The sequence below is a fragment of the Triticum aestivum genome, chromosome 6A (genome assembly GCF_018294505.1).
Source record: "Triticum aestivum cultivar Chinese Spring chromosome 6A, IWGSC CS RefSeq v2.1, whole genome shotgun sequence".
NCBI classification, from domain to species: Eukaryota; Viridiplantae; Streptophyta; class Magnoliopsida; order Poales; family Poaceae; genus Triticum; species Triticum aestivum.
This window is the reverse complement of record NC_057809.1, coordinates 534,768,747-534,912,925: the sequence shown is the minus strand read 5'-3', so window position 1 is coordinate 534,912,925 and position 144,179 is coordinate 534,768,747. Positions and strand designations below refer to the sequence as shown.

The window sequence follows — 144,179 nt, the reverse complement described above, 5'->3', positions numbered from 1 at the left end:
ACCGGGGGCCATCATCATCACCGAGATCTACACCAACACCTCCGCCATCTTCACCAACATCTCCATCACCTTCCCCCCTCTATCTATAGCGGTCCACTCTCCTGCAACCCGCTGTACCCTCTACTTGAACATGGTGCTTTATGCATAATATAATTATCCAATGATGTGTTGCCATCCTATGATGTCTGAGTAGATTTTCGTTGTCCTATTGGTGGTTGATGAATTGCTATGATTGATTTAATTTGCTTGTGGTTATGTTGCTGTCCTTTGGTGCCCAACATATGATTGTGCGTGTGGATCACACCCTAGGGTTAGTTGTATGTTGATAGGACTATGTATTGGAGGGCAAGAGTGACAGAAGCTTCAACCTAGCATAGAAATTGATGCATACGGGATTGAAGGGGGACCAATATATCTTAATGCTATGGTTGGGTTTTACCTTAATGAACATTAGTAGTTGCGGATGCTTGCTAATAGTTCCAATCATAAGTGCATAGAATTCCAAGTCAGGGATGACATGCTAGCAGTGGCCTCTCCCACATAATACTTGCTATCGGTCTAGTAAAGTAGTCAATTGCTTAGGGACAATTTTGCAACTCCTACCACCACTTTTCCACACTCGCTATATTTACTTTATTGTTTCTTAATCTAAACAGCCCCTACCTTTTATTTACTTGCTCTTTATTATCTTGCAAACCTATCCAACAATACCTACAAAGTACTTCTAGCTTCATACTTGTTCTAGGTAAAGCGAACGTCAAGTGTGCGTAGAGTTGTATCGGTGGTCGATAGAACTTGAGGGAATATTTGTTCTACCTTTAGCTCCTCGTTGGGTTCAACACTCTTACTTATTGAAAACTGTTGCGATCCCCTATACTTGTGGGTTATCAAGACCTTTTTCTGGCGCCGTTGTCGGGGAGCAATAGCGTGCGTGTGTGCTTGTTTGCTTTATCACTAAGTAATTTTTATTTGCTGTTCTTAGTTGTTTTCTATCTTTAGTTATGAGTAGGAAACGCAAAATACCAAAAAAATTAGTTATACATACTAAACCAATGGTTGAAGAACCACTCAAAATCTATCACACCGCTGAAGCTTATTACTTGGATCATCTTCGATCCCTATGTGCTCGTGCTGAAACCCCAACTAGCTTAGTTGAGGGCAAATCTTTAGATGAGCATGCTTGTTTTGTGCGACACCAAATATCTGAAAAGGGGAAAACTTTACTGGATCAAATTCATCGTTTACAATGCTATGCTTGGAATTTATGTGAAATATATGATTATACCTATTGTTCTGAAGACCCTAAGAAACACCTTCCCTACCAATGTTTGTTTAGTGATAATGGAATCGTATCCTCTTATGATAAGGGTGTTTATAGTTACTATGATGTTCAAAAAATTAAAGAATTTGTTGCTTTTAAGGGTGCTTACGAAATTGCTTCTTTGATTGAAAAGTATGATGCTACTCTTTACAAATCTGAATTTTTTTTCCATATTTAAATATTGCTATGATAATTATGCTTCTAATGCCTATGTTGAACCATATATTGAGTACTACTCCGCTATCCAAGAAGAGAGTAATATTTTGCAGGAGTCTATGGAAGAAGAAATTGATGAAACTATGAGCTCATTGGATGAAAAAGATGATGAGGAGAGCGAAGAACAAAAGGGGGAAGAGCGGATTAGCTACCCGTGCCCACCTTATAATGAGAGTAACCCTCCAACTCATACATTGTTTAATTCCCCTTCGTGCTTACCGGAGGATGATTGCTATGATGATGATCCCGTTGATTCTTTTGAAATATCCCTTTTTGGTGATGCTTGCTATGCTTGTGGCCAAGATGCCAATATGAATTATGATTATGGAGATGAACTTGCTATAGTTCCTTATGTTAAACATGAAATTGTTGCTATTGCACCCACACATGATAGTCCTATTATCTTTTTGAATTCTCCCGACTACACAGAAGTTTGCCCTTATTAAGGATTATATTGATGGGTTGCCTTTTGCCGTTACACATGATGATTTTGATAGATATAATATGCATGTGCTTGCTGCTCCTACTTGCAATTATTATGAGAGAGGAACTACATCTCCGCCTCTTTATGTTTCCAATACAACAAAATTGCAAGAAACTGTTTATACTATGCATTGGCCTTTACTATGTGTGCATGAATTGTTCTTTTATGACATGCCTATGCATAGGAAGAGAGTTAGACTTCGCCATTGCATGATATACGTTACTTTGTGCTCACCAGTAAATTACAAATCATTGTTAATTAAAATTGGCTTTGATATACCTTGGGATCCGGGTGGATCCATTACTTGAGCACTATATGCCTAGCTTAATGGATTTAAAGAAAGCGCTGCCAGGGAGACCACCCGGAAGTTTTAGAGAGTCCTTTATTTCGGTTGTGTGCTTTTATAAAGTGTAGAAATAAAAATAATGTGCCAAGGTTTGCCTTTAGGATGTTTACATTTGCTTGATGGTTTGTACGGTGCAGGACAGAAACTTTGGCTGTAGTGCGTGATTTTACATTTTTACCTGGAACATTAAATGGTTCTGATTCTTTTTGCACTGTATTCCTATACAAATTGTTTATTTTTCCTAATTTTGGTAGAATTTTTCAAGTATCATAAGTATAGTGAATGTTCAGATTACTACAGTCTGTTCTGTTTTAGACAGATTCTGTTTTTGATGCATAGTTTGCATGTTTTGATGAAATTATCGATACATATCAGTGGGTTAAGCCATGAAAAAGTTATACTACAGTAGACACAATGCAAAAAAAAATATAAATTGTTTTGCAACAGTACTTAGAGTAGTGATTTGCTTTATTATACTAACGGATCTTACCGAGTTTTCTGTTGAAGTTTTGTGTGGATGAAGTGTTCGATGATCGAGAAGGTCTCGATGTGAGAAGAAGGAAGAGAGGCAAGAGCTCAAGATTGGGGATGCCCGAGGCACCCCAAGTAAATATTCAAGGAGACTCTAGCGTCTAAGCTTGGGGATGCCCTGGAAGTCATCCCCTCTTTCTTCAACAAGTATCGGTATGTTTTCGGATTCGTCTCGTTCATGCGATATGTGCAATCTTGAAGCGTCTTTTGCATTTAGTTTTCATTTTTCTTTTATGCACCATGCTGGTATGAGATAATCCTTGGTTGATTTATAGAATGCTCTTTGCACTTCACTTATATCTTTTGAGTATGACTTTATAGAATGCTTCATGTGCTTCACTTATATCATTTGAAGTTTGGATTGCCTGTTTCTCTTTACTTAAACAACCGCCATTTGTAGAATGCTCTTTTGCTTCACTTAGATTTGTTAGAGCATGGGCATATCGTTTGTAGAAAGAATTAAACTCTCTTGCTTCACTTATATCTATTTAGAGAGATGACAGGAACTGATCATTCACATGGTTAGTCATAAAATCCCACATAAAACTTGTAGATCATTGAATATGATATGTTTGATTCCTTGCAATAGTTTTGCGATATAAAGACAGTGATATTAGAGTCATGCTAGTGGGTGGTTGTGAATTGTAGAAATACTCGTGTTGAGGTTTGTGATTCCCGTAGCATGCACGTATGGTGAACCGTTATGTAACGAAGTTGGAGCATGAGGTATTTATTGATTGCCTTCCTTATAGTGGCGGCCGGGGACGAGCGATGGTCTTTTCCTACCAACCTATCCCCCTAGGAGCATGCGCGTAGTACTTTGTTTCGATGACTAATAGATTTTTGTAATAAGTATGTGAGTTCTTTATGACTAATGTTGAGTCCATGGATTATACGCACTCTCACCCTTCCACCATTGCTAGCCTCTCTAGTACTGTGCAACTTCCGCCGGTACCATAAACCCACCATATATACCTTCCTCAAAACAGCCACCATACCTACCTATCATGGCATTTCCATAGCCATTCCGAGATATATTGCCATGTAACTTCCATCATCATCATCATATACATGACTTGAGCATTTATTGTCATATTGCTTTGCATGATTGTAAGATAGCTAACATGATGTTTTCATGGCTTGTCCCTTTTTTTGATGTCATTGCTATGCTAGATCATTGCACATCCCTGTACACCGCCGGAGGCATTCATATAGAGTCATATCTTTCTTCTAGATATTGAGTTGTGATATTGAGTTGTAAGTAAATAAAAGTGTGATGATCATTGCTACGTCTTGAGCTTGCGTTGGTTTTCCCCAAAGAGGAAGGGATGATGCAGCAGAGTAGCGTAAGTATTTCCCTCAGTTTTTGAGAACCAAGGTATCAATCCAGTAGGAGGCCACGCTCAAGTCCCTCGTACCTGCACAAAACGATAGCTACTCGCAACCAACACGATTAGGGGTTGTCAATCCCTTCACGGTCACTTACGAGAGTGAGATCTGATAGATATAATATTTTTGGTATTTTTGGTATAAAGATGCAAAGTAAAAAGTAAAAGTAAAGTAAAAAGCAAAGCAAGATTAAAGTGATGGAGATTGATATGATGAGAATAGACCCGGGGGCCATAGGTTTCACTAGTGGCTTCTCTCAAGAGCATAAGTATTCTACGGTGGGTGAACAAATTACTGTTGAGAAATAGACAGAATTGAGCATAGTTATGAGAATATCTAGGCATGATCATGTATATAGGCATCACGTCCGTGACAAGTAGACCGAAACGATTCTGCATCTACTACTATTACTCCACTCATCGACCGCTATCCAGCATGCATCTAGAGTATTAACTTAAAAACAGAGTAATGCCTTAAGCAAGATGACATGATGTAGAGAGATAAATTCATGCAATATGAAATAAACCCCATCTTGTTATCCTCGATGGCAACGATGCAATACGTGCCTTGCTGCCCCTTCTATCACTGGAAAAGGACACCGCAAGATCGAACCCAAAGCTAAGCACTTCTCCCATGGCAAGAACTACCAATCTAGTTGGCCAAACCAAACGGATAATTTGAAGAGACTTGCAAAGATAACCAATCATACATAAAAGAATTCAGAGAAGATTCAAATATTATTCATAGATAGACTTGATCATAAACCCACAATTCATCGATCTCAACAAACACACCACAAAAAGAAGATTACATCGAATAGATCTCCACAAGAGACGGGGAGAACTTTGTATTGAGATTCAAAGAGAGAGAAGAAGTCATCTAGCTACTAACTATGGACCCGAAGGTCTGAGGTAAACTACTCACACTTCATCGGAGGGGCTAGGATGATGTAGAAGCCCTCCGTGATGATGACGGCCCTCTTCCAGCGGAGCTCCGAAACAGGCCCCAAGATGGGATCTCGTGGATACAGAAAGTTGCGGCGGTGGAATTAGGTTTCGGCTCCTGTTCTGATCGTTTGGGGGTACGTATGTATATATAGGAGGAAGGAGTACGTCGGTGGAGCACCGAGGGGCCCATGAGGCAGGGGTCGCGCCCTAGGGGGGGCGCCCCCCACCCTCGTGACCTCCTCTTTGACTCCTTGGAGTAGGGTCCAAGTCTCCTGGATCACGTTCGGTGAGAAAATCACGTTCCCGAAGATTTTATTCCATTTGGACTCCGTTTGATATTATGTTTCTCCGAAACACCGAAATAGGCAAAAAACAGCAATTCTGGGCTGGGCCTCCGGTTAATAGGTTAGTCCCAAAAATAATATAAAAGTGGAAAATAAAGCCCAATATAGTCCAAAAGAGTAGATAATATAGCATGGAGCAATCAAAAATTATAGATACGTTGGAGACGTATCAGGCATCCCCAAGCTTAATTCCTGCTCGTCCTCGAGTAGGTAAATGACAAAAAGAGAATTTTTGATGCGGAGTGCTACTTGGCATAATTTCAATGCAAATCTTCTTAATTGTGATGTGAATATTCAGATTCAAAAGATTCAAGACAAAAGTTTATATTGACATAAAAATAATAATACTTCAAGCATACTAACAAAGCAATTATGTCTTCTCAAAATAACATGGCCAAAGAAAGTTATCCCTACAAAATCATATTGTCTGGCTATGCTCTATCTTCACCACACAAAGTATTTAAATCATGCGCAACCCCGATGACAAGCCAAGAAATTGTTTCATACTCTAACTTTTTCAAAACTTTTTCAATCTTCACGCAATACATGAGCGTGAGCCATGGATATAGCACTATAGGTGGAATAGAATGGTGGTTGTGGAGAAGACAAAAAGGAGAAGATAGTCTCACATCAACTAGGCGTATCAACGGGCTATGGAGATGCCCATCAATAGATATCGATGTGAGTGAGTAGGGACTGCCATGCAACGGATGCACTAGAGCTATAAGTATATGAAAGCTCAAAAAGAAACTAAGTGGGTGTGCATCCAACTTGCTTGCTCATGAAAACCTAGGGAAATTTGAGGAAGCCCATCATTGGAATATACAAGCCAAGTTCTATAATGAAAAATTCCCACTAGTATATGAAAGTGATAACATGAGAGACTCTCTACTATGAAGATCATGGTGCTACTTTGAAGCACAAGTGTGGTAAAATGATAGTAACATTGTCCCTTCTCTCTTTTTCTCTCATCATTTTTTTATTTGGGCCTTTTCTTTTTTCTTTTTATGGCCTCTTTTTATTTGGGCTTCTTTGGCCTCTTTTTATTTTATTTTATTTTTCGTCCGGAGCCTCATCCCGACTTATGGGGGAATCATAGTGTCGGTGTCAAAACCGGCGGATCTCGGGTAGGGGGTCCCGAACTGTGCGTCTAGGCCGGATGGTAACAGGAGGCAGGGAACATGATGTTTTACCCAGGTTTGGGCCCTCTCGATGGAGGTAAAACCCTACGTCCTACTTGATTAATATTGATGATATGGGTAGTACAAGAGTAGATCTACCATGAGATCAAGGAGGCTAAACCCTAGAAGCTAGCCTATGGTATGATTGTTGTATATGGAGTTGATTGCCTATGGACTACAACCCTCCGGTTTATATAGACACCGGATAGGGTTAGGGTTACATGGAGTCGGTTACAATGGTAGGAGATCTTGAATATCCGCATCGCCAAGCTTGCCTTCCACGCCAAGGAAAGTCCCATCCGGACACGGGAAGAAGTCTTCAATCTTGTATCTTCATAGTCCAGGAGTCCGGCTGAAGGTATAGTCCGGCTACCCGAACACCCCCTAATCCAGGACTCCCTCAGTAGCCCCTGAACCAGGCTTCAATGACGACGAGTCCGGCGCGCAAATTGTCTTCGGCATTGCAAGGCGGGTTCCTCCTCCAAGTCCTTCATAGAAGATTGTAAACACCAAGAGTAGTGTCCGGCTCTGCAAAATAAGCTTCCACATATTGCCATAGAGAGAATAATATTAACACAAATCAAATCTGCTGATGTATTCCGCAGTGCGTCATCACACTATGGCCAAGTCCTTCGCTTGAATCGTTTTCACTTTTCCACCTCAGCATGTTTTGCGAGGCGGTTTTCTTAGCACGTCTTGTCAAAGCAGAGATCGTGTACCCCCCTTTTACGGGATTCTCATCAATACGGACGTGGGTAACCCAACCGCGCCACTTATCACGGTGCTTGGGAGGCAAGCGAGTTTTACTAGGCACGTGGGGACGCACAACCACATCCGCCCATATAAGGGGACAATGATCCACCTTTTTACCTACGCCTTCCTCCTCCTTTGCCTATCCATCTCCTGCGCACCCGAGCTCCAGCGCCCAAGCCCGCGCTTCCTACTTCAACCTCCTCCAGCAATGTCCGGAGCGGGAGGCAAGTGGATGGTCTCCTCCATCACGGAGGGCCATGTCAAAAAGCTAAGGAAGGCCGGATACTTGTCCAAGGACATTGCGCACTGGCTTCCCGAGGAAGGGCAGCTTCTCCCCACCCCAAGGCCCCATGAGAGGGTAGTATTCCTTCCCCACTTCCTCCGCGGACTGGGTTTCCCACTCCACCCATTTGTCCGGGGGCTCATGTTCTACTATGGCCTGGATTTCCACGATCTGGCTCCGAACTTCGTCCTCAACATCTCGGCGTTTATCGTCGTGTGCGAGGCTTTCCTCCGCATCAGCCCCCATTTCGGCCTCTGGCCCAAGACCTTCAACGTCAAGCCCAAGGTGGTGTGCGGCAGCCAGGCGGAGTGCGGAGGCGCCATGGCGAGCAAGATGGCCAACATCCTATGGCTCGAGGGCTCCTTCGTGGAGACTCTGAAGGGGTGGCAATCATGGTGGTTTTACATCACCGAGCCGCGCGATCCGAAATGGATTGCAGCCCCCGAGTTCCTATCCGGACCCCCACGCGGCTTATGTCCTGGAAAGAGACGGGCCTGTCGTGGGGCGATGAAAAAGAGGTGACCGGATTGCATACATGCATCCAGTCCCTGGTGAGCAAGCCGATCAAGCTTGTCAATGTAGTCCAGGTTATGCTCGTCCGCCGGATCCTCCCGTGTCAACAACGGGGCTTTAATCTGTGGGAGTTCGACCCGGCGTAGCACCAAACCCTTAACCGGCTCTTCGACACGACGTATGAAGACATCTGGAAGGTGCTAACCAAAGGCACCGAGGCTCCCACATCCGCTTTCGATGACTGTGGATACAGCTCGCAGCGTCACGCTAGCGAGGTAAGCTATTTTCACCTTTCACAGGATGTTATGTTTCTTCATAGTTTGACTCTATGTGGGATCTAAACTCCCTCACCTTTGACAGGCTTGGCAGGCGCAGTCCGGATCGATTAACTGTCCGGCTCCCTTGCCCGAAGACCCAGCCCCTGCTCTCCTAGTGAAGCTGCTGGTTCCGGCACCTTATGTGGTGCCGGAGAAGAAGGCCAAGAAGAAGAAGACCACGGGGACTCGAAAGAGTGCCCGCAATGTGGTGGTGTCAGACTCGTCATCCGACGAGTCCGAGATGCCCTCCTCCCGTGAGAACGAGGAGGAGGAAGAAGAACACTCTCCCCCTCCAACGGGGGGAGGAAAGAAAAGGAAGGCCGCCCCAACAGGGGAGGCCGAAGGGTCCAGGAAGAAGAAGACCCCTCCGCCGAACTACTCCCTCGACGCTGAAGAGGACGAAGAGGAGTGGCCAGATAGGGCCAAGCGTCCGGCGAAATCGTAAGTATTCGAATGTCAGAGTAACTCATGACGTTGCTTTGTTGCACAGCCTTTCCTAATGTCGAACATAATTATGCAGCCCACCCCGGGCCGAACTCAACGAGTCGTCGAGCGGCTCCCTGGATTCATCGGACGTGAACTCAGTTCTGCCCGCTGTCTCCCCCCGCACTGCGGATGATGCTGAAGTGGCGTCGCAACGAGCTCCGGGGCAGGAGGAGGTGGTCCTGGAGGAGCCGCAAGGCGACCTCCCGGACTCCAGGAGTAAAGGGGACAAGACCCCCCAGGGCTCCAAGTCCGGCTTTGTGCCGGACACTACGCCGGAATCTTCAACAGTTCCGAACCGTGGTAGGCCAACTCCTTCCAAGAGGAGCAAGCCTTCTGAGCCGGTGGCCTCCGTCCAACCGGAGGTGCCGGACAATCTGCTGGAGGTGCTTGATGGCGCCTCCATCGACGAGGAGCACTGTACTATTATGAGTACGGTGATCCAGAAGGTTCGGTCCGCCAAGAGCGGACTGAGTGAAGCTTGCGCTAGCCTTCTAACAGGCTTCGAGGTAAGTAAAGAATATGTAACAATATAACCGCATAGACAGTAGCCCCTGATGCTCTGTTTGGCATTCGGAAAGAAAAGCCGAATAGAGGATCTATTAAATTTCGCAGGAGTCTAACAACAAAGAGTCAATATGCGTATGCAGGCTTCGCTGCTAGCCACCGCCGCACTGACTGCGGAGGTGGGTGCCCTGGAACAGGGACTCGAGCGGACCGAGCAAGAGCTCGGCCTTGCCAAGCGGCAGCTCGAGGAGAAAGAAGGTAAGAAATACCTTACATAAAAAGGTGCCTATAAAGACGTGATTGCAAAAAATAACAGGATTGTACTACTTATTGTAGGGGCCACGACTGAGGTGGCGACCCTCAAGCAGGCGCTGTCCGAGGCCGAAAAGAAAGCGGCCACGGAGCGCACCGAGCGAGAGAGACTTGAGGCCCGTGTCGGCAAGGTGCAGCAAGAGCTTCAGGCTCTCATGAAAAAACATGAGAGTCTGGAGCTTGAGTCAAAGACGCAAGCGTCCGAGCTCGCGGCGGCCCTTGAGACTGCCAAGTCTGTCAAGGCCGAAGCCCAAAAGGCCCTCCAAGAGTTGGAGGAGGTGAAAAAGATAGCAGCGGGTAAGGCATTCTTTATGCAAAGCAGAAATATAAAAGTAAACTACTTGTTACTTACCCGAATCCGGAGCTCTCCAGGGGCATTCGCAGATCTTCCCCGCAGCGTATCCGCCGCCGCCGCATTCTACCGAGTTCAAGAGGGCAGCTCGACGAAGAAGGTGTTCTGGGCTCAGTATGCTGAGGCCGAACACCCTGTGCCCTTGAGCGACCAGCTGAAACACCTGGTTGAGCTCCATAAGGTGGCCAAACAGGCCATGAAGGGCTTCATAGTTCAGCTGTGGCCCAGAGAGGCCCTGCCTGGGAGCTATTTCGGGCTGGTGCAGCGGCTGGTGGAGGCCTGTCCAAGGCTCGAGGTCATCAAGCGCTCCGTCTGCATCGAAAGTGCCTGTAGGGCCCTTGCCTGTGCAAAGGTGCACTGGGGTAAGTTGGACGGTGAGAAGCTTGTTAGGGATGGGCCGCCGCCGGTGAAGGAGCATCGCAAGCCCGAGAACTACTACAAGGATGTTCTTGCAGGTGCCTGCCTTGTGGCGGATGAATGTACCAAGGATGTGATTTTTGAATGAACTCACTCGTGTTTATCCTGTGCGCTGAAAACTTGTTCATATGCGCTAAGCAACGCTTATTGAATTTAAAATATTACTTTCTGTGCGACCGTTTATCAAAACTTGAGAGATGGCCAGTCGTCGGCTTCTGCCCCCATGCCACTAGTGCTGGGGTGTTCGGGATAAACCTGAGCGCTCTTTTTCCCATAGTTGGGTCCTTCGAGGGAGGCGCTCAGCACAACGAACCAGGTAATCGGACTATAATGCTTGAACACTCTCACTTAGCCATAGAACTCTATAATTTTAAATTTCGGTGAAGCCCCTAGTTCGGAAGACCGAGTTCGGGGCGCTATCCACGCCTTGGCCGGACAAAGCCAGCTCCTTGCTCAAAGCGGCATAAGCCTTTAGGGACTCGAAAAACCTCTCGAACAGCGACCGGTCTCTCGCCACATCATGACAGTCAGTTTTAGCTTTCTCCACTGAGGTGCTTAACCCAGCTGAACCGGGGCACAATCGCAGTGGTTCTCCTAGTGCTACCTTAGCCGATAGAGCGGAACGTAAGGCACCAAAACATAGGAGCCGGGCAAACCCAACTATTGACCCAAATCATGATTCGGAGCCGATGCATATAGTGCTATAAGTTTGGGGTGCCGCACTTGTGAAAGTGTACGGACTTCTCACACCATTATGAGGGGTAATGAAGCCCCTGGCGTGTTTGCCGTACCATGGTGTACGGGTGCAATCATGTCATTTAATAAACATAAATGTGAAAAGAAGATAATGCAAAAAATAGACAAGAAGCTAAGCATTGTCTATAGAGAGGCTATTTATCAAAGCCGAACGATGCAAATAGTGCGGTAAGCAAAAGATATTGGACTATTTAGTATGTCCTGACCAGGGGCAGGCCGCGGAATTGTATTTAAAACAGGTATACTGCTCGTAACAGAGACCACCTGGGAGTTCCATAATGCGGCATGGCTTGTCTGCCTCCCTAGAGCTTGCATCGTTTGTGTGGCAGTCGAATTGCCGAACAGGTCGTCCGAAGTATGGAGACCTGAAAGTAAGAAAAAATTAAAAAAGGAATCCGGCAGCCCCTAGTACGTTTTAAGCCGTATTTTGGGCATGCCGTTATTGTGCCCCTTCCCCTGTGCCCATGGTATTTCAAGGGCGTAGTTATGTACGTGAGGTACTGGTTTCGTTATGTCGCGAGAGCTGGGGTTGGGGCCGCATTGCTACGCTTGCTCAGAGTGTGCCAGGCGGTCCTGCTGTGGGTTACTCCGGGCGCGCTTGGCCGTGTCTGGCTTTTTGATGGCCGGGCTGGAGAATTGCCCGAGAAGGCTACTTTGTACCTCCGCTGCGAGAGCCGCCGTGTGCTCCTCCGTACGGAGGGAGCGTTTGGTGTTTCCGTTGACCGTGATTACTCCTCGAGGGCCTGGCATCTTGAGCTTGAGATATGCGTAGTGCGGCACCGCATTGAACTTTGCAAATGCGGTTCGTCCGAGCAGCGCGTGATAGCCGCTGCAAAACGGGACTATATCGAAGATTAGTTCTTCGCTTCGGAAATTGTCCGGAGATCCGAAGACCACGTCAAGTGTTACTGAGCCTGTACAGTTGGCTTCTACACCTGGTATAACGCCTTTAAAGGTCATTTTTGTGGGCTTAATCCTTGAGGGATCTATGCCCATTTTTCACACTGTATCCTGATAAAGCAGGTTTAGGCTACTGCCGCCGTCCATGAGGACTCTTGTGAGATGAAATCCGTCGATGATGGGTCGAGAACCAATGCGGCGAAGCCGCCATGACGGATTCTAGTGGGATGGTCCCTTCGATCAAAAGTGATCGGGCAGGAGGACCATGGGTTGAACTTTGGGGCGACTGGCTCCATCGTGTATACGTCTCGTAGCGCACGCTTCCGCTCCCGCTTGGGAATGTGGGTTGCGTATATCATGTTCACCATCCGCACTTGTGGGGGGAAGCCCTTCTGTCCATTGTTGTTCGGCGGCTTGGGCTCCTCCTCGCCATCGTTGTGCAGCCCCTTGTCTCTGTTTTCGGCCCTTAACTTGCCTGCCTGCTTGAACACCCAACAATCCCTGTTAGTGTGATTGGCTGGCCTTTCGGGGGTGCCATGTATCTGGCACAAGCGATCGAGTATTCGGTCCAAACTGGACGGGCCTTGAGTATTCTTTTTGAATGGCTTTTTCCACTGACGGGATTTATAGCCTTTGAATCCGGCATTGACTGTCGTGTCTTCATTGTTGTCGCTGCTAACGCGGCGTTTTTGCTTATTCTGACGTGTCCTGCCACTTTTGTCCTTGGTATCCGAATTACCAGGGTTCTTTGATAAGTTGTTACTGTGAGCTAGCCAGCTGTCTTCTCCCGCGCGAAAGCGGGTCATGAGTGTCGTGAGGGCTGCCATGGATTTCGGCTTTTCCTGTCCCAGGTGCCGGGCAAGCCACTCGTCGCGGATGTTATGCTTGAAGGCTGCTAGGGCCTCTGCGTCCGGACAGTCGACTATCTGGTTTTTCTTTGTTAGGAACCGTGTCCAGAATTGTCTGGCCGATTCCTCTGGCTGCTGAATTATGTGGCTTAAGTCGTCGGCATCTAGTGGTCGCACGTAAGTGCCCTGGAAGTTGTCGAGGAATGCGGCTTCCAGGTCCTCCCAAGAACCTATTGAGTCTGCTGGCAAGCTGTTAAGCCAATGCCGGGCCGGTCCTTTAAGTTTGAGCGGGAGGTATTTGATGGCGTGTAGATCATCGCCGCGTGCCATGTGGATGTGAAGGAGATAATCCTCGATCCATACCGCCGGATCTGTTGTGCCATCGTATGATTCGATGTTTACGGGTTTGAAACCCTCTGGGATTTTAAGATCCATTACTTCATTCGTGAAGCATAGCGGGTGTGCGGCGCCTCTGTACTGGGCTATATCACGACGCAGCTCGGAAGAGCTATGTCTGTTGTGTTCGGCCTGACCGGATTTGTTGTATCCGGAGTGAAGATCATTGTCACATGCCGTAGGGCGCCTGCGCGATCCGTAGACCGATCTTGTTTGTCTTGCCTTATCCTCTAGTATGTCTCGCAGGTCTGGCGCATTTTCCCGTGCCTTAGTTGAGCGGCGTCGGGGCATGGCTTGGGTGGAGGGCCGAGAGGCCTCTCTATCGCGGCCGCGAGGTGGACGGTCTGCCATGTCATGCGCTGGTGATGTAGGTGCTTCCTCCTCTGATCGGGGTAGCGGCCTGCGCTTCGGGTAACTCTTGGAGGGGCGTTCGAGTTCATACTCTTCGGCCGCAAGGACTTCAGTCCATTTGTCAGCTAGCAAATCTTGGGCAGCTCTAAGCTGTTGCTGCTTTTTCTTGAGGCTGCTTGCCATGGCTAAAAGCCTGCGTTTAAAACGCTCTTGTTCGGCGGGGTCTGATGGTATGACGAATTCGTCATCGTCGAGGCTTGCCTCGTCTTCGGAGAGAGGCGTATAGTTATCATCCTCGACCTCTCGGTCTACCGCTCTCTCATGAGGGCTGGCTTCTCCATCTTCCTGTGCCGAATTTTGCTGAGGTGGGTGTTCTTCGGCGCTATCCGGGGTAGTATTATCTCCTATGCCGGAATCACCGCTTTTGCTTTGGCGGGATTTAGAGCGGCGCCGCTGACGCTGGCGCTTTGGCTGTTTCTTGGGGGCGTCATCCCCCACTATTCCATCGCCATCTCCATCTTTTGGAGTATCCACCATGTATATGTCATATGACGAGGTGGCCTTCCAGCGCCCTACAGGTGCTGGTTCCTGTTCGTCTCCTACATCGTCGTCCATGCCATCGATGTCTTCGGAGCCGAAGTCAAGCATGTCGGTTAAATCGTCGATAGTGGCTACAAAGTGGGTGGTGGGTGGGCTTTGAATTTCCTCATCATCCGTATCCCACCCTCGCTGACCGTAGTCCGGCCAGGGCTCTCCTGATAAAGAGAGAGACTTAAGAGAATTCAGGATGTCGCCAAAAGGTGAATGCTGAAAGATGTCTGTGGCGGTGAACTCCATTATCGGCGCCCAATCGGATTCGATTGGCAGGGGCACGGGAGGTTCGGAGTCCGGGGAGGAGTCCGGATCCTCGGAGTCACGGGTCGTGCAGAGTGCGGGGCTAGCGTTCGGCTCGATCGCTTTTGGGATCGCAGCCCCTGAGGTGACGTCCAACCGCTCATCCTCGATTGGCGCAATAGGCTCCGAGTTTGGGGTCGGAACCGATGCGTGTGCGGCCTCCAGGACACTGTCCGGGGGCAGAGCTAGATCATGCCCCTCGAGATAGTGCGGCGCGCTTGGCCGTGGCTCGAACCCATCGAAGATCAAGTCTCCGCGGATGTCAGCCGTATAGTTTAAGCTTCCAAAACTGACTTGATGGCCAGGGGCGTAGCTTTCGATCTGCTCCAGGTGGCTGAGTGAATTGGCCCGCAGAGCGAAGCCACCGAAGACGAAGATCTGTCCGGGGAGAAAAGTCTCACCCTGGACCGCATCGTTGTTGATGATCAAAGGAGCCATCGGGCCTAAAGGCGACGACACAGAGGAACTCTCAATGAAAGCACCAATGTCGGTGTCAAAACCGGCGGATCTCGGGTAGGGGGTCCCGAACTGTGCGTCTAGGCCGGATGGTAACATGAGGCAGGGAACACGATGTTTTACCCAGGTTCGGGCCCTCTCGATGGAGGTAAAACCCTACGTCCTGCTTGATTAATATTGATGATATGGGTAGTACAAGAGTAGATCTACCACGAGATCAAGGAGGCTAAACCCTAGAAGCTAGCCTATGGTATGATTGTTGTATATGGAGTTGATTGCCTATGGACTACAACCCTCCGGTTTATATAGACACCGGATAGGGTTAGGGTTACATGGAGTCGGTTACAATGGTAGGAGATCTTGAATATCCGCATCGCCAAGCTTGCCTTCCACGCCAAGGAAAGTCCCATCTGGACACGGGAAGAAGTCTTCAATCTTGTATCTTCATAGTCCAGGTGTCCGGCTGAAGGTATAGTCCGGCTACCCGAACACCCCCTAATCCAGGACTCCCTCACATAGTCTCCATCATTCTTTCCTCACTGGGACAATGCTCTAATAATGATGATCATCACACTTTTATTTTTCTTACAACTCAATACTTAGAACAAAATATGACTCTATATGAATGCCTCCGGTGGTGTACCGGGATATGCAATATGACAATGATGGAGTGTGTCATGATAAACGGAACGGTGGAAAGTTGCATGGCAATATATCTCGGAATGGCTATGGAAATGCCATAATAGGTAGGTATGGTGGCTGTTTCGAGGAAGGTATATGGTAGGTGTATGATACTGGCGAAAGGTGCGCGGTATTAGAGAGGCTAGCAAAGGTGGAAGGGTGAGAGTGCGTATGATCCATGGACTCAACATTAGTCATAAAGAACTCATATACTTATTTCAAAAATCTATAAGTTATCAAAGCAAAGTATTACGTGCATGCTCCTAGGGGGATAGATTGGTAGGAAAAGACCATCGCTCATCCCCGACCGCCACTCATAAGGAAGACAATCAATAAATAAATCATGCTCCGACTTCATCACATAACAGTTCACCATACGTGCATGCTACGGGAATCACAAACTTTAGCACAAGTATTCTTTAAATTCACAACTACTCAACTAGCATGACTTTTAATATTATCACCTCCATATCTCAAAACAATTATCATGCTTCAATCTTTTCTTAGTATTCAACACACTCAAAAGAAAGTTTCACAAATCTTGAATACCAAGCATATTATTATTAAGCAAATTACCATGCTATTAAGACTCTCAAAATAATTTAAGTGAAGCATGAGAGATCAATAGTTTCTTTAAAACAAATCCACCACCGTGCTCTAGAAGATCTAAGTGAAGCACATAGAGCAAAATTATAACGCTCAAAAGATATAAGTGAAGCACATAGAGCAAAACTACTTAGCTCAAAAGATATAAGTGAAGCACATAGAGTATTCTATCAAATTTTAATTCGTGTATGGCTCTCTCAAAAGGTGTGTACAGCAAGGATGATTGTGGCATACTAAGACACAAAGACACAAATAATACAAGACACTCCAAGCAAAACACATACCATGTTGGTGAATAAAAATATAACTCCAAGTAAATTACCGATGGAAGTGGACGAAAGAGGGGATGCCTTCCGGGGCATCCCCAAGCTTTGACTTTTTGGTGTCCTTGGATTATCTTGGGGGTGCCATGGGCATCCCCAAGCTTAGGCTCTTGCCACTCCTTGTTCCATGATCCATCAAAAGAATTCACCCAAAACTTGAAAACTTCACAACACAAAACTCAAAATAGAAAACTCGTGAGCTCCGTTAGCGAAAGAAAACAAAAGACCACTTCAAGGTACTGTAATGAACTCATTCTTTGTTTATATTGGTGTTAAACCTACTGTATTCCCACTTCTCTATGGATTATAAACTATTTTACTAACCATAGATTCATCAAAATAAGCAAACAACACACGAAAAACAGAGTCTGTCGAAAATAGAACAGTCTGTAGTAATCTGTAGCTAGCGCAAGATCTGGAACGCCAAAAATTATAAAATAAATTTCTGGACGTGAGGAATTTATCTATTAATCATCTACAAAAAGAATTAACTAAATATCACTCTTCAAATAAAAGTTACAGCAGTTCTCGTGAGCGCTAAAGTTTCTGTTTTTTACAGCAAGTTCAACAAGACTTTCCCCAAGTCTTCCCAATGGTTCTACTTCGCACAAACACTAATTAACACAAAAAGAACAACCAAAACAGAGGCTAAATAATTTATTTATTACTAAGCAGGAGCAAAAAGCAAGGAATAAAAATAAAATTGGGTTGCCTCCCATCAAGCGCTATCGTTTAACGCCCCTAGCTAGGCATAAAAGCGAGGATAGATCTAGATATTGCCATCTTTGGTAGGCAATCCATAAGTGGCTCTCATGATAGTTTCATATGGTAATTTTATTTTCTTTCTTGGAAAGTTTTCCATGCCCTTTTTTTAATGGAAATTGAAATCTAATATTCCCTTCCTTCATATCAATAATCGCACCAACCGTTCTAAGGAAAGGTCTACCAAGAATAATAGAGCAAGAAGCATTGCAATCTATATCAAGAACAATGAAATCTACGAGCACATAATTTCTATTTGCAACAATAATAACATCATTAATCCTTCCCATAGGTTTCTTAATAGTGGAATCCGCAAGATGCAAGTTTAGAGAGCAATCATCAAAATTACGGAAATCTAGCAAATCACACAAAGTCTTGGGAATAGTAGAGACACTAGCACCCAAATCACACAAAGCATAAAACTCATGATCTTTAATTTTAATTTTAATAGTTGGTTCCCACTCATCATAGAGTTTTCTAGGGATAGAAACTTCCAACTCAAGTTTTTCTTCATAAGATTGCATCAAGGCATCAACAATATGTTCGGTGAAGGCTTTATTTTGACTATAAGCATGTGGAGAATTTAGCACGGATTGCAACAAGGAAATACAATCAATTAAAGAGCAACTTTCATAATTAAATTCCTTTAAATCCAATATAGTGGGTTTAGTAACATCTAGATTTTTATTTCTTTCAATTCCACTTTCATCAATTTCGTCATTAAGATCTAAATACTCTAAATTTTTAGAACGTCTTCTAGGTAAAGGAAGATCATATTCAGTTTCATCAAGATTAATATTGCAAAACAAAGATTTAATAGGGGACACATCAATAATTTTTAGATCTTCATCTTTATTTTCATGGGAATTGGAGGAACACGCTTTAATAAAGGCATCTTCGGAAGCATGCATCCTAGCGGTTCTTTCCTTGCACTCATCAATGGAAATTCTCATGGCTTTGAGAGACTCATTGATATCATGCTTAGGAGGAATAGATATAAGATTTAAAGAATCAACCTCAAGAGAAATTCTATCAACGTTCCTAGCCAAATCATCAACTTTAAGCAATTTATCTTCAAGCAAAGCATTAAAATTCTTTTATGAATTCATAAATTCTTTAACACTAGTCTCAAATTCAGAGGGCATCTTATTATAATTGCCATAAGAGTTGTTGTAGGAATTCCCATAATTATTAGAAGGATCACTAGGATATGGCCTAGGATTAAAATTCCCTCTATAAGCATTGTTACCAAAATTATTCCTACCAACAAAATTCACATCCATAGATTCATTGTTATTCTAAATCAAAGTAGACAAAGGCATATCATTAGGATCAGAAGAAACACTCTTAGTAGCAAATAATTTCATAAGTTCATCCATCTTTCCACTCAAAACATTGATTTCTTATATCGCATGCACTTTTTTATTAGAAGATCTTTCAGTATGCCATTGAGAATAATTAACCATAATATTATCTAGGAGTTTAGTAGCATCTCCTAAAGTGATTTCCATAAAAGTGCCTCCCGCGGCCGAATATAAAAGATTTCTAGAAGCAAAATTCAATCCGGCATAAAATTTTTGTATGATCATCCACAAATTCAAACCATGAGTAGGGCAATTACGTATCATTAATTTCATTCTCTCCCAAGCTTGTGCAACATGTTCATGATCAAGTTGCTTAAAATTCATAATATCGTTTCTAAGAGAGATGATCTTAGCGAGAGGAAAATACTTAGAGATAAAAGCATCTTTGCACTTGTTCCATGAATCAGTACTATTCTTAGGCAAAGACGAAACCCAAGTTTTAGCCAGATCTCTAAGCAAAAAAGGAAATAGCTTCAATTTAACGACATCATTATCGACATCTTTTTTCTTTTGCATATCACATAAATCAACGAAGCTATTCAGATGAGTAGCGGCATCTTCACTAGGAAGGCCGGTGAATTGATCTTTCATAACAAGATTCAACAAAGCAGTATTAATTTCACAAGATTCAGCATCGGTAAGAGGAGCAATCGGAGTACTAAGGAAATCATTATTATTGGTATTGGTGAAGTCACACAATTTGGTATTATCTTGAGCCATCGCGACAAACAAGCAATCTAACACACGAGCAAACAAGAGCAAACGGGCAAAAGAGGCAAATAGAGAGGGAGGATAGAGAGAGAGGGCGAATAAAATGGCAAGGGTGGGGGAGAGGAAAACGAGAGGCAAATGGCAAATAATGTAATGCGAGAGATAGGGATTGTGATGGGTACTTGGTATGTTGACTTTTTGCGTAGACTCCCCGGCAACGGTGCCAGAAATCCTTCTTGCTACGTCTTGAGCTTGTGTTGGTTTTCCCCGAAGAGGAAGGGATGATGCAGCAGAGTAGCATAAGTATTTCCCTTAGTTTTTGAGAACCAAGGTATCAATCCAGTAGGAGGCCACGCTCAAGTCCCTTGTACCTGCACAAAACGATAGCTACTCGCAACCAACGTGATTAGGGGTTGTCAATCCCTTCAGGTCACTTACGAGAGTGAGATCTGATAGATATAATATTTTTGGTATTTTTGGTATAAAGATGCAAAGTAAAAAGTAAAAGCAAAGTAAAAAAGCAAAGCAAGATTAAAGTGATGGAGATTGATATGATGAGAATAGACCCGGGGGCCATAGGTTTCACTAGTGGCTTCTCTCAAGAGCATAAGTATTCTACGGTGGGTGAACAAATTACTGTTGAGCAATTGACAGAATTGAGCATAGTTATGAGAATATCTAGGCATGATCATGTATATAGGCATCACGCCCGTGACAAGTAGACCGAAACGATTCTGCATCTACTACTATTACTCCACTCATCGACCGCTATCCAGCATGCATCTAGAGTATTAAGTTAAAAAAGAGTAACGCCTTAAGCAAGATGACATGATGTAGAGAGATAAATTCATGCAATATGAAATAAACCCCATCTTGTTATCCTCGATGTCAATGATGCAATATGTGCCTTGCTGCCCCTTCTATCACTGGGAAAGGACACCACAAGATCAAACCCAAAGCTAAGCACTTCTCCCATGGCAAGAACTAACAATCTAGTTGGCCAAACCAAACGGATAATTCGAAGAGACTTGCAAAGATAACCAATCACACATAAAAGAATTCAGAGAAGATTCAAATATTATTCATAGATAGACTTGATCATAAACCCACAATTCATCGGTCTCAACAAACACACCGCAAAAAGAAGATTACATTGAATAGATCTCCACAAGAGAGGGGGAGAACTTTGTATTGAGATTCAAAGAGAGAGAAGAAGCCATCTAGCTACTAACTATGGACCCGAAGATCTGAGGTAAACTACTCACACTTCATCAGAGGGGCTAGGATAATGTAGAAGCCCTCCGTGATGACGGCCCTCTTCCGGCGGAGCTCCGAAACAGGCCCCAAGATGGGATCTCGTGGATACAGAAAGTTGCGGCGGTGGAATTAGGTTTTTGGCTCCTATTCTGATCGTTTGGGGGTACGTATGTATATATAGGAGGAAGGAGTACGTCGGTGGAGCACCGAGGGGCCCACGAGGCAGGGGCGCGCCCTCGGGGGGGGGGGGCGCCCCCCACCCCCGTGACCTCCTCTTTGACTCCTTGGAGTAGGGTCCAAGTCTCCTGGATCATGTTCGGTGAGAAAATCACGTTCCCGAAGATTTTATTCCGTTTGGACTCCGTTTGATATTCTGTTTCTCCGAAACACTGAAATAGGCAAAAAATAGCAATTATGGGTTGGGCCTCCGGTTAATAGGTTAGTCCCAAAAATAATATAAAAGTGGAAAATAAAGCCCAATATAGTCCAAAACAGTAGATAATATAGCATGGAGCAATCAAAAATTATAGATACGTTGGAGACGTATCAATCATCATTATTAGAACATTGTCCCATGTGAGGTTATCAAAATAAAAGTGGCCAAAGAAGCCCCACAAGAGAGAGAGAGAGAGAGAGAGGCCAAAGAAGCCTACAAAAAAATGAGAGAAAAAGAGCGAAGGGGCAATGTTACTATCCTTTTACCACACTTGGGCACCATGTTCTTCATATAGGGAGTCTCTTGAGTTATCACTTTCATATACTAGTGGGAATTTTCATTGTAGAACTTGGCTTGTATATTCCAACGATGGGCTTCCTCAAATGCCCTAGGTCTTCATGAGCAAGCAGGTTGGATGCACACCCACTTAGTTTCAGTTAGAGCTTTCATATACTTATAGCTCTAGTGCATCCGTTGCATGGCAATCCCTACTCACTCACATTGATATCTATTGATGGCATCTCCATAGCCCGTTGATACGCCTAGTTGATGTGAAACTATCTTCTCCTTTTTTGTCTTCTCCACAACCACCATTCTATTCCATCTATAGTTCTATGTCCATGGCTCATGCTCATGTATTGCGTGAAAGTTGAAAAGGTTTGAGAACGTCAAAAGTATGAAACAATTGATTGGCTTGTCATCGGGGTTGTGCATGATGTGAGTATTTTGTGTGAAGAAGATGGAGCATAGCCAGACTATATGATTTTGTAGGGATAACTTTCTTTGGCCTTGTTATTTTGAAAAGACATGATTGCTTTATTAGTGGGCTTGAAGTATTATTGTTTTGTATGTCAAATGATAGACTATTGTTTTGAATCACTCGTATCTTAATATTCATGCCATGATTAGATTACATGATCAAGATTATGCTAGGTAGCATTCCACATCAAAAATTATCTTTTTTATCATTTACCTACTCGAGGACGAGCAGGAATTAAGCTTGGGGGTGCTGATACGTCTCCGTCGTATCTATAATTTTTGATTGTTCCATGCCAATATTCTACAACTTTCATATACTTTTGGCAACTTTTTATACTATTTTTGGGACTAACATATTGATCCAGTGCCCAGTGCCAGTTCCTGTTTGTTGCATGTTTTTTATTTTGCAGAATATCCATATCAAATGGAGTCCAAACGGAATAAAAACTGACGGAGATTTTTTTGGAATATTTATGATTTTTGGGAAGAAAAATCCACGCGAGACGGTGCCCGAGGTGGCCACGAGGTAGTGGGGCGCGCCTGCCCCCTCTGGGCGCGCCCCTGACCCTCGTGGGCCACCCGTAAGGCGGTTGATGCCCTTCTTTCGCCGCAAGAAAGCTAATTTCCGGATAGAGATTGTGTCAAAATTTCAGCGCAATCGGAGTTACGGATCTTCGGGAATATGAGAAACGGTGAGAGGGAAGAATCTGAGAACGCAGAAACAGGAAGAGACAGAGAGACAGATCCAATCTCGGAGGGGCTCTCGCCCCTCCCATGCCAGGGAGGCCATGGACCAGAGGGGAAACCCTTCTCTCATCTAGGGAGGAGGTCAAGGAAGAAGAAGAAGGAGGGGGACTCTCTCCCCCACCAACATCTCCATCACCTTCCCCCCTCTATCTACAGCGGTCCACTCTCCCGCAACCCACTGTACCCTCTACTTGAAATGGTGCTTTATGCTTCATATTATTATCCAATGATGTGTTGCCATCCTATGATGTCTGAGTAGATTTTCGTTGTCCTATCAGTGGTTGATGAATTGCTATTATTGATTTAATTTGCTTGTGGTTATGTTGCTATCCTTTGGTGCCCATCATATGATTGCGCGCGTGGATCGCACCCTAGGGTTAGTTGTATGTTGATAGGACTATGTATTGGAGGGCAAGAGTGATAGAAGCTTCAACCTAGCATAGAAATTGATGCATACGGGATTGAAGGGGGACCAATATATCTTAATGCTATGGTTGGGTTTTACCTTAATGAACATTAGTAGTTGCGAATGCTTTCTAATAGTTCCAATCATAAGTGCATAGAATTCCAAGTTAGGGATGACATGCTAGCAGTGGCCTCTCCACATAATACTTGCTATCGGTCTAGTAAAGTAGTCAATTGCTTAGGGACAATTTTGCAACTCCTACCACCACTTTTCCACACTCGCTATATTTACTTTATTGTTTCTTAATCTAAACAGCCCCTACCTTTTTATTTACTTGCTCTTTATTATCTTGCAAACCTATCCAACAACACCTACAAAGTACTTCTAACTTCATAGTTGTATTGGTGGTCGATAGAACTTGAGGGAATATTTGTTCTACCGCTCCTCGTTGGGTTCGACACTCTTACTTATCGAAAACTATTGTGATCCCCTATACTTGTGGGTTATCAAGACCCCCCCCGGGATAAGTTATGGGCCTTATGGGCCATAAGAGGGAAGCACACCATCCCACAAGGGGCTGGTGCGCCCCCCTAGGGCAGGAGGCCGATTAGGACTAGGAGAAGGGGGCTGACCCCCCTTCCCTTCTCCTTCTCCCTTCCCCCTTTCCTACTCCGTGTGGGATGTGGAATCCTACTAGGACTAGGGAGTCCTGGTAGGACTCCACACCTTGGCGCACTGTTAAGGCATATCTCTCTTGATGTAGTTTTGGTGATTGATGACAATATAATTGCGGACTAACCATGTGCTTTGAGCATTTCAGAGATTCATCCTTTGGCTCGAGACGATTTCTTTCCCCTCGGAGTGTTTTTCAAGACGGTGTAGCTCTGTCATTTCTTGTTGGTGGACTAGTTTCAGAGGAGTCACCGTACTATCAAGAGGGGGTCCGCTTTGGTAAGGCTAGGGTGGAATCATCACGTACACTTCCGTTTCACACCCTCTGGGCCTTCGCGCGTCGTTGGAGGTTTGATTCCCTGCTATTTGGGCGGTCTTTGGCCCCAGCGGTAGTACCGCAGTGCCCAACGGTAGTACCGCTTGAGGGTCCTCAGCGGCAGTACCGCTGCGGTATCGGGCCACTACCGCCTCGACTCGAGGGGGCGCTTCTCGTGTCGGGTTGAGCGACACTTGCAGCGGTAGTAGGTGCGGTAGTACCGCTCAAGAGCGGTAGCACCGCCCTACCACCACGGCAGTACCGTGCTGGGCCGGTCCCTCCTCTATCTTCAGGCCCTCCCCAGCTGGGCGGTAGTACCCAAGGGGGAGCGGTAGTACCGCTGCCCCCTGCGGTAGTACCGCCCTCTGTGGGGCTGTTTTGGGGGTAACGGTTGGATGGGGTCCTGTTTCGGGAGTGGTTGAGAAGGCCCCGATCTACACTTCCACCAAGAGAAATTTGATTCCACCACCAATCCCTAGCGGATCTTGTTACTCTTGGGTGTTTGAGCACCCTAGACGGTTGAGGTCACCATGGAGCATAGTCCATTGTGGTGAAGCTTCATGGTGGTGTTGGGAGCCTCCGATTAAGTTGTGGAGATTGCCCCAACCTTGTTTGTAAAGGTCCGGTCGCCGCCTCCAAGGGCACCACTAGTGGAATCACGACATCTCGCATTGTGTGAGGGTGTGAGGAGAATACGGTGGCCCTAGTGGATTCTTGGGGAGCATTGTGCCTCCACACCGCTCTAACGGAGACGTACTTCCCCTCAAAAGGAAGGAACTTCGGTAACACATCCTCGTCTTCACCGGGTCCACTCTTGGTTATCTCTTACCTTTACTTGTGCAAGCTTATTAGTGTTACTTCTCTTGCTTGCTTGTATGTTCGTTATTGTTGCATCATATAGGTTGCTCACCTAGTTGCACATCTAGACAACCTACTTTGATGCAAAGTTTAATTTGGTAAAGAAAAGCTAAAAATTGTTAGTTGCCTATTCACCCCCCTCTAGTCAACCCTTTCGATCCTTTCAATTGGTATTAGAGCCTCGTCTCTTTACTAAGGACTTTGTCGTCCGAAGAGTATGGTTGACACCATAGACGGTGTGGAGGAGCACTCCGTGTGAATCCGATCTCGTCTACGGGTGATGGGGGAACCTCGGTCTCCCGTGAGGAATTCAATGTAGCCTTGGAGACATTGAAAACCTCAATGACGACCGAGGTAGAAAGCATGTTTACTAAATTCATTGAAGGGCTTAAACTATCCACCGCGCCGTTGAAAGTGGGTGATCCCACTGACAAGGTGACGGATGCTAACTCTGACAAGGGGGAAGCTAGTAGTGAAAGGGCTCCTTCTTCTAGTGGTAAAAATGGCACCGGCATCTTTGCCCATGTGGAACCACCACTTGTTTATGGCGGACCAATTCCTTCCACTCATTTGAATCATGTCGGTCCCCCCCCTAAGATTGTGAAAAATGAGGACTTTGATTCTTATCGCTTTAAGCGTCATTTAAATCATGTGAATACTAATCTTTGGAGAATCATTGAAGAAGGTTTCTATCCGCATGACCCAAGCAACTTCACTCCTCGAGAAGCCACAGATAATCAATTCAATGAGAATGCTCTCTTCATCATCCAAGATGCAATTCCCCCCGAAGATCTACCTCATCTTCGGCCATTCGCCTTGGCCAAAGATGCATGGCTTTGTGTTGTCTCTCTCTACCGGGGAAGCGCAAGCATTCAACGCTCCAACTATGAAGTAGTGCAAGAAGAAGCCGATGAGTTTGCTATGAAAGAAGATGAATAACCTCGTGAGCTTTATCGGAGAGTAGCCAAACTCGCAGTCTCACTCCGAGATCATGGGAGCAAGGAAACAAATGACAATTGGATCAAGCGCAAATTCCTCAAGGCAATGATGCCTTACCACAAGGCCATGTCCTCCGTCATTCGTCAAAGACCCGACTTCCACACCTTGACCTCAAGTGAAGTGTTGGATGAGTTTGTGGCTATGAACATCTTGGACAAGAGCGCCGACAATGAGGTACTTCGCTCTCAAAGGGCAAAGAAGCCCAACCTTGCATTGAAGGCCGAGGTGTGTGTTGAAGAAGTAGAAGACGAGGAAGAAGAGGAAAGCAACCCCGAAGATGCAAAGTATGCCTATCATGAACACATGGCACTTGCTTCAAGGCAATTTTGGAGCAAGAAGAACTCAAGGTCAAACTTCAACAAGAACAACTCAAGTGGCACGAAGAGCAAGCAACGTGTGAGGACTTGCTACAATTGTGGCAATGTGAGCCATTTCGTTGCGGAATGTCTGTATGAGAAGAGGGAAGACAATGGTGGCAAGCTCATCCGAAAGGACAAAGCCAAGTCTTTCCCTAACAAGAGCAACTTCACCAAGAAGACCCCTCACAAGGCATTGGTGGTTCAAGAAGAGTACCATGAGGATGATTGAGGGATTCCTGGATTAGGGGGTGTTTGGGTAGCCGGACTATACCTTTAGCCGGACTCCAGGACTATGCAGATACAAGATTGAAGACTTCGTCCCGTGTCCGGATGGGACTTTCCTTGGCGTGGAAGGCAAGCTTGGCGATGCGGATATTCAAGATCTCCAACCATTGTAACCGACTTTGTGTAACCCTAACCCTCTCCGGTGTCTATATAAACCGGAGGGTTTTAGTCCGTAGGACAACTTCGTCATACAACAATCATACCATAGGCTAGCTTCTAGGGTTTAGCCTCCTTGATCTCGTGATAGATCTACTCTTGTACTACCCATATCATCAATATTAATCAAGCAGGACGTAGGGTCTTACCTCCATCAAGAGGGCCCGAACCTGGGTAAAACATCGTGTTCCTTGCCTCCTATTACTATCCAACCTAGACGCACAGTTCGGGACCCCCTACCCGAGATCCGCCGGTTTTGACACCGACATTGGTGCTTTCATTGAGAGTTCCTCTGTGTCGTCGCTTTTAGGCCTGATGGCTCCTTCGATCATCAACAACGATGCAGTCCAGGGTGAGACTTTTCTCCCCGAACAGATCTTCGTCTTCGGCGGCTTCGCACCGCGGGCCAATTCACTTGGCACCTTGAGCAGATCGAAAGCTACGCCCCTCGCCATCATGTCAGGTTTGGAAGCCTGAACTACACGGCTGACATCCGCGGGAACTTGATCTTCGACAGATTCGAGCCACAGCCAAGCGCGCCGCACTGTCTCGATGGGCATGATATAGCTCTGCCGCCGAACAGCACCTTGGAGGCCGCACACGCATCGGTTCCGACCATTGATTCGGAGCCTACTGCACCGATCGAGGATCAGCGGTTGGACGCTGCCTCAGGGGCTGCGATCTTAGAGGCGATCGAGCCAAACTCCAGCCCCGCACCCCGCATGGCCCATGACTCCGAGGAGCCGGATTCCTCTCCGAACTCCAAGCCCCCCACGCCCCTGCTGATCGAATCCGATTGGGCGCCGATAATGGAGTTCACTGCCGCAGACATCTTTCAGCACTCGCCCTTCGGCGACATCCTGAATTCTCTAAAGTCTCTCTCTTTATCAGGAGAGCCCTGGCCGGACTACGGTCAGCAAGGTTGGGATACGGACGATGAAGAAATTCAAAACCCACCCACCACCCACTTCGTAGCCACTGTCGACGACTTAACCGACATTCTTGACTTCGACTCCGAAGACATCGACGGCATGGACGATGATGCACGAGACGAACAAGAACCAGCACCTGTAGGGCGCTGGAAGGCCACCTCGTCATATGACATATAAATGGTGGACACTCCAAAGGATGGAGATGGCGATGGAACAGCGGGGGATGATAACTCTAAGAAACAGCCCAAGCACCGGCGTCAGCGGCGCCGCTCTAAATCCCGCCAAAGCAAAAACAGTGATTCCGGCACGGGAGATAATACTACTCCGGATAGCGCCGAAGAACACCCCCTCCAGCAAGATTCAGCATAGGAGGACAGAGAAGCCAGCCCTCACGAGAGGGCGGCAAACCAAGAGGTTGAGGACGATAATTATAGGCCTCCCTCCGAAGACGAGGCAAGCCTCGACGACGACGAGTTCGTCATGCCAGAGGATCTCGCCGAACAAGAGCGTTTTAAACGCAGGCTTATGGCCACGGCAAGAAGCCTCAAGAAAAAGCAGCAATAGCTTAGAGCTGATCAGGATTTGCTAGCTGACAGATGGACTGAAGTCCTTGCGGCCGAAGAGTATGAACTCGAACGCCCCTCCAAGAGTTACACAAAGCGCAGGCTGCTACCCCGACTAGAGGAGGAAGCACCTACATCACCAGCGCATGACATGGCCGACCGGCCACCTCGTGGCTGCGATAGAGAGGCCTCTTGGCCCTCCACTCAAGCCATGCCCCGATGCCGCGTTAAGCATACTAAGGCACGGGAAAATGCACCCGACCTGCGCGACATACTGGAGGACAAGGCAAGGAAAACAAGATCGATCTACGGATCGCGCAGGCGCCCCACGGCACGTGACGGTGATCATCACTCCGGATGCAACAAATCCGGTCGGGCCGAACTCAACAGACAAAGCTCCTTCAAGCTGCGTCGTGATATAGCCCAATACAGAGGCGCCGCACACCCACTATGCTTCACAGATGAAGTAATGGATCATAAAATCCCAGAGGGCTTCAAACCCGTAAACATCGAATCATACGATGGCACAACAGATCCTGCGGTATGGATCGAGGATTATCTCCTTCATATCCACATGCCCGCGGTGATGATCTACACGCCATCAAATACCTCCCACTCAAACTTAAGGGACCGGCCCGGCATTGGCTTAACAGCTTGCCAGCAGACTCAATCGGTTCTTGGGAGGACCTGGAAGCCGCATTCCTTGGTAACTTCCAGGGCACTTATGTGCGACCACCGGATGCCGATGACCTAAGCCACATAATTCAGCAGCCAGAGGAATCGGCCAGGCAATTCTGGACACGGTTCCTAACAAAGAAAAACCAGATAGTCGACTGTCCGGACACAGAGGCCTTAGCGGCCTTCAAGCATAATATCCGTGACGAGTGGCTTGCCCGGCACCTGGGACAGGAAAAGCTGAAATCTATGGCAGCCCTCACGACACTCATGACCCGCTTTTGCGCGGGAGAAGACAGTTGGCTAGCTCGCAGCAACAACTTAACCAAGAACCCTGGTAATTCGAATACCAAGGACAAAAGTGATAGGTCGCGTCGGAACAAACAAAAGCGTCGCATTAACAGCGACAGCAACGAGGATACGGCAGTTAATGCCGGATTCCGAGGCTACAAATCCGGTCAACGGAAAAAGCCATTCAAAAGAAATACTCAGGGCCCGTCCAGTTTGGACCGAATACTCGACCGCTTGTGCCAGATACATGGCACCCCCGAAAAGCCAGCCAATCACACCAACAGGGATTGTTGGGTGTTCAAGCAGGCAGGCAAGTTAAGAGCCGAAAACAAAGACAAGGGGCTGCATAGCGACGACGAGGAGGAGCCCAGGCCGCCGAACAACAGTGGACAGAAGGGATTTCCCCCGCAAGTGTGGACGGTGGACATGATCTACGCAACCCACATCCCCAAGAGGGAGCGGAAGCGTGCGTTACGGGACGTATATGCGATGGAGCCAGTCGCCCCAAAGTTCAACCCATGGTCCTCCTGCCCGATCACCTTTGATTGAAGGGACCACCCCACTAGCATCCATCACGGCGGCTTCGCCGCACTGGTTCTAGACCCAATCATTGACGGATTTCATCTCACAAGAGTCCTCATGGACGGTGGCAGCAGCCTGAACCTGCTTTACCAGGATACAGTGCGAAAAATGGGCATAGATCCCTCAAGGATCAAGCCCACCAAAACGACCTTTAAAGGCGTCATACCAGGTGTAGAAGCCAACTGTACAGGCTCAGTCACACTGGAAGTGGTCTTCGGATCTCCGGATAACTTCCGAAGCGAGGAGTTAATCTTCAACATAGTCCCGTTCCGTAGTGGCTATCACGCACTGCTCGGGCGAACCGCATTCGCAAAATTCAACGCGGTACCGCACTATGCATACCTCAAGCTCAAGATGCCAGGCCCTAGAGGAGTAATCACGGTCAATGGGAACACTGAACGCTCCCTCCAAACGGAGGAGCACATGGCAGCGCTCGCAGCAGAATCAAGCGCGCCCGGAGTACCCTACAACAAGACCGCCTGGCACGTTCTGAGCTAGCGTAGCAATGCGGCCCCAACCGTAGCCCTCGCGATATAGCGAAACCAGCGCTTCGCGTACATAACTACGCTCTTGATATACCATGGGCACAGGGGAAGGGGCACTATCACGGCACGCCCGAAAAATGGCTTAAACCGCACCAAGGGCTGCCGGATTCCTTTTTTTTCTCTTACTCTCAGGACTCCATACTTCGGATGACCCGTTCAGCAGTTCAACTGCCGCACAAACGATGCAAGATCCAGGAAAGCAGACAAGCCACGCCGCATTACGGAACTCCCAGGTGGTCTCTATTGCGAGCAGTATACCTGTTTTTTACTACAATTCCGCGGCCTGCCCCTGGCCAGGACATGTTAAATAGTCCAATTTCTTTTGCTTATCGCACTATTTGTATCGTTCCGCTTTCATAGCAGCCTTTCTATAAACATTGCATAGCTTTTTGTCTATTTTTGCATTATCCTCTTTTTATATATATGCTTATTAATAACATGTCACATCCGTACACTGTGGTACAGCAAAATACGCCAGGGGCTTCACTACCCATCCATATGGCGTGAGAAGTCCGTACACTTTCACAAGTGCGGCACCCCGAACTTATAGCACTATATGCATCGGCTCCGAATCATGATTTGGGTCAATGGTTGGGTTTGCCCGGCTCCTATGTTTTGGTGCCTTACGTTCCGCTATATCGGCTAAGGTAGCACTAGGAGAACTACTGCGATTGTGCCCCAGTTGAGCTGGGCTGAGCACCTCAGTAGAGAAAGCTAAAACCGACTGTCATGATGAAGCGAGAGACCGGTCGCTGTTCGAGAGGTTTTTCGAGTCCTTAAATACTTCTGCCGCTTCGAGCGAGGAACCGGCTTTGTCCGGCCAAGGCGTGGATAGCACCCCGAACTCGGTCTTCTGAATACTAGGGGCTTCGCCGAAATTTAAAATTATAGAGTTCTATGGCTAAGTGAGAGTGTTCAAGCATTATAGTCCGATTGCCTTGTTCGTTGTGCTAATCGCCTCCCTCGACGGACCCAATAATGGGAAAAAGAGCGCTCAGGTTTATCCCGAACACCCCAGCACTAGCGGCATGGGGGCAGAAGCCGACGACTGGCCATCTCTCAATTTTTTGAGAAACGGCCGCACATAAAGTAATATTTTAAATTCAACAAGCATTGCTTAGCGCATATGAACAAGTTTTCAGTGCACAGGATAACACGAGCGAGTTCATTCAAAAATTACATCCTTGGTACATTCATCCACCATAAGGCGGGCACCAGCCAGAACATCCTTGTAATAGTTCTCGGGCTTGCGATGCTCCTTCCCCGGCGGCGGGCCGTCCCTCACAAGCTTCTCACCGTCCAGCTTACCCCAGTGCACCTTTGCACGGGCAAGGGCCCTACGGGCACCTTCGATGCAGACGGAGCGCTTGATGACCTCGAGCCTTGGACAAGCCTCCACCAGCCGCCGCACCAGTCCGAAGTAGCTCCTAGGCACCTTTCCAGGCCACAGCCGAACTATGAAGCCATTCAGGGCCTGTTCGGCCGCCTTGTGGAGCTCGACCAGCTGCTTCAGCTGGTCACTCAAGGGCACAGGGTGTCCGGCCTCAGCATACTGAGACCAGAACACCATCTCCGTCGAGCTGCCTTCCTCGGCTCGGTAGAATGCGGCGGCATCAGATACACCGCGAAGAAGATCTGCGAATGCCCCTGGAGAGCTCCGGATTTGGGTAAGTAACAAGTAGTTTACTTTTATATGTCTGCTTTGCATAGAGAATGCCTTACCCGCCGCTATCTTTTTCACCGCATCCAATTCCTGGAGGGCCTTCTGGGCTTCGGCCTTGGCAGATTTGGCAGTTTTAAGGGCCGCAGCAAGCTCGGACGCTCACGTCTTCGAGTCTAGCTCCAAACTCTCATGTTTTTCATGAGAGCCTGAAGCTCTTGCTCCACCTCGCCGACCTGCGCCTCAAATTTATCCCGCTCGGTGCGCTCCGTGTCCGCTTTCTTCTCGGCCTCGGACAGCGCCTGCTTGAGGGTCGCCACCTCAGTTGTGGCCCCTACAATAAGCAGTGTACTCCTGTCATTTTTTGCAATTGCGTCTTCTTATAGGCATTTTTTCTATAAGGTATCTCTTACCTTCTTTCTCCTCGAGCTGCCGTTTGGCAAGGCCGAGCTCTTGCTCGGTCCGCTCAAGGCCCTGCTTCAGGGCACCCACCTCCGTAGTCAGTGCGGCGGTGGCCAGCAGCGAAGCCTGCATATGTATATTGACTCCTTTTTAGTTAGAATCCTGCGATATTCAATAGATCCTCTATTTGGCTTTTCTTTCCGAACACCAAACAGAGCATCAGGGGCTACTGTCTATGCGGTAATATTTTTACATATTTTTTACTTACCTCGAAGCCTATTAGAAGGCTAGCACAAGCTTCAATCAGTCCGCTTTTGGCGGACCGAACCTTCTGGACCACCATACTCATGATGGTACGGTGCTCCTCGTTGATGGAGGCGCCCTCAAGCACCTCCAGCAGATTGTCCGGTGCCTCCGGTTGGACGGAGGACGCCGGCTCAATAGGCTTGCTCCTCTTGGCAGGAGTTCGCCTGCCGCGGTCCGGAACCGTTGATGATTCCGGCACGGTGTCCGGCTTAAAGCCAGACTTGGAGCCCTGGGGGGTCTTGTCTCCTCTACTCATGGAGTCTGGGAGGTCGCCTCGCGGCTCCTCTTGGACCACCTCCTCTTGCCCCGGAGCTTGTCGCGACGCCACTTCGGCGTCATCCGCAGCACAGGGGGAGGCAGCGGGCGGAACTGAATTCACGTCCGATGAATCCAGGGAGCCGCTCGACGACTCGTTGAGCCCGTCCTTGGGCGGGCTGCATGATTACATTCGACATTAGGGAAAGCTGTGCAACAAAAGGAATATCATGAGTTACTCTGGTATCCGAACACTTACGATTTCACCGGACGCTTGGTCCTGTCCGGCCACTCCTCTTCGTCCTCATCGGCGTCGGGGGCGTAGTCCAGCGGAGGGGTTTTCCTCTTCTTGGACCCTTCGGCCTCCCCTACTGGGGCGGCCTTCCTCTTCTTTCCTCTCCCCGCTGGAGGGGAAGAGGTCTCTTCTTCCTCCTCCTCGTCTTCACGGGAGGAGTGCGTCTTGGACTCGTCGGACGACGAGTCCGACACCACCATATGCCGGGAACTCTTTCGAGTCCCCGTGGCCTTCTTCTTCTTGGCCTTCTTCTCCGACACCACATAAGGTGCCGGAACCAGCAGCTTCACTAAGAGAGCAGGGGCTGGGTCTTCGGGCAAGGGAGCCGGACAGTTAGTCAGTCCGGACTTTGCCTGCCAATCCTGTCAAAGGTGAGGGAGTTTAGATCCCGCATAGAGTCAAACTATGAAGAAAACTTAACATCCTGTAAAATATGAAAATATTTTACCTCGCCAGCAGGACGCTGGGAGCTGAATCCGCGGTCTTCAGAGGCGGATGTGGGAGCCTCGGCACCTTTGGTTAGCCCCCTCCAGACATCTCCATACGTCGTGTCGAAGAGCCTGCTCAGAGTTCGGTGCTGCGCCGGGTTGAACTCCCACAGATTGAAGTTCCGTTCTTGACACGGAAGGATCCGGCGGACGAGCATGACCTGGACTACATTGACAAGCTTGAGCTGCTTGTTCACTAGGGACTAGATGCATTTTTGCAGTCCGGTCACCTCTTCTTCATCGCCCCGCGACAAGCCCGTCTCCTTCCAGGACGTGAGCCACGTAGGGGGTCCGGATCAGAATTCAGGGGCTGCGATCCACTTCGGATCGCGTGGCTCGGTGATGTAAAACCACCCCGACTGCCACCCCTTCAAGGTCTCCACAAAGGAGCCCTCGAGCCATAGGACGTTGGCTATTTTGCCCGCCATGGCACCTCCGCACTCCGCCTGGTTGCCACGCACCACCTTTGGCTTGACGTTGAAGGTCCTGAGCCAGAGGCCGAAATGGGGGCGGATGCAGAGGAAAGCCTCGCACACGACGATAAACGCTGAGATATTGAGGATGAAGTTCGGGGCCAGATCGTGGAAATCTAGGCCATAGTAGAACATGAGCCCGCGGACAAATGGGTGGAGAGGAAAACCCAGTCCGCGGAGGAAGTGGGGAAGAAATACTACCCTCTCATGGGGCCTTGGGGTGGGGAGAAGCTGCCCCTCCTCAGGAAGTCGGTGCGCGATGTCTTTGGACAGGTATCCGGCCTTCCTTAGCTTTTTGACATGGCCCTCCGTGACAGAGGAGACCATCCACTTGCCTCCCGCTCCGGACATTGTTGGAGAAGGTTGAGGTAGGAAGTGCGGGCTTGGGCGCTGGAGCTCGGGTGCGCAGAAGATGGATAGGCAAAGGAGGAAGAAGGCATAGGTAAAAAGGTGGATCCTTATCCCCTTATATGGGCGGATGCGACTATGCGTCCCCACCAGCCTAGTAAAACTCGCTTGCCTCCCAAGCGCCATGATAAATGGCGCGGTTGGGTTACCCATGTCCGTATTGATGAGAATCCCGTAAATGGGGGACACGATCTCTGCTTTGACAAGACGTGCCAAGGAAACCGCCTCGCAAAACACGCTGAGGTGGAAAAGTGAAAACGATTCGAATAAAGGCTTGGCCGTAGTGTGATGTCACACTGCGGAATACGTCAGCAGATTAGATTTGTGTTAATACTATTCTCTCTGTGGCAATACGTGGAAACTTATTTTGCAGAGCCGGACACTACTCTTGGTGTTTACAAAATTTTATGAAGAATTTGGAGGAAGAACCCGCCTTGCAATGCCGAAGACAATCTACGCGCCAGACTCATCGTCATTGAAGCCTGGTTCAGGGGCTACTGAGGGAGTCCTAGATTAGGGGGTGTTCGGGTAGTCGGACAATACCTTCAGCCGGACTCCAGGACTATGCAGATACAAGATTGAAGACTTCGTCCCGTGTCCGGATGGGACTTTCCTTGGCGTGGAAGGCAAGCTTGGCGATGCGGATATTCAAGATCTCCAACCATTGTAACCGACTTTGTGTAACCCTAACCCTCTCCGGTGTCTATATAAACTGGAGGGTTTTAGTCCGTAGGACAACTTCGTCATACAACAATCATACCATAGGCTAGCTTCTAGGGTTTAGCCTCCTTGATCTCATGGTAGATCTCCTCTTGTACTACCCATATCATCAATATTAGTCAAGCAGGACGTAGGGTCTTACCTCCATCAAGAGGGCCCGAACTTGGGTAAAACATCGTGTTCCTTGCCTCCTGTTACCATCCGACCTAGACGCACAGTTCGGGAACCCCTACCCGAGATCCGCCAGTTTTGACACCGACAATGATGATGATGATGATGATGATGATGAAGATGGTGAGTCGGTTGCCATGGCCTCCATTGCCATTGCAAAAGCTACATGAGTGTCTCTCTTTGACTCACCCAATGAGAACATCACCGCCAAGTGTCTCATGGCTAAGGCCACCAACAAGGTAACCCCCAACATCAAAACTACCATCATTAATAATCCTTCCTTGACGGATTGCATTGATGAATATGAGGGATTCAATGTGGAGGAAAATGAGTTTGAGTCATTTATGGGTAAACTCAAGGGTAAATCCAAGAAGCATTTTGTTGCTCTCTTGGAACAACTTGGTCAAGCCAATGACATGATCGAGGCTCACGAAGATACTATCTCCAAGATGGAGGGGCATAGTCATGACTATGCCGATGAGATTTCAGATCTTTCCAATGCTCTTGAGGAAGAGTGTGGTCTTCGTTGAGGAGTCACATAATGTTGATCACGCTAAGTTAAAGAAAGATTTTGATCATGCTCTTGTTGTCTCTCGTGTGCTAAACTCCGAGAAGGCCAAGCTTGGGGTTGATCTTGCTAGACTCAAAGAGGAGTTTGACCTACTTGACAAGGCTCACAAGGTCTTGAAGGGTGCTCATGCTAGCCTCAAAGAGTCTCATGATCAACTTCAAGTAAAGCTAACCAAGGAGAAAGCCACTTTTCCTCGTATGATGTTAATTGATAATGCAAATGCTACTAACCCATGTTGTGAGCACGTGCATCTTGTTGAGGAGAACGCTAAGCTAAAGGTGCAACTTGAGAAAGGTCTTGTGTCTTGCATACAAGGCGAGAAGAATCTCAGCGACCTTTTGACCAACCAAAAGGGAGTTATGGCCAAGGAAGGGATTGGGTACATGCCCAAATCAAGAACAAGAAGAAGAATGACAAGGCCAAATGACCTCCTCCTCTCAAGCAAACTCTTGTGAAGGAGGGAGAGCGTGCTACTAAGGAGAAGGAGGAGAACTCCATGAGGGGTAGTGATGCCAAGAAGGGCAACGCTTCCATTCGCAACAAAGCCGACGACTTTAAACCTTCTTATGTATTGTGCCGTGCTAGAGATGGACATGTTTATGCCAAATTTGTTGGTTCTCCTTATGAGTACATTGAATGGTCTATTTGGGTTCCTAAGACCCTTGTTACTAACATCAAATGACCCATTACAAAATGGGTACCTAAAACCAAGCATTGATCTCTTGTAGGTGTTTGCTTCCAGTGGGGGATCATGGTTGCTCGATAGTGGAGCTACTAATCACATGATCGGAAGCAAGGACTTGGTGGTGGACATGCAAAAGATTCCATCCATGCCTGATATAATTTTTGATTGCTCCATGCTATATTATCTACTGTTTTGGGCAATATTGGGCTTTATTTTCCACTTTTATATTATTTTTGGAACTAACCTATTAACCGGAGGCCAAGCCTAGATTTGTTGTTTTATGCCTATTTCGGTGTTTCGGAAAAGGAATATCAAACGGAGTCGAAACAGAACTAAATCAACTAGAGAAGTTATTTTTGGAACGAAAGCCACCGGATAGACTTGGACTCCACGTCGGGAGATACGGGAGGTGCTCACGAAGGTGGGGGGTGCCCCGCCCCCCTAGGGCACGCCCCCCTGCCTCGTGGGACCCCTATAGCTCCTCCGACGTACCCCCTGCACCCATATATACCTACGTATCGTAAAACTTCCAGAACAGAGATTAGATCGGGAGTTCCACCGCCAGAAGCCTCCATAGCCACCGAAAACCAATCTAGACCCATTCCGGCACCCTGCTGGAGGGGGCAATCTTTCTCCGGTGGCCATCTTCATCATCCCGGTGCTCTCCATGACGAGGAGGGAGTAGTTCTCCCTCGTGGCTGAGGGTATGTACCAGTAGCTATGTGTTTGATCTCTCTCTCTCTCTCTCTCTCTCTCTCACTCTCGTGTTCTTGATTTGGCACGATCTTGATGTATCGCGAGCTTTGCTATTATAGTTGGATCTTATGTTTCTCCTCCCCCTCTTCTCTCTTGTAATGAATTGAGTTTCCCCTTTGAAGTAATCTTTTCGGATTGACTCTTTAAATATTTGAGAACACTTGATGTATGTCTTGCCGTGGATATCTGTGGTGACAATGGGATATCACGTGATTCACTTGATGTATGTTTTGGTGATCAACTTGCGGGTTCCGCCCATGAACCTATGCATAGGGGTTGGCACACGTTTTCGTCGTGATTCTCCGGTAGAACTTTGGGGCACTCTTTGAGGTCCTATGTGTTGGTTGAATAGATGAATCTGATATTGTGTGATGCATATTGTATAATCATACCCATGGATACTTGAGGTGACATTGGAGTATCTAGGTGACATTAGTGTTTTGGTTGATTTGTGTCTTAAGGTGTTATTCTAGTACGAACTCTAGGGTTGTTTGTGACACTTATAGGAATAGCCCACCGGATTGATTGGAAAGAATAACTTTGAGGTGGTTTCGTACCCTACCATAATCTCTTCGTTTGTTCTCCTCTATTAGTGACTTTGGAGTGACTCTTTGTTGCATCTTGAGGGATAGTTATGTGATCCAATTATGTTAGTATTGTTGAGGGAACTTGCACTAGCGAAAGTATGAACCCTAGGAGTTATTTCCACGCATTGCAATACCGTTTACGCTCACTTTTATCATTCATTACCTTGCTGTTTTTATATTTTCAGAATACAAAAACTATTATCTACTATCCATATACCACTTGTATCACCATCTCTTCGCCGAACTAGTGCACCTATACAATTTACCATTGTATTGGGTGTGTTGGGGACACAAGAGACTCTTTGTTATTTGGTTGCAGGGTTGCTTGAGAGAGACCATTTTCATCCTACGCCTCCTACGGATTGATAAACCTTAGGTCATCCACTTGAGGGAAATTTTCTACTGTCCTACAAACCTCTGCACTTGGAGGCCCAACAACGTCTACAAGAAGAAGGTTGTGTAGTAGACATCAATGCCCACCAATGTCGAGTGGGGTGACGCCTCGTCCTCTAAGGTATTGGGACTCGGCAAAGTTGTCATTTCTCATGATCTTACGACCAAGAAGGTCATGCTTGTTGAGTCCCTTGCATACAATTTACTTTCCGTTCATAAACTAGCACTCATGGGCTTTGCCACTTTCTTTGATATTGATACCATGGCCCTCTTGTGGAGCAAGACTCTTAAAGTAGCATTTGTTAGGCATGTCGAGAATGGTCTCTATGTGATTAACTTTTCGGAGCGACCCACTAAGACCATGACATGCCTAATGGCTAAAGTTGACGTGGAATGGCTTTGGCATCGCCGTCTAGCCCACGTCAATATGAGATATTTGCAAAGTCTTCTCAAGGGGGACCATGTCCGTGGACTAACAAATGTTAGTTTTGCCAAAGATCGTGCTTGCATCGAAGGAAAGCTACATGAGAAGGCTCACCCTCCCATGACTATCATCTACTCGAAGAGCCTTTGGAGCTCCTTCATTTGGATCTCTTTGGACCTCCATCCTTTGATAGTCTTGGGGGTAGAAAGTATTGCTTGGTGATTGTAGATGACTATTCAAGATACACTTGGGTATATTTCTTCAAGAGGAAGAGCGAGACCCAACAAACCATCATCGACTTTGCGAATGAAGCTCAACGACAACATAATGCAAAGATCTTGAAAATAAGAAGTGACAACGGCTCCGAATTCAAGAACTACACCTTGGATGAGTTTTTGAGTGATGAGGGAATCAAGCATCAATATTCCGCACCTTATACCCCTCAACAAAATGGCGTAGCGGAGAGGAAGAACCGGACGTTGATGGATGTGGCAAGGACCATGATGACGGAGTTCAAGTCTTCCTACAACTTTTGGGCTGAAGACATCAACACCGTGTGCCATGCATCTAATTGGCTCTACCTCCGCAAAGGCTTGAACAAGACTCCATATGAGATACTCACCGGTAACAAGCCAAACCTCAAGTACTTCCAGGTGTTCGGGTGTAAGTGTTTCATTCTCAAGAAAGGTGTTCGCTTGTCTAAATTTGAGGCTAGAGCTTATGAGGGCATATTTATTGGTTATGCTACAAACTCTCATGCTTACCATGTTCTCAATAAGTCCACAGGACTTATTGAGGAAACGTGTAATGTGGAGTTTGATGAGAATAACGGATCCCAAGTGGAGCAAAGTGGTACTTGTGATGTAGGTGATGAAATTCCTCCCCACACCATAAGAAGAATGGGTGTTGGTCATATCCTACCCATTGAGGAACCCCTTGTGGCCGAAGGAGAAGGACAATGTTCTACTCATGTGGAACCTTCACCAACCCAAGACCCACACGCTTCCCTCAACCTCAAGAACAAGATCAAGGGCAAGATCAATCTCAAGATGGTGTTGTAACATCAAGTGATGCCCAAGGTCAAGCTCCCTCCTCCGAGAAAGTTCAAGATCAAGAGCTTCCACAAGATCAAGAACAAGCTCAAGATGACGCTCAAGATGATCAAGTGACCACTCCTCGTCTCACCCTCGAGGAGGAATTGGAGCGTCGTGCTGCCAAGGTTGCTTCCAAGCTCTCCACCAAGGATCATCTCATGACAAATGTGCTTGGAAGCTTAAGAAAGGGGGTAAGCACTCATAGACAATTAGCAAACTATTGTGAACATCACACGTTTGTCTCTTGTGTTGAACCCCAACAGGTCTATGAGGCACTCGAAGATCCGGATTGGCTCAATGCCATGCATGATGAACTCAACAACTTCGAGCGCAACAAAGTGTGGAGATTGGTGCCAAGGCCAACGGTGAACCACAATGTCATTGGAACCAAGTGGATATTCGAGAGCAAGCAAGATGCTCATGGGATTATCATTCGCAACAAGGCTCATTTGGTAGCACAAGGATACTCCCAAGTCGAGGGTATCGACTACGGTGAAACCTTTGCCCCCGTTGCTCGTCTTGAATCCATTCACATGTTGATTGCATATGCTTCTCATCATAACTTTAAGTTACAACAAATGGATGTGAAGAGTGCTTTCCTTAATGGTCCGATTAATGAATTGGTATATGTTGGGGAACGTAGCAGAAATTCAAAAATTTCCTACGTGTCACCAAGATCTATCTATGGAGAAACTAGCAACGAGGGGAAGGAGAGTGCATCTACATACCCTTGTAGATCGTTAAGCGGAAGCGTTCAAGTGAACGGGGTTGATGGAATCTTACTCGTCGTGATCCAAATCACCGATGACCAAGTGTCGAACACACGGCACCTCCGCGTTCAACACACGTACAGCCCGGTGACGTCTCCCATGCCTTGATCCAGCAAGGAGAGAGGGAGAGGTTGAGGAAGACTCCATCCAGCAGCAGCACAACAGCGTGGTGGTGGTGGAGGAGCGTGGCAATCCTGCAGGGCTTCGCCAAGCACCACGGGAGAGGAGAAGGACTTGGGAGAGGGGAGGGCTGCACCAAAGGCAGAAGGTGTGTTTTGAGAGGCCCTCCTTCCCCACTATATATAGGGAGCCCAAGGGGGGGGGCGCCGGCCCTAGGAGATCCAATCTCCTAGGGGGGCGGCGGCCAAGGGAGGTTTCCCCCCCCCCCAAGGCACCTAGGAGTGCCTTCCCCTTGTGGGACTCTTCCTTTCTTGAAACCCTAGGCGCATGGGCCTCTTGGGGCTGGTGCCCTTGGCCCATGTAGGCCAAGGCGCACCCCCTACAGCCCATGTAGCCCCCCGGGGCAGGTGGCCCCACCCGGTGGACCCCCGGGACCCTTCCGGTGGTCCCGGTACAATACCGATGACCCCAAAACTTGTCCCGATGGCCGAAACAGGATTTCCTATATATAAATCTTTACCTCCGGACCATTCCGGAACTCCTCGTGACGTCCGGGATCTCATCCGGGACTCCGAACAACATTCGGTAACCACATACAAACTTCCTTTATAACCCTAGCGTCATCGAACCTTAAGTGTGTAGACCCTATGGGTTCGGGAACCAGCAGACATGACCGAGACGTTCTCCAGTCAATAACCAATGGCGGGATCTGGATACCCATGTTGGCTCCCACATGTTCCACGATGATCTCATCGGATGAACCACGATGTCAAGGACTTAATCAATCCCGTATACAATTCCCTTTGTCTATCGGTACGATACTTGCCCGAGATTCGATCGTCGGTATCCCGATACCTTGTTCAATCTCGGTACCGGCAAGTCTCTTTACTCGTTCCGTAACACATCATCCCGTGATCAACTCCTTGGTCACATTGTGCACATTATGATGATGTCCTATCGGGTGGGCCCAGAGATACCTCTCCGTCACACGGAGTGACAAATCCCAGTCTCGATTCGTGCCAACCCAACAGACACTTTCGGAGATACCCGTAGTGTACCTTTATAGCCACCCAGTTACGTTGTGACGTTTGGCACACCCAAAGCACTCCTACGGTATCCGGGAGTTGCACAATCTCATGGTCTAAGGAAATGATACTTGACATTAGAAAAGCTTTAGCATATGAACTACACGATCTAGTGCTATGCTTAGGATTGGGTCTTGTCCATCATATCATTCTCCTAATGATGTGATCCCATTATCAACGACATCCAATGTCCATGGTCAGGAAACCATAACCATCTATTGATCAACGAGCTAGTCAACTAGAGGCTTACTAGGGACATGGTGTTGTCTATGTATCCACACATGTATCTGAGTTTCCTATCAATACAATTCTAGCATGGATAATAAACGATTATCATGAACAAGGAAATATTATAATAATAATCAATTTATTATTGCCTCTAGGGCATATTTCCAACAGTCTCCCACTTGCACTAGAGTCAATAGTCTAGTTCACATTGATATGTGATTAACACTCAAGGTCACATCCCCATGTGGCTAACACCCAAAGAATTTACTAGAGTCAATAATCTAGTTCACATTTACCATGTGATTAACACTCGATGAGTTCTGGGTTTGATCATGTTATGCTTGTGAGAGAGGTTATAGTCAACGGGTCTGAACCTTTCAGATCCGTGTGTGCTTTACAAATCTCTATGTCATCTCCTAGATGCAGCTACCACGTTCTATTTGGAGCTATTCCAAATAACTATTCTACTATACGAATCCAGTTTACTACTCAGAATAATCTGGATTAGTGTCAAAGTTTGCATCGGCATAACCCTTTACGACGAACTCTTTTACCACCTCCATAATCGAGAAAATTCCTTAGTCCACTAGTTACTAAGGATAACTTTGACCGCTGTCTTGTGATCCATTCTTGGATCACTCTTGTACCCCTTGACTGACTCATGGCAAGGCACACTTTAGGTGCGGTACACAGCATAGCATACTGTAGAGCCTACGTCTTAAGCATAGGGGACGACCTTCGTCCTTTCTCTCTATTCTGCCATGGTCGAGCTTTAAGTCTTAACTTCATACCTTACAACTCAGGCAAGAACTCCTTCTTTGACTGATCCATCTTGAACACCTTCAAGATCATGTCAAGGTATGTGCTCATTTGAAAGTTCCATTAAGCGTTTTGATCTATCCTTATAGATCTTGATGCTCAATGCTCAAGCAGCTTAATCCAGGCTTTCCATTGAAAAACACTTTCCAAATAACCCTATATGCTTTCCAGAAATTCTACGTCATTTCTGATCAAAAATATGTCAACAACATATATTCATCAGAAATTCTATAGTGCTCCCACTCACCTTTTTGGAAATACAAGTTTCTCATAAACTTTGTATACACCCAAAATCTTTGATCATCTCATCAAAGCATACATTCCAACTCCGAGATGCTTACTCCAGTCCTCAGAAGGATTGCTGGAGCTTTGCATACTTATTAGCATCTTTCGGGATTAACAAAACCTTCCGGTTGTATCACATACAACCTTTCCTCAAGAAAATCATTGAGAAAACGATGTTTTGACATCCTATCTGCAAGATTTCATAAATAATGCAGTAATCGCTAATATAATCCCAACAGACTCTTAGCATCGCTACGAGTGAGAAAGTCCCATCGTAGTCAACTCCTTGAACTTGTCGGAAAACATCTTAATGACAAGTCGAGCTTTCTTAATGGTGATACTTACCATCATTGTCCGTCTTCCTTTTAAAATCCATCTGTACTCAACAACCTTACGACCATCGAGATGTTCCGCCAAAGTCTACACTTTGTTTTCATACATGGATCCTCTCTTGGATTTTTATGGCCTCGAGCCATTTATCGGAATCCGGGCCCACCATCGCTTCTCCATGGCTCATAGGTTCATTGTTATCTAGCAACATGACTTCCAAGACAGGATTACGTACCACTCTGAAGTAGTACGCATCCTTGTCATCCTACGAGGTTTGGGAGTGACTTGATCCGAAATCTCATGATCAATATCATAAGCTTCCACTTCAATTGGTGTAGGTGCCACAGGAACAACTCTTTGTGCCCTGCTATACACTAGTTGAAGTGACGGTTCAATAACCTCATCAAGTCTCCACCATCCTCCCACTCAATTCCTTCGAGAGAAACTTTTCCTCGAGAAAGGACCCGATTCTAGAGACAATCCCTTATTGCTTTCGGATCTGAGACAAGAGGTATACCCAACTGTTATGGGTGTCCTATGAAGATGCATTTATCCGCTTTGGGTTCGAGCTTATCAGCCTGAAACTTTTTCACATAAGCGTCGCAGCCCCAAACTTCTAAGAAATGACAGCTTAGGTTTCTCTAAACCATAGTTCATACGGTGTCATCTCATCGGAATTACGTGGTGCCCTATTTAAAGTGAATGTGGTTGTCTTTAATGCCTAACCCATAAACTATCGTGGTAATTCGATAAGAGACATCATGGTATGCATCATATCCAATAGGGTGCAGTTATGATGTTCGGACATCACACTACGGTGTTCCAGGCTGTATTAGTTGTGAAACAATTTCCACAATGTCTTAATTCTGTGCCAAACTCGTAATTCAGATATTCATCTCTATGATCATATCATAGATATTTTATCCTCTTGTCACGACGATCTTTCAACTTCACCCTGAAATTACTTGAACCTTTCAATAATTCAGACTCGTGATTCATCAAGTAAATATACTCAACATCTACTCAAATCATCTGTGAAGTAAGAACATAACGATATCCACTACATGCCTCAGCACTCATTGGATTGCACACATCAAAATGTATTACTTCCAACAAGTTGCTTTCTAGTTCCATTTTACTGAAAAACGAGGCTTTCAGTCATCTTGCCCATGTAGTATGATTTGCATGTCTCAAGTGATTCGAAATCAAGTGAGTCCAAACGATCCATCTGCATGGAGTTTCTTCATGCATATACACCAATAGACATGGTTCGCATGTCTCAAACCTTTCAAAAAACGAGTGAGCCCAAAGATCCATCAACATGGAGCTTCTTCATGCGTTTTATACCGATATGACTTAAGTGGCAGTGCCACAAGTAGGTGGTACTATCATTACTATCTTTTGGCATGAACATGTGTATCACTACGATCGAGATTCAATAAACCATTCATTTCAGGTGTAAGACCATTTGAAGGTATTATTCAAATAAATAGAGTAACCATTATTCTCTTTAAATGAATAGCCGTATTGTGATAGACATAATCCAATCATGTCTATGCTCAACGCAAGCACCAATCTCGATGGTAGAGGGAGCATACGATATTTGATCAACCTTGGAAATACTTCCAACACATATCGTCATCTCACCTTTCAGCTAGTCTCCGTTTATTCCGTAGCTTTTATTTTGAGTTACTAACAATTAGCAACCGAACCGGTATCTAATACCCTGGTGCTACAAGGAGTACTAGTAAAGTACACATTAACATAATGTATATCCAATATACTTCTATCGACCTTGCCAGCCTTCTTATCTACCAAGTATCTAGGGTAATTCTGCTCCATTGGCTGTTCCCTTTATTACAGAAGCACTTAGTCTCGGGTTTGGGTTCAACCTTGGGTTTCTTTACTAGAGCAGCAGCTGAATTGCCGTTTCATGAAGTATCCCTTTGTTCCCTTGCCCTTCTTGAAACTAGTGGTTTCACCAACCATCAACAATTGATGCTCCTTCTTGATTTCTACTTTCGCGGTGTCAAACATCGCGAATATCTCAAGGATCATCATATATGTCCCTGATGTATTATAGTTCATCACGAAGCTCTAGCAGCTTGGTGGCAATGACTTTGGAGAAACATCACTAACTCATCTGGAAGATGAACTCCCACTTGATTCAAATGATTGTTGTACTCGGACAGTCTGAGCACAAGCTCAACAATTGAGCTTTTCTCCCTTAGTTTGTAGGCTAAGAAAATCGTCGCAGGTCTTATACCTCTTGACGTGGGCACGAGCCTGAAATCCCAATTTCAGCCCTCAAAACATCTCATATGTTTCGCGACGTTTCAAAACGTCTTCGGTGCCTCAACTCTAAACCGTTTAGCATTACGCACTGAACTATCATGTAGTCATCAAAACGTGTATGTCAGATGTTCGCAACATCCACAGACGACGTTCGAGGTTCAGCACACTGAGCGGTGCATTAAGGACACAAGCCTTCTATGAAGCAATGAGGACAATCCTCAGTTTACGGACCTAGTCCGCTTAATTGCTACTATCAACTTTCAACTAATTTTTCTCTAGGAACATAACTAAACAGTAGAACTAAAGCGCGAGCTACGACATAATTTGCGAAGACCTTTTGACTATGTTCAGGATAATTTAGTTCATCTTATGAACTCCCACTCAGATAGACATCCCTCTAGTCATCTAAGTGATTACATGATCCGAGTCAACTAGGCCGTGTCCGATCATCACGTGAGACGGACTAGTCAACATCGGTGAACATCTTCATGCTGATCGTATCTACCATACGACTCATGCTCGACCTTTCGGTCTTCTATGTTCCGAGGCCATGTCTGTACACATGCTAGGCTCGTCAAGTCAACCTAAGTGTTTGCATGTGTAAATCTGTCTTACACCCGTTGTATGTGAACGTTGGAATCAAACACCCGATCATCACGTGGTGCTTTGAAACAATGAGCTGTCGCAACGGTGCACAGTTAGGGGGAACACCTTCTTGAAATTTTAATGAGGGATCATCTTATTTACTACCGTTGTTCTAAGCAAACAAGATGCATAAACATGATAAACATCACATGCAATCAAATAGTGACATGATATGGCCAATATCATATTGCTCCTTTTGATCTCCATCTTCGGGGCTCCATGATCATCATCGTCACCGGCATGACACCATGATCTCCATCATCATGATCTCCATCATCGTGTCTTCTTGAAGTTGTCTCGTCAACTATTACTTCTACTACTAGAGCTAACGGTTAGCAATAAAGTAAAGTAATTACATGGCGTTTATGTTGACACGCAGGTCATAAATAAATTAAGACAACTCCTATGGCTCCTGCTGGTTGTCATACTCATCGACATGCAAGTCGTGATTCCTATTACAAGAACATGATCATCTCATACATCACATATATCATTCATCGCATCCTTTGGCCATATCACATCACATAGCATACCCTGCAAAAACAAGTTAGACGTCCTCTAATTGTTGTTTGCATGTTTTACGTGGCTGCTATGGGTTTCTAGCAAGAACGTTTCTTACCTACGCAAAGACCACAACGTGATTTGCCAATTGCTAATTACCCTTCATAAGGACCCTGTTCATCGAATCCGATCCGACTAAAGTGGGAGAGACATACACCCGCCAGCCACCTTATGCAACTAGTGCATGTTTGTCGGTGGAACCAGTCTCACGTAAGCGTACGTGTAAGGTTGGTCCGGGCCGCTTCATCACACGATGCCGCCGAATCAAGATAAGACTAGTAACGGCAAGCATATTGAACAAAATCAATGCCCACAACTACTTTGTGTTCTACTCGTGCATAGAATCTACGCAATAGACCTAGCTCATGATGCCACTGTTGGGGAACGTAGCAGAAATACAAAAATTTCCTACGTGTCACCAAGATCTATCTATGGAGAAACTAGCAACGAGGGGAAGGAGAGTGCATATACATACCCTTGTAGATCGCTAAGCGGAAGCGTTCAAGTGAACGGGGTTGATGGAGTCGTACTCGTCGTGATCCAAATCACCGATGACCAAGTGCCGAACGCACGGCACCTCCGCGTTCAACACACGTACAGCCCGGTGACGTCTCCCATGCCTTGATCCAGCAAGGAGAGAGAGAGAGGTTGAGGAAGACTCCATCCAGCAGCAGCACAACGGCGTGGTGGTGGTGGAGGAGCGTGGCAATCCTGCAGGGCTTCGCCAAGCACCACGGGAGAGGAGAAGGACTTGGGAGAGGGGAGGGCTACACCAAAGGCAAAAGGTGTGTTTTGAGAGGCCCTCCTTCCCCACTATATATAGGGAGCCCAAGGGGGGGCGGCCAAGGGAGGTTTCCCTCCCCCCCAAGGCACCTAGGAGTGCCTTCCCCTTGTGGGACTCTTCCTTTCTTGAAACCCTAGGCGCATGGGCCTCTTGGGGCTGGTGCCCTTGGCCCATGTAGGCCAAGGCGCACCCCCTACAGCCCATGTGCCCCCCCCCTGAGGCAGGTGGCCCCACCCGGTGGACCCCCGGGACCCTTCCGGTGGTCCCGGTACAATACCGATGACCCCGAAACTTGTCCCGATGGCCGAAACAGGATTTCCTATATATAAATCTTTACCTCCGGACCATTCCGGAACTCCTCGTGACGTCCGGGATCTCATCCGGGACTCCGAACAACATTCGGTAACCACATACAAACTTCCTTTATAACCCTAGCGTCATCGAACCTTAAGTGTGTAGACCCTACGGGTTCGGGAACCATGTAGACATGACCGAGATGTTCTCCAGTCAATAACCAACAGCGGGATCTGGATACCCATGTTGGCTCCCACATGTTCCACGATGATCTCATCGGATGAACCACGATGTCAAGGACTTAATCAATCCCGTATACAATTCCCTTTGTCTATCGGTACGATACTTGCCCGAGATTCGTTCGTCGGTATCCCGATACCTTGTTCAATCTCGTTACCGGCAAGTCTCTTTACTCGTTCCGTAACACATCATCCCGTGATCAACTCCTTGGTCACATTGTGCACATTATGATGATGTCCTACCGAGTGGGCCCAGAGATACCTCTCCGTCACACGGAGTGACAAATCCCAGTCTCAATTCGTGCCAACCCAACAGACACTTTCGGAGATACCTGTAGTGTACCTTTATAGCCACCCAGTTACGTTGTGACGTTTGGCACACCCAAAGCACTCCTACGGTATCCGGGAGTTGCACAATCTCATGGTCTAAGGAAATGATACTTGACATTAGAAAAGCTTTAGCATACGAACTACACGATCTAGTGCTATGCTTAGGATTGGGTCTTGTCCATCACATCATTCTCCTAATGATGTGATCCCGTTATCAACGACATCCAATGTCCATGGTCAGGAAACCGTAACCATCTATTGATCAACGAGCTAGTCAACTAGAGGCTTACTAGGGACATGGTGTTGTCTATGTATCCACACATGTATCTGAGTTTCCTATCAATACAATTCTAGCATGGATAATAAACGATTATCATGAACAAGGAAATATTATAATAATAATCAATTTATTATTGCCTCTAGGGCATATTTCTAACAGTATATGTCAAGCAACCCCCCGAGTTCTAGGATCCCTACTTTCCTGATCATGTGTATCAACTCGAGAAGGCACTCTATGGCCTTAAACAAGCCCCACGTGCGTGGTATGACCACCTTACCGAGTTGTTACAAGACTGTGGTTTTGAAGTTGGGCTAATCGACCCCACTCTTTTCACTAAGAAGGTCAAAGGGTAGTTGTTTGTGTGCCAATTATATGTTGATGATATTATCTTTGGTTCCCCTAACAAAGCTTTCAATGAGGAATTTGCTGCTCTCATGACCTCAAAGTTCGAGATGTCTTCCATGGGAGAGTTGAAGTTCTTTCTCGGGTTCGAAGTGAAGCAAAGGAGAGAAGGAACCTTCATCAATTAAGCCAAATACACGAAAGATATGCTAAAGAGATTCAAGCTAAGTGATGTCAAGCCGGCCTCCACTCCCATGCCCGCCAAGTGCCAACTTGACATTGATCCCAATGGTAAAGCGGTGGATCAAAAGGTATATCGCTCCATGATTGGCTCCTTGCTTTACCTTTGTGCATCTAGACCGGATATCATGTTGAGTGTGGGAATTTGTGCACGGTTTCAAGCCGCACCTAAGGAAAGTCACTTTGTGGCAGTCAAGCGAATCTTTTGATATTTGGCTCATACCCCAAACTTTGGCTTATGGTACCCAAGAGGAGCAAACTTCAACCTTGTAGGTTATTCGGACTCGGATTGGGCAGGAGACAAAGTGGATAGGAAGTCCACTTACGGTGGGTGCCAATTTCTTGGTTTCTCTTTGGTGAGTTGGTCTTCCAAGAAGCAAAGTTGTGTGTCTCTCTCATCCACGGAAGCGGAGTATGTGGCTGCCGGTAGTTGTTGTGCACAACTTTTATGGATGAGGCAAACTTTAAATGATTACGGAGTCACTTGTGACAAAGTGCCTCTTTGGTGTGACAATGAAAGTGCCATCAAGATTTCTCTCAACCTGGTGCAACACTTCAAGACAAAGCATATTGAGATTAGGTATCACTTCATCCGGGATCACATTAGGCGAGGGGAGATCGAGCTCAACTATGTCAACACTCATGATAACTTTGCAGATATTTTCACGAAGCCTTTGGATGAAGCAAGATTTCGCGAGTTAAGGCATGAGGTAAATATCATTGATTCGAGCAACGTGACTTGAACCCTTGCACACCCCACCACACCCAACCTGTCGTCTAGGTTAGGTGTAGGCATGGACATAGGTGTAGTGTTGTTCTCTCAATGAACTTTCCCTCCCCCCATAATGCATAAACTAACCAAACTCTTTCACATTAGACATTTTTTATGGTACTTGTGCTTCAAAGATGAGTGTTGGTCATGGGCCCAAGGTTAAAATCTTCGCGGCGCCATACCTCTAAACTCAAACATAGGTGGCCTCGGCCACCGCCCTCTCTTGGAGAGGTGTGTGTCTTCGTTCCTTTTGTCGGTTCTGTGTGTGTGTGTTCTCGTGGTCCTTTTTGTGGTCCTTTTCCTTTTCCTTGAGCATAGCCCTTTTTGATCAGTCCTTTTTGTGGCAAAGCGGTACTACCGCTGCATGCATGGTACTACCGCTGACAAGGGTCAAGCGGTACTACCGCCCACCCCAGCGGTACTACCACTGCGGGGCGGGCGATGGGGAGTTATGTCGGGGTAGGGGGAGTTGTTTCTCCCCCATACCCATTCGCCCCCACTCGTCTTCCTCGTCGCTCCAGTGACCTCTCGCCACAGGAGGGGCCCGGCCAGCCGCCGTTTTCGTGTTGTCCCTCTCCATTTCCTCCGGTGGAGTCGGTCCCCACCACGTCCTCTAGCCATGGATGCCGGTATTGCCCCCATTCCCGTTCTCTCTTTCCCTAGATCTTGCATCTAGTTTTTAGGGGCAATAGGCATTGTTCTTCTTGTCTTTTGGCTAAGGCAAGGCTTGAGTAGGATGGAGATGGCTTCTAGGCCCTGTGGATTGAAGTTTGGTAGGATTATTTTTGAATTTGGCATCTCCGGTAGTGCCGGATCCATCCACAGCAGTAGGAAACCGCCGTTCCCCATCTGGCGCGGTACTACCGCCCTCCTCGAGCGGTACTACCACGCAAGCGGTACTGCCGCTTATGGGTCGCGGTACTACCGTTCCCCATCTGGCGCGGTACTACCGCGCAAGCTAGATGCCTAATTCCATCTTTTCCAACCAAGCTTTGATCCGTGTTGTGTTCTTTGGTGGATTATGCTCTTTTCTTTTGTGTTGTTTCTTCTGCTCATGTGTTTGGTTCCGGGTGGTGATCATCCTGAGCAGCAGGCCCGCCGTGTCAACCCCGGTCGTGCCACGTCAAAGCGCTTCCGCACTTCTGAGTCAGCCGGTGGTTCATCTAGTGCTCAACCGCCGCCAGCAGGCGCAACCTCAAATTCTCCATCGCCACCTCAGCACACGAAGAGATCTGCAAGCAAGCCAAAGGGAAAGACTGTGACTGAGATGAATGCCAAGGAATTTTGGGCAAAGCATCGTCGCAACCCCTATGAGGAAGACCAAGATCCCACTTTGGTCAACCGCCCGTTCTGGAACCGCTTTCAGTTCGCCATCTTCTTTGATGTGATCAAGGCTAAGAAGAATCACTTTGTTGATGTCCTTTCCATCGACACTGACCCAATGGAAAAGTACCCTGAGTACTTTGGTGAAGCCCTTCAGATGTGCACTCAGTTGAATATTCTCAGAATCATGCAGTTCAACGAGGACTTTGATGCCGACATCATATGCCAATTCTATGCCACTGTCCATCTTGGAACTGATGCAGAAAGGACTTTGACTTGGATGACAAATGGCAAGTTTCTCTCTATCACGTGGAAGGCCTTCATGGAGTTACTTAGGGTGGAAGATCATGGGCTTGAGCATCCAGTCGGCTTCCGTCTTCACCACAATGTCACCTCCTGTGACGCCCCGAGACCGATGTGCCAGGTGTCCTCCAGTTATTCGATGTTGTTGCCTTGTCATTTCTTGTGTGTCATGCATTTCATATCATGTCATAATGTGCATTTCTTTTGCATACATGTTCGTCTCATGCATCCGAGCATTTTCCCCGTTGTTCGTTTTGCAATCTGGCGCTCATATGTCATCCGGTATCCCTTTCTACCTCTTTTTCGGGTGCGGGTGTTAAACGTTTTTGGATTGGACCGAGACTTGTCATGCGGCCTTGGTTTACCACCGGTAGACCGCCTGTCAAGATTCGTGCCATTTGGACTTCGTGTGATACTCCAACGGTTAACCGAGGGACCGAAAAGGCCTCGTGTGTGTTGCAGCCCAACACCCCTTCAAAGTGGCTCAAAACCCACTTAAAGCTCCTCCATCATCTAGAGCGTTCGATCACGATCGTGCGGCCGCAAACCGCACCTCATTTGGAGCTTCCTAGCTCCCTTTACCTATAAATATGTGTGCCTCCCGGATTTTTTCCGCGCAGATCAAACCCTAGACCCGCTCCTCGCGCCGCCGGACAAAAACTCCCCACCACGCCGGACATGTCCGGCGCCCCGTCGCCATGTCACTCCATCCAATCAGGACACGACACGTCATCTCCGCCGCCGCCCGCGTCCACTCCCCGCGCGCCACCTGTCCCGCCGGAACGCTCCCCCCCCCCCCGCCGACCCACGAGCCCGGATCGGGCCCGCGGGGCCCGTCTCGCTATCGCCGCCAGCCCCGCCAGGGCTCTCCCTCGCCGCTGCTCGCCGGCGCCGGCCGCCGCACTCGCTGCCGCACTTCGCGCCCGGACGCCGTCCATCACCTCGCCTCCTCGCCGGCCTTCACGTCTGCGCCGCCCGCGCCACCTCCGGCGGCCGGAACCCTGCCGGACTTCCGCCGCCCGGCCTCGGCTTCCGCGCAGCCGCCCCGCCACTGAGCTCCCTTGCCGAGCTCCGCCGCTGGCCGGACCTCCCAGCAGGCGCCGCGCCTCCCCTCTGCCTCCTCCTCGTCGCGTCGCCGCTTCCCTCGTTGGAGAGCGCCACATCTCGCCGGAGTTCCTCCCGGATCAGATCTGGTGGATCGGGATCAGATCCACCCATCCCTCCAACCAAACGTCTCCCTCCGATCCGGATCCCTCCGTCCCGCACCACTTCGCCCCGGGTTGACTTTTCCCGAGAGGTCCGAATTTCACCAAGTCCCTTAGATTTCAGTATTTTTTGGGCATTTTTATCGCATCATAACTCTGCATCCGTAGCTCCGATTCGTGCGTGTAGCATATCAAAATGTTCGTCTCGACGAGTACATTATTTTATCTCATTGCATCATTTTCATTTGAACTCATCTTGATGCCTGAAATGCTGTTAGAAGAGGGCTATGTGAGGTATATGTCAAATTTGTTTCAGCAAATGGCCTTTTGCCATTTTTGCCATGATTAATGTGTGCATGCTATGACCCTGAGCTCTACATGTGTTTTGTTATATGCCATGCCATCTTTACAGGGGTGTATGCCATGTATTTTTATGATCTTTGTGGTGACTAGCACAAGCATGCAAAGTAGCTTACTCAATTATGCTGATTTCAGGGACTTGGAATTTCATTAAGTCCTTGTCATGTTATTGTTTTTATGCCATATGTTCATGTTGTTTCCTAGTGATCCATGCCTCTTTTGAGGATGATCAGTAAGGATGTTTTGTTAATATTGTTGTGCTCTATCCATCCATGTCTTTGTTTGCATTTATGGAGCACCCTAGCTTGAGTCAATCGGGCTCTACTTTTGCTATAAAATGATCTTGGCAGATTGTTGACATGTTTAGCGATTTTGTCGAGGATGTTGCTATTGATCCGTGCATGCTATGATGTTGTTATTGCCATGTCTAACTTCTATGTTATGTATTCTTGATGGATGTATGCTTAGTTTGTCATTCCATGCTCTGTAGTGAGTGCATCGAGCTCGTAAACATGCCTACTTGTTAACTGTTTTGCATGTTCCAGTTTTTCACTAAGTCTGAATTTGTTTGTGTTTTTGCTATGTTCGCATGCTTGCAATTGTATTTTCTGATCCCTTTTGGCTCAAGGTCACTAAGGGACTTTTGTTAAGTGCTTTGAGTAGCTTCATGCCATGCCTTGCTTTGCCATGATATGTTCCTGTAGCATGTAGTTTTCATGCTCTAAAGTTTGCTTCTTGATGATAAATTTCAGACTTATGTTAATTTCACTAAGTCTGAAACCTGTTATCTTTTGCACTTTTGCCATGCTTGTTTGAACCTGTTAATGGATGAATTAGCCGTAGCTCAGTGTTCATCTTTTGTCAAGCTTCATGATTGGATCCCTGCCATGTATTTTTTTTCCATGTTTGAGTGTTGTAGCATATTTAACTTGATGCATTTAGTTGGTCACTTGCTGATTATCGCAGACCGGTGTCATATTTGTTTTGCTTGCCATTTCCAAACTGTGCATCCGTTTCCGGTTATCTTTATATCGGTTTCAACCCAAATCATCTCACCTTTCCAGTGGCACTCTTGGATTTCCAAGTTGAGGCCAGGTTCAATCATTCCTTTGCAAATCATGCATATGCATCCCATACCGCATCCCGCATGTCATACCATGTTTGCATCATGTTGCTTGAGCATTGCATGTGGTTGATTGTGTTCCTTTTGCCTGTTGTTCTTTCTTGGGTAGAGCCGGGAGATGAGTTCGTGAACGAGGAGCCCGTTGAGTTCGCTTACGAGGATCAAGGCAACTCTGACAACTTTGCAGGCAAGATGACCATACCCTCGAAATCACTTCTATCTTTGCTTGCTAGATGCTCGCTCTTTTGCTATGCCTATGCTGCGATACCTACCACTTGCTTATCATGCCTCCCATTTTGTTAAGCCAAGCCTCTAACCCACCTTGTCCTAGCAAACCGTTGTTTGGCTATGTTACCGCTTTGCTCAGCTCCTCTTATAGCGTTGTTAGTCACAGGTGAAGATTGGACTTGTTCCATGTTGGAACATGGATATTTTGTTGGGATATCACAATATCTCTTATTTTAATTAATGCATCTATATACTTGGTAAATGGTGGAAGGCTCGGCCTTATGCCTGGTGTTTTGTTCCACTCTTGCCGCCCTAGTTTCCGTCATATCGGTGTTATGTTCCCGGATTTTGCGTTCCTTACACAGTTGGGTTATAATGGGAACCCCTTGACAGTTCGCCTTGAATAAAACTCCTCCAGCAATGCCCAACATTGGTTTTACCATTTGCCACCTAGCCTTTTCTTTCCCTTGGGTTCTGTAGACTCAAGGGTCATCTTTATTTAACCCCCCCCCGGCCAGTGCTCCTCTGAGTGTTGTTCCAAACACAGCCACTTGCAGCGCCACCTCGGGGAAACTCGAGGGCTGGTTTTAGTTGTACGTAGTGTTCATCTGAGTGTGCCCTGAGAACGAGATATGTGCAGCTCCTATCGGAATTTGTCAGCACATTCGGGCGGTGTTGCTGGACTTGTTTTACCATTGTCGAGGATGTCTTGTAACCGGGATGCCGAGTCTGATCGGATTGTCTTGGGAGAAGGAATATCCTTCGTTGACCGTGAGAGCTTGTGATGGGCTAAGTTGGGACACCCCTGCAGGGATTTGAACTTTCGAAAGCCATGCCCGCGGTTATGGGCAGATGGGAATTTGTTAATGTCTGGTTGTAGAAAACCTGAAGTTGATCTTAATTAAAATACATCAACCGCGTGTGTTACCGTGATGGTCTCTTCTCGGCAGAGTCCGGGAAGGGAACACGGTATTGGAGTTATGTTTGACGTAGGTTGTTATAGGATCACTTCTTGATCATAGTTTCTCGACCGTGCTTTTGCCTTCTCTTCTCGCTCTCATTTGCGTATGTTAGCCACCAAATATGCTAGTCGCTTGCTGCAGATCCACCTCATACCTTTTACCCTACCTATAAGCTTAAATAGTCTTGATCGCGAGGGTGTGAGATTGCTGAGTCCCCGTGACTCACAGATACTTCCAAAACCAGCTTGCAGGTGTCGATGATACCATGCAGGTGACGCAACCGAGCTCAAGGAGGAGCTCGATGAAGATCGCGTTCGTTTTGTTGTTACATTTTCTAGTTGATCAGTAGTGGAGCCCAGTTGGGGCAATCGGGGATCTGTGTAGCATTTGGGGTAGTCTTCTTTTATTTTGGTTCCGTAGTCGGACCTTGACTGTATCTGGATGATGTAGTGCTTTATTCATGTAATTGTGTGAAGTGGCGATTGTAAGCCAACTATGTATCTCTTTCCCTTATGTATTACATGGGTTGTGTGAAGATTACCTCACTTGCGACATTGCTTTCAATGCGGTTATGCCTCTAAGCCGTGCTTCGACACGTAGGAGATATAGCCGCATCGAGGGCGTTACACCTCCACTCACAAGTAAGCACTCCGGCCCTACTACTCTCAGAAGGTTAACCCCAAGACAAAGAAGGTAACCTATGAGCTGTCTACCTATCTGGACATCCTTCACCGTGTCTTCCGCCAGACTCTTTTCCCGCGCATTGGGAATCTGGATATGGTCCACTCCTATCTTGTGGACATGCTTCTCTTCTGCCAGCATGAGAAGGAAGAAACCACTAGAGAGACCCTGGACATTTCTCATGTTATGTGGTCTGAACTTCTGTCTGCCATTTCTGAGCGCAAGTGCCCGATCTATGGTCCTTTCATCATGCTACTCATTGAGAAGGCATGGGCACATCACTATCCCAGGGTTGCGCTGGAAACTGGAGAGTTGATTTCTCATGATATCAAATGTCTGAGGAAGAAGGACAACTGGGGCACCCAGGCCCCTCGATCTGATGCTCCACCTTCTGAGGCTGACATGGAGTCTGAGGACGATGCTGAGGCCGACAAGGATGAGGACTATGAGCCCTCCGGTGTGGAGCCCTCATGGGCTAAGAGGATTAAGCGCAAGAGGAAGAAACTTTTCTGCATGGAGTCTCATGGCCAGTACATGTCTCATGTCTCTGAGAAGAAGGCCCGCAGACGTCACAAGGAGCTCATGCGCCAGTTGGGTGCCACTGTTAACAGCGGATCTGAGGAGAGGATCACTGACGAGGAGGAGTGGGTTCAGCAGCATTGCCCATGGACCGATTCAGACGCCGAGCAGTTTCTGACCGACGACGACGGTGCAGACGATCTCGCTGAGATGTGATGTTCGAGATCCTTAGCTTGCTATCACCTAGAGCCGTAGCAATGCTCTTTGCCCTTTTGGTGTCTCGCTGCCAAAGGGGGAGAGAGTTTAGGGATTTGTGTTGTTGGCGTGTTGCGTGTGTCTTTGTGGTTTGTGGTGTCTTGTGTTTTCTCGTTGTTTTGTTTGGTTTTGTTTGGTGCCAGTGAGACCTAAGTTCTAGACATATGGTGTGAGACATATGCTACCTTATCTTTACCTTTATTATCTATGTCTATACAGTACTATAGTTTCTTATGAGTTGCATGCTTATCATGTTTTATACCCTGCTCTCATGTATCCTATGCTTAGAATTGTTGGACTATAAAATATAGGGGGATGTTGATCCTAATGTGTGTGTCTTGCATTACAAAGTCAATACTAACTAGGTGCACACATTCAGCGGGAGCCCGTCTATATTTTGTAGTTCTAAGTATCTTTACTTTCATGTCTTTTCCCTGTGCAAATCCCTGGTTGTCATCAATCCACCAAAAAGGGGGAGATTGTTAAGGCATATCTCTCTCGATGTAGTTTTGGTGATTGATGACAACATATTTGCGGACTAACCATGTGCTTTGAGCATTTCAGAGATTCATCCTTTGGCTCGAGACGATTTCTTTCCCCTCGGAGTGTTTTTCAAGACGGTGTAGCTCTTTCGTTTCTTGTTGGTGGACTAGTTTCGTAGGAGTCACTGTACTATCAAGAGGGGGTCCGCTTTGGTAAGGCTAGGGTGGAATCATCACGTACACTTTCGTTTCACACCCTCTGGGCCTTCCCCCGCCATTGGAGGTTTGATTCCCTGCTGTTTGGGCAGTCTTTGGCCCCAGCGGTAGTATCGCAGTGCCCAGCGGTAGTACCGCTTGAGGGTCCTCAGCGGCAGTACCGCTGCCGTACCGGGCCACTACCGCCTCGACTCGAGGGGGGCGCTTCTCGTGTCGGGTTGAGCGGCACTTGCAGCGGTAGTAGGTGCGTTAGTACCGCTCGAGAGCGGTAGTACCGCCCTACCACCGGCGGCAGTACCGCGCTGGGCCGGTCCCTCCTCTATCTTCAAGCCCTCCCCGGCTGGGCGGTAGTACCGCAAGGGGGGCGGTAGTACCGCTGGGTCCAGCGGTAGTACCGCTGCCCCCTGCGGTAGTACTGCCCTCTGTGGGGCTGTTTTGGGGGTAACGGTTGGATGGGTTCCTTATGTATAAAAGGGGGTCCCCTTCTTCTTCGTTGACTCACCTCTTCCCACATAAGCTCCATTAATTCTCCAAGCTCCATTTTTGCCCGATCTCTCTCCCTAGCCAATCATACTTGTTGATTTGCTCGGAAGTGGTTGAGAAGGCCCCGATCTACACTTCCACCAAGAGAAATTTGATTCCACCACCAATCCCTAGCGGATCTTATTACTCTTGGGTGTTTGAGCACCCTAGACGGTTGAGGTCACCATGGAGCCATAGTCCATTGTGGTGAAGCTTCGTGGTGGTGTTGGGAGCCTCCGATTAAGTTGTGGAGATTGCCCCAACCTTGTTTGTAAAGGTCCGGTCGCCGCCTCCAAGGGCACCACTAGTGGAATCACGACATCTCGCATTGTGTGAGGGCGTGAGGAGAATACGATGGCCCTAGTGGCTTCTTGGGGAGCATTGTTCCTCCACACCGCTCTAACGGAGACGTACTTCCCCTCAAAAGGAAGGAACTTCGGTAACACATCCTCGTCTTCACCGGGTCCACTCTTGGTTATCTCTTACCTTTACTTGTGCAAGCTTATTAGTGTTACTTCTCTTGCTTGCTTGTATGTTCGTTGTTGTTGCATCATATAGGTTGCTCACCTAGTTGCACATCTAGACAACCTACTTTGATGCAAAGTTTAATTTGGTAAAGAAAAGCTAAAAATTGTTAGTTGCCTATTCACCCCCCCCCCCTCTAGTCAACCCTTTCGATCCTTTCACGCGCCCCCTTAGGGTCGGCTGCCTCTCCCTCTCCCTCCTGTATATACGTGGCCAGGGGGCACCCCATAGACACACAAGTTGATCTTTTAGCCATTTGCGGTGCCCCCTCCACAGTTTCACACCTCAGTCATATTGTCGTAGTGCTTAGGTGAAGCCCTGCGCCGGTAACTTCATCATCTCCGTCACCACGCCGTCGTGCTGATGAAACTCTCCCTCGGCCTCAACTGGGTAAAGAGTTCGAGGGACGTCATCGAGCTGAACGTGTGCAGATCGCGGAGGTGTCGTGCGTTTGGTACTTGATCGGTTGGATCATGAAGACGTTCGACTACATCAACCGCGTTACTAAACACTTCCGCTTTCGGTCTATGAGGGTACGTAGACATACTCTCCCTTCTCATTGCTATGCATCTCCTAGATAGATCTTGTGTGATCGTAGGAAATTTTTGAAATGTTGTGTTCCCGAACACCCAGGTTCATAGGTAAGAGAGTTTCAACCTTTTATTCTCCCATTCCTCGAATGGAGTTACCTCTTTGTTATTTGTGAGAACTCGGTTCAGGACATGACATGCAGTCAATATCGCCTCCCCCCACCATGCCTTGGAGAGACCCTATGTGTCTAACGTGGCGTTAACCAAACCAGTTAGAGTACGGTTCTTTCTTTCGGCTACCCCATTTGACTAAGGTGAATAGGGAGGCGTCCTCTCATGAATTATACCATGTTCCGCATAAAAAGAATCGAAATCATTATAAAAATACTCTCCACCACAATCGGACCTAAGCCTCTTGATTTTACGATCAAATTGGTTTTTCGCTTCGGCTTTATAGATATTGAAGAAGTTCAAAGCCTCATCTTTTGATTTAAAAAGATGCACATGGCAGTATCTAGTGGAGTCATTAATTAACATCATGGAATATTTCTTTTCACCTTTTGTCAAAACACCATTCATTTCACAAATATTCGAATGTATGAGTTCTAATGGTGCAAGATTTCTTGTTCCTGCGGTCATATAAGACTTGCGAGGTTGCTTATCCTGCACACAAACTTGACACTTAGATCCCTTAACAAGGATGAAATTAGGGATTAAGCTCAACTTGGCTAGTCGTGTCATGCAACCAAAGTTAATATGACAGAGGCGTGAGTGCCAGACATTTGATTCCCTATTGTTGCAAACATGATTAACAACTTTATTACAAACATCTGACAAGGATAAGCGGAAAAAGCCTCCTGGTTCATAACCTTTACCAACAAAAGTTCCATACTTGGACCTTATAAATTTATTAGACTCGAAGACAAGCTTGTAGCCATCTCTACATAGAACAGATCCGCTAACAAGATTTTTATTGACAGAGGGGACATAATGCACGTTCTTCAGCCGCACAATCTTCCCCGAAGTAAACTTCAGATTGACCGTGCCAACACCACGAACAGAATCAATTGAACCGTTGCCCATCAACACGGTGGAAATCCCCGCGGTCTGATGAGAAGAAAACATGAAAATGTCACCGCATACATGTACATTAGCACCCGTGTCAATCAACCAATCAGGAGAATGACATACTGAAAGAATAGTGGGAAGTATACCATACCCAACATCCTTCATGTCAATGTCACTAATGACAACATTGGCGGTCTTGCCACCTTTCCCATGTTGACGCTTGTCATAATGGTTAGGGCAACTAGGAGCCCAATGATCAGGATCGTCACAATGAGCCTAGCTACCGTGGCCGCTAGATGCACCACCTCGATGGTGTTCGCCAGCGCCAGTAAGGGAGAGGAGGGTCACTCTCACACAACCCCCCAACTAGACTGAGCCAATGCTTGGTGCATAGCGCAAGATACTCCAGATTCGGCAAACCTCGCCGTTGTTGAGCTGCAGCAACCCGTGCATGCCGCCACATCCGACCCATACATGAGAATGCCGGATCTACTCGCACCAGCCACCACATCAATGAGATGTCCACCGTCGGTGAGCATTTCACTCGGGGGCGCATGGGAGGGGCCGCACGTCGAGGTCGTTCTCGATGATTCGATTACAACATTTGCGATGTTGCAATTTATGTCGATGAATAATGATTCGTTGATTTTACGGTCTGAGGTTTCCAATGGAAGAAAGTAGAGAGGGTCGAGGGATCACGTTGGCGATGATGTTGACAATGTGGTTTTTACCTTAGGTTCAAGCCCCGGATGGGTAATGGACCACATCCTGACTACCTATCTTTATCGATAATCATAGAGATTCATGGAGGATTACAATGGTGGAATCTTTTCCGAGGTTGATGTCAGATCGTACCTCAAGGCCTCTATACTTGTTTCTGGCATTGGACCAGGCTATGGAAGAGCGTGAAAAACTTCTTCTGGAAGAGATTTTAGATCGGTTCAAGAAGCTCGCAATGTCGGACTACCCAATCTCGGCACACAATCGGATCTGGGGGTCCCCGGGAAGAGTCGATTTTTTTGACCACCCACCACCCATTTTTTTTGCTAACTTTGAAATTTTTGACCAATGTCCTGGAAGGTACCGTGGACGAGATCGACGACATGGACGAGGAGCTCGACGAGTTTACTAACAGCCCGCCGATGACCACCACGCCCTCGGGTAATTGGATGGTGACCTTGACCTATGATATCTAGTCGACACACCATGCGCCGGCGATAACGGCGGAGCCAACAATGGCGACGACATTGGCAATGGCGCCAACGGCAATGCTGACGCCAATAACGGTGGCAAAGATAACCCTGGCGATCCCCCACCCGACAATGCCGACGACCCTCAAAGCGATGGTCCCGAGGATGAGGACATACTAAACAAGTCGCTCGACAAACCGTGCCATGATGGATGTGAGAGAAGCGGTCGTTGATCATGCTTGAGAGAAGATGGTGGGCGGGGGGAGGGGGAGGGGAGGGCAAGGGGAGTCATCAAGGGTGGGACCATGAGAGAAGTGACATATGTTCTTGAAGGGACGCCACACCTCCACACATCTCCCTTGCGTTCCGCACGAGCTTGCCTTCTTGAAAGCGTCTGAATTTCGATCGGGCCTGGGCCCGATTGACGGGTGCTTTAAGCAGCATGTGGGCCTGGCCCATGAAGTTGTGTGGACAACCAAACCAAGTAGGGGTGGAATTCAAGTCGAGTCGAGCCAGCTCGGCTCGTTAAGATAACGAGTTAGTTTGGCTTGACTTGTTAACATAACGAGTTTAGATTCAAACTCGGCTCGACTCGTGTAACTCGCGAGCTAGCTCGTTTAACTCGTTAAGCTCATTAGACGTGAATAACAAAATATATGTATTATGTGTGTAGTTAATCTAAAAATATGTTTGTATATACATACTTTTTCTTCACAAATCAAAACAATCAACAATTTACACTAAATGAACACTTGGTACAATCGATAAATAACAACAATCAACAACAATATTGGTACTTATCTCATGTCACTTTTGATTAACGAGCTTAATGAATTAAACAAGTAACTTGCTAGCTCGGCTCGTTAAACTCATTTAGTTAACAATCATGGATTAAAGCTCGACTCGACTCGTTAGTTATTGAGTTCAAGTCGAGTCGAGTCGAGCCGAGTCACGGGCTACTCATTTAGCTCACAAGTTTCGAGTTAAAATTCCAGCCCTAAAACCAGGTCATCAATTACACTGAATTTGCTCCGAAAAAAATTCAATTACACTGAAGTTGTGGTTTTACGCAATGAACTCCCAAAAACACAATGAACTCCCAAAAACACACTACCACTCCCGGTCAACCTTCACCCCGACCTGAACCTTGAAATCCCAACAGAAAAACTTTGTTAGTTCCAACTAGCACTGCGATGGTACATGCAAGTCCACATTACATTTCCCTTTCCACATACACAGCAACAGCTTCCGACTCTTGATTCAAAACTCAGGAACCAGAGCTCGTTTCAAGTAAAATAAGAAGGAGAATCATTCTCACTTGATTTGATTGGAGAGAGAAAGTGACACATCCTAGTTCCATTCACACCAAGATACCAAACCCAACCGAACATTAACAATCCCTGCAGGCTGCAGCTCCCCTGCCCAAGCAGCTGCGCCCCTTCAGACTCCAGTTTCTGGACAACTTCCTGGCGCAAGCAATGCCCATATATATATAGTTCAACTTGCTACACCTAGCTACCCGGCCAGCAAGAAGTCATGGCGGGGAGCGTAGGAGAGCAGCGGCCGTAGGAGCCGGGAGGCGAGGACCTGTGGACCGACCGACCGATGGCCGTGGCGACGGCGGCGGAGAAGGCGGTGCGGTGCCTGGGGCTGGGGTTCGACATGACGTGCGACCTCAGGCTCAAGTTCTGCAAGCACTCCGGCGGCTGCGTGGTCGCCAGGAGCTCCCGCGAGACGGCGCCGGCCGCCGTGCCGGGCGTCGGCGTGGTCCGCGACATGCCGGCCGACGTCAAGTGCGGCAAGGGCGACCGCGTCCGCTTCAAGTCCGACGCGCTCGAGTTCAACAAGGTTAGCACGCCGCGTACATAACGTAACATGATCACAGCTCTCGATCACCCGATCGCTTCTTCCGTTCGAGCTTCCTTTAATTCCGTTTCGCAAGACTTGCACATACGTGTACGTTGCTACTAGGAAGTAGTAGAAGAAAGAAATCGGAGCCAAACGAGACGCAATGGAGCCAAAGTTAAGCTATTTTTCCTGAACATAATCAGTGGTTCTGCAGTTATAAGTTATCTGAAACTTTGGCCAGATTAATTAAGCGTTGCTGATAAGATTAAGCGCAAGAAACTAGAGCAAGACGAAACGCAATGAACTGAAGTAAGATCAGATTATTAATTTTTTGGCTGTCTGTCCTTCTGCCGTTAGGAAAGTTCTCTGGGACTTTTGCTACTCGTACTAGATTTTTGCATTTCAGGAACTGAGAAAGCATCGTGAGCAATCAACCGGTTCCGGAATTAGCCGCCGGATTAAATTAGTTCGTCGGAGCAGCGAAAGCAACGCAAGTATAGTACGGTTGGTGTGAATGGTGGCTGCTATTATAGTTTTATTTTGTTATTTTACGAATGTGAATGAATGGTGGCTGCTTGCAGAGCTTTCCCTCATTAAATATCGATTTTGGGGGTGCTGACCACGCCTGTGCGGTCCTACCTGATTCTCACGAACTGCACCAATCATCGACCTCTCTCCGATAATAACAAACAACAGTCGACCGTTCTCATTTTTTTGACAAAGGATGAATTTTATTGGCTCGACATATTCCGTGAGTATAAGCAACATTTTGTTCGTATTTCGGCACACTGTCGGCGTCAAATGCTCCGCGTTCCACGGGATCAAAATCAACCATCCAAAATCAAGATTAGATAGTACCAGTAAGTAGATTTGGTTGGCCATAGCGTGTGGTCCTGCTGTCCTATTACATTATCCACCAATACAACTTCTTTGTAAATTCAAGTCAAATTTAGCTCCACAATTATGGTCACCCCTTGCATAAACAAACATCGCGCTCGAATCGTGACGGTGCACTAGCAGCTGTTTGACTTTCACCACAAAGATTCGTAATTCGTACATCAACGAACCGGGGAAATAACACTTACAAATATACAGAACAACTATTCTCTGATGTTAGGGTTTCCGAAGAAGGGCCGCAATAGCTGGCTAACGTTCGTTGTTTGAATGGCATTTACGAACGTTTTTGCTAACAGTTTCTTCAGAACAGTATGATAGTTTCTTTTGAGGGGGACATTTTTCTTCTAGAACTGTCACTGTTAGATCTCGCGTACAGGAAAATGCGTTCGCTTGCCACCCCCCTTCCAGGGACGTTCGCTAGTTAGTGTATTTCCGAAGAAGAAATGACATATACTATAAATTTCTACTGAAAGAGAAACGCACCTAATTAAAAAAAACTGATTTGGCGGGCATGCATGGTGCTGGTGCAGATGTCGGAGCTGTTCAACCAGCGGAGCGCCGTGGAGGGGAAGATCCCGTCGGGGCAGTTCAACGCGTGCTTCGACCTGGACAGCGGGTCGTGGGCGCAGGACGCGTCCGCCACCAAGTGCCTCGCCATGGACGGCTACTTCATCTCCCTCTTCGATCTCCAACTCGATCGTCGCCCGCTCGCCCTCGCCGCCCATGTTCTCTGCGACGTCCCTGCCGCCTGGGACCCCTCCGCCATCGCAAGGTTCACACTCTCCCTTCCTTTCTTTTTCTCATTAAGTACTCCATCTGTCAGAAAAAGTTTGTCTCTCAAATGAATATATATCTAGGAGCTTGTTCCTCAAATAGATACATCAATTTAAGGGACACATTTTTTCGAACGGAGGGGGTACAAAGACGGTACTAATACAGGACTTTGACTGGTTCCACGTCCGTGTCGTGCTCGTGCCGACCGGCCCCGCGCACGCAAAGCGGTTCAGACGTCCATACTGAAACCTCTGACCACAAACAGCAAATAACGTGGTTCAGAGTATTAATAATCTAGTAAAATGTTCATTTTTCTTCTCTGCCCGTCTTTGTTGAACGTACAGCATGTGGCACCCCGCGCTCTGAACGTGTCGCCATTGACAAAACGGAGCGCGACACATGCCGCCGGCTTGGTTCTATCAGGCAGACAGACAGACCCGTAGTTTTCAGACAGTGAGCTGAGCTGACACTGACAGTCCGGTCGACAGACGCCTTGTATGAACCACCCTCGAACATGAAGGAACGTCGCTGACCCTGTACATGAACGTTGTGCGTGCGTGCGTGCGTGCAGCTTCATCGAGAAGTACGGGACGCACGTGGTGGTGGGGCTGAGCATGGGCGGGCAGGACGTGGTGTGCGTACGGCAGGCCGCGTCGTCGCCGCTGTCGCCGGCGGAGATCAGGGGCCACCTCGACCGGCTCGGCGACCAGCTCTTCACCGGCGCCTGCGCCGTGCCGCCGCCCCACGCCAGGTCCAGGGCCAGGCTCGCCAGGACGCCGGAGGCCTTCAACGTGTTCGACGCGCAGGTGGCGCAGCAGCGGCTGCAAGGGATCACCACCCTCGTCTCATCCAAGGAGGTAAATTACATTTACAGTTATCTGGCATGCAAGCAGCGATAAGTAATATGGATCGGAGGAAGTGACAGTTTTACTCAGCTCAGCTATGTGTTTTTCCTTGTGTGCGTGCAGGGAGTGACGGTGATATACTCGAAGCGGGGAGGGAACACGACGGTGAGCAGCCACGCGGAGTGGCTCCCCACCGTGCCGGCGGCGCCCGATGTGATCAACGCCAAGCTCGTGCCCATCACCTCCCTGCTCCGCGGCGTCGCCGGCACCGGCTTCCTCTCGCACGCCATCAACCTCTACCTCAGATGTGAGCGCACCTTACCTACATGCCATCCCATGTCGATGTCACACTCATTTGCCTAGCCTAGTTGAAGCCAGCGTTCAATAGTGCACCGTAGAAAATTTCTTCGTTCTTCGAGAATCAATGTTACAAGCAAGCACACTGTCCGTGCTCAATAATTGCACTCAAAAGTGACGCGTGATCTGCCAAATGACTGTTACAGATAAGCCGCCGTTGGCTGACCTGAGGTACTTCCTGGATTTCCAGCATCACAGAATGTGGGCCCCGGTGCTCGGCGAGCTGCCCCTCGGCCCCTGCTCCGACCGCCAGGGCTCCGGCCCGGCCCTGCACTTCAGCCTGCTCGGCTCCAAGCTCTACGTCAGCTCCAGCCAGGTATTTTCAATCACAGACCCCCTCATCGTCCTCCTCCTCCTCAGATTGTTCCACGATTATCACTGAAGAAATAAAAGATTGTTCGATGATTGATGCCTGACGAAAATATATGTAATGTTAATGCAGGTGATCGTGTCGAATTTGCCGGTCACCGGGATGAGGCTGCACCTCGAGGGCAAGAAGAACAACCGGTATAGTATAATTAATCTTCCTTGCTTGTGACATTCTTGCATGAATTTGGTGCAACGCGTGACTAACACAGTGACAAATTCGCGTGCATCAGGCTGGGCATCCACCTGCAGCACCTGTCGGCCACCCCGACGTTCATCGCCGCCGTGCAGGCGCGGGCCGGCATGGCGCCGGCGTGGCGGGGCTCCGAGGCGGTCACCGACGACCACCGCTACTACGAGCCGGTGCAGTGGCGGATGTTCGCGCACGTCTGCACCGCGCCGGTCAAGTACGACCCGCGGTGGCACCACTCCCACTCCGACGGCGACGACGGCCGCCGCGCCGCCTACATCGTGACCGGCGCGCAGCTGCACGTCATGGCGCGCGACTCCACCACCGTGCTGCACCTCCGGCTGCGCTACTCGGAGCTGCCCGGCTACGCCGTCGTGCAGTCCAGGTGGGGGCGCGGCCCGGCGAGGACGGCGTCGGGGAAGTGGCCGTCGTCGTCGAGCTTCCTGTCCATGCCCTTCTCGGGGTCCTCTTCGTCGTCGTCGTCCGGTGGCGCTGGCGGCCAGAAGCAGCGAGGCCCGCCGCTGGTGGTGGCGAACATCAACTCCGGCGTGTTCGCCGGCGGGCCGCCCGTGCCCGTGGGCGCGCAGAAGCTGCTCAAGTTCGTGGACACCTCGCAGGTGACCATGGGCCCGCACGACAGCCCCGGGTACTGGCTCGCCACCGGCGCGAGGCTCGACGTCGACAAGGGCAAGATCTCGCTGCACGTCAAGTTCTCCCTGCTCGCCCCGTCGCCTTCCTGACAGTAACAGAGTCTGTACAGTTCTCCTGATGCCAAATGCTAACTGAACCCTGTAATTAACATCAAGGGAGGCTCCCTGCTTCTCTCGTTTCTCATTTCTACCATCCTTTTGGATTTTTGGTTTTGGTTGGATCCTGTAAATGTTGCAGCCCCACGAGTGTAAATTCATACTGTAAAACCAGAGGTATTGTTTTGATAGAGCAAGGAAAAAGATTCATTGATACTACTCCCGGAATACTTCGTATGCTTGGAGTGAATTGCAAGAAACCACCACATTTGGGGCTTCTCTTGCAGAAAACAACGTGATCGCTAATCATTTGCAAAAGTCACCACATTTGGGGCTTCTCTTGCGGAAAACAACGTGGTCGCTAATCATTTGCAAAAGTCACCGCGGATTCAGTAACAGTTTTGCAGAGTGCACTGAACATGTCATTTGGCTCGGTTGAGGGCATTTCCGACAGGTGGGGCCCAAAATCGCTGACGTGTCCTAACGGACGCGCGGACGGCGCCGTTTGCTTAAGACAGACGCGGTCGGGTCGCCAGAGACAGACCGCCCGCGCCCGACCACATCTGGCTCGATTTCTCTGCTCTCACACTCGCTCTCTCTGCTTCCACGCTCGCTCGCTCCCCTCCCATTTGCTCCTCTCCTCTCCGGTCGCCGCCTGCTGCCGTCCGCCATGGTGTCCTGGACCGACAGTGAGAGCACTGACGGCTCCGCCGCGCAGTACATCTCCTCCGACGACTCCCCTCTCAAGGTCAGAACATTGTATTCCTCATTTGTGTTCTAGGGTTTGTAGGGTTGAACATTTGCTCGATTTGAACAAGTTTTTGTTGGATTTCTCAGATCCCAGCTACAATTGATGAGCCTTTTGATAGAGCAAGGAAAAAGATTCATTGATACTACTCCCGGAATACTTCGTATGCTTGGAGTGAATTGCAAGAAACCACCACATTAGGGGCTTCTCTTGCAGAAAACAACGTGGTCGCTAATCATTTACAAAAGTCACCGCGGATTCAGTAACAGTTTTGCAGAGTGCACTGAACATGTCATTTGGCTCGGTTGAGGGCATTTCCGACAGGTGGGGCCCAAAATCGCTGACGTGTCCTAACGGACGCGCGGACGGCGCCGTTTGCTTAAGACAGACGCGGTCGGGTTGCCAGAGACAGACCGCCCGCGCCCGACCACATCTGGCTCGATTTCTCCGCTCTCACGCTCGCTCTCTCTGCTCCCACGCTCGCTCGCTCCCCTCCCATTTGCTCCTCTCCTCTCCGGTCGCCGCCGGCTGCCGTCCGCCATGGTGTCCTGGACCGACAGTGAGAGCACTGACGGCTCCGCCATGCAGTACATCTCCTCCGACCACTCCCCTCTCAAGGTCAGAACATTGTATTCCTCATTTGTGTTCTAGGGTTTGTAGGGTTGAACATTTGCTCGATTTGAACAAGTTTTTGTTGGATTTCTCAGATCCCGGCTACAATTGATGAGCCGTCGTTCGAGGGTCTTGCTGACGACTTGAATGTGATTTGTGAGCATGGGAATCCAGGGAGGAAGTATGTTGCATTTGAGGGGATAAGCACTGGTAGGAGGTTCATTGCTTGTGCCACTGAAGTAAGTTTTAAATTGTATTGCAGCATTCCAATTCTTGTTCTAGGGTTTGTAGTAACAGTTCCTGTTCTAGGGTTCATAGTTACTGTTCATGTTCTAGGGTTCATAGTTACTGCTCATGTTCTAGGGTTTATAGTTACTGAATTTAGTTCTAGGGTTCATAGGTAGTGTTCTTAGCTGTAGTTTTCATAATTATTCATCATTAAATGAATGTGATTCTAGTACATTAACTGAATCAGGTATTTAACTGAATCTGTAAGTAATGTCTGTAATTTTGAACTGATTTTTTCTATTGTAGGGTGTTGCAAATTGTGGATTAGTGCAGTGGGTAGATGAGCATTGGCCAGAGCATCTGCAGAATGCTATTCATAAGCTCTGGCTTATGTATGAGCATAGCCAGCATGAAAACAGGATGGCATGCCTGGAGCATTCAAGCACTGTACACAATCTCACACAGCAGAAAAAAGAGTTGCAGGAGACATATGAGAAGCTTGTTGAAGATGTGAACAACCTCTTGGATTATAAGGATAGCCAGCCTGAGGTAAACCAGAAGAATGATGCTGACAACATTTCAGTTAGTGTGGAAAGCAGCATGACAAAGGATGCTGAGATCAAAAAAATTAAAGGCTGTTGTTGACCAGTTAAAGCAAATTCATGTAGCTCAAGCCACTGTCATTAGGAATTTGAAGTTCAACCATCTTAAGGAGAAGGAAAAGTTGAGCTCTGATAAGAGGACTTTGGAGATTTGTTATGCTGACCTGAAGAAAGAGAAGGATGACCTGAAGAAAGAGAAGGATAAGCTGGATTGTTGCATTGCTGAGCTGATGAAAGTGAAGGAGAAGTTGACCATGGAGAAGAGTACTCTTGCTTCCTGCATTGTTGAGCTCAAGACAGCGGGTGATAGCAACAAGAGGAAGCTTCACCAGATTAAGGCCATTTGTGATGAGGACTAATTTGTGTTGTTGTCTGACCATGTGTGTCAATGATGTCTTTTGTAGTAGCTATGGAGGAAAGCTTGTAATGTGTTAAGCTTTATTGTGGTGAACTCTATTATTTCTGTAGCAATGAACCTTGGATTGTATGTTGTTTGTGAGAGTACTATGTTTGTGATGAATTATCAGCTTGTATTAAGTTCAGTTTGTGATGAATTAACAGCTTGGATTATAGCAAGTAGATAGTGAACATAGATAGCAAGTTCATAGTGCATAGATAGTCTGACATAGATAGTGGCATACTAACATAGGTAATAGTTGCATAGATAGTCTGACATAGATAGTGGCATACTAACATAGATAGTAGCTGCATAGATAGTCTTACATAGATAGTGGCATACTAACATAGATAGTAGCTGCATAGATACAACTGACATAGATAGAACTGGCAAACTAACATACTGACGAAACTGAACTTTTTCTTCTTCTGACGAAACTGAAGACAGCATGTCACTCCTCCTTCTTCAGCATCTTCAGGCGTAGGGAGCGCCGCACGTCATTGTTGTTCACTGCCGCCCTCTTCTTCTTGGCTGGCGCTGGCTCCACCACATCTTCACCGCCACCCTCCTCTTCTTGCTTCATGACGACGAGCTCTGGGTTGTCGGCGACCTCCGGCAGCTTATCCACATCAATTGGGCTGTTCTTCTGCCCCTCGACGGCGTGGAGGACGGGCGCCAGGAGCTGCACATCAGGCTCGTCGGAGGAGGAGTCGGAGGAGAGTACGATGACCTCGTCCACCTCGTCGTCAGAGGAGTAGCCGTCAGATTCGTCAGAGTCGTAGTCGTCAGAGGACTCGGACTCGGCGTCGGAGTCGGAGTCTGGCCCGAGCACCCATGGATTGCGCCTCTCCCAGTAGGCGTTGTTGATGGGGGCTGGGAGAGCGAGGACGGCGTCGGTGATGTCATCCGCGACGATCGGCGGCGTGGTGGATGAGCGGTACATCCACCAACGGGCGTGCTGTCTGGGGTCGGGCGAGCGCTGCACCTCGCGCATCGCCCACAAGAGAATGGTCGTCGGCGGGACGATGCGGCCGACAGGGAATGCACGCTGCCTTTCGGCAGGTGTCATCACCTTCACCAGGCCGCGGGCATGGTTCCTCAACATCGCCAGACTGGGGAACCAGCGCACGATCTCCCTGTACTGCGCGCGCAGCTCGTGGTTGTTGCCGGCGAGCTCTTCGATGGCCAGCTGCCAGTCCATGGCGACGGCGGTGGGAGTGGCTGTCAGCGGTGGTTTCGACGGGAGAGAGGGGGAAGAGGAGTGGGCGGTGCGGACGGCGAGTGGGCGAGTGATCGAAGAGAGCGGTAGGTGGACACGTATTAAAGGCAGAAACCGAAACGACTCGTTATACTAAACAGACGTTCACCACGCTGGCGGCCTCAACACACTCAACACAGTGCGTGCCTAACTAAATATAAGTAAAATTGCGGATGCTACTAAAACAACATCACTAGCACTATCCTATTGGTATTGAACCCCTAGTTACTACCCACTGGTCCTGGGTTCGATCCCCAGGCCAAACTATTTTTGTGCAATTTTTTTGGATTTAAAAAATTAATATGTCAGTAACTTCTTAGGGTTTTTTCGACTCCGAGGCACCCTAAATGCCCAAGTGGAGACATTTTAGGTTTTGTCGACGCCGAGGCACCCTAAATGCCCAAGTGGAGACATTTTGGGTTTTGTCGACACCGAGGCACCCTAAATGCCCAAGTGGAGACATTTTGGGTTTGTCGATGCCGAGGCACCCTAAATACCCAAGTGGAGACATTTTAGGTTTTTTTGACTCCGAGGCACCCTAAATGCCCAAGTGGAGACATTTTAGGTTTTGTCGACGCTGAGGCACCCTAAATGCCCAAGTGGAGACATTTTGGGTTTTGTCGACGCCGAGGCACCCTAAATGCCCAAGTGGAGACATTTTGGGTTTTGTCGATGCCGAGGCACCCTAAATGCCCAAGTGGAGACATTTTGGGTTTTGTCGACGCCGAGGCACACTAAATGCCCAAGTGGAGACATTTTGGGTTTTGTCGATGCCGAGGCACCCTAAATGCCCAAGTGGAGACATTTTGGGTTTTGTCGACGCCGACGCCGAGGCACCCAACTTCTTGCAACACATCATAACACATCATATCAACAACATGAAAACTAAGATTATCATCATATCAACAATGAAACTATGCTCATCATCACAACAACAGAATCAAAACTTCTTGCAAAACATCATAACTAATAAGTTCATCATCACATCATCATACCCAGAGTATCATAGTGCATCACAACCATTAGGTACATTACATAGTCCACCACTTGGACTTGAACTAACTGGTTTCAACATGAGATTAGAACATAGTATTAAATATACATAAGATTTAACCTGCAGTGACAACATATATAAACAAGATTTAACCTGGTGTTGGTTCCTTCTCATTGCTAGGGATGGCTTCAGATTTTTGTGGCAGCTAGTGTACCTATGCCATGTCAAGTTGCAATTGCTGCAGGTTATTGTTGCCATCCTTGAAGTATCTTTGGGAGCTGGCTTCTCAAAATGATTCTTTCTCCTCTTAGTCTGCTTCTTTCCTGGCTTGTCTCTGAAAACTGGTGGCTCTATGTCAGGGGTCCCGGTATTTGGCCATAGATCAGGCCCAGGCACACACAGTTGGATTGTAGGCTGCTTGGTACATTGGTTTCTTGAAGAAATCACTAACAAAATCTTCTGGATAAAGTTTTGCCTTGTTAATTGCAGAAACACCATGCTTGCAAGGAACACCAGTCATGTCCCATTTGCTACACCCACATGTGTGCACTTGCAGATTTACTGCATATGTGCTTTCTCCACTGCTAACCTAGTATAGATCAGGTCCTGCTTTGATTGACTGACAATATCTAGCATGGTGTTTTGCTTCTTCTAACTTCTTAGCATATGTTGGGCATATCTGCCACTTGGCTGTCTCAGTCTTGGTCCTATTGGCATTGAACTTAACTAGCAATTTTGTTCTAATGCCATCAACCATGGTTTTAATTGGTTTCCCTCTCACATCAAGTATCATTTTGTTGAACACTTCACTAATATTGTTAACAACCAAATCAGTTTTACAATTCTTGTCCATGGCATGTCTAGCCCATGTATGCTTGGGTATCTTTATAAGCCATTTCCAAGATGCCTCACACTCTCTTTTCATGTCTTCCATTGCTTGTTCAAAACCATGCTCAGTATATGAATAACTAGCCTGATCCATATACTTCTTTAACTCTTCACCTCTAAAGCCAACTGTTTGAAAGTTCTGATAAATATGTCTAAGGCAGTATCTTTGAGGGCAATTTGGGAAGATATTTTTTATGGCTTTAAGAAGGCCCTGTTTAAATAACTAGTGTTCAAAATATAGTATGACAACACACTATTTGACAGTACTAAGCATGGTAAAACTTCAGTAAAAATAAGAATTATGATGTATGAGGTACCTTTTGTCTATCAGATATGATAGTGTACTTGCCATACTTCCCTGACTCACCACCAAGAGCATACTTGAGCTGGGTTAGAAACCAGGACCAGCTGGCAGTGTCCTCCTTGTCAACAATAGCAAATGCAATGGGAAAGATGTTGTTATTACCATCTCTTCTAGTTGCAACCAATATTTATTGCCCTGTTGTCAACTTAACAAAGCAACCATCAACACCTACAACCAAACATAACACATTAGCACCAAACATAAACAAAAGCAATGGCAAATATGTTGGAAAAATAATTATGCAAGTACCTATGAAGGGTCTGCAACCATTTAGGAAGCCCTCTTTGCAAGCATTGAGGCACATGAACAAGTCATGAAATCTAGGGTTTTTGCTAGGATGAAGCTTTAAATGCTTTGTTGTCACAATGCATCTACTTCCAGGATTGGTATCCAGCACAGCTTGGAGGTAATCCCTTATCCTAGTGTATTGTGCCCTCTGATCTCCTTGGACAACTTCCTTAGCTGCTTTCCTTGCCCTGTAGGCCATGGGAATGGACACTTCAATTCCATGTTTTTTCTTCAAATTGTCAATTATTGCCTGGACTGGTGTGTTTATGTCAGACCTTAACTGTTGCTCACACTCATGTGCCAACCATCTTGCAGTGACTTTGGTGCTCTCTCCAACAGCGGGACAGTTGTGGTACAAGTTCATTTTCTTCATGCAAAATGTCTTCTCATGTGCAATTTTGGAAGCAGCAATGAAAAAAGGACAGTCATCTGTACTACAAACTACAATAACTCTATCTGAGCAATTCCTATAAAATTAGTAGTTCCTGTTTTGTGAGATGTGAAATGTAAGGAGTGCCCTCCTGAACTGCTGGACATCTAGGAAACAAAGTTGCATGACAAATTGTTCTTGTGGGTTTTCCCTCTCCTCATCATACAAAACCCTAACTTTATTCTTTTTGGCCCTGCTCTTCCTACCATTTGGTAGCTTAAATGGTGGAAGCTAAGCACAATCATTCTCTTCCTGACTTAAGTCACCTGGGTTGCTCTCCTCATCAGATGAAGGTGCCCAGTCTTGCTCTATGATTTGATCCAAACTTGCATGGGATCTTGTTGTTGGCCCCTTCCCCCTCCTCTTACTTCCTCCTGTGTTGCTGCTACCTCCTAAACTGCTTCCTCCTACACTGCTTCCTCCTCTCAAGCCCTCATCTAGTGGCTCATCTTGTCCTTCCTCTTCATCTCTTCCTTCATTCTCCTCCTCCTCATCTGGTCCATATAGCTCTTCTACACCAGTGTCTCCTTCAAAGTGATGTAGTGGATCATCCCTATGCCTCTTCATTGCCTCCAACCTAGCCAATATGTCCTAATCTTCAAGATCTCCATCCTCACTTTCACTATCAGTGAACTCCTCAGCAAGCAACTATGGGAGTTTTCTTTTTGCCGCCTTGTACTTCTTTCTTTGTATCATATTACTCATGTACCTCTGAATTTCTTCATTTCTTTTCTGCTCCATCATCTGCTCAATGTGCTCTTGCTCTTGGTATGTCTCAATGAAATACTCATGCCTCTCATTACCATTGTCCAAAGCAAACTCAGGTTCACTTGGGCCCTTTTGCTTCAACAAACAAGAGCTCTCCTGTGTGTTCATTACTTGGACTGGCTGTGGTTGGGGTTTCATGTTGGGGAACATAGTAATTTCAAAAAAATTCCTACGCACACGCAAGATCATGGTGATGCATAGCAACGAGAGGGGAGAGTGTTGTCTATGTACCCTCGTAGACCGGCAATGGAAGTGTTGACACAACGTAGAGGAAGTAGTCGTACGTCTTCCCGATCCGACCGATCCAAGTACCGAACGTACGGCACCTCCGAGTTCTGCACACGTTCAACTCGGTGACGTCCCTCGAGTTCCGATCCAGCAAAACATTGAGGGAGAGTTTCGTCAGCATGACGGCGTGATGACGGTGATGATGTTCTACCGATGCAGGGCTTCGCCTAAGCATCGCTACGGTATGACCGAGGTGGAATATGGTGGAAGGGGGCACCGCACACGGCTAAGGAACGATCACGAGGATCAACTTGTGTGTCATGGGGTGCCCCCTTGCCTCAGTATATAAAGGAGGGAGAGGGGAGGTGCGGCCGGCCCTATGGGTGCGCCTGGAGGAGTCCTACTCCAACCAGGAGTAGGACTCCCCCCTCTTGCCTTGTTGGAAAAGGAAGGAGGAAGGGAGAAAGAGGAAAGGGGGGCGCCGCCCCCACTTCCTTGTCCTATTCGGACTAGGGGGCAGGGGCGCGCGGCCTGCCCTGGCCGGCCCTCCTCTTCTCCCTTATGGCCCATGTAGGCCCAATAACCCCCGGGGGGGTTCCGGTAACCCCCCGGTACTCCGGTAAAATCCCGATTTCACCCGGAACGTTTCCGATATCCAAATATAGGCTTCCAATATATCAATCTTTATGTCTCGACCATTTCGAGACTCCTCGTCATGTCCGTGATCACATCCGGGACTCCGAACAACCTTCGGTACATCAAAACACAAAAACCCTAATTACAATCGTCACCGAACTTTAAGCGTGCGGACCCTACGGGTTCGAGAACTATGTAGACATGACCGAGACACGTCTCCGATCAATAACCAATAGCGGAACCTGGATGCTCATATTGGCTCCTACATATTCTACGAAGATCTTTATTGGTCAGACCGCATAACAACATACGTTGTTCCCTTTGTCATCGGTATGTTACTTGCCCGAGATTCGATCGTCGGTATCTCAATACCTAGTTCAATCTCATTACCGGCAAGTCTCTTTACTCATTCCGTAATACATCATCCTGCAACTAACTTATTAGTTGCAAAGCTTGCAAGGCTTGAGTGATGTGCATTACCGAGAGGGCCCAGAGATACCTCTCCGACAATCGGAGTGACAAATCCTAATCTTGAAATACGCCAACCCAACAAGTACCTTCAGAGACACCTGTAGAGCACCTTTATAATCACCCAGTTACTTGTGATGTTTGGTAGCACACAAAGTGTTCATTCGGTAAATTGAAGTTGCATAATCTCATAGTCATAGGAACATGTATAAGTTATGAAGAAAGCAATAACAACAAACTAAACGATCAAGTGCTAAGTTGACGGAATGGGTCAAGTCAATCACATCATTCTCCTAATGATGTGATCCCGTTAATCAAATGACAACTCATGTCTATGGTTAGGAAACATAACCATCTTTGATTAACGAGCTAGTCAAGTAGAGGCATACTAGTGACTCTATGTTTTTGTCTATGTATTCACACATGTATTATGTTTTCGGTTAATACAATTCTAGCATGAATAATAAACATTTATCATGATATAAGGAAATAAACAATAACTTTATTATTGCCTCTAGGGCATATTTACTTCAGTCTCCCACTTGCACTAGAGTCAATAATCTAGATTACACAATAATGATTCTAACACCCATGGAGCCTTGGTGCTGATCATGTTTTGCTCGTGGAAGAGGCTTAGTCAGCGGGTCTGCAACATTCAGATCCGTATGTATCTTGAAAATTTCTATGTCTCCCACTTGCTAAATCCCAAATGGAATTGAAGCGTCTCTTGATGTGTTTGGCTCTCTTGTGAAATCTGGATTCCTTTGCCAAGGCAATTGCACCAGTATTGTCACAAAAAGATTTTCATTGGACCCGATGCACTAGGTATGACACCTAGATCGGATATGAACTCCTTCATCCAGACTCCTTCATTTGCTACTTCCGAAGCAGCTATGTACTCCGCTTCACATGTAGATCCTGCCACGACGCTTTGTTTAGAACTGCACCAACTGACAGCTCCACCGTTCAGTAAAAACATGTATCCAGTTTGCGATTTAGAATCATCCGGATCAGTGTCAAAGCTTGCATCAACGTAACCATTTACGATGAGCTCTTTGTCACCTCCATATACGAGAAACATATCCTTAGTCCTTTTCAGGTATTTCAGGATGTTCTTGACCGTTGTCCAGTGATCCACTCCTGGATTACTTTGGTACCTCCCTGCTAGACTTATAGCAAGGCACACATCAGGTCTGGTACACAACATTGCATACATGATAGAGCCTATGGCTGAAGCATAGGGAACATCTTTCATTTTCTCTCTATCTTCTGCGGTGGTCGGACATTGAGTATTACTCAACTTCACACCTTGTAACACAGGCAAGAACCCTTTCTTTGCTTGATCCATTTTGAACTTCTTCAAAACCTTGTCAAGGTATGTGCTTTGTGAAAGTCCAATTAAGCGTCTTAATCTATCTCTATAGATCTTAATGCCCAATATGTAAACAGCTTCACCGAGGTCTTTCATTGAAAAACTCTTATTCAAGTATCCCTTTATGCTATCCAGAAATTCTATATCATTTCCAATCAATAATATGTCATCCACATATAATATCAGAAATGCTACAGAGCTCCCACTCACTTTCTTGTAAATACAGGCTTCTCCAAAAGTCTGTACAAAACCAAATGCTTTGATCACACTATCAAAGCGTTTATTCCAACTCCGAGAGGCTTGCACCAGTCCATAAATGGATCGCTGGAGCTTGCACACTTTGTTAGCTCCCTTTGGATCGACAAAACCTTCTGGTTGCATCATATACAACTCTTCTTCCAGAAATCCATTCAGGAATGCAGTTTTGACATCCATTTGCCAAATTTCATAATCATAAAATGCGGCAATTCCTAACATGATTCGGACAGACTTAAGCATCGCTACGGGTGAGAAGGTCTCATCGTAGTCAATCCCTTGAACTTGTCGAAAACCTTTTGCAACAAGTCGAGCTTTGTAGACAGTAACATTACCGTCAGCGTCAGTCTTCTTCTTGAAGATTCATTTATTCTCAATTGCTTGCCGATCAACGGGCAAGTCAACCAAAGTCCACACTTTGTTCTCATACATGGATCCCATCTCAGATTTCATGGCTTCTAGCCATTTTGCAGAATCTGGGCTCACCATCGCTTGTTCATAGTTCGTAGGTTCATCATGATCTAGTAGCATGACTTCCAGAACAGGATTACCGTGCCACTCTGGTGCGGATCTTACTCTGGTTGATCTACGAGGTTTGGTAGTAACTTGATCTGAAGTTTCATAATCATTATCATTAGCTTCATCACTAATTGGTGTAGGTGTCACAGAAACCGGTTTCTGTGATGTACTACTTTCCAATAAGGGAGCAGGTACAGTTACTCATCAAGTTCTACTTTTCTCCCACTCACTTCTTTCGAGAGAAACTCCTTCTCTAGAAAAACTCCGAATTTAGCAACAAAAGTTTTGCCTTCGGATCTGTGATTGAAGGTGTACCCAACAGTCTCCTTTGGGTATCCTATGAAGACACATTTCTCCGATTTGGGTTCGAGCTTATTAGGTTGAAGCTTTTTCACATAAGCATCGCAGCCCCAAACTTTCAGAAACGACAACTTTGGTTTCTTGCCAAACCACAGTTCATAAGGCGTCGTCTCAACGGATTTCGATGGTGTCCTATTTAACGTGAATGCAGCCGTCTCTAAAGCATAACCCCAAAACAATAACGGTAAATCAGTAAGAGACATCATAGATCGCACCATATCTAATAAAGTACGATTATGACGTTCGGACACACCATTACGCTGTGGTGTTCTGGGTGGCGTGAGTTGCGAAACTATTCCGCATTGTTTCAAATGTAGACCAAACTCGTAACTCAAATATTCTCCTCCACGATCAGATTGTAGATACTTTATTTTCTTGTTACGATGATTTTCAACTTCACTCTGAAATTCTTTGAACTTTTCAAATATTTCAGACTTATGTTTCATTAAGTAGATATACCCATATCTGCTTAAATCATCTGTGAATGTGAGAAAATAACAATATCCGTCACGAGCCTCAACATTCATTGGACCACATACATCTGTATGTATGATTTCCAACAAATCCGTTGCTCTCTTCATAGTACCGGAGAACGGTGTTTTAGTCATCTTACCCATGAGGCACGGTTCGCAAGTACCAAGTGATTCATAATCAAGTAGTTCCAAAAGTCCATCAGTATGGAGTTTCTTCATGCGCTTTACACCGATATGACCTAAACGGCAGTGCCACAAATAAGTTGCACTGTCATTATCAACTCTGCATCTTTTGATTTCAACATTATGAATATGTGTATCACTACTATCGAGATTCATCAAAAATAGACCACTCTTCAAGGGTGCATGACCATAAAAGATATTACTCATATAAATAGAACAACCATTATTCTCTGATTTAAATGAATAATCGTCTCGCATCAAACAAGATCCAGATATAATGTTCATGCTCAACGCTGGCACCAAATAACAATTATTTAGGTCTAATACTAATCCCGAAGGTAGATGTATAGGTAGCGTGCCGACCGCGATCACATCGACTTTGGAACCATTTCCCACGCGCATCGTCACCTCGTCCTTAGCCAATCTTCGCTTAATCCATAGCCCCTGTTTCGAGTTGCAAATGTTAGCAACAGAACCAGTATCAAATACCCAGGTGCTACTGCGAGCATTAGTAAGGTACACATCAATAACATGTATATCACATATACCTTTGTTCACTTTGCCATCCTTCTTATCTGCCAAATACTTGGGGCAGTTCCGCTTCCAGTGACCAGTCTGCTTGCAGTAGAAGCACTCAGTCTCAGGCTTAGGTCCAGACTTGGGTTTCTTCTCCTGAGCAGCAACTTGATTGCTGTTCTTCTTGAAGTTCCCTTTCTTCTTCCCTTTGCCTTTTTCTTGAAACTGGTGGTCTTATTGACCATCAACACTTGATGCTCCTTCTTGATTTCTACCTCCGCGGCTTTTAGCATCGCGAAGAGCTCAGGAATAGTTTTATTCATCCCTTGCATATTATAGTTCATCACGAAGCTTTTGTAGCTTGGTGGCAGTGATTGAAGAACTCTGTCAATGACACTATCAACAGGAAGATTAACCCCTAGTTGAGTCAAGTGATTATGATACCCAGACATTTTTGAGTATATGTTCACTGACAGAACTATTCTCCTCCATCTTGCAGCAATAGAACTTATTGGAGACTTCATATCTCTCAATCCGGGCATTTGCTTGAAATATTAACTTCAACTCCTGGAACATCTCATATGCTCCATGACATTCAAAACGTCGTTGAAGACCCGGTTCTAAGCCGTAAAGCATGGCACACTAAACTATCGAGTAGTCATCAGCTTTGCTCTGCCAGACGTTCATAACATCTGGTGTCGCTCCTGCAGCAGGCTTGGCACTTAGCGGTGCTTCCAGGACGTAATTCTTCTGTGCAGCAATGAGGATAATCCTCAAGTTACGGACCCAGTCCGTGTAATTGCTACCATCATCTTTCAACTTTGCTTTCTCAAGGAACGCATTAAAATTCAACGGAACAACAGCACGAGCCATCTATCTACAATCAAACATAGACAAGCAAGATACTATCAGGTACTAAGTTCATGATAAATTTAAGTTCAATTAATCATATTACTTAAGAACTCCCACTTAGAAAGATATCCCTCTAATCCTCTAAGTGATCACGTGATCCAAATCAACTAAACCATGTCCGATCATCACGTGAGATGGAGTAGTATCAATGGTGAACATCAATATGTTGATCATATCTACTATATGATTCACGCTCGACCTTTAGGTCTCCGTGTTCCGAGGCCATATCTGTTATATGCTAGGCTCGTCAAGTTAAACCTGAGTATTCCGCGTGTGCAACTGTTTTGCACCCGTTGTATTTGAACGTAGAGCCTATCACACCCGATCATCACGTGGTGTCTCAGCACGAAGAACTTTTGCAACGGTGCATACTCAGGGAGAACACTTATACTTTGATAATTTAGTGGGGAATCATCTTATAATGCTATCGTCAATCAAAGCAAGATAAGATGCATAAAAGATAAACATCACATGCAATCAATATAAGTGATATGATATGGCCATCATCATCTTGTGCTTGTGATCTCCATCTCCGAAGCACCTTCATGATCACCATCGTCACCGACGCGACACCTTGATCACCATCGTAGCATCGTTGTCGTCTCGCCAATCTTATGCTTCCACGACTATCGCTACCGCTTAGTGATAAAGTAAAGCAGTATAGCGCAATTGCATTGCATACAATAAAGCGACAACCATATGGCTCCTGCTAGTTGCCGATAACTTGGTTACAAAACATGATCATCTCATACAATAAAATTTAGCATCATGTCTTGACCATATCACATCACAACATGCCCTGCAAAAACAAGTTAGATGTCCTCTACTTTGTTGTTGCAAGTTTTGCGTGGCTGCTACGGGCTTAGCAAGAACCGTTCTTACCTACGCATCAAAACCACAACGATAGTTTGTCAAGTTGGTGTTGTTTTAACCTTCGCAAGGACAGGGCATAGCCACACTTGGTTCAACTATAGTTGGAGAAACTGACACCCGCCAGCCACCTGTGTGCAAAGCACGTCGGTAGAACCAGTCTCGCGTAAGCGTACGCGTAATGTCGGTCTGGGCCGCTTCATCCAACAATACCGCTGAACCAAAGTATGACATGCTGGTAAGCAGTATGACTTATATCGCCCACAACTCACTTGTGTTCTACTCGTGCACAACATCAACGCATAAAACCTAGGCTCGGATGCCAGTGTTGGGGAATGTAGTAATTTCAAAAAAAATCCTACGCACATGCAAGATCATGGTGATGCATAGCAATGAGAGGGAAGAGTGTTGTCTACGTACCCTCGTAGACCGGCAACGGAAGTGTTGACACAACGTAGAGGAAGTAGTCATACGTCTTCCTGATCCGACCGATCCAAGTACCGAACGTACGGCACCTCCGAGTTCTGCACACGTTCAACTCGGTGATGTCCCTCGAGTTCCGATCTAGCAAAACGTTGAGGGAGAGTTTCGTCAGCATGACGGCGTGATGACGGTGATGATGTTCTACCGACGCAGGGCTTCGCCTAAGCACCGCTACGATATGACCGAGGTGGAATATGGTGGAAGGGGGCACCGCACACGGCTAAGGAACGATCACGAGGATCAACTTGTGTGTCATGGGTGCCCCCTTGCCTCAGTATATAAAGGAGGGAGAGGGGGAGGTGCGGCCGGCCCTATGGGTGCGCCTGGAGGAGTCCTACTCCAACCGGGAGTAGGACTCCCCCCTCTTGCCTTGTTGGAAAAGGAAGGAGGAAGGGAGAAAGAGGAAAGGGGGGCGCCCCCCCCCCCCTTCCTTATCCTATTCGGACTAGGGGGAGGGGGCGCGCGGCCTGCCCTGGCCGGCCCTCCTCTTCTCCCTTATGGCCCATGTAGGCCCAATAACCCCCGGGGGGGTTCCGGTAACCCCCCGGTACTCCGATAAAATCCCGATTTCACCCGGAACGTTTCCGATATCCAAATATAGGCTTCCAATATATCAATCTTTATGTCTCGACCATTTCGAGACTCCTCGTCATGTCCGTGATCACATCCGGGACTCCGAACAACCTTCGGTACATCAAAACACAAAAACCCTAATTACGATCGTCACCGAACTTTAAGCGTGCGGACCCTACGGGTTCGAGAACTATGTAGACATGACCGAGACACGTCTCCGGTCAATAACCAATAGCGGAACCTGGATGCTCATATTGGCTCCTACATATTCTACGAAGATCTTTATCGGTCAGACCGCATAACAACATACGTTGTTCCCTTTGTCATCGGTATGTTACTTGCCCAAGATTCGATCATCGGTATCTCAATACCTAGTTCAATCCCGTTACCGGCAAGTCTGTTTACTCGTTCCGTAATACATCATCCTGCAACTAACTTATTAGTTGCAATGCTTGCAAGGCTTGAGTGATGTGCATTACCGAGAGGGCCCAGAGATACCTCTACGACAATCGGAGTGACAAATCCTAATCTCGAAATACGCCAACCCAACAAGTACCTTCAGAGACACCTGTAGAGCACTTTTATGATCACCCAGTTACGTTGTGACGTTTGGTAGCACACAAAGTGTTCCTCCGGTAAAAGGGAGTTGCATAATCTCATAATCATAGGAACATGTATAAGTTATGAAGAAAGCAATAGCAACAAACTAAACGATCAAGTGCTAAGCTAACGGAATGGGTCAAGTCAATCACATCATTCTCCTAATGATGTGATCCCGTTAATCAAATGACAACTCATGTCTATGGTTAGGAAACATAACCATCTTTGATTAACGAGCTAGTCAAGTAGAGGCATACTAGTGACTCTCTGTTTTTGTCTATGTATTCACACATGTATTATGTTTCCGGTTAATACAATTCTAGCATGAATAATAAACATTTATCATGATATAAGGAAATAAATAATAACTTTATTATTGCCTCTAGGGCATATTTCCTTCATTTCATTGGACTGGGGAAAAGAACTCCTGAATTGTCTACCTCATAGACAACTGGTACACCTATTTCTGACAAAGAAACCTGCTCTTCATAAGCATGACCAATGTTCAAATCAACTGGTCTAGGTGCATCACTTCTCATAACTGTAATGTTAACAACATTCTTTCCTTTACTAGCTATGTCATCCAACATTTTTTCCACCTTGTCATCATCAGTTAATTCTTCCATTCCTGACACACCAACTCCTGGATCTCTAACATAATACATAAAATCCCTTGAACTATAGCCTTCTACCTCTATTAGGGCAATGAGATTCCAGAAGGTTATGTCTGATAAACAGATTGTTCTTTTCAAGTTATCTCTGTCTAGGAAATGGAACCTCACTTCACATTCTTCATCATCCAAGCTACAAATTCAGATAAAATGCATTTAACAGTGTTCACAATTATTGTTAAGAGGTCTCATTGGTGGCAACAGAAATTCAGTTTAGAGTGTTAAAATCCAGTTAACAGTGTAAACAAAATTCAGTTAACAGCATACAATTATCAATAAATTCAGTTAACAGTTAACAGTGTTCACAATATTCAGTTAACAGAGTTAAAATTGTTGGCAACAGAAATTCAGTTAACAGTGTTAAAATCCACTTAACAATCTTCAAAAAATTCAGTTAACAATATCGAGTGTTCAATAAATTCAGTACACAGTTAACAGTTTACTGAAAATTCAGTTAACAGCTAACACTAACCCTAATGCTAGAACCCTAACACTACAACCTTAGCTGTACTACAACTACCCAAGAACACCAACCATAGAACCCTAACACTACAACCCTAACCCTAGAATACCAATCGGGGAAATGACAAAGGAGGAGGATGACTTACTCCACACCGCCGAAGGAGGAGGCAAAATGGTGGCTGCCCGTCGGATTGGCCTTCACCGCCTGGGCGAACGCAGTAGCCGCCGCGTATTCCAACGACTTCGGCGGTGACAGCGGTTGGGGAAGAGGCAGCGCGCTCGACGAATTGGAGCTCCCGCAGAACTCCGGTGGATCTCCAGCACCGCCGCCAAGAGCATCCCCACCGGCAGCAACTCCCCCGCCCCCGTCCACGCCGCTAGGTTTCGTCGTCGCCATGGATTGGAGCTGGAGGGAGAGGACGGAGCAGATCTGGTCTGGTCGGGCGCCGTCGGTCGGTCGGTCCGGCTCGACAAGATGTACGCTCAAATTGCGCCGTCAGCGCGTCCGTTACGCCACGTCACGCATATTGGGCCCCACATGTCGGAAACGCCCTCAACCGCGCGGAATTACATGTTCAATGCAATTTACAAAATTGTTACTGAATCCGCGGTGGCTTTTGTAAATGATTAGCGACCACGTTGTTTTCTGCAAGATAAGCCCCAAATGTGATGGTTTCTTGCAATTCACTCCATATGCTTGTGTTAAAAACGTTCTTATATTTTGGGACGGAGGGAGTACTTGTCATACAATCAAGCTGAAGTTGGGTCTTCCATACATTTCAAATTTTCAACGCAATGCAGTACGAATATGACCTAAAAGCAGGGGAAACCTGGGTAAGATTACAGATCAAACCACAGAAATACATTCAACGACGGCATCCAAATGCCCACACACTTCTGCTTGCCCACAAGGTTCGCAGTACTTCGTAGGCTCGTAGCCACATGTACATTAACACATCTGAGTCAACAATTACAATTGCTCTTCGGCGATCATTCTAGCACAAGAATCGACATGTTCAAATATATGTACAAGACCAACAACGACCTGATGGTCGCACTCAGCCGAATATCGTGCTTCGTCTCATTCTGTTCTCGAGATTGAGCATCTTCCTGACAAAGTTCTTCTTCCGCTTGATGAGAATCAGCTTGTCATAGACACACCACGGAAAGCTGATGAAGTGTGGCCGGTGATCATATCCTTCATTGTAGCAACCCCAGTACTCAGGGTGATAGGTAACATGATACCAAGCGGATGCCTTGGCGTCCGAGGCCTCGTGACCACCTCCGCTCTCATCTGAACCCATCTCGCTGAACCATGACCTTGCTTCCTTCCGCAAAGATTTCACCGCCAGCCTGATAGCATCGGCGTCGTTCTTCTTGGTAAAATTATTTGCCATCTTAAGAATGCATCCACTTATTATCTCAGCCTCGCTATTTATTCCGTAGTGCTCCATCAGATTACCCAGCTTGAAGTCATACTGTTCCTTGAACCACACAGCTTCGGTAATGTAGTCTTGGTAGCCATCAACTATCAAATCAGTGTCATAGGACCGCCTTGCCACATCCTTTGTGAAGTGTCCAATGTGAGGGTTCTGCTTCTTAATTTCCCGGTAGAGCTTCCCTATTACTCCCTTGGATACATAGTTAGCCCTGTCGAGCTTCTCCATGAAATCTGGGTACTCCTTCACATGTAGTTCAGGCGGAATTTGAGCCGGCACTCCTGTCTTTGGGTAATCAACAGCAATGGAGAAGAGCTCTGCCAGCTTAATGCATGGTGTACTTTCAGCCTTCAGGATTTCCCTATCCGCAAAGACTACGTGTGCGTTGGCAATGATTCCCAGACTCTCGTTAACTATGTAATTTGTGAAATACTCATGTACTTCCTGCATGATATTAGAGTGGTTCCAAAGCAGGGTGTCAGATTTGTTTTACAAGATGCTTGGAATTTCCTTGCAAGTAATAGACAATGAGAAGAAACAGATTTATCTTCCTACTTCCTCCGATCCAAAACGTAGGTCCTTGTAGTCTTTTCAATTCCATCCAAAATGTAGGTCCTTCTACATTCACAATACACTTCTCATGTGTTCCAATCTAGCCCCACATTAGTTTCATCAAAGAATTGAGCCTATACTGTAGCACTTATTGTATTGGAAGGAACAGAGAGCACATGAAATGAATGAAGGGTAACATTGGCATGTTACCACCACCTCTAGTTCATGTGCTCAACTCTAAAAAGATCTACATTTTGGACTGGCGGAAGTACAAACAAATAAATTAAAACCCTGCAGACTCAGAAAATAGGTTTAAGTAGTCAACTCTTCAGAAATGCAAGAACCAGAATCGAAAGGAAATTCACAATCAGAAGCACGACTAAATGACAGTTCATGGCAACAGCCAACAGGTGTACAGACGTTATCGTGAATGGCATGAAAAATGAACAATCTGGGCTACAAACATAAAATACCTCAATCATAACATCATGATCTAATGTTTCTGTTGGTGCTGGAGTATAGTCCATAGGCGCCACCATACGAGTTGGAATGAGATCTGGGTCCCATGAAACAAAATATATGTCCCCATCAAGATCACTCCCTGAACATTCATTAGGATGAGGCCTGCACGAACAAAATTCGACATTGATTTCAATAACAAAGGACAAACAAAACAAGAGTAGTACATCCAAGAAATAGTGAAGGATCACATGACATCCATGAGGAGCGCCTAAACTTCACTAGCAAAAGGTTCTTCGATTTAAATGTACAAAGCTATTTCACTTTCAACTGATGCTTTCTACCAAATCAGAAAGAACATTATTCCAGAAATGAGATTTTGCTAAAAAAAAGTTACTGGAAAACATAGAAGAATGCATTACTAAATACTTGCCTTGGCCCCAGCTGTGGAAAGACAACACAGTTAACCATGTGGCCCAAAAGAGGACTTTGAACAGCCTGGAGAATACGGATATCACCAGGGTGGATGCAAGGGTTTTTGGCAACGACAACTTTTCCAGTTACGATGGACTTTCCACGGTTATCTGCACTATTAGAAACTTGAATGAATACCTGTCCATACTCCAGTGTGCGGGTTTCATCCAGGCATCCCATCATTGCTCGCCCTTTTGGGACAAATATCCTTGACCTCGTTTTCAATTCTAGCAGCTTGGATGCTCTAAAGGTTTGTAGAAGCATAGAAACATATGGTTCAAGATCCGGCTGGTAGCCACATAACAGCAACTCTTTAACAACATTTGTAACCTCACCCATGGGCATAAGCTCAATTGCATCAATAGCAGCTTGTGGTTCAGCTACCATTCTGTTCAACTGCTTCACAGCTTCTTGTTGCTTCAGTTCAAATATGCTATCTCTGACTCCGAGTGTCGAAAGAAGAGTGATTAACTGCCGGTTCAGGAAACATGGCTGGTACTTGCTGTATGCAAGGACATCAAGTGTGATGTTTTCTGACTGAAACTTTGACATACTTTTTCTTAAAGATAGTTTCCAGCGTGATGTTGGATCAATAGCGACAACACCTTTGTAACCTCCATACCTTATTTGAAAAGCGGAGGGAGTAAAGCAGGTCAAGTTGCACTTCTTAGACACTTCATCTGCAAAATCAGCTGAAATGGTTCCAATTCCATCCGAGAATACATACTTTGTTCCGTTTGTTACATCTGGAGCTTCTTTCACCTCGTACTTATGCACTTTCAAAGTTTCTGTTGAGGAACTAAAAGACTGGCCAAGCCTTGCAGCATACTTTGCCACATTTCTAATATTACGGAAGTCCCCCATCCACTCCCTGATGTCACTGGCAGATAACCCCGTTCGAGAAGCAAACATCCATGCAGAGTTATCTCGGAGCTGGCTTGAAGAAAAAGCCAGAAAGTCAAAGTGCTTGTCACCGATAGTGATGCCATTTGAAAGGACCGAAAGAACTCTGTTATAAAGAGCAGTCCTCCTTGTATTATTTCCTGGAGCAGAGCGTTGTGATAAATCAGTTGAACGAAGCTTCTCACAGTCCTCATCAACAAACGAAATCCGAAGGAAGTTATCCAAATCAGCAGCGTAATGCCGTACAACACGATTCGAGACATTAATCTCAGGACCATAAAAGTACACTTTCGCAGGGGTAATTTGCACCCTGTAGACATATACCAACCCATCATCATCCAGGGTTATGTTTGGTGATTTTAACATGTAGCGTGATCTTCGATTTTTTTTGTATTGTTCAGATAACCACTTTGTTGGATTCAAACAAGTCTTTTTTAGGTATGACATCTTTTCAAGTGCACGCTTTATATGGTCAATACATTCATATCCTGGGCTGACCAGACGGTAGAAGTTGTCATCAAGTGTTGGCCCACTAAGTGTCCCATTCTGAACCAAGTGGTTGATCTTAAAGAGTATCTCGTAGGGGACATCAGTGAAATGATGAGATTTCACAACTGGAACAAAGCAAGTATTGCTTGAATATGAATGTCCATGCTGGAGATGGAAGACGTCATCGTGTACTTCATAGTAAACAAAGTACTCTCGGATGTTCGGGAGATAACAAATATGTGGTAGCTCCAGACATAGGATATATGATTGCCCAATGCTGGCTGATGGGGTAAAATCAGTTGTTCTGGTCCACTGGTCATCTGTATCATCCCTAGAATAGTTGAATAAAGGATCATCGTACATAGAACCAGAACGGCGTATATTTTGTTCGTAAATTTTCGGAGCAGCCTGAACCTGAGAAACGGATACATTTCTCCAACTGAGGTTAACAAAAATCTCTGAGCTTTCAATAAACAGAAACAACTAGATGTAACTTAAAAATGGTTACAGATGTTGATCGGCATTTAAAGATGCATGCAACCATTGAGGAAATAATGGAAACTGTATTATAGCAATTGGTGTTCCCATCCCATCATCTTGGGCTATAAATTAAAAATCAACTAGCATAACTTTATATAGATTGATTATCACTTTATCAGTACTCTAGAGAATTATTGTTGTACACTTAACAACACATAAACATTTTCCCAGTATATATATAACAGAAGAATCAAGAAAGAGCAAACACTAACAGCAAGGCTGAACTCTACAAAATTCAAGTGCACCTCCAGGCTCCAGCATTCCAAATACAGCAAATGATCAATGACCAAAAGGCAACAAAGTGAAATGTAGCAATTATATTGTTTCTGGCACAAGTTGACAAGCAGAAGAAACATGTGTAAACTATTTTAATATTTACAAAAACAAAATTACATCTGTCATGCAGAAGCTGTAATATGAAGACAATAGTTATACACTTGAAAACAATGTGAACACAGTAATGTACTTATACTGTACTCTACAATTCGCAGCAACAGAAAAGGAAAAATGATATGCAAGTAAAAATACTACTATGAATTCATGAAAAGCATGTCAAGCATACATATACATGTGTTGTACAACCAACATACCTGAATCAGAAGGAACTTTTTTTGCAACCCAGGTGGACGATGAAGCTGGATCTCCCATATGCTCTCATAGGAGAGTTCAAGTTTGTATTTCTTCGAGTTGTAGATCAGGCAAAAGTCAATCCTCTTCATAGCAAATCCAAACTCAACGGAAACATTTGTTCCGCTCCACAGAACAGATAGAACTTTTTCCCTCAGAAGGCAGCCAAAATGCAGTGTTGCATCCTGTAGATTAAAAATCGTAGTTCTCGGTCTTGGAACAATGTCACGCTCTGCATATCGGGCCTTCAGATGATTACTTCCACTCCTAAGTGCATTCCGTCGGGCCGCATTCAACACCAGCGAAGCATGTGCCTCAGACTGGAACTGAACAATGGCAAAAGATTTTGAGTTTGCAGAGATGTTCTTTGGAGGCCTGAGCTTGATCGCAAAGACGTTGCCAGTACCAACAATTTTTTCCAACAAATCCTTGACATGGTCAGCATTGACAGTTGAAGGAAACCCTGACACCTGAATAGTCTTGCCGCCCATGGTGATGGTGCATACCAAAACTACATGAGGGCATAATCATGATAAAAAAACAGTCAGCCACTGGAAAGCATAGACAGATCTGCAGATATATGTCAGGTCTTCTACGTATTTAGGAAGAAATCCATGTTGCAGTTTTACATTTGAGTTGTTTTATTTGGATCTCTAAACTAATAAAGAAGTAAGGAATGTCAAACACTGGTACTAGTAATAAATACATAAACAATCAAACGGTTTCACCCAAAACTAAGTAGATCCGTATGCAACGGTTTCACCCAAAACTAAGAACTGCAGTGGCATAAATCCTATCACAATGCAGTAGCATAAACATGCCGACAAAAGAACAGAAATCCCACTTCATCAGGCACTAGCAAACAGACAGCTCGGGTAAAGCAAGAAACCAAGAACTGCTAAAAAGGTCAACGGCAAAAAATAGGCGAACGGCAAAAAATAGGCGAACCCCAAAAAATTGTCGATAAAACAATCAGGGACGTACATTTCCCCCGAGCTCTACACCCGCTACGATTCTTCACCTGCCCTGTTTATTCGTTCCGAAAAGAAATGCAACGCCCTCTATTATTGGCGAAGCAGGGGCGGGCCGAGCGTGGGGTTTGGGGGTTTAGTTGGATTCCCGCAAAATTCAGGAAAACAAGCCGCGCTCGAACCTGGGCACCAAATCCCATCGCAAAAACTGTGATCGATCTAACCTAGACGAAGTAAACTCCGATTGATCCCGCGCGCTGCAGAGGAAGAGCCTAACGGAGCCGCGGACGAAGCGAGCAAGCTGCGAACGATTCGCGGCCCGGCTGCTCAATGCCACCACAGCAGAGCAAAGATGGAAGAACCCCCAACAACGAAACGCGCTCGCGGGGATGATCCGTCCGATCGAGCTAGGGTTCCTTACCTACCAGCAGCAGAAGGAAGGGACGAAGCCGGCCCCACCCCGGCCCAGGACCAGCGGCGGGAATGGCTTTTTGTCTGCCGCTCGCTCGCTCCCGGCGCCGCCGGCGCAGCAGGTCGCGAGGCGGGGAGCGGAGAGCGGAGAGCGGCGGCGGGAGTCCGATGGATCTGAGGGTGGGAATCGGGGAGGGCGGATGGGCGAGGGGAGGGGAGGGGAGACGGAGCTGACGATTGCCCGATGGTTTTGTCGCCGAGGCGGAGGCGAGGAGACTGCGGAGGAGGACTTGAGGAGTGTCGGTCAATGTGCACGTAATATTAAAAGCAACTGGGTTGGTGGGGCCGGGGGGTGCGGGGTATGGAATGGAGGGGCTCCGAAATGTCCAAGGTTCGTTAGTTGCGCTCCGAAATGTTCAACGGATAGGCAGACAATAAAAAGTCCCATTTCTATTTTTTTATTTTTTAGTTTTTTAGATAATGCGCTAGCTTTATTTCGATCAACTCAATCAAACAGAGAAACATCGTCAACAATCAATCCACGGATTGATTGAGGTGGGTTATCCATCCACAATGACGGAGGATGAACCCTTGCCGTGCTCGTTAGCTCATGGGCAACACTATTTATGGCACACATATAATGCTCGATAATAATTTTCTCATCTTCAATGATTGGAGCAGCCGCGGTAGAAGCATGAGCTCCCCCATTCATAAAGTTCACCAGCTCCACACAATAGACTGCGTCATGAGGTACCAAACTCGGATATTCGAAATAGCTCCATGCCTCACTTAAGCACCATGGCCTCCACGGTTTGAGGATCGATGGTCAATCCAATATGCAGGTTATGTGCTGCAATGAAATCCACTTGGTCATTCCGAACAACCAGTGCCGAAGCGAGGATCCACCCAAGCCCAGGCTAGCCTTGCATCTACAATGATCACTGTTGCTACAATCAACGAAGGGATTGCTTGTTGAGCCTCGGGCCATGGCCCTGGCAGCCTGAGGCCTGCCTATGCCCTTGTGAACAATGGCTTCACAAGTTGTAGAACCGTCCTCGTACGAAAAGGACGCATCAACATTGAGCTTTAGCATGCCGGTTGGAGGTTTTTCCATGAGGGTTGTTGTGTCGGATGAGCTAATGTACCTCCACTATGAGTATAATTGATCGACATGCTTTAAATGAAAGCGGTCGATTGTCAAATGAGCTAAGAACGAAACGTACTCATGGGGATGATCCGTCCGACCGAGTGGGGTTCCTTACCAGCAACGGAAGGAAGGGATGAAGCCGACCCCACTCTGGCCTAGGACCAGCGGCAGGAATGGCTTTTTTGTCTGTCGCTGGCTCCCGTCGCCGTCGGCGCAGCAAGTTGCAAGGCGGGGAGCAGAGAGCGGCGGCAGGAATCCGATGGATCTGGAGGACGGAATCGAGGAAGATGGATGGGTGAGGGGAAGCGGAGCTGGCGATTGCCCAATGGTTTTGTCACCGAGGCGGAGGCGGGGAGACTGTGGAGGGGGACTTGAGGAGTGTCGGTCAATGTGCACGTGACATTTAAAGCAATAGAGTTGGTGGGGCCGAGCAATGCGGGATATGGAATGCAGGAGTGGAGTGGGATAGATGGGACTGGGTATGTGGAAGGTTCGTTGATTGCGCTCCGAAATCTTCACGGATATATGTAGGCAATATAGTATTGGTTGTATTACTAATTTATATATAGATATTTAGATAATGCGCTAACTTTATTTTGATCAACTCGATTAAACAGAGAAACATCGTCAACAATCAATCCACGGATCGATTGGGGTTGGTTCTCCATCCATAATGACGGAGGATGAACCCTTGCCATGCTCGTTAGCTCATGGGCAACACTATGTGGCATGCATATAATGCTCGATAATAATCTTTTCAAACCTATACATACATAATTCAAAACAATCTTCAATGATTGGAGCAGCCATGGTAGGAGTAGGGGCTCATCTATTCATAAAATTCACCAGCTGCGTACAGCCAGACTGCACCATGAGGTATCGGACTCCAATATCCGAAGCCATCTCCAGGCCTCTCTTAAGCGCCATGGCCTCAGTGATTTAAGCGTTGATGGTCGATCCAACGTGTAGGTTCTCTGCTGCAATGAAATCTCTTTTGTCATTTCAAACAATCTGTGTTATAGTGAGGATCTGCCCAAGCCCCAGGCTAGCCTTGTATCTATAGTGATTAATGTTGCAATCACTACTTCTACAGTCAACGAAGGGATTGCTTGTTGCACCCCTGGACATGGCCCTGGCAGCCTGAAGCCTGCATGTGCCCCTGCAAACAAAGGCTCCACAAGATGTAGAATTGTTCTCGTATGAAAAAGACACATCAACATAGAGCTTTAGTATACCAGGTGGAGGTTTTCTCCTTGAGGGTTGTTTTGTTGGATGAGCTATAGTACCTCCAACCCAAATATAATTGATCGCTAGGCTTTGAATGGAAGCAACTGATTGTCAATCATTTGCACATTCTCGCCATAATCAACTTGCCTCATTTCCTACCAAATTACTCCCATATGGATTCTATCGAGATAGCTTTGTTCGCTTCCTTGTCCATAAATTAATTCTTCAAGAACAACATAGCCCTCCCTATCAATTTGCATGGCATGTCAATCAGATCAATAATTCCCAATCTTCTTAAAAAAATGATCATTGACAAGTGTTGGGAAACGTAGTAGAAAACAAAAATTGCCCTACGAACACCCAGAACAATATGAAGATGCATATAGGGTTTGGATCAACGATCGTTACCGACTCCAGAATGCAGCGAAAGTAGACGAGTCGGTGTAAATCGTACTTGAAGTCCCTCGGACGGTTGATGACGATCATGCGAACCGCCCTCTAATGGAAGACCGAAAGCACGACATTTCTACTTGGTTACATGCGTACGGTCTTCACAATCCGACGGCGGTTTGCCATCCAAAGCTAATCGTTTCCGGAGAATTAGGAATGCGTTTGGTAGGCTGCATTAGGTTCAGTCACGCCTGGGCGGGCAGTTTTCGGCCCGTTTGGTTGCCTGGGTTGCATGTAAAAGCTGGCCCGCACAAACCTCAAAGCAGGTCTGGGCCGGGCTATGGAGGAACGGCCCAATAGGCCCTTTTTGCGAGCCAGGCTCGCTCGAGCCACACGTGGCGAGCGCTTGCACGCGCAGGGAAGCATGGGAGACGAGAGGCGTCTCATAACTCCCCTTGCCCCTTCCCGTCACCATACTTGGCAGTTCACACGCTCTCTTCCCCCCCCCCCTCACCGCCCCTTCGGTTTCTCCGTTGTTAGAGTCACCGTCTTCGCCACGCCCCACCCACTTCGGTCATCGCCGGCAGCAATCGCATCCAGGAGAGGTGGATTACCGACCTCACCACCTCCGTACGGGATCTTGCAGCGGCAATTTATGTGCCCTGATATGTCTCCAACGTTTCTATAATTTTTTTATTGTTCCATGTTGTTATATTATCATTTTTTGATGTTTTATAATCATTTTACAATCTCTTTGGGACTAACCTATTGACATAGTGCCCAGTGCCGGTTGTTGTTTTCTACTTGTTTTTTACATCGCATGAAATCAATACCAAACGGAGTCCAAACGCATCGAAACTTTTTGTGGGTTTTTTCTGGACCAGAAGACACCGTATGGGCCAAGAAAGTACCTGAGGGGTGCTCCGAGGGCAGCACAATCCACCAGGGCGCGCCCAGGTGGGTTGTGCCCACCTCAGTGGCCTCCCACACCGCCTCTTTGCTCTATAAATACCCCAATATTCCAGAAACCCTAGGGGAGTCGACGAAAATCAGTTTCAGCCGCCGCAAGTTCCAGAACCACCAGATCCAATCTAGACACCATCACAGAGGGGTTCATCATCCTCATTGGTGCCTATCCGATGATGCGTGAGTATTTCATTGTAGACCTATGGGTTCGTAGTTAGTAGCAAGATGGCTTCCTCTCTCTCTCTCTCTCTCTCTCTCTCTCTCTCTCGATTCTCAATACAATGGTCTCTTGGAGATCTATTTAATGTAACTCTTTTTGCGGTGTGTTTGTTGGGATCCGATGAACTTTGAGTTTATGATCAGATCTATGTTTTTATCCATGAAAGTTATTTGAGTCTTTTGATCTCTTATATTCATGATTACTTATAGCCTCATATTTCTTCTTTGATATTTGGGTTTTGTTTGGCCAACTTGATCTATTTATCTTGCAATGGGAAGAGGTGCTTTCTGATGGGTTCGATCTTGCGGTGCTTGATCCCAATGACAGAAGAGGAACCGACACGTATGTATCGTTCCTATTAAGGATAACAAGATGTGGCCTATTTCTACATAAATAGATCTTGTCTACATCATGTCATCATTCTTATTGCATTACTCTGTTTCTCCATGAACTTAATACACTAGATGCATGCTGGATAGCGTTCAATGTGTGGACTAATAGTAATAGATGCAGGCAGGAGTCGGTCTACTAATCTTGGACGTGATGCCTATAGAATGATCATTGCCTGGATATCGTCATGATTATTTGAAGTTCTATAAATTGCCCAACAGTAATTTGTTTACCCATGGTATGCTATTTTTCTCGAGAGAATCCACTACTGAAATCTATGGCCCCTGGGTCTCTTCTTTATTATATTTGCCTTTGCGATATATTTTTATTTGCTTTCATTTTCAGATCTATTAAACTAAAAATACAAAAATACTTTGCTGCATTTTTTATCTATTTATTTTATCTCGCGTTTCCGCGAGATCTATTTATTCAATCTACTACAATTTTACCTATCTTTTTACCCGTGATGGATTGACAACCCTCTCTTACGTCGGGTTGCAAGTATTTGTTCTTTGTGTGCAGGAGTTGTTTACGTGGTGTTGCGTGGTTCTCCTACTGGTTCGATAACCTTGGTCTCATCACTGAGGGAAATACCTACCATTGATGTGCTACATCATCCCTTCCTCTTTGGGGAAATACCAACATAGTTCAAGCAAACATCAAAAGGAATTTCTGGCGCCGTTGCCGGGGAGACATCATCAACATCTACCAGGTTCCTAATCACAAATCTCATCTCCTTACTATTTACATTATTTGACATTTGCCTCTCGTTTTCCTCTCCCCCACTTCAACAAAATTTACCATTTTATTTGCCCTTTTTTCCGTCCGCCTTTTTCTCGTCGGATCTGTTTTTGAGTGCAATCTCGTTGCACAGTCACAATGACTCAAGAGAATGTTGGGGAACGTAGCATGCAATTTCAAAAAAATTCCTATGATCATGCAAGATCTATCTAGGAGATGCATAACAATGAGATGGGGAGAGTGTGTCCACGTACCCTCGTAGACCGAAAGCGGAAGCGTTAGGTTAACGCGGTTGACGTAGTCAAACGTCTTCATGATCCAACTGATCCATGTACCAAACGTACGACACCTCTGTGTTCAGCACACGTTCAGCTTGATGACGTCCCTCAAACTCTTGATCCAACAGAGGTTCAAGGGAGAGTTCCGTTAGCACGACAGCATGGCGACGGTTATGGTGATGTGATCCGCGTAGGGCTTCGCCTAAGCACTACGACACTATGACCGGAGGAGTAAACTATGGAGGGGGGCACTGCACACGGCTAAGAACAATTGTCGTGCCTTTGGGGTTCCCCTGCCTAAGGAGGGGAGGAGGAGGAGGCCGGCCATAGGGGTGGCATGCCATGGGGGGAGTCCTACTAGGACTCCACTCCTAATATGATTCGCCCCCCTTCCTTCCAACGGAGAGGGGAAAGGGGAAAGGGGGAGAAGGAGAAGGAAAGGGGGGGTGCCCCCTCCCCTTGTCCAATTCGGATTGGGCAGGGGGAGGCGTACGCCTCCTCCTGTGGCTTTCCTCCCTCTCTCCGCTATGGCCCATAAGGCCCATTAACTTTCCCGGGGGGTTCCGGTAGCCTCCCAAAAAATCCCCGAACCTTATCGAAACCATTCCGGTGTCCGTATATAACCTTCCAATATATCAATATTTACCTCTTGACCATTTCGAGACTCCTCGTCATGTCCGTGATCTCATCCAGGACTCCGAACAAACTTCGGTCACCAAAACACATAACTCATAATACAAATCATAATTGAACGTTAAGCGTGCGGACCCTACGGGTTCAAGAACTTACATGACCAAAACACATCTCCGGTTAATAACCAATAGCGGAACCTAGATGCTCATATTGGTTCCTACATATTCTACGAACATCTTTATCGGTCAAACCGCATAACAACATACGTCATTCCCTTTGTCATCGGTATGTTACTTTCCCGAGATTCGATCGTTAGTATCATCATACCTAGTTCAATATCGTTACCAGTAAGTCTCTTTACTCATTTCGTAGTGCATCATCCCATAACTAACTCATTAGTCACATTGCTTGCAAGGCTTATAGTGATGTGCATTACCGAGAGGGCCCATAGATACCTCTCCGATACACGAAGTGACAAATCCTAATCTTGATCTATGCCAACTCAACAAACACCTTCGGAGACACCTGTAGAGCATCTTTATAATCACCCAGTTACGGTGTGACGTTTGATATCACACAAGGTGTTCCTCCGATATTTGGGAGTTGCATAATCTCATAGTCAGAGGAATATGTATAAGTCATGAAGAAAGCAATAGCAATAAAACTTAACGATCATTATGCTAGGCTAACGGATGGGTCTTGTCCATCACATCATTCTCTAATGATGTGACCCCTTTATCAAATGACAACACATGTCTATGGTTAGGAAACTTAAACATCTTTGATCAACGAGATAGTCAAGTAGAGGCATACTAGGGATACTCTGTTTTGTCTATGTATTCATACATGCACTAAGTTTCTAGTTAATACAATTCTAGCATGAATAATAAACATTTATCATGATATAAGGAAATATAAATAACAACTTTATTATTGCCTCTAGGGCATATTTCCTTTAGTCCCCCACTTGCACTAGAGTCAATAATCTAGATTACATAGTAATGATTCTAACACCCATGGAGTCTTAGTGCTGATCATGTTTTGCTCGTGGAAGAGGTTAAGTCAACGGGTCTGCTACATTCAGATCCTTATGTACTTTGCAAATCTCTATGTCTCCCTCCTTTACTTGATCGCGGATGGAGTCGAAGTGTCTCTTGATGTGTTTGGTTCTCTTGTGAAATCTGGATATTCCTTCGCCAAGGCAATTGCTCCAGTATTGTCACAAAAGATTTTCATTGGACCCGATGCATTAAGTATTACACCTAGATCGGATATGAACTCCTTCATCCAGACTCCTTCATTTGCTGCTTTCGAAGCAGCTATGTACTCCGTTTCACACGTAGATCCCGCCACGACGCTCTGCTTGGAACTGCACCAATGTACAGCTCCACCATTCAATATAAATACGTATTCGGTTTGTGACTTAGAGTCATCCGGATCAGTGTCAAAGCTTGCATCGACATAACCATTTACGACAAGCTCTTTGTCGCCTCCATAAACTAGAAACATATCCTTAGTCCTTTTCAGGTATTTCAGGATGTTCTTGACTGTTGTCCAGTGATCCACTCCTAGATTACTTTGGTACCTCCCTGCTAAACTTATAGCAAGGCACACATCAGGTCTGGTACACAACATTGCATACATGATAGAACCTATGGCTGAGGCATAGGGAATGACTTTCATTTTCTCTCTATCTTATGTAGTGGTCGGGCATTGAGTCTGACTCAACTTCACACCTTGTAATACAGGCAAGAACCCTTTCTTTGACTGGTCCATTTTGAACTTCTTCAAAACTTTATCAAGGTATGTGATTTGTGAAAGTCCAATTAAGCATTTTGATCTATCTCTATAGATCTTGATGCCCAATATATAAGCAGCTTCACCGAGGTCTTTCATTGAAAAATTCTTATTCAAGTATCCTTTTATGCTATCCAGAAATTATGTATTATTTCCAATCAACAATATGTCATCCACATATAATATTAGAAATGCTACAGAGCTCCCACTCACTTTCTTGTAATTACTGGCTTCTCCAAAAGTCTGTATAAAAGCATATGCTTTGATCACACTATCAAAGCGTATATTCCAACTCCGAGATGCTTGCACCAGTCCATAAATGGATCGCTGGAGCTTGCACACTTAGTTAGCACCTTTAGGATCGACAAAACCTTCTTGTTGCATCATATACAACTCTTCTTTAAGAAATTCATTTAAGGAATGCAGTTTTGTCATCCATTCGCCAAATTTCATAATCATAAAATGCGGCAATTGCTAACATGATTCGGACAGACTTAAGCATCACTATGGGTGAGAAGGTCTCATCGTAGTCAACTCCTTGAACTTGTCGAAAACCTTTCGCAACAAGTCAAGCTTCATAGACAGTAACACTACCGTCAGTGTCAGTCTTCTTCTTGAAGATCCATTTATTCTCTTGCCGATCATTGGGCAAGTCAACCAAAGTCCACACTTTGTTCTCATACATGGACCCCATCTCAGATTTCATGGCCTCAAGCCATTTCGCGGAATTTGGGCTCATCATCGCTTCCTCATAGTTCGTAGGTTCATCATGGTCTATTAACATGACTTCTAGAACAGGATTGCCGTACCACTCTAGTGCGGACCGTACTCTGGTTGACCTACGAGGTTCGGCACTAACTTGATCTGAAGTTTCATGATCAGCATTAGCTTCTTCAGTAATTGGTGTAGGAATCACTGGAACTGATTTCTGTGATGAACTACTTTCCAATTCGAGAGAAGGTACAATTACCTCATCAAGTTCTACTTTCCTCCCACTCACTTCTTTCGAGAGAAACTCCTTCTCTAGAAAGGATCCATTCTTAGCAACGAATATCTTGCCTTCGGATCTGTGATAGAAGGTGTACCCAACAGTTTCCTTTGGGTATCCTATGAAGACACATTTCGCCGATTTGGTTTCGAGCTTATCAGGTTGAAGCTTTTTCACATAAGCATCGCAACCCCAAACTTTAAGAAACGACAGCTTAGGTTTCTCGCTAAACCACAGTTCATATGGTGTCGTCTCAACGGATTTAGATGGTGCCCTATTTAACATGAATGCAGCCGTCTCTAAAGCATAACCCCAAAACGATAGCTGTAAATCGGTAAGAGGCATCATAGATCACATCATATCTAATAAAGTACAGTTATGACGTTTGGACACACCATTACGCTGTGGTGTTCTCGGTGGCGTGAGTTGCGAAACTATTCCACATTGTTTCAAATGAAGACCAAACTCATAACTCAAATATTCACCTCCACAATCAGATCATAGAAAGTTTATTTTTTTGTTACGATGATTTTCCACTCCACTCTGAAATTCTTTGCACTTTTCAAACGTTTCAGACTTATGTTTCATTAAGTAGATATACTAATATTTTCTCAAATCATCTGGCAAGGTTAGAAAATAACGATACCCGCCGCGAGCCTCAACACTCATCGGACCACATACAACAATATGTATTATTTCCAATAAGTCAGTGGCTCGCTCCATTGTTCCAGAGAACGAAGTCTTGGTCATCTTGCCCATGAGGCATGGTTCGCAAGCATCAAGTGATTCATAATCAAGTGATTCCAAAAACCCATCTGCATGGAGTTTCTTCATGCGCTTTACACCAATATGACCTAAAGGGCAGTGCCACAAATAAGTTGCACTATCATTATTAACTTTGCATCTTTTGGCTCAATATTATGAATATTTGTATCACTGCGATCGAGATTCAACAAAATTAGACCACTCAACAAGGGTGCATGACCATAAAAGATATTACTCATATAAATAGAACAACCATTATTCTCCACTTTAAATGAATAACTGTCTCACATCAAACAAGATCCAAATATAATGTTCATGCTCAACCCTAGCACCAAATAACAATTATTCAGGTCTAAAACTAATCCCGACGATAGATGTAGAGGTAGCGTGCCGACGGTGATCACATCAACCTTGGAAACATTTCCGACGCGCGTCATCACCTTGTCCTTAGCCAATCTTCATTTAACCCGTAGCCCCTGTTTCGAGTTGCAAATGTGAGCAACAGAACCAGTATCAAATACCCAGGCGCTAGTACGAGCACTAGTAAGGTACACATCAATAACATGTATATCAAATATACCTTTCACTTTGCCATCCTTCTTATCCGCCAAATACTTGGGGCAGTTCTGCTTCCAGTGATCAGTCCCTTTGCAGTAGAAGCACTCAGTCTCAGGCTTAGGTCCAGACTTGGGCTTCTTCCCTTGAGCAGCAACTTGCTTGCCATTCTTCTTGAAGTTCCCTTTCTTCCCTATGCCCTTTTTCTTGAAACTAGTGGTCTTGTTAACCATCAACTCTTGATGCTCCTTCTTGATATCTACCTCCGCAACCTTTAGCATCGCGAAGAGCTCAGGAATTGTCTTTTCCATCCCTTGCATATTATAGTTCATCACGGTCTAAATCATATTCTGCTGCATAGCCTGTCATTAGTGCTACAGTTGTTACCCTTACCTGCAATCCTAAATGCTTAGTATAGGATGCTAGTATTCCATCAGTGGCCATACGTTCTTGTCCATCTGCTATGCTATATTATCGGGCCATGGTCACTTCGGGAGGTGATCACGGTATATACATACTACACTATTATACATGATACATGGTGGTGACTAAAATCGGGTCGACTCGTAGAGTACCCGCAAGTGATTCCGATGTGGGGGCTGAAAGGACACGTGGTTCCATCTCCGTAGTGGTGGGCCTGGGTTCCCGACGGCCCCCGACTATTACTTTGTGGCGGAGCGATGGGGCAGGTTGAGACCACCTAGGTGAGAGGTGGGCCTGGCCCCTGGTCGGTGTCCATGGTTACTTCAAAATAACACGCTTAACGAGATCTTGGTATTTGATCTGAGTCTGGCCATTGGCCTATACGCACTAACCAACTATGCGGGAACAATTATGGGCACTCGACGTCGTGGTATCAGCCCAAGCCTTCTTGACGTCGGTGACTAAGCGGCGCGCGCTGATACGTCTCCAACGTATCTATAATTTTTGATTGCTCCATGCTATATTATCTACTATTTTGGACATTATTGGGCTTTATTATCCACTTTTATATTATTTTTGGGACTAACCTATTAACCGGAGGCCCAACCCAGAATTGTTGTTTTTTTTGCCTATTTTAGGGTTTCGACGAAAAAGAATATCAAACGGAGTCCAAACGGAATGAAACCTTCAGGAACGTGATTTTCTCACCGAACATGATCCAGGCGACTTGGACCCTACGTCAAGAAACAAATGAGGAGGCCACGAGGTAGGGGGCGCGCCCTCCACCCTCGTGGGCCCCCTGTTGCTCCACCGACGTACTCCTTCCTCCTATATATACCTACGTACCCCCAAATGATCAGATACGGAGCCAAAACCCTAATTCCACTGCCGCAACTTTCTATATCCACGAGATCCCATCTTGGGGCCTGTTCCGGAGCTCCACCGGAGGGGTATCCATCATGGAGGGCTTCTACATCATCACCATAGCCCCTCCGATGAAGTGTGAGTAGTTTACCTCAGACCTACGGGTCCATAGTTATTAGCTAGATGGCTTCTTCTCTCTTTTTGGATCTCAATACAATGTTCTCCCCCTCTCTTGTGGAGATCTCTTCGATGTAATCTTCTTTTTGCAGTGTGTTTGTTGAGACCGATGAATTGTGGGTTTATGATCAAGTCTATCTATGAACAATATTTGAATCTTCACTGAATTCTTTTATGTATGATTGGTTATCTTTGCAAGTCTCTTCGAATTATCAGTTTGGTTCGGCCTACTAGATTGATCTTTCTTGCAATGGGAGACGTGCTTAGCTTTGGGTTCAATTTTGCGGCGTCCTTTCCCAGTGACAGTAGGAGCAGTAAGGCACGTATTGCATTGTTGCCATCGAGGATAACAAGATGGGGTTTTCATCATATTTCATGAGTTTATCCCTCTACATCATGTCATCTTGCTTAAGGCGTTACTCTGTTTTCATTAACTTAATACTCTAGATGCATGCTGGATAGCAGTCGATGAGTGGAGTAATAGTAGTAGATGCAGGCAGGAGTCGGTCTACTTGTCTCGGACGTGATGCCTATATACATGATCATACCTAGATATTCTCATAACTATGCTCAATTCTGTCAATTGCTCAACAGTAATTTGTTCACCCACCATAGAATACTTATGCTCTTGAGAGAAGCCACTAGTGAAACCTATGGCCCCTGGGTCTATCTTCATTATATTAATCTTCCAATACTTAGTAATTTCCTTTGCTTTTTTTACTTTGCTTTTATTTTACTTTGCATCTTTATCATAAAAATACCAAAAATATTATCTTATCATATCTATCAGATCTCACTCTCATAAGTGGCCGTGTAGGGATTGACAACCTCTTATCGCGTTGGTTGCGAGGATTTATTTGTTTTGTGCAGGTGCGAGGGACTCGTGCGTAGCCTCCTACTGGATTGATACCTTGGTTCTCAAAAACTGAGGGAAATACTTACGCTACTTTGTTGCATCATCCCTTCCTCTTCGGGGAAAACCAACACAGTGCTCAAGAGGTAGCAAGAAGGATTTCTAGCGCCGTTGCTGGGGAGTCTACGCAAAAGTCGACATACCAAGTACCCATCACAACCCTTATCTCCCTCATTACATTATTTGCCATTTTCCTCTCATTTTCCTCTCCCCCACTTCACCCTTGCCGTTTTATTCGCCCTCTCTCTCTATCCTCCCTCTCTTTCTCTATTTGCCTCTTTTGCCTGTTTCTTGTTTGCTCGTATGGTTGGATTAGTTGTTTATTTATTACTAAACAGAGAACCTAAGATCTATGGATCCTCATTCGCCTGCTAATATTTTTAAGAGATCCAATTATGATGAACCAATTGCTAGTGAGTCTTGTGCACTAGATTATCTTTATGAGGTTTTGCTTGAAATTTGTGAATCTAAAAAGTGTGATGAATTACTTTATGAAGCGATTCACGATAGATCTTTGAATAAAAAGCATGATTGCAATGATTTTATTATAAATTGTATTTATGTAAATTGTGCTAATAATATGCAAAACCCTAAGCTTGGGGATGCTAGTTTTGCTATGTCCTCTACTTGTTGCAATGATCATGATTGGGGTGATTCTTCTTATGATCTTGAATTTTTTTAAGCCCCATGATGAATATGAGATTGATAATAGTATTTGCAATATTATTGAAAGTGGGTTTGGAAGAGTGTCAACTTTAGATCCCACATATTTGGAGAATGTTCAATCTTATGAATTTTTTGATAAAAGTGGGTTTGGAGAGGTCATGACTTTAGTTAATGTTAATCCCACTATTTTGGAAGAATGTCAACTTTGCATGCATGTGGATCGTATTGAAAATATTTTATGTGATAGCTATTTTGTTGAATTTGCTTATGATCCTACATGTAATTATTATGAGACAGGAAAATATGGTGGTAGAAATTTTCATGTTACTAAATTACCTCTCGTTATGTTGAGATTACTATTGTTTCTTTCCTCTTCCATGCATATGCTAGTTTTTGCTTGCCATGATAATTTGTTTGCCTATAAGATGCCTATGCATAGGAAGTATGTTAGATTTAGATGTGTTTGTCACATGTTTTATGATGCTCTCTTTGTGCTTCAATTCTTGTCTTTCATGTGAGCATCATTAAAATTATCAATGCCAAGCTAAAAAGGCTTTAAAGAAAAGCGCTTATTGGGAGACAACCCAATATTTTTCCTTGCTGTTCTTTAATAAATAAATAATTTATCTAGACTCTGTTTAGGTTGTGTTTTTTATGTTTAATTAGTGTTTGTGCCAAGTAGAACCGTTGGGAAGACTTGGGGAAAGTCTTGATATCTTGCTGTAAAAAACAAAAACTTTAGGGCTCACGAGAACTGCTGCCATTTTTATTTGTAAAGGGCTATTTAGTTAAATTTTTTTGCAGATGATTAATAGATAAATTACTCACGTTCAGAAATTTATTTTAGAATTTTTGGGGTTCCATATCTTGTGCTAGCTACAGATTACTACAGACTGTTCTGTTTTTGACAGATTCTGTTTTTCGTGTGTTGTTTGCTTATTTTGATGAATCTATGGCTAGTAAAATAGTTTATAAACCATAGAGAAGTTGGAATAAAGTAGGTTTAACACCAATATAAATAAATAATGAGTTCATTACAGTACCTTGAAGTGGTCTTTTGTTTTCTTTCGCTAACGGAGCTCACGAGATTTTATACTTTAAGTTTTGTGTTGTGAAGTTTTCAAGTTTTGGGTAAAGATTGGATGGGTTATGGAACAAGGAGTGGCAAGAGCCTAAGCTTGGGGATGCCCATGGCACCCCCAAGATAATCTAAGGACACCTAAAAGACAAAGCTTGGGGATGCCCTGGAAGGCATCCCCTCTTTTCGTCCACTTCTATCGGTAACTTTACTTGGAGCTATATTTTTATTCACCACATGATATGTGTTTTGCTTGGAGCGTCTTGTATGATTTGAGTCTTTGATTTTTAGTTTACCACAATCATCCTTGCTTTACACACCTTTTGAGAGATCCATACATGATTTGGAATTTGTTAGAATACTCTATGTGCTTCGCTTATATCATTCGAGTTATATAGTTTTGCTCTAGTACTTCACTTATATCTTTTAGAGCACGGTGGTGGATTTGTTTTATAGAAACTATTGATCTCTCATGCTTCACTTAGATTATTTTGAGAGTCTTAAATAGCATGGTAATTTGCTTAAATAATCCTAATATGCTTGGTATTCAAGAATAGTAAAAACATTCTTATGAGTGTGTTGAATGCTATGAGAAGTTTGATGCTTGATAATTGTTTTGAGATATGAAGATGGTGATATTAAAGGTATGCTAGTTGAGTAGTTGTGAATTTGAGAAATACTTGTGTTAAGGTTTGTGATTCCCGTAGCATGCACATATGGTGAACCGTTATGTGATGAAGTCGGAGCATGATTTATTTTTTGATTGTCTTCCTTATGAGTGGCGGTCGGGGACGAGCGATGGTCTTTTCCTACCAATCTATCCCCCTAGGAGCATGCGCGTAATACTTTGCTTTGATAACTTGTAGATTTTTGCAATAAGTATGTGAGTTCTTTATGACTAATGTTGAGTCCATGGATTATATGCACTTTTCTTCCTTCCACCATTGCTAGCCTCTCTAATACCGCGCACCTTTCGCCGGTATCATACACCCACCATATATCTTCCTCAAAACAGCCACCATACCTACCTATAATGGCATTTCCATAGCCATTCCGAGATATATTGCCATGCAACTTTCCACCATTCCTTTTATTATGACACACTCCATCATTGTCATATTGCTTAGCATGATCATGTAGTTGACATCGTATTTGTGGCAAAGCCACCATTCATAATTCTTTCATACATGTCACTCTTGATTCATTGCATATCTCGGTACACCGTCGGAAGCATTCATATAGAGTCATATTTTGTTCTAAGTATCGAGTTGTAATTGTTGAGTTGTAAGAAAATAAAAGTGTGATGATCATCATTATTAGAGCATTGTCCCAGTGAGGAAAGGATGATGGAGACTATGATTCCCCCACAAGTCAGGATGAGACTCCGGACGAAAAATAAAAAAAATGAGGGAAAAAGAGAGAAGGGACAATGTTACTATCCTTTTACCACACTTGTGCTTCAAAGTAGCACCATGATATTCATGATAGAGAGTCTCCTATGTTATCACTTTCATATACTAGTGGGAATTTTTCATTATAGAACTTGTCTTGTATATTCCAATGATGGGCTTCCTCAAAATGCCCTAGGTCTTCATGAGCAAGCAAGTTGGATGCACAACCACTTAGTTTCTTTTGTTGAGCTTTCATATACTTATAGCTCTAGTGCATCCGTTGCATGGCAATCCCTACTCACTCACATTGATATATATTGATGGGCATCTCCATAGCCCGTTGATACGCCTAGTTGATGTGAGACTATCTTCTCCCTTTTTGTCTTCTCCACAACCACCATTCTATTCCACTTATAGTGCTATATCCATGGCTCACGCTCATGTATTGCGTGAAGATTGAAAAAGTTTGAGAATGTCAAAAGTATGAAACAATTGCTTGGCTTGCCATCGGGGTTGTGCATGATTTAAATACTTTGTGTGATAAAGATAGAGCATAACCAGACTATATAATATTGTAGGGATGAACTTTCTTTGGCCATGTTATTTTGAGAAGACATGATTGCTTTGTTAGTATGCTTGAAGTATTATTATTTTTATGTCAATATTAAACTTTTATCTTGAATCTTTTCGATCTGAATATTCATACCACAATTAAGAAGAATTACATTAAATTATGCCAAGTAGCACTCCGCATCAAAAATTCTGTTTTTATCATTTACCTACTCGAGGATGAGTAGGAATTAAGCTTGGGGATGCTTGATACGTCTCCAACATATCTATAATTTTTGATTGCTCCATGCTATATTATCTACTGTTTTGGACATTATTGGGCTTTATTATCCACTTTTATATTATTTTTGGGACTAACCTATTAACCGGAGGCCCAGCCCAGAATTGTTGTTTTTTTGCCTATTTTAGGGTTTCAACGAAAAGGAATATCAAACGGAGTCCAAACGGAATGAAACCTTCAGGAACGTGATTTTCTCACTGAACATGATCCAGGAGACTTGGACCCTACGTCAAGAAACAAAGGAGGAGGCCACGAGGTAGGGGCGCGCCCTCCACCCTCGTGGGCCCCCTGTTGCTCCACCGACGTACTCCTTCCTCCTATATATACCTACGTCCCCCCAAATGATCAGATACGGAGCCAAAACCCTAATTCCACCGCCGCAACTTTCTATATCCACGAGATCCCATCTTGGGGCCTGTTCCGGAGCTCCGCCGGAGGGGGTATCCATCATGGAGGGCTTCTACATCATCACCATAGCCCCTCCGATGAAGTGTGAGTAGTTTACCTCAGACCTACGGGTCCATAGTTATTAGCTAGATGGCTTCTTCTCTCTTTTTGTATCTCAATACAATGTTCTCCCCCTCTCTTGTGGAGATCTATTCGATGTAATCTTCTTTTTGCGGTGTGTTTGTTGAGACCGATGAATTGTGGGTTTATGATCAAGTCTATCTATGAACAATATTTGAATCTTCTCTGAATTCTTTTATGTATGATTGGTTATCTTTGCAAGTCTCTTCGAATTATCAGTTTGGTTTGGCCTACTAGATTGATCTTTCTTGCAATGGGAGACGTGCTTAGCTTTGGGTTCAATCTTGCGGTGTCCTTTCCTAGTGACAGTAGGGGCAGCAAGGCACGTATTGTATTGTTGCCATCGAGGATAACAAGATGGGGTTTTCATCATATTGCATGAGTTTATCCCTCTACATCATGTCATCTTGCTCAAGGCGTTACTCTGTTTTCATGAACTTAATACTCTAGATGCATGTTGGATAGCGGTCGATGAGTGGAGTAATAGTAGTAGATGCAGGCAGGAGTCGGTCTACTTGTCTCGGACGTGATGCCTATATAGATGATCATACCTAGATATTCTTATAACTATGCTCAATTCTGTCAATTGCTCAACAGTAATTTGTTCACCCACCGTAAAATACCTATGCTCTTGAGAGAAGCCACTAGTGAAACCTATGGCCGCCGGGTCTATCTTCATCATATTAATCTTCCAATACTTAGTAATTTCCTTTGCTTTTTACTTTGCATCTTTATCATAAAAATACCAAAAATATTATCTTATCATATCTATCAGATCTCACTCTCGTAAGTGGCCGTGTAGGGATTGACAACCCCGTATCGCGTTGGTTGCGAGGTTCTTATTTGTTTGTGTAGGTACGAGGGACTTGCGTGTGGCCTCCTACTGGATTGATACCTTGGTTCTCAAAAACCGAGGGAAATACTTACGCTACTTTGCTGCATCACCCTTTCCTCTTCAAGGGAAAACCAATGCAGTGCTCAAGAGGTAGCACGCGCCGGGTTGGACCACGTAATGCAACTTCCTTTGTAATGGAGGTTGCTAGGTCTGCTCACCGGCCGTGTACGCAATGTGCAGGTGTGCAACGGGCGATGGGCCCAGACCCTTGCGCGCTTAGGATTTAGACCGGCGTGCTGACCTCTTTGTTGTGCCTAGGTAGGGCTGCGATGTGTTGATCTTCCGAGGTCGGGCATGACCCAGGAAAGTGTGTCCGACCAGAGGGATCGAGCATGTTGGGTAATGTGGTGCACCCCTGCAGGGAAGTTTATCTATTCAAATAGACGTGTCCCTCGGTAAAAGAATGACCTGGAGTTGTACCTTGACCTTATGACAACTAGAACCGAATACTTAATAAAACACACCCTTTCAAGTGCCAGATACAACCCGGTGATTGCTCTCTAACAGGGCGACAAGGAGAGGATCGCCGGGTAGGGTTATGCTATGCGATGCTACTTGGTGAACTTACCATCTACTCTCTTCTATATGCTTCAAGATGGAGGCAGCCAAAAGCGTAGTCTTCGATAGGACTAGCTATCCCCCTCTTATTCTGGCATTTTGCAGTTCAGTCCACAGATACTACCCATTTCATTGATACCAATGCATATGTAGTGTAGATCCTTGCTTGCGAGTACTTTGGATGAGTACTCATGGTTGCTTTGCTCCCCCTTTTCCCCCTTTCCCATTCTTCTCGGACGTTGCAACCAGATGATGGATCCCAGGATCCAGACGCCACCGACGACGACTCCTACTACACCGGAGGTGCCTACTACTACGTGCAGGTTGCCGACGACGACCATGAGTAGTTTAGGAGGATCCCAGGAAGGAGGCCTGCGCCTCTTTCGATCTGTATCCCAGTTTGTGCTAGCCATCTTATGGCAAGTTGTTTAACTTATGTATCTACTCAGATATTGTTGCTTCCGTTGACTCATCTATGATCGAGCTCTTGTATTCGAGCCCTCGAGGCCCCTGGCTTGTAATATGATGCTTGTATGACTTATTTCATTTTTAGAGTTGTGTTGTGATATCTTCCCATGAGTCCCTGATCTTGATCGTACACGTTTCCGTGTATGATTAGTGTACGACCGAATCGGGGGTGTCACAATCACGAAGCCTTTATAGCTTGGTGGCAGTGATTGAAGAACTCTATCAATGACACTATCATCAGGAAGATTAACTCCCAGCTGAGTCAAGTGGTTATGGTACCCAGACATTCTGAGTATGTGTTCACTGACAGAGCTATTCTCCTCCATCTTGCAGCTAGAGAAATTGTTGGAGACTTCATATCTCTCAACTCGGGCATTTGCTTGAAATATTAACTTCAACTCCTGGAACATCTCATATGCTCCATGACGTTCAAAACGTCTTTGAAGTCCCGATTCTAAGCCGTAAAGCATGGCAAACTGAACTATTGAGTAGTCATCAGCTCTAGTCTGCCAGACGTTTATAACGTCCGGAGTTGCTCCTACAGCGTGTCTTGCACCTAGCGGTGCTTCTAGGACGTAATTCTTCCGTGCGGCAATGAGGATAATCCTCAAGTTACGGACCCAGTCTGTATAGTTGCTACCATCATCTTTCAACTTAGCTTTCTCTAGGAACGCATTAAAATTCAAGGGAACGGTAGCACGAGCCATTGATCTACAACAACATAGATATGAAAAAAACTATCAGGATGTAACGACCCGAGACGGACGCTCCAGACGCCTTCCATGTTTTTCGTTGTCGCCGTGTGTTTTATTTTGTTTGTTGCATTCATCATCGCCTCATTCGCATTGCATCGGCACTCCGTTGCCGTCATTTTTCAATGCATCGCTTCGTAGTTGCCGCGTCCCCCTTGCCTTAGTTGACCGTTACGAGACCAACCGGGTTTCGATTACCTCTTGTCAAATCACCTAGCCTCTCTCATACCCCCCTTTGAGTGTGCATCCGAAACTTCCCCGAACTCGAACCGGGCTGTCGTTACCAATGGATCCGGATCATCTCCAAACATCTATAAAACATCTCCATTTTCTCATTTGGACTCCCTATCTATTTATTTCTCGACCGTCCGATTGTGATCGGAGGGACGAGCTAGCCCCTACCAAAAATCCACCGGCTATATATATATCAGGCTAACCCTAGTTTTTAGGCCTCCTGTCCCATCCATTCCATCCGCAGCGCCGCCACTCCACTGGGCCTCTCCTTCCACCTTGGGATCTTCCCAGATCCCTCCCGATCCATCCACCTACCTCCCTTGGTTTTCCGCGCCGCCCAAATCCCAGCAACCACCCACCTCCTCCTCTCGATCCATTCTCTTGCCCAACTTCAGATCAGGAGGCTCGATCTCGAGCTCCTCTGCTTCTCCCCAAGCGCCCGAGACCTACCTCTTCTCCCCTCGATCCTGAAGGGATCATGTAGCTGCTCGAGGCCCAGAGCAGGAGCGCTCGGCCTCGTCCCCTCGCGCCGCCGTCGCTGGCAACCAGCTCCTCCAAGCTGCCCCCATCTCTGCACCCGCCTTGAGCGCCTCCCGCTTACCCGAGCACACGCGGGACTCCTCGCTCCTGTCGTCAACCATGCGCCCGTCGTCCCCGAGCCAGGAGCCCCTTGTTCGAGCGCCAACTACCTCCTCCCGCTTGTCACCTCGCCGGAGATCCTTCCTCGACACCGAGCTCGCCAAGCCCCGCCACCAGGGACCTCCTATGTGCCCCGTCGACAGTGCCAGCGCAGCAACGCCTCATCCACTCACCGTCTTCTCCGCCCGAGGGCCTCCCCTGTCCGACGCCAGGGACGCCGTGTCCCCAAGCAGCAACATCAGTCCCGAGCCCCGCTGCATCCCCTCGACCGAACCTCACCGGCGACCCGCAGGTGACCAGCGTCACATCATCTCCTCCTGCGCCTCTCCTCCCATGTTGTTCCCTCTCTCCCACTTCTCATCTCTCCCCTTGTGTCTTTCTCTACAGGAGCCCTGCCAGGGATCTCCAAGTCTGTGGCCGCCGGTTTGCCTCCGCCCCACACCCGCAGAACCTCACCACCGGTCAGACCGGCCCCACCTCGCCGGATCCACGCTCACCGGCCTCCACCGCAAGTTTTAGGCTGCCGCTGCTCTGCTTTCTGTCGGGCAGAGGAACGCACCCTGCTTTCCCTGCCTTGCTTGATCTCCTGGAGGTGAGGACGAGCGCGTTGACCGCGCCAGCCCGTCTACCCGCTGCACCAACTGGGCCGAAGCCCATGGTGAGCCTCTTGAGAGCCCCTCTGCCCTGTGCACTATTGGTCCAGTACAAGTTTCAGCCCGTGGACATTTTTATCGGTTCTGGACGATTTGCTAATTATCCAGAGTTTTACAGTTTATAGAAAAACCCTCCATGTTCATGCATATCATATATCACTAACCGTGCATCGGATTAAAAATGATTTAAATATGTAAAATGCTTAATACTTAATCTAGTTTCATAATATGCAACTTTCATCCATGTTTAAAAGGTTTAAAATGATGCTTGCGTTTAATTTTCTAAATGTCATGCTAAAATGGTTTATATTGTAACTAAATAACCGTAGCTCCGGATTTAATAAACTTTATATGTAAATTGTCTAGAAAAATGCATAGGGCAGAATAGGGCAGAATAGTACCAAATTCAAAATATGCATATGAGGATTTTTTCGGAATTGTTGTTTGTTGTTCCGGCCTCATTTAAACATGCCTAGATAGGTAGTTTTATTATGTTCACTCTATTGCCATGTTAACCAACATTTAATATTGTTGAGTAGCTTTAACGGGAGCGAATTAAATGATTGAATGTGTTGTTTCGTAAGTATGCAACTCGTTACATATTGAGCTCCACCAACCGCGTGCGTAACCGTGATTGTCTCTTTTCGGGGAAGTTTGAGAGGAGAATACAGTTGGGTTATGTTTGAACGTAAGTAGTTCAAGATCACTTCTTGGTCATTAATAGTTTGCGACCGTTTGCGTAGTTTCTCATCTTATTTCTTGTACTTGTAAGGTAGCCACCATACATTGCTTAGTCACTCACTGCAACCTCACCACTCATCCCTTACATACCCCTTTAAGCTTTGCTAGTCTTGATACCCATGGTAATGGGATTGCTGAGTCCTCGTGGCTCACAATTTACTACAACAACAGTTGCAGTTACAGGTAATGCGATGTTCTGACGCGAGTGCGATGCTTGCTTGTTTGGAGTTCTTCTGCTTCTTCTTCTTTGATCAAGGGATAGGTTTCGGGTCTGGGGAGCTTGGGATTAGCAGGGTGGATGTCGTTCTTCTTTTCGTTTGATTTCATACGTAGTCAGATCCTGCTCTTCTGTATGATGATTGCTATGTATTGATGAACTGTTGTATGAATGATGTAACTTGTGGCGAGTGTAAGCCTTTATCTTGTATTCTCGTCTATTCAGTACATGGTATGTTGTAAAGATATCCACCTTGCTATGCGCTCTAAATGTGGTTGTGTCCCAATCATGAATTCATCATGTGATTGGGATAGAATTGCATCTTGGGCGCTACACAGGACTAAGTTCATGATAAACTAAAGTTCAATTAATCATATTACTTAAGAACTCCCACTTAGATAGACATCCCTCTAGTCATCTAAATGATCACGTGATCCATATCAACTAAACCATGTCCGATCATCACGTGAGATGGAGTATTTTTCAATGGTGAACATCACTATGTTGATCATATCTACTATATGATTAATGCTCGACCTTTCGGTCTTAGTGTTCCGAGGCCATATCTGCATATGCTAGGCTCGTCAAGTTTAACCCGAGTATTCTGCACGTGCAAAACTGTCTTGAATGTAAACGTAGAGCTTATCACAGCCGATCATCACGTGGTGTCTCGGCACGACGAACTGTAGCAACGGTGCAAACTCAGGGAGAACGCTTATACCTTGAAATTTAGTGAGGGACCAGCTTATAATGCTACCGCCGTACTAAGCAAAATAAGATGCATAAAGTATAAACATCACATGCAATCAAAATATGTGACATGATATGGCCATCATCATCTTGTGCCTTTGATATCCATCTCCGAACCACCGTCATGATCGCCATCGTCACCGGCTTGGCACCTTGATCTCCATCGTAGCGTCGTTGTCGTCTCGCCAACTATTGCTTCTACGAGTATCGCTACCGCTTAGTGATAAAGTAAAGCAATTACATGGCGATTGCATTTCATACAATAAAGCAACAACCATAAGGCTCCTGCCAGTTGCCGATAACTTTTAAAAAACATGATCATCTCATACAATAATTTATATCTCATCACGTCTTGACCATATCATATCACAACATGTCCTGCAAAAACAAGTTAGACATCCTCTATTTGTTGTTGCAAGTTTTACGTGGCTGCTACGGGCTTCTAGCAAGAACCGTTCTTACCTACGCATCAAAACCACAACGATTTTTCATCAAGTGTGCTGTTTTAACCTTCAACAAGGACCGGCCATAGTCAAATTTCATTCAACTATTGGAGAAACAAACACCCGCCAGCCACCTCTGTGCGAAGCACGTCGGTAGAACCAGTCTCATGAACGTGGTCATGTAATGTTGGTCCGGGCCACTTCATCCAACAATACCACCGAATCAAAATAAGACGTTGGTGCTAAGCAGTATTACTATTATCGCACACAAGTCATTGTGTTCTACTCATGCATATCATCTACGCATAGACCTGGCTCGGATGCCACTGTTGGCGAACGTAGCATGCAATTTCAAAAAAATTCCTACGATCACACAAGATCTATCTAGAAGATGCAAAGCAACGTGACATGGAGAGTGTTTATAACCCACAAGTATAGGGATCACAACAGTTTTCGAGGGTAGAGTATTCAACCCAAATTATTGATTCGACACAAGGGGAGCCAAAGAATATTCTCAAGTATTAGCAGCTGAGTTGTCAATTCAACCACACCTGGAAACTTAATATCTGCAGCAAGGTATTTAGTAGCAAAGTAATATGATAGTAGTGATAACGGTTGCAAAAGTAATATTTTTGGTTTTATAGTGATTGTAACAATAGCAACGGAAAAGTAAATAAGCGAAGAACAATATATGAAAAGCTCGTAGGCATTGGATCAGTGATGGATAATTATGTCGGATGCGATCAATCATGTAACAGTCATAACATAGGGTGACACGGAACTAGCTCCAGTTCATCAATGTAATGTAGGCATGTATTCCGAATATAGTCATACATGCTTATGAAAAAGAACTTGCATGACATCTTTTGTCCTACCCTCCTGTGGCAGCGGGGTCCTATTGGAAACTAAGGGATATTAAGGCCTCCTTTTAATAGAGTACCGGACCAAAGCATTAACACATAGTGAATACATGAACTCCTCAAACTACGGTCATCACCGGTAAGTGTCCCAATTATTGTCACTTCGGGGTTAACGGATCATAACACATGATAGGTGACTATAGACTTGCACCATAGGATCACGAACTCACATATATTCATGAAAACATAATAGGTTCAGATCTGAAATCATGGCACTCAGCATAGCAAAGTCGTAGCAACATCAATCTCAGAACATAGTGGATACTAGGGATCAAACCCTAACAAAACTAACTCGATTACATGATGAATCTCATCCAACCCATCACCGTCCAGCATGCCTACGATAGAATTACTCACGCACGGCGGTGAGCATAATGAAATTAGTGATGGAGGAAGGTTGATGATGACGATGGCGACGGATTCCCCTCTCCGGAGCCCCGAACGGACTCCAGATTAGCCCTCCCGAGAGACTTTAGGGCTTGGCGGCGGCTCCGTATCGTAAAACGTGATGAATCCTTCTTCTTGGTTTTTTTCTCCCCGAAAGCGAATATCTGGAGTCAGGGGTGAGGTCGGTGGAGCGTCAGGGGGCCCACGAGGCAGGGGGGCGCACCCAGGGGGTAGGGCGCGCCCCCACCATCGTGGACAGGTGGAGGCCCCCCTGACATGGATCTTCCTTCCAGTATTTTTTATATATTCCAAAATAATTCTCCATTGGTTTTCAGGTCATTCCGAGAACTTTTATTTCTGCACAAAAATAACACCATGGCAATTCTGCTGAAAACATCGTCAGTCCGGGTTAGTTCCATTCAAATCATGCAAGTTAGAATCCAAAACAAGGGCAAAAGTGTTTGGAAAAGTAGATACGACGGAGATGTATCAACTCCCCAAGCCTAAACCTTTGCTTGTCCTCAAGCAATTCAGTTGATAAACTGAAAGTGATAAAGAAAAAGTTTTACAAACTCTGTTTGCTCTTGTTGTTGTAAATATGTAAAGCCAGCATTCAAGTTTTCAGCAAATATTATGAACTAACCATATTCACAATAACATTTAGGTCTCATGTTTACTCATATCAATGGCATAATCAACTAGCGAGCAATAATAATAAATCTTGGATGACAACACTTTCTCAAAACAATCATGATATGATATAACAAGATGGTATCTCGCTAGCCGTTTCTGAGACCGCAAAACTTAAATGTAGAGCACCTTTAAAGATCAAGGACTGACTAGACATTGTAATTCATGGTAAAAGAGATCCAGTCAAGTCATACTCAATGTAAATTAACAGTAATGGATACAAACGACAGCGATGCTCTCCAACTGGTGCTTTTTAATAAGAGGGTGATGACTCAACATAAAAGTAAATAGATAGGCCCTTCGCAGAGGGAAGCAGGGATTTGTAGAGGTGCCAGAGCTCGGTTTTGAAATAGATAAGAATAATATTTTGAGCGGTATACTTTCATTGTCAACATAACAAACCCAGAGATCTCGATATCTTCCATGCTACACACATTATAGGCGGTTCCCAAACAGAATGGTAAAGTTTATACCCCCTCTCCACCAACAAGCATCAATCCATGGCTTGCTCGAAATAACGAATGCCTCCAAGTAACAAGAGTCCCGGGGGAGTTTTTTTGCAATTATTTTGATTTGATTTGCATAAAGCATGGGACTGGGCATCCCAGTGACCAGCCCTTTTCTCGTGAGTGAGGAGCGGAGTCCACTCCTCTTGAGAATAACCTGCCTAGCATGGAAGATACAGACAACCCTAGTTGATACATGAGCTATTCGATCATACAAAACAGAATGTTTATTTGAAGGTTTAGAGTTTGGCACATACAAATTTACTTGGAACGGCAGGTAGATACCGTATATAGGTAGACATGGTGGACTCATATGGAATAACTTTGGGGTTTATGGAATTGGATGCACACGCAGTATTCTCGCTTAGTACAAGTGAAGGCTAGAAAAAGACTAGGAATCGACCAGCTAGAGAGCGACAACAGTCATGAACATGCATTAAAATTAATCAAAACTGAATGCAAGCATGAGTAAGATATAATTCACCATGAACATAAATATCGTAGAGGCTATGTTGATTTTGTTTCAACTACATGCGTGAACATGTGCCAAGTCAAGCCACTCGTATCATTCAAAGGAGGATACCACCCCATCATACCACATCACAACCATTTTAATAGCATGTTGGCACGCAAGGTAAACCATTATAAACTCCTAGCTAATTAAGCATGGCATAAGCAACTATAATCTCTAATTGTCATTGCAAACATGTTTCACTCATAATAGGCTGAACTAGGAACGATGAACTAATCATATTTACAAAAACAAGAGAGGTCGAGTTCATACCAGCTTTTCTCATATCAATCAGTTCATCATATATCATCATTATTGCCTTTCACTTGCACGACCGAACGGTGTGGATAATAATAATAGTGCACGTTGATACGTCTCTGTCGTATCTATAATTTTTGATTGTTCCATGCCAATATTCTACAACTTTCATATACTTTTGGCAACTTTTTATACTATTTTTGGAACTAACATATTGATCCAGTGCCCAGTGCCAGTTCCTATTTGTTGCATGTTTTTTGTTTCACAGAATATCCATATCAAACGGAGTCCAAACGGGACAAAAACTGACGGAGATTTTTTTGGAATATATATGATTTTGGGGAAGAAAAATCCACGCGAGGCGGTGCCCGAGGTGGCCACGAGGCAGGGGCGCGCCCCTGATCCTCATGGGCCACCAGTAAGGCGGTTGATGCCCTTCTTTTGCCGCAGGAAAGCTAATATCCGGATAGAGATCGTGTCAAAATGTCAGCCCAATCGGAGTTACGGATCTCCGCGAATATAAGAAACGGTGAAAGGGAAGAATCTGAGAACGCAGAAACAGAGAGAGACAGAGAGACAAATCCAATCTCGGAGGGGCTCTAGCCCCTCCCGTGCCATGGAGGCATTGGACCAGAGGGGAAACCCTTCTCCCATCTAGGGAGGACGTCAAGGAAGAAGAAGAAGGAGGGGGGCTCTCTCCCCCTCGCTTTCGGTGGCACCGAAGTGCCACCGGGGGCCATCATCATCACCGCGATCTACACCAACACCTCCGCCATCTTCACCAACATCTCCATCACCTTCCCTCCTCTATCTACAGCAGTCCACTCTCCCGCAACTCGCTGTACCCTCTACTTGAACATGGTGCTTTATGCTTCATATTATTATCCAATGATATGTTGCCATCCTATGATGTCTGAGTAGATTTTCGTTGTCCTATCGGTGGTTGATGAATTGCTATGATTGATTTAATTTTCTTGTGGCTATGTTGCTGTCCTTTGGTGTCCATCATATGATTGCGCGCGTGGATCACACCCTAGGGTTAGTTGTATGTTGATAGGACTATGTATTGGAGGGCAAGAGTGACAGAAGCTTCAACCTAGCATATAAATTGATGCATACGGGATTGAAGGGGGACCAATATATCTTAATTCTATGGTTGGTTTTACCTTAATGAACATTAGTAGTTGCGGATGCTTGCTAATAGTTCCAATCATAAGTGCATAGAATTCCAAGTCAGGGATGACATGCTAGCAGTGGCCTCTCCCACATAATACTTGATATCGGTCTAGTAAAGTAGTCAATTGCTTAAGGGGCAATTTCGCAACTCCTACCACCACTTTTCATCACTCGCTATATTTACTTTATTGTTTCTTTATCTAAACAACCCCTACCTTTATTTACTTGCTCTTTATTATCTTGCGAACCTATCCAACAACACCTGCAAAGTACTTCTAGTTTCATACTTGTTCTAGGTAAAGCGAACGTCAAATGTGCGTAGAGTTGTATCGGTGGTCGATGGAACTTGAGGGAATATTTGTTCTACCTTTAGCTCCTCGTTGGGTTCGACACTCTTACTTATCGAAAATTGTTGCGATCCCCTATACTTGTGGGTTATCAAGACCTTTTTCTGGCGCCGTTGGCGGGGAGCAATAGCATGGGGTGAATATTCTCGTGTGTGCTTGTTTGCTTTATCACTAAGTAATTTTTATTTGCTATTCTTAGTTGTTCTTTGTCTTTAGTTATGGATATGGAACACGAAATACCAAAAAAATAGGTGTACTTTCTGCTCATGGAGATGGGGAACCTCCTAAAACCCTTGTTGCTGGTTATGTGAAAAATATTATGTACTACTTTAATAATCCTGAGAAAACCCCATTCAATTATGTAATTGGAGTAACGTTGGATCAACGTGAATACTTTAGGGATTACCGCTTGACACAAAAGGGAAACTATTATGGGATCAAATCCATATATTGAATTGGTATGCTAGGCAACTATGCTTGAGATATGATTATACTTGTTGCTCTAAGGTGAAGGCTCCACACCTTCCCTTTTCATGTGAATTTAATGATAATAAAACCTTAGCTTCTTATGCCAATGGTATATATGATTACTATGATGTGGAACAAATAGAAGGATTTGTTGCTTTTATGTGTGCTTATGAAATTGAATCTATGTTTAAAGAGTTTGAAGATTTTGATGATTCGGTTTATAGACCTGAAAATTTAGCTATCCTTAAATATTGCTATGAGAATTCTGAATACAATTCCGATATTAATGCGCTTATTAAGAAAGTCTCAGCTATCCAAGAAGAGATTAATATTTTGCAGGAGTCTATGGAAGAAGAAATTGATGAAACCGTGAGCTCATTGGATGAAAAAGATGAGGAGGGGAGTGAAGAACAAAAGGAGGAAGAGCGGATTAGCTACCCATGCCCACCTTCTAATGAGAGTAACTCTTCAACTCATACATTGTTTAATTTCCCTTCGTGCTTACCGGAGGATGATTGCTATGATGATTGTTATGATCCCGTTGATTCTTTTGAAATATCCCTTTTTGATGATGCTTGCTATGCTTGTGGCCAAGATGCCAATATGAATTATGCTTTTGGAGATGAACTTGCTATAGTTCCTTATGTTAAACATGAAATTGTTGCTATTGCACCCACGCATGATAGTCCTATTATCTTTTTGAATTCTCCCGACTACACTATATCGGAGAAGTTTGCACTTATTAAGAATTATATTGATGGGTTGCCTTTTACCGTTGCACATGATGATTTTGATGAATATAATATGCATGTGCTTTCTGATCCTACTTGCAATTATTATGAGAGAGGAACTATATCTCCACCTCTCTATGTTTCCAATATGACAAAATTGCAAGAAACTGTTTATACTATGCATTGGCCTTTACCATGTGTGCATGAATTGTTCTTTTATGACATGCTGATGCATAGGAAGAGAATTAGACTTCGTCATTACATGATATATGTTACCTTGTGCTCACCACTAAATTACAAATCATTGTTAATTAAAATTGGCTTTGATATACCTTGGGATCCGGGTGGATCCATTACTTGAGCACTATATGCCTAGCTTAATGGCTTTAAAGAAAGCGCTGCCAGGGAGACAACCCGGAAGTTTTAGAGAGTCATTTATTTCTGTTGAGTGCTTTTATATAGTTTAAAAACAACAAAAATAAATAGGGTAACCCAAAAAAATTTCAAAAAGGAAAGCGAAAGTGAGAAAGGCAAGCTTTGTTGAAGTGGGAGCTAGCCTTGAACTTTGTTCATGCTCATGGAAACTTTGTGAATCTTGATTACAGAAACTTTTCAATAAAAATAATTATCCCCTTGTACAATTCCATTTTATTATAAAAATAATGTGCCAAGGTTTGCCTTTAGGATGTTTACATTTGCTTGATGGTTTGTACGGTGTAGGACAGAAACTTTGGCTGTAGTGCGCGATTTTACATTTTTAGCTGGAACGTCAAATAGTTCTGATTCTTTTTGCACTGTATTCCTATACAAATTCTTTATTTTTCCTAATTTTTGTAGAATTGTTCAAGTATCATAAGTATGGTGAATGTTCAGATTATTACAGACTGTTCTGTTTTAGACAGATTCTGTTTTTGATGCATAGTTTGCTTGTTTTGATGAAACTATCGATTTATATTAGTGGGTTAAGACATGAAAAAGTTATATTACAGTAGACACAACGCAAAAATAAAATATGAATTGGTTTTCAACAGTACTTAGAGTAGTGATTTGCTTTATTATACTAACGGATCTTACCGAGTTTTCTGTTGAAGTTTTGTGTGGATGAAGTGTTCGATGATCGAGAAGGTCTCGATGTGAGAAGAAGGAAGAGAGGCAAGAGATCAAGCTTGGGGATTCCCGAGGCACCCCAAGTAAATATTCAAGGAGACTCAAGCATCTAAGCTTGGGGATGCCCCGGAAGGCATCCCCACTTTCTTCAACAAGTATCGGTATGTTTTCGGATTCGTTTCGTTCATGCGATATGTGCAATCTTGGAGCGTCTTTTGCATTTAGTTTTCATTTTATTTTATGCACCATGCTGGTATGAGGTAGTCCTTGGTTAATTTATAGAATGCTCTATGCACTTCACTTATATCTTTTGAGTATGGCTTTATAGAATGCTTCATGTGCTTCACTTATATCATTTGAAGTTTGGATTGCCTGTTTCTCTTTACATAGAAAACCGCCATTTGTAGAATGCTCTTTTGCTTCACTTATATTTGTTAGAGCGTGGGCATATCTTTTGTAGAAAGAATTAAACTCTCTTGCTTCACTTATATCTATTTAGAGAGATGGCATGAATTGCTCATTCAGATGGTTAGTCATAAAATCCTACATAAAACTTGTAGATCACTGAATATGATATGTTTGATTCCTTGCAATAGTTTTGCGATATAAAGATGGTGATATTAGAGTCATGCTAGTGGGTAGTTGTGGATTAGTAGAAATACTTGTGTTGAGGTTTGTGATTCCCGTAACATGCATGTATGGTGAACCGTTATGTGATGAAGTCGGAGCATGATTTATTTATTCATTGTCGTCCTTATGAGTGGCGGTCGGGGACGAGCGATGGTCTTTTCCTACCAATCTATCCCGCTAGGAGCATGCATGTAGTACTTTGTTTCGATGACTAATAGATTTTTGCAATAAGTATGTGAGTTCTTTATGACTAATGTTGAGTCCATGGATTATACACACTCTCACCCTTCCACCATTGCTAGCCTCTCTAGTACCGCGCAACTTTCGCCGGTACCATAAACCCACCATATACCTTCCCCAAAACAGCCACCATACCTACCTATCATGGCATTTCCATAGCCATTCCGAGATATATTGCCATGCAACTTCCATCATCATCATATACATGACTTGAGCATTCATTGTCATATTGCTTTGCATGATCGTAAGATAGCTAGCATGATGTTTTCATGGCTTGTCCATTTTTTGATGGCATTGCTACGCTAGATCATTGCACATCCCGGTACACCGCCGGAGGCATTCATATAGAGTCATATCTTTGTTCTAGTATCGAGTTGTAATATTGAGTTGTAAGTAAATAAAAGTGTGATGATCATCATTATTAGAGCATTGCCCTAGTGAGGAAAGGATGATGGAGACTATGATTCCCCCATAAGTCGGGATGAGACTCTGGACTTTACAAAAAAATAAAAGAGGCCAAAGAAGCCCAAATAAAAAAAAGAGGCCAAAGAAGCCCACCAAAAAAATAAATAAAAACAAAAAATGAGAGAAAAAGAGAGAAGGGGCAGTGCTACTATCCTTTTTCCACACTTGTGCTTCAAAGTAGCACCATGTTCTTCATATAGAGAGTCTCTTGAGTTATCACTTTCATATACTAGTGGGAATTTTCATTATAGAACTTGGCTTGTATATTCCGATGATGGGCTTCCTCAAATGCCCGAGGTCTTCATGAGCAAGCAAGTTGGATGCACACCCACTTAGTTTCAGTTGGATCTTTCATACACTTATAGCTCTAGTGCATGCGTTGCATGGCAATCCCTACCCACTCACATTGATATCTATTGATGGGCATCTCCATAGCCCGTTGATACGCCTAGTTGATGTGAGACTATCTTCTCCTTTTTGTCTTCTCCACCATCATATTCTATTCCACATATAGTGCTATGTCCATGGCTCACGCTCATGTATTGCGTGAAAGTTGAAAAGGTTTGAGAACGTCAAAAGTATGAAACAATTGCTTGACTTGTCATCGGGGTTGTGCATGATTTGAATATTTTGTGTGGTGAAGATGGAGCATAGCCAAACTATATGATTTTGTAGGGATAACTTTCTTTGGCCATGTTATTTTGAAAAGACATGATTACTTTATTAGTAGGCTTGAAGTATTATTTTTTTATGTCAAATGATAGACTATTGCTTTGAATCACTCATATCTTAATATTCATGCCATGATTAGATATGTGATCAAGATTATGCTAGGTAGCATTCCACATCAAAAATTATCTTTTTATCATTTACCTACTCGAGGACGAGCAGGAATTAAGCTTGGGCATGCTGACACGTCTCCGTCGTATCTATAATTTTTGATTGTTCCATGCCAATATTCTACAACTTTCATATACTTTTGGTAACTTTTTATACTATTTTTGGGACTAACATATTGATCCAGTGCCCAGTGCCAGTTCCTGTTTGTTGCATGTTTTTTGTTTCGTAGAATATCCATATCAAATAGAGTCCAAACGGGATAAAAACTAATGGAGATTTTTTTTGGAATATATATGATTTTTGGGAAGAAAAATCCACGCGAGACGGTGCCCGAGGTGGCCACGAGGCAGGGGGGCGCGCCCCTGGTCCTCATGGGACACCAGTAAGGCGGTTGATGCCCTTCTTTTGCCGCAGGAAAGCTAATATCCGGATAGAGATCGTGTCAAAATTTCAGGCCAATCGGAGTTACGGATCTCGGGGAATATAAGAAACGGTGAAAGGGAAGAATCTGAGAACGCAGAAACAGAGAGAGACAGAGAGACAGATCCAATCTCGGAGGGGCTCTCGCCCCTCCCGTGCCATGGAGGCATTGGACCAGAGGGGAAACCCTTCTCCCATCTAGGGAGGACGTCAAGGAAGAAGAAGAAGGAGGGGGGCTCTCTCCCCCTTGCTTTAGGTGGCACCGGAGTGCCACCGGGGGCCAACATCATCACCGCGATCTACACCAACACCTCTGCCATCTTGACCAACATCTCCATCACCTTCCCTCCTCTATCTACAGCAGTCCACTCTCCCGCAACCCGCTGTACCCTCTACTTGAACATGGTGCTTTATGCTTCATATTATTATCCAATGATATGTTGCCATCCTATGATGTCTGAGTAGATTTTTGTTGTCCTATCGGTGGTTGATGAATTGCTATGATTGATTTAATTTGCTTGTGGTTATGTTGCTGTCCTTTGGTGTTCATCATATGATTGCGCGCGTGGATCACACCCTAGGGTTAGTTGTATGTTGATAGGGCTATGTATTGGAGGGCAAGAGTGACAGAAGCTTCAACCTAGCATATAAATTGATGCATACGGGATTGAAGGGGGACCAATATATCTTAATTCTATGGTTGGTTTTATCTTAATGAACATTAGTAGTTGCGGATGCTTGCTAATAGTTCCAATCATAAGTGCATAGAATTCCAAGTCAGGGATGACATGCTAGCAGTGGCCTCTCCCACATAATACTTGATATCGGTCTAGTAAAGTAGTCAATTGCTTAAGGGGCAATTTCGCAACTCCTACCACCACTTTTCATCACTCGCTATATTTACTTTATTGTTTCTTTATCTAAACAACCCCTACCTTTTATTTACTTGCTCTTTATTATCTTGCAAACCTATCCAACAACACCTACAAAGTACTTCTAGTTTCATACTTGTTCTAGGTAAAGCGAACGTCAAGTGTGCGTAGAGTTGTATCGATGGTTGATAGAACTTGAGGGAATATTTGTTCTACCTTTAGCTCCTCATTGGGTTCGACACTCTTATCGAAAATTGTTGCGATCCCCTATACTTGTGGGTTATCACACGTGCATTGAACTAAGTTGGAATCTGCAAGCATTCAATACATGGGAGAAGACAAGGTAATATGGGCTCTTTGTTCGATCAACAATAATACATATAAGAGCCACTCAACATTTTCATTATGGTCTTCTCCTCTCAACCCCCAAAGGAAAGAAAAGAAACAAAACTATTTACACGAGAAAGCTCCCAACAAGCAACAGAAGAACGAGAAATCTTTTTGAGTTTTCTTTTTAATTACTACTACTACTACTACAGGCATGAAAAGTAAACTAACTAAAAGCTACAACTATTTTTTTTGTTTTTCTTAAGGTTTTTCAAACACATAAGAAGAAAGCAAGAAAATGAGAATAAGCTAGCATGGATGATACAATGAAATGTCGGTGAGAAATACGTACTCCCCCAAGCTTAGGCTTTTGGCATGAGTGTGTGAACATGAATGTAATGTCGGTGAGAAATACGTACTCCCCCAAGCTTAGGCTTTTGGCCTAAGTTGGTATATGCCCATGGATGGCCTGGTGGATATCCGAAGTTGAAGCTGGGGTCGTACTGAGATGCATCAGCTACTGCCTGAAGAGCTGCAGCTTGGAGGCGGGCTGCCTCCGCCCTCCTCTCATACTTGTCCGCCTCCTCCCTGGTTATAACATATCTCCTTTTTGCCTGAAAGTCAAAGAAAGCAAGAGCAGGGAGAGCGACATGATATGTGCATCGTCTGTTAAAGATTAGTCGATACTGGAGGGACTGATTGTTCCTCTCAACAAACTGATGACGAACCATAGCATTATAATCTAAATAAGTAGGAGGCAACTCAATATCATATCCACATATGGGTATCTCAAGAAAATCAGCTAAAGGGGTTGCATAGATTCCACCAAAGAAATCTCCATTAATTTTGTTATTATGCAACCTACGTGCAACAATGCCCCCCAAGTTATATTATCTATCTCCTAATACAGCACTCTTGAGAACACTAAGATCTGGAACACACATGTGACATGCCTCATCCTTACCATTTATGCATCTACCTATAAAGAGAGCAAAATAATGTATAGCGGGAAAAAATAATGTATAGTGGGAAAATGAATGCTCCCTATGATAGCTTGCGTGATTTCCCTAGATTCCCCCACAGTGATGCTAGCAAGAAAATCCTTATATTCAGATTTACGAGGTTCACTAACATTACCCCACTATGGGAGTTTACAAGTAGTATTAAAATCTTCTAAGTCCATGGTTTAAGATTTATCATAAAGATCAAATAGGACAGTTTGAGAATTGCGTGATGATGTAAATTCAAACCTTTTGACAAATGAATCAGTGAGGTAGTAGTACTGACGGCACTTATCTGCCTCGAAGCTCTCCCGATCAGCGTTACGCACATATGCGTCAAATTCCTCCTTGATTCCTGCTCAAACCATGAAGTCCTCTGACGGCCATTCACAAGGCCGCACTTGAGCATCCCTTGGTAGTTCATTGTCCGGCTCATGTGTTGCGGGCCTGGGTCGTTGTTTCCTTGATGAACCACCTTGGTACATTTTCCTAAACATATTTCTTCCTCTAAAAAATTTTCTGAAATTTTTAGTAACTTAAAATAAAAGTGAACCAAACTCAACAAGATTGATAGCAACTACTCCTACAAGTGCCTAGAGGCTATATCATGCATTAAAACTACTTTTGACCACATAAATTTGACATGCAAGCTCAAGAACAAGGTCAGCTAAACAGCAAAAATTTGCAATAAGTAAAGCACTAGAACAAAAACTAATTGGACCATTGGAGGAGTCACGTACCAAAGAACAATCCCCCAAAGCAGTTTTGTGAGAGGAGCTTTGAGCAAGGAGATCGAAAATGGCAGCAAGATGAGCAAGAACTCGGGTTTGAGCTGGCTAGTGATTTTTTCTGGAGAAAGACGAAGTGTGTGGGTGCAAGGATAAGTGGAGGGGACCCACGTGGGGTCCACGAGGCAGGGAGCGCGCCCGGGGGGGTGGGCGCGCCCTCTATCCTCGTGGGCACGTGGCTGCTCCCCTGCTGTATTCTTAGTGCCTAAAATCCTCAAATATTTCAGAAAAAATCATATTTAATTTCAGGGCATTTGGAGAACTTTTATTTTTTGGGTATTTTTTTATTGCATGGATAATTCAGAAAACAGACAGAAAATACTATTTTTACTTTATTTAATATAAATAACAGAAAGTGAAAAGAGGGTACAGAGAGTTGTATTTTCTAAATTCATCCATCTCATGCTCATCAAAAGGAATCCACTAACAATGTTGATTATGTCTTGTTAACAAACTCATTTCGAATAACATGGAACCGGAGAATTTTCGAATAACACTAGGTTACCTCAACGGGGATATGCATGTCCCCAACAATAAGAATATCATATGTCTTGTTGATAGTAGGAAGAGGAAATTCAAAATCTCCAATAGTAATTGTTGAAAATTTTCCAATAGAATTAATACTGTGGACTTGAGGTTGTTTCCTCGGAAAGTGTACCGTATGCTCAGTACCATTAACATGAAAAGTGACATTGCCTTTGTTGCAATCAATAACAGCCCCTGTAGTATTCAAAAAGGGTCTACCAAGAATAATGGACATACTATCATCCTCGGGAATATCAAGAATAACAAAGTCCGTTAAAATAGTAATTTTTGCAACCACAACAGGCACATCCTCACAAATACCGACATGTATAGTAGTTGATTTATCGGCCATTTGCAAAGTTATTTCAGTAGGTGTCAACTTATTCAAATCAAGTCTACGATATAAAGAGAGTGCATAACACTAACACCGGCTCCAAGATCACATAAGGTAGTTTTAACATAGTTTCTTTTAATGGAGCATGGTATAGTTGGTACTCCTAGATCTCCAAGTTTCTTTGGTATTCCACCCTTAAAAGTGTAATTAGCAAGCATGGTGGAAATTTCAGCTTCCGGTATCTTTCTTTTATTAGTAACAATATCCTTCATGTATTTAGCATAAGGGTTCATTTTAAGCATACCAGTCAAACGCATACACAAAAAGGTAGGTCTATCATTTCAGCAAAGTGCTCAAAATCCTCATCATCCTTTTTCTTGGATGGTTTAAGAGGAAAAGGCATGGGTTTCTGAACCCATGATTCTCTTTCTTTACCGTGCTTCCTAGCAAAAAAGTCTCTCTTATCATAACATTGATTCTTTGATTGTGGGTTATCAAGATCAACAACAGGTTCAATCTCTACATCATTGTCATTGCTAGGTTGAGCATCAACATGAACATCATCATTAACATTATCACTAGGTTCATGTTCATTACCAGATGGTGTTTCAGCATCAAAAATAGAAATATCATTGGGATTCTCAGGTGTGTCAACAACAGGTTCACTAGAAGCATGCAAAGTCCTATCATTTTTGTTTTTCTTCTTCTTAGAAGGACTAGGTGCATCAATATTAGTTCTCTGAGAATCTTGCTCAATTCTCTTAGGGTGGACCTCATGACACAAGGGTTCCTGAGTCATTTTACCCCCTCTAGTCATAACTCTAACAGCATTATCATTCTTCTTATTATTTAATTCATTGAGCAAATCATTCTGAGCCTTAAGTACTTGTTCTACTTGAGTGGTAACCATAGAAGCATGTTTAATAATAAGTTTATGTTCACCTTTAACATTAGCCATATAATCACTCGAGTGTTCAAGCATATCAGCATTGCATTTCAATTGTCTACCAACATAAGCATTGAAGTTTTCTTGTTTAACCATAAAGTCATCAAACTCATCCAAGCATTGGCTAGCGAACTTAGTAAATGGGATTTCACATTTATCATATCTATAGAGAGAATTTACCTTTACTACCTGTGTCGGCTTATCAAGACCATGTATTTCTTCAATAGGTGGTAATTCTTAACATCTTGAGCTTTAATACCTTTTTATTTCATAGATTGCTTTGCCTCTTGCATATATTTAGGACTGAGAAATAGAATACCCCTTTTCTTCGGAGTTGGCTTAGGAGTTGGTTCAGGAAGTGTCCAATTATTTTCATTTGTCAACATATTATTCAATAGCAATTCAGCTTGATCAACAGTTCTTTCCCTGAAAACACAACCAGCACAACTATCCAGGTAATCTCTGGAAGCATCAGTTAGTCCATTATAAAAGATATCACACATTTCATTCTTCTTGAGAGGATGATCAGACAAAGCATTAAGTAATTGGAGAAGCCTCCCCCAAGCTTGTGGGAGACTCTCTTCTTCAATTTGCACAAAATTATATATTTCCCTTAAGGCAGCTTGTTTCTTATGAGTGGGGAAATATTTAGTAGAGAAGTAATAAATGTTATCCCGGGGACTACGCACACAACCAGGATCAAGAGAATTAAACCATGTTTTAGCATCACCCTTTAATGAGAACGGAAACAACTTAAGGATGAAGTAATAGAGAGTTTTCTCATCATTAGTGAACAGGGTGGCTATATCATTTAATTTAGTAAGATGTGCCACAACAGTTTCAGATTCATAGCCATAAAAATGATCAGATTCAACCAAAGTAATTAACTCAGGATTGATAGAGAAATCATAGTCCTTATCAGTAATAAAGATAGGTGAAGTAGCAAAAGCAGGGTCATATTTTATTCTAGCATTCAAATACTTTTCTTTAAGTTTAGCTAATAATTTCTTAAGATCAGATCTATCATTGTAGGCAAGAAAGTCTCTAGCAGTTCCTTCATCCATAACATAACCCTCACGCACAACAGACAATTCATATCTAGGAGTAGAATCTTCATCATCACTTTCATCAATATTATCAGTTTCAATAATTTCATTCTCTCTAGCCCTAGCAAGTTGTTCATCAAGAAATTCACCTAATGGCACAATAGTATCAAGCATAGAAGTAGTTTCATCATAAATATCATGCATAGCAGAAGTGGCATCATCAATAACATGCGACCTATCGAAATCAATAGCAGCAGTAGGTGTCGCAAGTTTACTCAAAACAGAAGGTGAATCAAGTGCAGAGCTAGATGACAGTTCCTTACCTGCCCTCGTAGTTGAGGGAAAAATCTTAGTTCTTTGATCTTTCAAATTCTTCATAGTGATAAGCAGAAATAAATCCCAAGTGACTCAAAGAATAGAGCTATGCTCCCCGGCAACGACGCCAGAAAATAGTCTTGATAACCCACAAGTATAGCAGATCGCAACAGTTTTCGAGGGTAGAGTATTCAACCCAAATTTATTGATTCGACACAAGGGGAGCCAAAGAATATTCTCAAGTATTAGTAGCTGAGTTGTCAATTCAACCACACCTGGAAACTTAATATCTGTAGCAAGGTATTTAGTAGCAAAGTAATATGATAGTAGTGATAATGGTAGCAAAAGTAATATTTTTGGTTTTATAGTGATTGTAACAATAGCAACGGAAAAGTAAATAAGTGAAGAACAATATATAAAAATCTCGTAGGCATTGGATCTGTGATGGATAATTATTCGGATGTGATCAATCATGCAACAGTTATAACATAGGGTGACACAGAACTAGCTCCAATTCATCAATGTAATGTAGGCATGTATTCTGAATATAGTCATAGTGCTTATGAAAAAGAACTTGCATGCCATCTTTTGTCCTACCCTCCCGTGGTAGCGGGGTCCTATTGGAAACTAAGGGATATTAAGGCCTCCTTTTAATAAAGTACCAGACCAAAGCATTAACACATAGTGAATACATGAACTCTTCAAACTTTGGTCATCACCGGTAAGTGTCCCGATTATTATCACTTCAGGGTTAACGGATCATAACACATAATAGGTGACTATAGACTTGCAAGATAGGATCAAGAACTCACATATATTCATGAAAACGTAATAGGTTCAGATCTGAAATCATGGCACTCGGGCCCTAGTGACAAGCATTAAGCATAGCAAAGTCATAGCAACATCAATCTCAGAACATGGTGGATACTAGGGATCAAACCCTAACAAAACTAACTCGATTACATGATAAATCTCATCCAACTCATTCCCATCCAGCATGCCTATGATGGAATTACTCATGCACGGCGGTGAGCATCATGAAATTGGTGATGGAGGAAGGTTGATGATGACGATGGCGACAGATTCCCCTCTCCGGAGCCCCGAACGGACTCCAGATCAGCCCTCCCGAGAGAGTTTAGGGCTTGGTGGCAGCTCTGTATCGTAAAACGCGATGAATCCTTCTCTATGATTTTTTTTCTCCCCGAAAGTGAATATATGGAGTCAAGATGGATGTCGGTGGAGCGTCAGGGGGCCCACGAGGCAGGGGGCGCGCCCAGGGGGTAGGCACGCCCCCACCCTCGTGGATAGGGTGTGGGCCCCCTGACGTGGATCTTTTCGCCATTATTTTTTATATATTCCAAAAATAATCTCCGTTGATTTTCATGTCATTCTGAGAACTTTTATTTCTGCACAAAAATAACACTATGGCAATTCTGCTGAAAATAGTGCCAGTTCGGGTTAGTTCCATTGAAATCATGCAAGTTAGAGTCCAAAACAAGGGGAAAGTGTTTGGAAAAGTAGATATGATGGAGACGTGTCAAGTGTGTCCACGTACCCTCATAGACTAAAAGCGGAAGCGTTAGGTTAACGCGGTTGATGTAGTCGAACGTCTTCACGATCCAACCGATCCAAGTACCGAACGTACGGCACCTCCGTGTTCAGCACACGTTCAGCTCAATGACGTCCCTCGAACTCTTCATCCAGCAAAGGGTCGAGGGAGAGTTCCGTCAGCATGACGGCGTGGCGACGGTGATGGTGATGTGATTTGTGTAGGGCTTCGCCTAAGCACTACAACACTATGACCGGAGGAGTAAACTGTGGAGGGGGCACCACACATGGCTAAGAAACAACTGTTGTCTTTGGGGTGCCCCGTGCCCACGTATATAAAGTAGGGGGAGGAGGAGGTCGGCCCAAGGGGGCGCGCCAAGAGGGGGGAGTCCTACTAGGACTCCATTCCTAGTAGGATTCGGCCCCCTTCCTTCCAATGGCGAGGGGGAAAGGGGAAAGGAGGGAGAGGGAGAAGAAAAGAGGGGGGCTGTGCCCCCTCCCCTTGTCCAATTCGGATTGGGCAAGGGGGACACGCGCCACCTCCCATGGCCTGCCTCCTCTCCTCCACTATGGCGCAATGGGCCCATTAACTTTCCCGGGGGTTTCAGGTAGCCTCCCGTTACACTGATAAACCCCCGAACCTTATCGGAACCATTCCGGTGTCCGTATATAACCTTCTAATATATCAATCTTTACCTCTCGACCATTTCGAGACTCCTCGTCATGTCCGTGATCTCATCCGGGACTCCGAACAAACTTCGGTCACCAAAACACATAACTCATAATACAAATCGTCATCGAACGTTAAGCGTACGGACCCTACGGGTTCGAGAACTATGTAGATATGACCGAAACACATCTCCGGTCAATAACCAATAGCGGAACCTGGATGCTCATATTGGTTCCTACATATTCTACGAAGATCTTTATCGGTCAAACCGCATAACAACATACGTAATTCCTTTGTCATCGGTATGTTACTTGCCCGAGATTCGATCGTCGGTATCATCATACCTGGTTCAATCTCATTACCGGCAAGTCTCTTTACTCGTTCCATAGTGCATCATCCTATAACTAACTCATTAGTCACATTGCTTGCAAGGCTTATAGTGATGTGCATTATCGAGAGGGCCCAGAGATACCTCTCTAATACACGGAGTGACAAATCCTAATCTTGATCTATGCCAACTCAACAAACACCTTCGGAGACACCTGTAGAGCATCTTTATAATCACCCAGTTACGTTGTGATGTTTGTTAGCATACAAGGTGTTCCTACGGTATTCTGGAGTTGCATAATCTCATAGTCGGAGGAATATGTATAAGTCATGAAGAAAGCAATATCAATAAAAGTTAACGATCATTATGCTAGGCTAACGGATGGGTCTTGTCCATCACATCATTCTCTAATGATGTGATCCTGTTTATCAAATGACAACACATGTCTATGGTTAGGAAACTTAACCATCTTTGATCAACGAGCTAGTCAAGTAGAGGCATACTAGGGACACTCTGTTTTGTCTATGTATTACACATGCACTAAGTTTCCAGTTAATACAATTCTAGCATGAATAATAAACATTTATAATGATATAAGGAAATATAAATAACAACTTTATTATTGCCTCTAGGGCATATTTCCTTCACAGAACACCAAGTTGTGTGATTTCTCCAATAGCAACAACAATGATTTTATTAGCACTCCGATTGCTCCACCCGCCACTAGTGCGGAGTCTTGTGATATTAATATCGCTTTGCTGAATCTTGTTATGAAAGATCAATTTTCGGGTACTCCTAATGAGGATGCCGCGTCCCATCTTAAAAGATTCATGGAACTATGCGATATGCAAATAGATGTGGACAATGATGTTGTGAAGCTGAAATTATTTCCGTTTTCTTTGTGAGATCGTGCGAAAATTTGGTTTTCTTCTTTGCCTCGCAATAGTATGGATTCTTGGTTTAAGTGCAAGGATGCTTTTATTACTAAGTATTTTCCGCCCATGAAAATTATTTCCCTTAGGACACAAGTCATGAATATTAAGCAACTTGAGCATGAACATGTTGCGCAATCTTGGGAAAGAATGAAATCGATGCTTAGGAATTGCCCAACTCATGGGTTAAATCTTTGGATGATCATACAAAATTTTTATGTAGGGTTGAATTTCTTTTCTCATAATGTTTTGTACTCCTCCATGGGTGGTACTTTTATGGAGATTACTTTGGGTGAAGCCACCAAATTTCTTGATAATATTATGGAAAATTATTCACAATGGCATACCGAAAGAGCTCCTACTAGTAAAAAAAGATAATTCGATTGAATAAATTTCTTCTTTGAGGGAAAAAGTCGATGCTCTTATGAAATTGGTTGCTAATAAAAGTGCTCCTATTGATTTTAATGGTGTGCCATTGTCTACTTTGATTGAGCAAAATAGTGATGCCAAATATGTGAATTTTATCTCGCGAAACAATTTCAATAACAATGCTTATAGAGGTAATTTTAATCCTAGGCCTTTTCCTAGTAATTCCTCTAATAATTATGGTAATTCCTATGGTAATACTTCTTATAATAATATTTGGAACACCTCTGATCTTGTGAATAATATTAAATAATTTATCAATACTCAAAAAGTTTTCAATGCTACAATAGAAGAAAGGTTGAATAAGATTGATGATAGGTCTAGCAGTATTGACAGAATCTCTCATGATGTAGAAAATATCAAGATGAAAATTGTTGTGCCTAAGGTTGAGGAATCAATTAAAGCTCTTTATGTTTCTATGGATGAAAGTAAGAAAAGAACCGCCATGCTTAGAGCTAGAAGAGAATTTTTAGAAAAAGCATTTTCTAGTGATTGCTTTCATAAAAGTGATGGGGATCTTAAAATGATTGGTGTTTCTTCCATTGATTCTTTGTTTAGTAAAATTAAGATTGATAATAAAGGGACTGAAGAAGAGCCAACTTTAGCTAGAAGGTGACCCGATAATTCGGAGGGTGAAAATCTTGTTGAGAAAATTGATAAAACTGGGTTTGAAGAGGTCAAAACTTTAATTAGTGACTAGCACAAATGTGCGTGCATTGCAACAGGTACAAAAGAAAATTGTTTAGGAACCTAAAAAACAATTCAACACTTAAACAACTTTGCAAGTAGCAAAACAATACTATTAACATAATCAAAAGTACCAAGGACCATATTTTGGAAACAAAGAGCGAAAATTTGGTGATGCTTAAAGAAAGATGGAAATTTCCTTAATTGCATGAGGTTAGAAGTGAAATGATGTACCTCGTGTTCTTGTTTCAGCTGACATCAGAATAGGAAGCAAAAATAATAGAAAATAAAAGGCTTAGTAATCAAAAGAGATGTAAAATGTCCAACAAAAAGATAAAATAGTGAGACCAAGAGTAATTGGGCACCACTCACACCTTAAGCTAAAGGTTTGCTAACCTGAATATTTCAATCTCTACACAACGACGACACTCACATATACATGTCACAAGGAGTTAACACCTAAATTGGTAAAAAATTGTCTTTTGGCTCCGTCTTGGTGATATGCAAACATACAATTGATAGACTATTGAGAGACTATTTCTAGGGGCTCGATGTTGGTGTAAAGGTTGGCATTTTGTTTGACGTGCTTCTTGGTCAAGGTCGGAGTGGGACAAGGTCAGGCACACACACACACACACTGAAAATGTACATGCACTTTTACATGAAAATAAACTCAATGAACATCTATAGATTCAACTTGTAAAATATATCTTTCCACTGGTGAAAAAGTTTGAAAATGGATTACATTTTTTAAAGGGGATAGCATCACACGCTAGAGGTAAAGAATGATATAGAACAACACACATATCAACAACACCGACAGGAAAGTAGGTCTACGCATGTGCGCAAAGCTGCTCGAGCTGCTCCTCAAGTGCAAATCCACTTTCTAGTGAAGTCATAGATGTTTCTACATATGTCTTTACCGAATTGGTGAAGCCTATTCGGAATTCCTCTGCAAATAATATGGCTCCAATGTTTCAGTATCAAGTTAAGTAGTTAACAGTATAGCAGTGATAAATCATAAAATTCACAAAGCAAGCTGGAACCCGAGTCGCTTCTAAAACAACATACCAAGTAGGATATCTGGTCCCTTCTAGCCATTTCATAGGTTGCTTAATTTGTGAGCACTCTGCAAAAAATAGAAACATGAATTTAGTCAAACATGCATTATAGACAAAATGCAGTTGCTCCTTTTGGGTAGGGGTTGCATGAAGATGATGCTTAATGGCCTAAAATTGCTCAAATCACAGCCATGCACCGGATGGGTAGGCATGTGTAGGGCTTTGCTTTGGATTTTGCCCTCTGGTCCTCTAAGGAAAAGGAGAGAAATGCACAGTTACAAGCTACAGCTTGATGACACAACCAACATAAGATGCTTCCTCAAGGTTTCCAACAAAATTTCCCCAGGAAGAGGAGCTCCCAGAACAAACTCAACAATCTCAAGCAACGACAACAGGTCCCTATTACAGCAAGAGAGAAAATAAGGGGAATTGGACGATGAAAAGCAGCAAATTAACAATGTTGTGACACAATAAGCTTGAAAATAAACCACACTATTTGACATAATATACCCCAAATAAGAAGAAAATGTGCATATAGATTGGATAAAGAAAGACTTTTCAAAAGCACATTTACTCCTAGAGCTATGCAAAAAAGAAACTACCTTCAGTAATGCCACTTATGTTGCCAAAAGCTAAAAAAGGCAGCAAGCAATGGCACTGTTGTTATCGTAGTATCATATATTCTGCAAATATCTCAAAACATAGACGTCCTAGATTGAATAGAAAAAAACTATGGCTGAATAGACAAATTGGTCCAGCGCTCGACTCTATATTCCTTGCTGGCTGTTTGTCTCTTGATTGGGAGTCTATATAAATGATTATTGCTTTCTAATCAGGGATCGGGACTGAGTCTACTATCTACATGCAAAAATATGATGTTTGCTTGCTAATGTTCAGGGGAAGAGAGTAGCACCTAACGCTAGAACTATGATCGGTTAGCTCCCAAAGTTGAGAATCATGTGTGAACTGGCAGTAGGAGGATGTTTCAAAGGTATGTTACCGGGCATGCCTATTGACCATGATGCAAATAAAGCTCTGCTTCATCGCAGTTTGGACTACACAATAAGTGCAGAGTGCAGCACTTTAGTGTTTCTAAATGTCTTTAATAGCATAGCACTACTTATCTTTCTGGTCATAAGTTTACCAAGTAAAATTTATTATGGACTTACTTTGGCTGATATATTTGAAACATCTATCTAGAACTTTTCTCTTGTTCTTGAGCCGGCAACATGAAAAGCCTTAGCGACTTTGCTGACACATATCTACAAGTAGGGAAAATAAGGGCGAAGGATCAGCCATACCAATAAAAGACATCATCTGTTATTCCAAAGGTGCAAATATGTACAAAGGTCTAAATTTCATCAAGATACATTAAAACTTCCTCACCATCTGATATAAAACACACATACATATTGAATAATTGAACAATAGCAAAAGCTTGTGAAAGAGGAGACCCGTTGGTTTTCACGGCAGAGCCTGTATCATTTAGCTTGCGCTCTACAGCTAGCAAATCAGCCATTGTTTTGTCAGAAACATGTAACCATTAGATTCAGATCGAATAAGTAACAACGATAGTCAACCAAATTAAATTATGTGGATTAATTTGAAACTCTTTTTAGATGAGCTAATCTGAAACTAACTTGAAAGGAAAGAGATATGGGGGTGGAGCTGGTGGCGTGGAGGTTGGGCCTGATCCTGCCTTTGAGGGGGAAGATGACTGGACGAGCTCTCCTCACTCCACTGCAGCCAGCTTCGTGCTTCCACGACTCCGCTCCACGAGCGCGGCATGGTGTGGCCGTGTTGGAGAGGAGACAGGATGGAGGTGGGGGAGCTGATGCTTCTTCGATCCGGCGCTTGATGGGAGAGGAGAAAGGAGGACGGGGCTCCGCTTGCCGCGCACATCCTTGACTCTGTTGCCCTCTCCCTCCATGGGAACACCGTAATCCGGCACCTCGCCCGACAAGGGCCTCCTGTGCGACGCTCTGGACACCTCCAACCAGGAAAATGGTGGCTGCGCCGAACCCTATTTCCCGCGAGAGAGACATGGGTCGGGAGAGGGGGGAAATCCTCGCCGGCATCGGCCGGTCACCGGTGCAGCACCGGATCAAGCGCCGCCGGGGTTGGTCGCCTCCTGGCGGCTAGTATCGGGAGGCGAGGGACAACCCATGCTCCTTTTTGTGCTTGTGGACTGCGGGTTGAATATTGGAAACTACAGGTCTTTTTTTGGAAAACAGCCTAAACGAAATGTTTTTCTCACTTAATAGAGGACTGTGTGTTGAATACTAAAAACTAGAGGGATGTTTCTACAAAATTACCGACGATGGTGAGCGGGCGGGCAGAAGCGATAGCCGCTTTATTATTAGGGAAAGATGTGCCCACTCTTTTGGATTACAAAGACTTTAATTATGATAGTTGCTCTTTGATTTATTGTATTTCTTCGTTGCAATCCATGATAAATTCACCCCATGCTTATGAACAAAATAAAGCTTTTACTAAACATATTCTTGATGCCATGATGAAAGCTTTAGAATAAAAGTTGGAATTAGAGGTTTCAATTCCTAGAAAATTGCATGATGAATGGAAACCTACTATCAAAGTCAAGATAAAAAATTATGAGTGCTTTGCTTTATGTGACTTAGGTGCTAGTGTTTCTACAATTCTGGAATCTTTATGTGATGTGCTTGGTCTTACTGATATTGAATAATGTTCTTTCAATTTGCACTTGGCGGATTCTACTATTAAAAAGCCTATGGGAAGAATTAATGATGTTCTTATTCTTGCAAATAAGAATTATGTGCCCATAGAATTTATTTTTCTTGATATTGATTGCAATACGTCTTGTCCAATTATTCTTGGTAGACTGTTTTTACGTACTATTGGTGTCGTGATTGATATGAAAGAAGGCAATATTAAATTTCAATTTCCGCTAAGGAAGGGTATGGAACACTTCCCTAGAACAAGAATTAAGCCACCATATGAATCAATCACATGAGGGCATCTTATGGATCTAGAAACAAACATGACAACACTTAGATCCTTTGCCTTATTCCTAGCTAGGGGCGTAAAACGGTAGCGCTTGTTGCGAGGCGACCCAATGAATAAAATTTATTTTTGTCTTTTTATTTCTTTTCTTGAGTGTTTGCACAATTATTCTATAGTTATGATTGTGTTTTTTCTATTTTAGTTAGTGTTTGTGCCAAGCAAAGCCTTTGGGATCATGTTGGGTGATAGTTGATTAGATCTTGCTGAAAAACAGAAACTTTTGCGCTCACGGAAATAATTCTCATTTTTAACAGAAGCGTGATAAAATACTAATTATTTTTGAAGAAGATTGATATACAAACTGCTCACATTGTCCTAACTTTTTGGAATTTTTGGAGTTATAGGTATTCGAAATATTTAGATTGCTACAGACTATTCTGTTTTTGACAGATTTTGTGCTTGTTTTGATGATTCTATGGTTTCATTTGAAGAGTTTTTGCCATAGAAAAGTTGGAATATAGTAGATATAATGCAAAAGTAAAATATGAATGGGTTTGCAATAGTACTTATAGTAGTGATTTGCTTTCTTATGCTAACGGATCTCACAAAGGTTTTGTTGAGTTTTGTGTGATTGAAGTTTTCAAGTTTTGGGTGATATTACAATGGATAAAGGAACGAGGATTAGCAAAAGGCTAAGATTGGGGATGCCCATGGCACCCCAAGATAATATTCAAGAAGTATCAAGCAACTAAGCTTGGGGATGCCCCCGAGTGGCATCCCCTCTTTCATCTAACAACCATCGATATTTTACTTGGAACTATATTTTTATTCATCACATATTATGAGTTTTTCTTGGAGCGTCTTGTATGATATAAGTCTTTTCTTGTTTTGCCTTTTATTTTAAGTCATGAATCCTTTCTGGACACACGTATTTGAGAGAGACAAACTTATGCTATAACTTGTTAGAATTGCTCCCTATGTTTCACTTAAATCTTTATGAGCTATGGAATTGCTCTAGTGCTTCACTTATATCTTTTTGAGCATGGTGTACTATGTTATTTTTGAAGGAATGCACTCATGCTTCACTTATATTTATTTGAGAGTTAGTAAATTTATTAATAAATTCTCTCTTGCTTCACTTAGATTATTTTTAGATAAAGAAATACAATGCTCATGTTCTTCACTTATATTTGTTTGAGCTTATTAAAAGCAACATATGAAACTAGTCCCAAAGTGATAGATATCCAAGGAGGATATAATAAAAACTTTCATGAAGATCATTGAAAAAAATAAACTTGATTCTTTGTAATAGTTTTGAGATATGATGATAGTGATATGTGAGTCATATTGATGAGTAATTATGCTTTAGTAAGAATATTGGTGTTAAGGTTTGTGATTCCCTATGCAAGCACGAAAGTCAATAGTTATGCAATGAAATTACATCCTACTTGTGGTGCATTATTCGATGTTAGTTATGCTTAATGCTTGCTTATGAGATTTTCCGTTTCTTGGTTGGATGCTTCTCAATCTTTTGCTAGCCTTCATTTGCACTAAGCATGATCAATACTTGTGCATCCAAAATCATTTAAACCAGTTTTTGCCACATGAGTCCACCATACCTACCTATATGCGGTATTATTTTGCTGTTCTAAGCAATTTTGTGTGCTCGTACTGCTCATGAAACAGTAGGGGGTGGATAATATATTTCCATGCTAGATGTGTTATTCTCAAGATGAGTGTTTATTCACTTGTCATTGCACAAGAGTAAGGCAAAGGTATTAGGGATGCCCAGTCCAGAAATTAAAAATGAATTTACTTTATGTTCTCAAATAATAAATTCCTTGGAAAGTGTTGGTATGGAAGGCACCGTGGATACAGTTAGCCATGGAAAGTGAAAGTATGGTGGAAAAAGGAATAAACTTTATTTTCTGTTCGGGAACTGCCTATGATATATCCAGCATGGAAAGTATTGGGAACTACTTGATCGTTTTCGTTGATAGGAAAAGCATGCCTCCCAAAATATTTTATCTGTATATTTTTCGCTTTGAGCTCTGGCACCTCTACAAATCCCTACTTCCCTCTATGAAGGGCCTTTCTTTTACTTTATGCAATTTTTATTTTTACTTGAGTCTCCATCTTCTCTTATAAAGCACCAACTAAGGGGCACTATGATCGTACTTGAGCATTGGGTGTAGCTAATATGCGAGTGTGTTTCATGAATGGATCAATGATTGAGCATAATGGGCTAGGGATAACTTTTCAGTGTTGATATTTTGAAAGACATGGTTGCTTATTGATATGCTTGAGTATTAAAGTCCTCATGTCAAAACTAGACTATTGCTTTGAACCATATAAAAGTCCAAATGTCCATGCTACAAAGAAAAGAATATGTGATGAACATGTTAGGCAGTATTCCACATCAAAAATTCTGTTTTTAGCATTTACCTACTCGAGGACGAGCAGGAATTAAGCTTGGGGATGCTGATACGTCTCCAACGTATCTATAACTTTTTGTTGTTCCATGCTGTTATATTATCATTCTTGGATGTTTTATAATCATTTTATATCATTTATAGGGACTAACCTATTGACATAGTGCCCAGTGCCAGTTGCTGTTTTCTGCTTGTATTTTACATCACAGGAAATCAATACCAAACGGAGTCCAAACACAGTGAAACTTTTTGTGGATTTTTTCTGGACCAAAAGACACCATATGGGCCAAGAAAGTACCTGAGGGGTGCTCAGAGGGGAGCACAACCCACCAAGGCACGCCTGGAGGCCCAGGCGCGCCCATATGGGTTGTGCCCACCTCGGTGGCCTCCCGCACCGCCTCTTTGCTATATAAATACCCCAATATTCCAAAAACCCTATGGGAGTCGAAGAAAATCAATTCCAACCACCGCAAGTTCCAGAACCACCAGATCCAATCTAGGCACCATCACGGAGGGGTTCATCATCCTCATTGGTGCCTCTCTGATGATGCGTGAGTAGTTCATTGTAGACCTACGAGTTTGTAGTTAGTAGCTAGATGGCTTCCTCTCTCTCTCTCTCTTTTGATTCTCAGTACAATGGTCTCTTGGAGATCTATTTGATGTAACTCTTTTTGCGGTGTGTTTGTTGGGATCCGATGAACTTTCAGTTTATGATCAGATCTATGTTCTTATCCATGAAAGTTATTTGAGTCTTTTGATCTCTTATATGCATGATTACTTATAGCCTCGCATTTCTTCTCTGATATTTGGGTTTTGTTTGGCCAACTTGATCTATTTATCTTGCAATGGGAAGAGGTGCTTTGTAGTGGGTTCGATCTTATGGTGCTTGATCCCAGTGACAGAAGGGGAACCGACACGTATGTATCGTTGCTACTAAGGATAAAACGATGGGGTCTATCTCTACATAGATAGACCTTGTCTACATCATGCCATCATTCTTATTGCATTACTCCGTTTCTCCATGAACTTAATACACTAGATGCATGCTGGATAGCGGTCGATGTGTGGACTAATAGTAGTAGATGCAGGCAGGAGTCGGTCTACTAATCTTGGACGTGATGCCTATATAATGATCATTGCATGGATATCGTCATGATTATTTTAAGTTCTATCAATTGCCCAACAGTAATTTGTTTACCCAGTGTATGCTATTTTTTTCAAGAGAAGCCACTAGTGAAATCTACGGCCCCCGGGTCTCTTCTTTATTATATTTGCCTTTGCGATCTATTTTTATTTGCTTTTATTTTCAGATGTATTAAACCAATAATACAAAAATTTCTTACTGCATTTTTTATCTATTTATTTTATCTCGTGTTCCCGCGAGATCTATTTATCCAATCTACTACAATTTTACCTATCTTTTTACCCGTGAGGGATTGACAACCCCTCTCTTATGTCGGGTTGCAAGTATTTGTTCTTTGTGTGCAGGAGCTGTTTATGTGGTGTTGCGTGGTTCTCCTACTGGTTTGATAACCTTGGTCTCATCACTGAGGGAAATACCTACCGTTGTTGTGCTGCGTCATCCCTTCCTCTTTGGGGAAATACCGACGTAGTTCAAGCAAACATCACGCCCTCTCCGTTCTGCACCATGTCGGCACCACGGGCCAATGCAACTCTGCCGCCGGTTGCTCCGGCTCTG

At 44.7% G+C, this 144,179-nt stretch overlaps 3 protein-coding genes across 5 annotated transcripts; 2 read left to right on the top strand and 1 right to left on the bottom strand.

Moving 5' to 3' along the window:
* The first annotated feature begins 63,579 nt into the window (after positions 1-63,579).
* On the top strand, positions 63,580-68,423 carry LOC123128328 (MACPF domain-containing protein At1g14780). 2 transcript variants are annotated; one of them, XM_044548298.1, is made up of 7 exons: positions 63,580-64,029; positions 65,457-65,698; positions 66,272-66,557; positions 66,669-66,852; positions 67,093-67,218; positions 67,345-67,409; positions 67,502-68,423. In XM_044548298.1, exons 1-7 carry the CDS (start codon positions 63,787-63,789, stop codon positions 68,225-68,227), a joined length of 1,872 nt encoding a protein of 623 aa, XP_044404233.1. In that variant the 5' UTR covers positions 63,580-63,786; the 3' UTR covers positions 68,228-68,423. The 2 variants fall into 2 exon arrangements, with proteins under 2 accessions (XP_044404233.1, XP_044404232.1); XM_044548297.1 differs by having other exon boundaries at positions 63,582-64,029; positions 67,049-67,218.
* A 17,748-nt stretch (positions 68,424-86,171) lies between these two features.
* On the bottom strand, positions 86,172-92,505 carry LOC123128327 (probable RNA-dependent RNA polymerase 1). Of its 2 annotated transcripts, none has more exons than XM_044548295.1 (5): positions 92,238-92,505; positions 90,809-91,356; positions 88,246-90,092; positions 87,827-87,977; positions 86,172-87,245 (listed from the first exon to the last, which is right to left on the bottom strand). In XM_044548295.1, exons 2-5 carry the CDS (start codon positions 91,334-91,336, stop codon positions 86,421-86,423), a joined length of 3,351 nt encoding a protein of 1,116 aa, XP_044404230.1. In that variant the 5' UTR covers positions 91,337-91,356; positions 92,238-92,505; the 3' UTR covers positions 86,172-86,420. The 2 variants fall into 2 exon arrangements, with proteins under 2 accessions (XP_044404230.1, XP_044404231.1); XM_044548296.1 differs by having other exon boundaries at positions 92,242-92,505.
* A 1,002-nt stretch (positions 92,506-93,507) lies between these two features.
* LOC123129681 (uncharacterized) lies at positions 93,508-114,144 on the top strand. Its single transcript, XM_044549747.1, has 3 exons — positions 93,508-93,669; positions 112,337-113,052; positions 113,148-114,144. The coding sequence occupies exons 1-3, from the start codon at positions 93,508-93,510 to the stop codon at positions 113,536-113,538; spliced, it is 1,269 nt and encodes a 422-aa protein (XP_044405682.1). The 3' UTR covers positions 113,539-114,144.
* Positions 114,145-144,179: the final 30,035 nt, after the last annotated feature.

Coding starts and splice junctions, on each gene's coding strand:
- LOC123128327 (XM_044548295.1), bottom strand. CDS start 91,336: ATGGGCGGCAAGACTATTCAGGTGTCAGGGTTTCCTTCAACTGTCAAT. Junction 90,093..90,808: donor AAAAGTTCCTTCTGATTCAG/GTATGTTGGTTG, acceptor TCCGTTTCTCAG/GTTCAGGCTGCTCCGAAAAT. Junction 87,246..87,826: donor ATCATGATGTTATGATTGAG/GTATTTTATGTT, acceptor AATATCATGCAG/GAAGTACATGAGTATTTCAC.
- LOC123129681 (XM_044549747.1), top strand. CDS start 93,508: ATGAAGCCGACCCCACTCTGGCCTAGGACCAGCGGCAGGAATGGCTTT. Junction 93,670..112,336: donor GAATCGAGGAAGATGGATGG/GTGAGGGGAAGC, acceptor CCTAGTTTTTAG/GCCTCCTGTCCCATCCATTC. Junction 113,053..113,147: donor ACCTCACCGGCGACCCGCAG/GTGACCAGCGTC, acceptor CTTTCTCTACAG/GAGCCCTGCCAGGGATCTCC.
- LOC123128328 (XM_044548297.1), top strand. CDS start 63,787: ATGGCCGTGGCGACGGCGGCGGAGAAGGCGGTGCGGTGCCTGGGGCTG. Junction 66,853..67,048: donor CATCAACCTCTACCTCAGAT/GTGAGCGCACCT, acceptor TGACTGTTACAG/ATAAGCCGCCGTTGGCTGAC. Junction 67,219..67,344: donor TCTACGTCAGCTCCAGCCAG/GTATTTTCAATC, acceptor ATGTTAATGCAG/GTGATCGTGTCGAATTTGCC.